Source organism: Pan paniscus, chromosome 3 (genome assembly GCF_029289425.2).
Source record: "Pan paniscus chromosome 3, NHGRI_mPanPan1-v2.0_pri, whole genome shotgun sequence".
Classification (NCBI taxonomy): Eukaryota; Metazoa; Chordata; class Mammalia; order Primates; family Hominidae; genus Pan; species Pan paniscus.
In genome coordinates this window covers 70229032-70373210 of record NC_073252.2, presented here as the reverse complement: position 1 = coordinate 70373210, position 144179 = coordinate 70229032, and positions in this window count along the sequence as shown.

Sequence of the window (144179 nt, the reverse complement as noted above, 5' to 3'; positions counted from 1 at the left end):
CATAAGTGAGTGATGCTGACATAATTTACTTCTATGGTAATTGTAGTTGTTTATTTTGTGTCTTTAGTCTTGCTGTTATGTAACATTATAAAGAACTGGAGTTTACAAATTTGAAATGCTGGAAACATATACAACATAGAAATGGCCTTTTATTATCATACAATTTAATGATAATTATGTACTTGGCCCTAGTTGGTATGGTTTACATATGCTATGAATTAATTTCTATATAATCCAACAACTTGACCAACACTCAGTTATTACGTCTTTCTTACTTAAATAGGAAAAAATGTTATGCTTATACATTAATACAGAAAAAAATTCATATGCCAAAAATAGAGTGCTTAAATAATCAGTTTTCATTTTCATGATAATATTGGATAAATATATGTAAATTAAAAATTTATGAAATTATAAGAGCTACTTGAATATATTATAAATTGATTGACTAAAATAATTTCTGACACATACAAAATAATCAAATAAAATGAATATAAGGTCCATGAAGTCAGAGTGCTTTCTTTCTTTTCACTATGGCTGCACTCCCATTACTTAGTATGACATCTGACCCATAATTGTTTGTTCAATGAATGAATCTATAAATAAATACGAGCTACATCCTCATTCATAAAAAGATTGAATGAATAGAAAATCAAATTGAATGTCTGGATTTATAAAGAATTTTTAAGGAACATTTTCAATGATATCATTATAGAAAGTCTGTAGTAGGTTTTGTAGTGTTTTCCTGTTACATGTCAATAATTTAGATTAATGAACTGAGCCAAACACAAATTTTATTGCAGTCCTAATGTATTTTATTATCTTAAATTTACTTTTTATTCATTAGATATAGTAAGAACTGTTATTCAGATTTAATTTCTTTACAATTTGATATGATCTTCTTACATTACTCAGGAGTCCTAGACTTTTCTACGATATAGTAATTAGTCCCCACCTAAATCACACCTTGAATTGTAACAATCCCCATGTGTCAAGGGTGGGGAAAGGTGGAGATAATTGAATCATGGGGGTGGTTTTCTCCATACTGTTCTCATGGTAGTGATTAAGTCTTATGAGATATTTTGGTTTTATAAATGGAAGTTTTCCCTGGACAAGAGTTCTTGCCTCCCGTCACATAAAATATGCCTTTGCTCCTCTTTCACCTTTGCCATGATTTTAAGGCCTCCTCGGCTATATAGAACTGTGAGTCCATTAAACTTCTTTTCCTTTATAAATGACCCAGTCTTTGGTATGTCTTTATTAGCAGCATGAGATGGACTAATACAATTGGCATGAAGATTTAGATATAGATACAAATAAATAGATACAGCTCTTGGCTTTCACTATTAAAGCACTGTATCTCAGCTACTTTCAGATACCTTGATAATTCCATTTATATCTAGTAACTTTCAAAATTATGTACTTTGAAGACTGGCAAAATAAATAATAATTGATACAATTAATTAAATATGAGCTACTGCTATGGTTTAAATATTCCTCCAAAACTCATGTTGAAACTGAATCCCCAATGTGACAGTATTGAGAGGTGGGGCTTTTAAGAGGTGACTGAAACACAGGGTTCTGAAACTGTCCCCCCAAAAAACTTTAAAAAATTGATAAAGGGGAAAAAAACAATATTAACTAGGCTTGCAGCATAATTAGCAGTAACCATTAAGCCAGCTCTCCCTTTGAACCAGTTTCTTGTAGCTGGTAGTTGCTTACTACCCTAGGAAAACAGACCTTGTCACAAGATTCATTCTTCTTTTTCTGTTCCATACATAAAATCTATGATGTTGTGAGATGAATAGTTTTCCACTGAGTTTCTCTTTAGGTTTTGTATACCTATAAATTTACCCATGCCAGCTGATCTGAAGAGCCCAGAAGAAAAGTGACTCATGGAAGAATGTAGCATCCACATCCTGATGATTTCATCCCCTCTACCATGACCAATCGACAACCCCAATTTTCCAGCCCCTTGCCCTGAATGGTCCCCTTAAACACTCTTGCTCAGAAGGCATAAGAATGATATAATGGACTTTGGAGATGGGGGTATGGTGGGAGGAATGTGAGTAATAAAAGACTATATACTATGCACAGTGTACACTGCTCAGGTGACAGGTGCACCAAAATCTCAGGAATCATGACTAAATAACATCTATGTAACCAAAAACCACCTGTACGCCAAAATCTGTTGAAATTTTAAATTAAAAAAATTCTTGCCCAGAACCTGTTAGCAAAATGGATTTGAGGCTTGAGAATTGTTCCCATTTCCTTGTTTGGCACCTTGGGATCATTAAAGTCTTTCTCTACAGCAAACTCCACTATCAGTGTATTAGTCTGTTGCTACACAGCAAGCATATGAACTTGGCATCCCTGATACAGTTCTGATCTCATTAACTAATTAATCCATCAATTGGTTAATGGAAAAATTGGTTCATAGAATAATGGGTCATCACGGAGATGAACTGGTAGCATTATAAGAAGAGAATGAGAGTGCTTAACCAATATATGAGCACACCCAGCCCCCTTGCCATGGGATGCCCTGTGCTGCCTTGGGACTCCGTAAGAGTCTCTGCAAGCAGGAAGACTATCACCAGATGTGGCCCTGTGACCGTGGACTTCTCAGCCTTCATAACTGTATGAAATACACTCTTTTCTTTATAAATTATCCAGTTCTAGGTTTTCTATTATAATCAACAAAAATGGACTAAGATAGCCACTATATCTCATATAAAAACACAAAACATGTCTCAGACATTTTACATGTATGTAATATTGTCTCATTAGCAACACAAAATTCTCTAATATAGACACTGTATCCCTTTACTCATAGAGTAAAATACAAACACATGCACTTCTGCATCCATAGCAACTTGATTCCCATGGTCATATAGCTAATGTTACTCTACTGTAACTAATGAAAAACTAATAATAACTTGAACAATTAATATAATTTTGGAATTATGCTAAGTGTTTTAACTCTCACTGTCTCAACTTCTCAATTAATGTTAATATAAACTCAGGTGTTATTTAACTCCATTGTTCATGGTCTCAACAACTGAGCTGCTGTATGCCACAGGCAGAATTAGAGCCTCACTCTTTTGACTGTAAAGTTCATACTTGTTTCAGGATACAGGATAGATTTAAACATCCTGTTCATGACCTCACACTTAGATGTCATGTGTGAAATCCAGAAGTACAACCGGATAAGATATTATAGAAATTACATGTTTTATATTCAATTGCAAAGAGCAATTAATTTAAAATACCTACATGAGTAATTATTTACTCACATTAATAAATTCTAAGACCTAGATGTTAATTCAGGTTTAAATAAGTCTGTTAGGTTATTCAGCATATGTATGTTTCTTTTATTTATATTTTGTCTTGGGGAAAACTATCATTATTTCCTTTCATAAATACTTTTGAGTTTCTTTTTTCTGGTTGAATAACACAAAAGAATAAATGTAAACTTTGCTAGTGTAATGATTCTATTATCTTGTTTTACTTTAAGTGCAAATTTCATAAAAGGCTCTTCCTAGGAAAATAAAATTAATCACTCCTATTAATCTCTGGAAATTAAAGATCTTCAAGAAGAGAGTAAAAATTTTGGAGCTCATAAGAAAGTTTGAAATTCACTTCAAATGTAATTCTCTTAAAAATAACGTATTTCAATTGATAGGTTAATATTATTATGGGTTTCCTTGACTTACAATATAATATTTATCCTTCATACACATTTTTCCACCTACTTATTTAACAAAACTGAGTTATAATACAGGAAAAAATATTTTTAAATATTTTACCAAGAATGCTTGAAAATGTGATTCAAATGTTTGAATGTTTCTTGTGAAAACAGTTCTTATTTGGGTGTGAGGATATAGCTTTTGATTGCTAATAACTCATCTTTATATGCCAATTGCTTTGCAGTCTAAAATTATGACAGATTTTTTTTTAGTAAAAAATCATCTGGCAAAATGTAGATTCACCATTTTAAACACACACACACACACACACACACACACATATACACACACACACACAACAAAATTGCATGTTTCTCCCAGAAAATACAAACCATGTTCACAGTGGAAATCATAATTCAACTCATGTTGGCTATTTGTCTAGTGGAAAAAAAAATCAAAGATAGAAAAACTCTTGAAGCACTACTTGAACACTATAAGTAAACTTGATGAAAAAAGCAACAGGTTTGTATCCCAGTGAGTATATCAGAGACACCTGGGGAAATTTTTCAAAGGAAATATATCCAAAAACTGATAATGCTTTGGCTTTAGCATGTTATGGAGAAGAACACACACACACACACACACACACACACACACACAGACACACACACACACACAAACACACTGGCAGTTTGAAAAATGGAGAAAACAACGCAAGAAAAGGCAAAGAAAGCAAGTTTTTCCATTAAAAAATTAATCTATCGTTCTATGAAAATTGAAATTCTAATAAGTGAAAGGAACTGAGCTGGACATAATGGCAGCTCTGAATGTGACTGCAATTTAGCTCATGTAGGGTTTGAATAGTCAAAATTTCTGGAGAAAGTGCTTAGCATTCGTTGCTGATTTCTTTTTTCATAAATGACCTTAATGTGAGAAGAGGCAGTCTAGTGGAAAGGATATGGAGATTGGAGTGTATGGGGTTGAATTATATCCCTGAAAATCTTGGACAAACTGTAGCTTCTCTGTTTATATTTTCCCATGTCTCTAACTCCTCTCAGTTCCAGGCTTTGCTAGAGCTGAAACAACAACAAAAACACAAATCAGCTGGACATTTAATAAAATGCTATCAGCATATACAAAAATTTGATTATAGTGAAAGAACTTCAGTCAGGTCTTTAGCCTTTGCTTAATCACTAATTAATATGTTGCTCGTTGTACACTTCATGACATTTTACCTTTGGGCATCTTAAATTTTGTATTTCTGAAAATTGGGATTTGGAGTAAGTTGATTATACTTAACTAGGAATAAGAACCAAATCACTAATAAAATTTTTCAACATGCCCACCCCACCTCCCTTCTTTCTCAAAAAGTCACAGAGGTTATGTTAATTAATTGGGACTGGGTAGTATTAGGATATACATACACTTTGAAAAAATTCCCCCGGTGTCTCTGATATACTCACTGGGATATGTACCTCTTGACTTCTATAAGGTTCTTTTCAACTCTCAATATTCTATGATGCTGTGGTATTCAAATGGAACTACAGGAAATTCCTTCTGCCCAAAATGGAGTAATTGTAGCAAGATTTACTCCATCTAAAAAAAACTGGAAAAAATTAAACATAAAAATATATGGAAAAACAATTTCAACATATTGTTTATCAGCTAACAAAAGACAGTGATCCCTGAAAGATGGGATACAGTAAGGTATGAAAAATGCTGAAAAACTGCCTAGAAGGAGTTTCCAGGCAATAGCAAAATGAAGAGGAACTCATAACTTGCAACATATGCAAACATTAATTTAAAATGGATCATAGAACTGAAATATAAAATGTCAAACTAAAAGAGAGATAACTTGTTGTAATATTTGGTTAAGGTAAGAGTTCTTGGAAAAGCACAATCCGAAAAAGAATAATTGATAAATTGAACTTTCAAAAGATATTTTTAATAAAATGCAAAAATCAAACTAGGAGAACATATTCAAACCAGCTATCTGAAACAGTACTTATAGTTTAAATAACAACACTCAAAACAATAAGCAAACATCCTTTTTCCAAAATATGTTAGAAGACATTTCAACAAAGAATGGCAAATAAACATCAGTAAAGACGCCTAACACCATCATATCATTAGAAAAATGCAAAATAAAATCACAACGTGATACAACTACACTCTTACTAGAGTGGCTGAAATTTTAAAAGATTGACCTAAGCAAGTGTTGGTGAAAGTAAAAGGTAAATTGAACTTTGAGAAACTAGTAGAAATGCAAAATGATAACTTTGAAAAAAAAGTTAGAAGCTTTTTCTTTTTTTTTTTTTTTTTTTTTTTTTTTTTAGTTATAGATGTAATTGGCTTTTATTTGTGATTTATGATTTGGGGCAGCTCTCCCTCTACAGATGCCTCAGCATCCCAAGTATCTGGGACTATATTGTGGGAACTGGCCAGCAACCTGCAGTGCAACGGGGCTCTTTCTTTGTTCCCAGGCAGATTGGCAGGTTGAGAAATAAAGGACGCACACAAGATAGTGAAAGCTGTATCCAGGGGTGTCACCGCCTTCTGGTCCTGCGATGCTGCCAATGCACTGGATACACCAGCATTTATTATTAAGTTTAGTGAGAGTGGGGGTAGGTTAGTGAGGGATTTAGGGTCATTTATAGGCTCTCCATAAGGGTCACATTCCATTCCCAGAGCTACAGACATCTGCTTTTCTGGGATAGGAATCTTGGTAATGTGAAACCTCCCTGACTGCCCATCCATTCATAGGCTCTCTGCAGGGGGAAGCACATCACGTGCTGTTGGCTCATTCTGGCAGTCCAACCTGGCATTTTTCTTTACACAATCCTGCATACAATTTTGTATTTACAATAATCAGGAGCATTAAAGGATGTCTTGTTATGTAAAAATGTGTCGGCTGGGTGCGGTGGCTCATGCCTGTAATCCCAGTACTTTGGGAGGCTGAGGCGTGTGGATCACCTGATGTCGGGAGTTCGAGACCAGCCTGACCAACATGGAGGAACCCTGTCTCTACTGAAAATACAAAATTAGCTGGGCATGATGGTGCATGCCTGTTATCCCAGCTACTTGGGAGGCTGCGGCAGGAGAATCACTTGAACCCAGGGGGCGGAGGTTGTATTGAGCCAAGATTGTCCCATTGCACTCCAGCATGGGCAACAAGAGTGAAACTCCATCTTAAAAAATAAATGAAGTGTGGTTGACATGATATATCTGACACTGTTAACTTACTCTCAGAAGCTACTTCTTGTGAAATCCTAAGTACAGCATTATTCTGGGAAGCAAAGGAGACAGGCATAAGCAAGGACAAATTAAGAGAGGTAAGAGTCTCATCATGATTGATAGTCTTGTTCTGACATCTTGAGAAAAGCTGTCCACAGTGTAAAGTCATCAACTTGTTGTCGTGGTTTGCAGTTTGAGTGTCTCTAAGTTATGGTGTTGAACATTTGGTGAGCTCTTAGTGGCACACACCTCAGACACGAGGGTTTTCCGATGAAATTTACACTGATTTGTCCACCTCCAGCTTTTTCAATAATTAAACATTTACCTATTATGTGATCCAACAATTTTACTCTGACTTATTTTCCAAAGAAGAATGAAGGCATATTTTCATACAAAGGAATACACATGATGTTCATAGATGTTTCATTTTTAGTAGCGAAAAACTAGAAACACAGAGGTCCAATGACATGGGGATAAATAAATGCATTTTGACCCATTTATATGATGAAATACTGTTAAGAGAATTGAGTGAATTCATGATAGATACAAGATGAATAAATTGCAAAAAAATTATATTGAGAGAAATGTCAGACAAAAACGTATATGTACTATATTATTAAATTTATGTAAAATTCTAGGAATTGCAACAATTGTATTGTGATGGAAAATAGATCAGTGGTTGCCTGGGTAGGAAGGATGAAAAGGAAAGATAAAAAATTACAAAAAGGCATGAGAAAACATTAGGGTATATTCTCTATGTTGAACATGCTCTCTGTCTTGATTGTGGTGATGGTTTCATGAGCAAATACATATTTCAAGATATCAAATTATATACCTCCATATGCTAATATTTTGGAATATATTCAGAAATAGTATAATATTCACCTTCATGTAAACTTTTAAAAATAATGTAAGATTTTCACTCCTGTAAATTTTTATCATTTTATCATTTTGCATACTATAATATGCTATATATATAATACATAACATGATATACAAACATATGCAAAGAATATGTATATACACATATATATCTAGTAAGAAATTATATGTATATGTATGTCATTTACTATTTTTGTCTCAAGATTCAGGATTTTACAAGGGCTAAATATTGCCCATAGTATTAAGGATAAATTCCTCCACTTAGCTTTTCAATTCTTTTGTAGTATGAATTGTTTATGAATGTGTACACTGGTCACTTACATAAGCTAAACACATGTCTCCAGAATTCTCTTCATTTGGTAATTCCAGGTTAGCTGGGGTCACAGACCTTTTGTGGATGATTTGGAAGACTGCAGTCAAGCTGCAGTTCATGAATATTGTTACTTATCGGCTGCCTTTCTGGTTGGTGTGGGCAACAGTAGGGACCACACATTTTCCAGTTCCCCAGGGTCCCTCTTAAGCTTCCTCAACAACTAGGCCAATGTTTAACTCCTTAACGAAGGATGCCAATTTCCCCCACAGAGCCACCCATCACTATTTAGAGGTATTGAAAGACCCCTTCAGGTTGCAGGTCATCATCATGTGTTCTAACTTAGCCTTCCAAGGTCCAGCATATCCTTGCTCTCCCGGGTTCCTTTTTGTCTTCCCATCCCACAGCCTCCCCTGAGGACTACAGGTTCTAGAACTGGACTCAGAAACAACAGCCTCATGGAGACTGTTTCACCAACTCACAAATTACTTACAGTCAAACCCTTGTGGTTCGGTTTCTCTGGATAGTTAAAGATGCACTGAGGCATTGTTCATTATCCAGTAAGGAATGAGGTCTCTTTCAGTGACGTTAGGCTACAAAAGCTCTACATTCATCATATTCAAACATGCCTTTACACCTCTGCTCAACCTGGTCTCTTTATGTAGAGTCAAATCATTCTCCTCCATCTCCATGTAAAGGAATCCACTTTGCTTTTTTAAAGAACGTCTTTCAACCTCTTCCTTGAAACTATTATAGCCGCATTTGCTTTATTATTCTATGTAATAGACCTAATATTCAATTTAAATTATTTGGGATTTAGGTATACACTATGTAGTTTGTTTGTCTTCTACATGTGATTGAAAGCTGGAAAAAACTTTTATAATTATTTCTGTAGTGCTATTAGAAACACAGTGTGTAAGTCAATCAAATTATTTTGAGTATGAATACATACATAAATTATATTCCAGGTAAAAATTCATTTTCTACTCTAGAAACCCCTCCCCCAAAAAAAACACACACACAAAATGTGATCATTCATATAGGAAAGGTCCCCCAACAGAGTCTGGGAGTGGGAAAAGTGAGTGAAGGTCATGAAATTACGAAAAAAATAATATTGGAAGAAAAACATATTAAATTTCTATACTTCTTTTAAAATAATTTGAGTATTATATCTTACTATTTAAAAAGTGTAAAGTTAGTGATATTATTTCAAAATTAATTTTAAAGCCAAAGAATCTGAAGTATTATATTGCTGCTCTATTTGTTTCCAGATATGACGTTATCTATAGGCAAAGAACTGTAAGAAAGTAGACATCCCTGTCTAATGCAAAACGGAAATCCATTTACTACTGTCCTAATAAACATGCATTAATAAACTTAAATTCCAAAAGTTAATGAAAACGTTTAGATCTAATAGATTTTGTTTTAACTTGAAGGGTCTTCCTGATTTACAAAAAGATTTAAACAAATTTCTACATTCTGGTAGAGCAATTATTGAAAAACTGAGAATAACAAACATATTTTCAGACTGGCTTTTGTGTATAATCCATTAGGTAGTTCTACGAGTATTTCTGACACATTTATTCATTTCCTTACCATTAATTTGTGAAACATAGCATGAAATAATAACTATGCTTGAGAGTCAAGAAAAAGAGGAAGACAGAATTCAGAAGAGATAAAATAGGAATTTTAAAATAGAAATTTAAAGATTACATATGAGAGAAAATGCAAAAATAAACATAATGTCCCTGGTACTTCTATTTTATCCCTAAAACATCTTAACTCCCCATATACTTATTTTCCATTTCAGGTGCTGAATTCAGATAGATGTTAGTGGATTGACTGTTAAACGAAGTCATCATTCTCTTTCAATTCATACTGGTGGCAGAAGTTCACTAGTAGCTTATACATGAATTAATGTCTTCATTTTATTTTAATGTATTCTTTTAAGTCATTCACTTTCCTAGACCAGAGTTGAAATTAAAAGGTTTTTTCCCTTACATTCAAATTGATGGCAACACGAGGCTTAAAACAAATTAATAAATAATTGATGGTTAGCTTTTTATTTTAAGTCTACTTAAGGTAAATACCTAAAAGATGAAATTCCTGAAGGTAGATAGATTAGAAGAATGAAACAAGATAATGTCAAGGTTTTTAAAAATACAATGTTAAAAGACAAAAGAAACTAAAATGATCATAAGGTATTGTATTTTTCCTGGACTGTAGAAACCACCTCCTAAATGATTCTCTGATTTCTACTATCACTTTTTAAAATCAATTCACACACTACTTTTAATGCAAATTTAATGATGCCATTCTCATGTTAAAAATCACTCAATGGGTTACCTTTGCTCTTGTGATAAATTCCAAAATTCTTATTGTGGCTGGTAAGTCCCTGACAATGTAGAACTTGTCTTATTTCTCATTATTCTTCCTTTAATTATGATCTGTTCTTATGGTTAATAAACTGTTGTCTGTCTTAGAAACTTCATAAAGGATTTCTCTCTGCTCTAGAACTTTTCCACTATCTTGTCTTATGACTATGTAGATAATTCATACCTTAGCACTCAACTTAAACCTCATATCAGAGGAGGCCTCCTCAAATTTTCTGACTTCATTAGGACCCCTGTTATATGCCCTCTGGTCATGCTGTATTTTTCCTATATAGTGGTATTTTATTCTCTACTATAATCATTAACTACATTATTCTTAGTGTTACATTTCCAATATTTAATATAGGGCATATAACAAAGAATGTAGTCAATAAAAGTGTGTTTAATCCACAAATGACACTAATTCCGTTTTAAGTTATACTTGTCCTTTTTATGAGAGAGATTTCTTATAAAGTAAAATATCTTTATTTGAAACTCATTACTGACAACTGGCAGATCGCTATGTAAATTCCTATTGCATATAAATCAGCATCGATGTTTACCTGGGAAAAGATGATTTTCAAGACAAAATAGAGTGAACAAAATGGAAAGCAAATTATGATTGTAAGAATAGATGATGTATCTCTAGTGAAAAATTAATTTCTTCGTGTGTTAACTTTTAGGGAAAAAGTAGCAAGAGTTCCATATGTAGTTGGGTAAAAGTAAATTTTTGTCTTCCAGAAAAAGTTTTTAAACATAATATTAATATGACAAGAATGGAATTAAAACCATCAGTGTCAGAGAAAGTAGCAAGACTGAGGTGGTGGCAGAATTTGGGTCACAATTAATCAAAGCAAGTTAACAAAGGCTAACTGCTGTAAAGAGGAATTACAAATATCAGGGATTTAACAAAATAGTTGTTGATAGTCAAGTTCAGTGTGGATTCCCCTGGTAGAACAACCCTCCTGCAAGTGATGACTCTCGGAATTCCAGTCTCCTTGCTTCCTAAAACTCAGATATGTTCAACCAGTGAGTTCTAAGGTTGCTTTGGAAAGGGAAAAATTAGCATGGAAAAACATGGGGCAAATTTGGAAGCAGTATGCATCATCACTTTTGCCCTCTTTCTATTGGTGAAAACTCAACTAAATGGTCCACGTAACATCAAGGACTCTGGAAAGGAGACTTGTTATATACACCCAAGAAAATAAAATATATCTAGCTAGCATGTGCCAGAAAACATTAGGAAAGCTGTAAAACAAAATGAATAGTTAATTATCTTTAACCATTTTTTAATTTTTTATTTTATTTTATTTTAAGTTCTGGAGTACTTGTGCAGAACGTGCAGTCTTGTTACATAGGTACACATGTGTCATGGTGGTTTGCTGCACCCATCAACCCATCACCTACCTTAGGTATTTCTCCTAATGCTATCCCTTCTCTAGCCCCCAAACCCTCAGCAGGCTCTGGTGTGTGGTGTTCCCCTCCCTGTGTCCATGTGTTCTCATTGTTCAACTCCCTCTTATGAGTGAGAACATGCCATGTTTGGTTTTCTGTTCTTGTGACATGGATGAAGCTAGAAACCATAATACCCTTAACTATTAAGTTTAGTTAAATGTGAACATTTTATTATGAACTACTTAGAAAATCAGGATTTGATTAAATGGCTTAACACAAATTTGCAAAGATTTCCTCAAGTTACCTACTGATAGATTTCTTTTATAAGTTGTACCAAGCATGGTATTTTTATTGACTTTAAATATTTAGCTGCCTTTAGCTATAATGACTGAGGAATACCAGCTGGCCCCAACTGTTTCCTGCTTCCTGAGGCAAATCTTCTTTATATAGGCAAATATTTGGGTGTCAGTGGCAGAACTAGAATGAGGTTTGGGGAAATAGCATCAAGGGAGTGCTGGAGATTCCTGTCATCAGACTTTGCATCTCATATTTTAAATTCTAATTTTATTTATATTTGTTTAATTTTAACTTTTTTATACTTAGAATTTTTAAGTCTCTCTTCCTTGCTGGGTTATCTTGTAGTTTTAACTTGTATTGAGTTTTATTTGATTTTTATAGTATTCATTTTTATCATATAACTTTTAATAACTTTCTCTTTATTTGTAAATCTATGGTTTTAGATGTAGTACTTGGTCATAGATACATCGTATAGATTGCCAACAAACTTATAACTTCAACTGAGAAACAATCCATTTCCTCTGTGGATGATTAGTATTATTATTTATAAATATGAGGAAGAGTTCTAAACCATCTCACTCTCTACAAACTTCCACTTACCAGTGGCCACTAATTGAATAACTTCCCAAATCTTCAGGATTGTTTTCCCTCTGGTATTTTCTTCATGTCCTATCTGAATCTCTCATCTCTCTCTCTCTCTCTCTCTCTCTCACTCTCTCTCTCTTTCTCTCATATCTGTCTATCTATCTATCTATCTATCTATCTATCTATCTATCTATCTATCTATCCATCCATCCCAACCAAAGGCCTACCAGTAGTTAGCAACCGTCAATCACTTACTAAGCTTTTTCTTATTTATCCAGTGTTTCATCTTAGCCCTCTGTGTTGGTTAATACTGAGTGTCAACTTGATTGGATTGAGGGATACAAAGTAATAATCCTGGGTGTGTCTGTGTGAGTGTTGCCAAAAGAGATTAACATCTGAGTCAGTGGGCTGGGGAAGGCAGATCTACCCTTAATCTGGTGGGCACAATCTAATCAGTTTCCAGGGAATGTAAAGCAAGCAGAAAAACATGAAAAGGAGAGACAGGCCTAGCCTCCCAGCCTACATCTTTCTGCCACATGGATGCTTCCTGCCCTGGAACACTGGACTCCAAGTTCTTCAGTTTTGGGACTCCAACTGGGTCTCCTTGCTCCTTAGCTTGCAGACAGCCTACTGTGAGACCTTGTGATCATAAATTAATACTTAATAAACTCCCCTTCACATATATATATATATATATGTATATATATATACACATATATACACACACATATATATACACACACATATATATATATACATATATACACATATATATACACATATATACATATATATACACATATATATACACACACATATATATACATATATATAAATATAAATATATATATATATCCTAATATATAAATATAAATATATATATATATATATATCCTATTAGTTCTGTCCCTCTAAGAGAACCCTAATACACCCTCCTTGCATTCCCTGACAATCAACGTATCAGATCTAGGTCTTCTGGTCTGGTGTCTGCTCTGGCTTTTTTCATATTACTAGTATAGACCAATGATCACTTTGACCCAGCCTAGCAGAAAATGAGTTTAGACAATCCATAGAAAATTCCCAAGTGGTGAAGCAAAAAAAATACCAACCCCTAGAAAGGACAGATTGTGTTAGGAACAAAGAACATGAGAATATAAAGTAGGAAGAAAAAATGTAAATGAAACCTGGAAACTCAAACCTGAACATTTCTATTGATATTGAAAGAGAAGGAATGAGATAAAGAGATATTAAATTGGATTATACATGTTCACTGCCTGTGCGAATAAAAATATGTGAAAGATCTAAGAAATCTCTTTTTAGTTTATTCACAAAGGAAATTTTATTTTCAAAAAACAATAAAGCAATATAAGAAAGCAACATTGAGAAGATGTGTCACTGCACAGATAATGCAAAAATTCAACTTCACTAATAAGAGATGAAAAATTCACATTAAAACAAACATGAGATGCTGTTATCATCACCACATTGGAAAAATTCACTCTGATATTTTCAGTGCTAAAAAGGGTATTCTCTTACTCTGCTAATGATACTGCAAACTGGCCCAAGGCCATTTATCATAGCTTAATTGAATTAAAAACATGAAAATAATTTAAAATTTAGCTACTTCAATTTTTTCTCCATTTCTATTCTAATAAAATATATATTTGAAGAAAAGGTACAATCATGATTGTTTCAAAGAGAATAGGCAATATTACAAAAATAATTAAAATAATACTATATTTAAAATGTTTTTACAAAAATCATTTAATAGAAATATCAGTGACATAGCATGCAGAAATATATGGTAAAAAATGTTGAATTTTCGTTACCATATATCAAGAACAATTACTTGGGTTATGTATTTTTTCTTGTTCACAAAACTAATGTGAACACTAATTGTATTGCTTCTAAGTTATGTAATAATGCATTATATTTCTAATACAATATCTACATATTTGAAAATATATTTTGAATAAATTTATTATATACATCCAACAATATAGTAAGACACATTTTTTAACCAATAAATACTTCAAAAATTATGTAACATTAATTACTTTACCTTTCGAATTTTCTTAAAATATTTTAGTTTGGATTTTCAACCTGTAAGGTATAACGTTAAGTGAATTAGCATGTGCTAACTTACTATTCAAGATATAGTCTATATATTCTAAATATGTTCTTTATCTTTACATATAAACTCATACACAGAAAATATTGAGCAAAATACACATCTAATTGTTAAAGAAAATTACCTCTGCAGTGGTATCTTGGACTGGAGATGTTAGTTTTATTCATTTGTCTTTAAGATTTGATTGGGTAATGCAGACAGGAGGTCTAACCTTGAGATTAATATCTGAGACTCCTCAATCAGCATTATTAATCACAACTGAAGGCAAGAGAATGAGAATGCACAGAATGTAGTTATAGAAAGAAAATTTTACTATAGAAAAGATAAAATACAAATATTCGGCAAATACTTAGTCATTCGGTAGAGAATGAAAGTTGTTTTGAGGACTAAGAAGAAAGAGCCTGAGGTATACAAGAAAGAAATCCAAAGACAATACTAATATTCTTAGATAGTAGGAGGTATATCCTGGCCATGCTGTCATCCCGGTGTCTGGTATACTAGGCAAATTAACAATAAATATTATTGAAGAGTACATGGAGTTTTAAGAAGACCCTCTTGTGGGGTCTTTCCTTATATGGTTTATATGAATATTTTTATTTAGCCTTTGGATCAATTTCAAAATATTTTATAAATAAAAAATATTTTTATTTACCCTTTGCCTGACTGGGATGACTATGTGTCTGTCTGTGTGTGTGTGTGTAGAGAGAAAGAGAGAGGACAGAGACAGAGAGATAGCCTGGGGTAAATGAAAATCTATTTGATTACTTTTAATACTCAACACCCAAAGTAGAATTGAATTGTCAGTTTCATGACCATACTGCAGATAACACAATATGATGCTTGTTTGGGAAATTCTCATTTGGTGAAAAATAGGAGATTTTTAATTAATAGGAAGTCTTCCAGTTATACTCTGCCACTATTGGATTGACCTCTGGAAATTTTCTCCTTCAGCTTAGTTATATCCCTGACTATATCACTTATCTAGATGTCAAAGATATCAGGCCCAGTTATTTTTTTTCCTAACAAAAAGAATAGAAAAGTTGGGTTACATTTAAAAAAAAAATAGCTTATGTACCAAATAATTGATTTGCAATAACCAAAAGACTTTAACGTATGGTAGGTCTTTTAAAGAAAGTTGAGTGCAACGTCTTAGAGGCAAAAAATAAAGTGTAGTTTTCCTTAAAACATATTTTTTTACCATATCTTATTGTCTTAGCATATACATCTAAATAAGTCATATCTTTTTAATTATTTAAATTAACAAATGAAAGTTGAATGAATCATGTTATCTAAATCTCCATTTCTAACAAGCAATAGTTTCATCATATACAGTAAACTTTGACTTTATTCATTTAACACAAATTAAATCTGGTTTCTATCTATGACATTTAGTATAAATCTTTGCTTCCAGAACTTGATCATTTTTTCACCAAAATACAAAGCACTGCCAACTATCCTCATCTCATTTATCGCAATAGCATAAAATATTTCTCTTCCACCCTAGATTAAGCAATAATCACCTCAGATCTTTAATACTATTTTCCTTCTGCCTCTTTTTCTTATTTTCTCTATATTTGTTCCAAAATATTTCTGTTGATACTATTTTCTTTTTCTAGTGTTATGTTATTCAGTTCATTAAAATCTAAAAACTAACATCGTAGTAGGTAATATTCAAAATTTAGTATCACTTAAAGAGCATCAAGGAAGCATAGATGAAGCTATGGTAGGAAGAAAAGGCTTTTTTTTTGGTTGAACTGCATTCATTTAACTTTTACTCTCAGAAATTCCAGGTAAATTATTTTCTCTGTAAAATGGTTTTGGCCTGAGTCTGTTTCCAGAGGAACACATAGTCCATTAGTCATACTATGGGGAATGTTCCCCTGGGACTTTCTTTTTCTGATTTCAAGCTTAAGCTGTTCAGTAAGGCACATTTCTACAGATCACAGGTCTTTTTCTGTGGCTGCAGGTAAATATAAGAGAGGTTATATCTGGGAAATCCAGATGTGCAAAGAAATGATTCTCCCCCTTATATATTAGGATATATATATATACTTAAAAACATAAATCATATTTATTTTCCCATATGCTTTCTTTCTAATTTTTTTATTATTATACTTTAAGTTTTAGGGTACATATGCACAATGTGCAGGTTTGTTACGTATGCATATATGTGCCATGTTGGTGTGCTGCACCCATTAACTCGTTATTTAACATTAGGTATATCTTCTAATGCTATCCCTCCCCCCTCTCCCCACCCCACAACAGGCCCCACTGTGTGATGTTCCCCTTCCTGTGTCCATGTGTTCTCATTGTTCAATTCCCACCTATGAGTGAGAACATGCAGTGTTTGGTTTTTTGTCCTTGCGATAGTTTATTGAGAATGATGGTTTCCAGCTTCACCCATGTCCCTACAAAGGACATGAACTCATCATTTTTTATGGCTGCATAGTATTCCATGATGCATATGTGCCACATTTTCTTAATCCAGTCAACTATTGATGGACATTTGGGTTGGTTCCAAGTATTTGCTATTGTGAATAGTGCCACAATAAACATATGTGTGCATGTGTCTTTATAGCAGCATGATTTATAGTCCTTTGGGTATATACCCAGTAATGGGATGGCTGGGTCAAATGGTATTTCTAGTTCTAGATCCCTGAGGAATGGCCACACTGACTTCCACAATGGTTGAACTAGTTTACAGTCCCACCAACAGTGTAAAAGTGTTCTTATTTGTTTTTGAAGCTTTCTAAGAGTAGAGAAAAAGTAGGCAATAGGCAGTTATGATTTGTTCTGTTTTGTTGAAAGCTTGACATACTATTTTCAGTGATACACACTTTTTTTCAATTGCTTCATATTCAAAAAATAAATTCATCTTACAGTCATAGACACTGCAAAAACTTGTCAGGCAATTTAAATATTTCTCTGGTTTTGGGGTGCTAATTGAAAAGGTAAATTGATCTAATCTATTGCTCTCTATTTCACTGATAATCATTTTCATTTCTATAGTGCTCAGTACTTCTGAGGTTGGTCCGATAATGGCTGATGAATTTATATTTGACTTTCTTGTGGTCTTTAGCTCTTAAACTAAAATAAACCATTAGTAGGTGAAACAAAAAGTGTTCTAACTTTTTATTTTATTGTGAACACTTTTATTATGACTATGTCTTTCCAAAAACAATAATAGTTACTAGACATTATTTGATCTTACAATCAAATATATATCTCACAGAAATCTTTCAATAGTCTTGTGAGATAGGGCTAAGCAATTGTAATCAGTCCATTAATTTTGTAAATTATAAAACTGGTTAGGGAGTCTGGCTCTTAGATAACAACTTCATATGATTTTTCAGGCCAGGCTATGAGAAATTGCAAAGGGTTTACCTAGTAGGTCTCAAGGGAAAAGCTGCTCCCCATACAACAGACTTGTGCATAGCCAATGCACTGCTGTATCTAAAGAAAGTTGCAGTCAAGGACTGTGAGGCTAGGACTGGCCAGTTATGCTTTTAGCATATTTTTATTCCTTGCCAGGCACTGTTACTCCTAGGTCTCTGAGGCCTTTGGCCACTGTCCTCTTCAGATTATCTCTGCCATTACCTCCTTATGGTGGTGGGAGGGTGGATTTTCAAGACACTTTGCCCACTTTAACTCAGTACCCAGTACTTTTCCACTCCTAGTCCTTCCCGCTGACCCTCTCCCATCCCAAAGTACATAAAACTGCTGGAGCCTTTTGTTTAGGGTTCCCTCAAGTGAGAGGATCCCCTGAGCCTGAAATCCTCCTGTTTCATGGAAGAAAACAGAACAAGGAAAATCTATGATTATCCCATCACAGTAAATGCTTAAAGGCTTAACGCTTGCATCTGTGGCTCACTCTTCGAATAAGCTATTCTGACACTGGGCAGTTCAGCTTTCTTTCAATCTTTCAGCCAGATGATCCCCTAGAACTAGTATATAAAAATATTAGCTCCAAATTCCTGGCGGAGGTATAAAAGTAGACTGATTCAAACAACTTGGATAGTCCTTTGAGGAAATAAATTTGGTAATTTTTTCTAGTCTTTTTAATTTAGCATTGCTAAAGTACCACTTCAAGAAGACTTGTCGTCCTAGCAGTTTGGGAGGCCTACGCAGGAGGATGGCTTGTAGCCAGGAGTTCAGGACCAGCCTAGAAAAAATATTCAGGTCCTGTCTCTACAAAAAATTTTAAAAATTAGCCAGACATAGTGGCACACACCTGTAGTCCCAGCTACTCAGGAGGCTGAGGTGGGAGGATCACTTGAGTCCAGGAAGTTGAGGCTGCAGTAAGCTGTGACTGTGCCACTGCCCTCCAGCCTGGATGTCAAAGAGAGACCCTAGACCCTGTCTCTAAAACAAAAAGGAAAACAAAACATAAGGAAGTATAATTTTCACCTCTCACCCATGATACCTCCAAGTCAAAGCACAATAGAGCCTAACAAATCACAGATTAACTCAGTTTAACACCACTTCTCCACCCTACATTTTCACACTGTAATCTTAGTTCTGTATTTCTCAAGAAGAGCTAAACAGATCAAACACCTTGATGACAATACTTTGGCTTGATTTTGTCTTTCCTAATATTGCATTGCAGCTGGGCACGGTGGCTCATGCCTGTAATCCCAGTTACTTGGGAGGCTGAGGCAGAAGAATCGCTGGATCTCAGGAGGCGGAGGTTGCAGTGAGCTGAGACTGTGCCACTGCACTCTAGCCTGGGCAACAGAGCAAAACTCCATCTCACAAAAAAAAAAAAAAAAAAGCGGCCGGCCGCGGTGTCTCACGCCTGTAATCCCAGCACTTTGGGAGGCTGAGGCGGCTGGATCACAAGGTCAGGAGATCGAGACCATCCTGGCTAACACAGTAAAACCCTGTCTCTACTAAAAATACAAAAAATTAGCCGGGCGTGGTGGCGGGCGCCTGTAGTCCCAGCTACTCGGGAGGCTGAGGCAGGAGAATGGTGTGAACCCGGGAGGCGGAGCTTGCAGTGAGCCGAGATGGCACCAGTGCAGTCCAGTCTGGGCGACAGAGCTAGGCTCCGTCTCAAAAAAAAAAAAAAAGCATTGCAAAAACATGCACTTTGGCTTAAGGTTATGTGTGTTTTACTCATCTTTAGTCCATGTCAAACTCTTCCTTTTCCCTTAACGCAATGAAAGTAGCCAATACGCCAATGAGGACTCATTTGGAATTAGCACCTTCAACAGCCAAATAGATTAGTCTTCTTTCCAGTATATTCCACTGCCTCTGTTGTAGAAAAAAACCGAGTTCTTGTCACACAACCAGGAGAGATTAGGCGCGCAGACAATTTGAAGGGTAAGGGGGGGAAACAGAATTTACTGGACGAAAGGGAAAAATCTCAGCACACTGAGAAGGGTTCCTGTTAACATACCCCATCTCACAGGTTGAATCCTACGTCACCACAAGAGAACTGGAGAGGCCAGGCTCCTCCCTGCTGCAAATGGCGCGAACTTCCCAAAGCTCCACTCAGTTCCCGGTACTCCCAGTGCACAGGTGGGCATTATTCAGAAAGAATCAGTCGGGAAAAGAGGGGGCTTCATCAAGGACCAGCAGTCTGGATTTTCAGCCTTTAGGCTGTTTTAGGCTTGAAGGCAAGGTTTCGCTGAGCCCTTGACTGCTTCCCGTCTGTATCACCTCCGTGAAAGACTCTGTTATTTAAAATTAAACATCTTTATTGGTGTCTGATTTTCTTCAAAATCTTTAAAGTTCCTTAAAAAACGATTTTAAATCCTTAAACAAATGATTTTGTTTTTGTCTGTTCTATTTATATTTATCCGCTCTATTCTTTTATCTCTTCTGTTTCCTTTTTTATTCATAAATTGATTATGTCTTACTATTCTACCATATCTTCTCCCTTGACTTACTAAGTATAATTTTTGTTTGAAATGTATGTATGGCTACTGTAGATTTTATAATATTTTAAACTTATTTAAAAAAATAATATTACACAACACATATAATTTAAAAAAAACAACACAACAGAATTTAAACGAATTGCTGAAGGGATGTCAATTTTCTAATGGAGTGATGGAGAAAAAAATTCAAAATTTATAACCTCCATTTTTAGGTTTTCTTTTAACATATTACCAATACTTAGATCACATTTAGTCAACAAAACAGAGCATTCATTGATGGCTAAATCTCTGTTATTTAGATTACCAATCTGCCCATACTATGAATTACGTAAAACATTAGTAAATATTCTTTGTGTGAAAACAGGCCCAGTCTGAAAACTACGCTATGCAAAGTGCTTGTTGTTAACTGCCTTCTTTCAAAGCTAATGTCTGAATTTTATTTTCCCCATCAAGAATCAGAAATAAGAAAGCTCACCTTATGTAAATATTAATTAAACAAGAAATATTATGAGCAATATGTAGGTGCTTAATTCACTCCCTTCCTAGTTTTGTGATTCTTTCCTTGCTGTCAGAATATTTAAAATGTAAGTAAGAAATAAATACAACAGTGTAATTTTGTTTTTTACAAGTTTATTTGTACCATCTTGTGGGGAAGATTTTATAGAAGCAACGCTTAAACCTCCTTCCTAAGTGGAGGAATTTAATTTGTATATGCATTCTGAATCCTTTTGCATGATAAATAATTTAAAAATTACCATTATTAGGAGTAAATATCTAATCTTGGTTGACTTATACTTAGCATTATAATATTAACATAAATGGTAATTGAACAAGGCTACTTCTATTCAATTGAAATAATTTATATATATATATTTGAATAGCAGAATGGTTAATAATCAATCCATATTGTTTTTTAACCAGAAACTTTGTGACTATCATGAGGAACTATTACCAGCTATTTGTAGCTTGATGTTTTTAGGGGTAATTTTATGTTTTCTCTTTAAATTTCATTAGAAAAAAGCATTCTCAAAGTTATGAAGTTCTAGCCAGTCACTTAGCTAATTGTTTATCAAATCCATCAATCTTTTGAACATCTATATTTTTCACCTGAATTGAAAAAGTTAATGTCCTTTGAATCATGTTATGAGTTTTCTGGCAAAAAGCTAACATGGAATATGCTAACTACTTCACTCTGCTTAGTATTGTATTGTGCATGCTGTTGTCGTTCTGATTTTTATTCCATATCTTTAAATTTCTTACCAGATAATTTCCAGCCTATGAAAATGACCTGTCACATGGTACTTTTTCTTGGAAATATGTTTTTCTATGAGCCTTATATGAAAACCAAATGTTACTATAAGGGTTTTTCTCTCTCTCTTCCTTTCTCATTATTTTTATTTTTTATTTTTTGAGACAGAGTCTCACTCTATTGCCCAGGCTGGAGTGCAGTGGCCTGATTTTATCTTACGGCAGCCTCAACCTCCTGGGTTCAAGCAATCCTCCAACCTCAGCCTCCTGAGTGACTGGAACTACATGTGTGCACCACCATATTAGTTTAATTTTTGTATTTATTTGTAGAGATGGGGTTTAATTATGTCACCCAAGCTGGTCTCCAACGCCTGGACTCAAGCAATCTGCCCACTTTGGCCTCCCAAAGTGCTGGGATTACAGATGTATGCAACTGTAAGCAACCAGGGTTTCTTTTTTTAACTTACTTTGGCCAATTAAGGCAACTAAGTGAGCAGTTATCAGTAAACTGCTCTAGATATTTTTGACATTTTTAAATGCTTACATCGATAATTTTAAAAATTATTTTTTGTCTTTCCCAAATCTAGAAATGTTTGTAACACCAAAAATCCAAATAAATGTTACAAACTTCTAGAAATATGTTTGGTACAAATTTGTGAAATAAATATGTTTCTGGAAGAATCATTGTAGGATCCTGAGTTTACTTTTAAGGCCTTTTCCCTTTAGTTAAATATCTTGCATGTTGCTTTGTTTGCATTCATCCTTTCTTTTGTCTTTAAGAAAAAGTTTCTTCTTTAAGCTCTGAAGGTATTGTGGGGTACTATAGAAGTGTACACAATCAAATTTCTTGTTAGAACTTTTCTCTATTTCCACACATAGAGATATGATATTCTCCTATTAGCATAGCATGGCCACTGCTTAGTATAAATGCCAACATTTTCACCTTAAATTGTGTTATCTTCTCTCTTCAGAAAATATTATAAAATACAAATGACTAAAAATATTTGAAAGAATAAGTGTCAGACTGTGTCAAGAGATAAGCAAGTCCACAAATATGCTTCCTGGTATGTTCTAGACTCTAAATAATTTTTGTCCTACGTTCAAAAGATATATGGAAGTAAGTTTTCTTGTCAGGTGAAAAAAATGCATATTCAGGAAAGTTAGTGTTATGGAAAATAATAGTAAATAATCATAATAGTAATAATAAACATAATTCATTATATATTTGTAGAAGGTCTTTCAGTTTATAAAGAACTTTGGGATGCAACTTCCAATCTGAGTAATTGTAGGAAGAGGGAGATTGTATTACAAGAATGAATTGGCATTTTCTTGATATCTATAACAATATTACACAATTATCTTAGAAATTTTTCCTAACATGGTTTTCAAATAAAGGAGGTTCTACAAAACAAACAAATTGATTGCATTTCAATGGACTGAGATTTTATTCTGGTTTTTGTTAAAAAATCTGTGCTTACTATCACACCAGGTTGGAAAACAAAGCAAAACTACATGGAGCAGTTTTACTGCCAAATGCAGTTTGCAGTGAATTGCTGCAGTGATATTTTCATTTTTCACTCATAAAGCAAACCAACAGTAAAAGTGTATTGCAGTCAGTGATACCCCAAGGATCTGGATAAATACTGCATTCAAGTTAGGCCATCAGTCATTCAACACCATTGAATTCATGTAAATAAATTGTGTGTACCAGTTAAAAGGAAGAATCAGGTGTGATGTAGGCTGAAGAGAATGATCCCCTAGGGAAGAAGTGAAAAATTAATTTTCCTCAATATAAGAGGCAGAGACAAAGTAAATGAGATCATTTAATTGGAAGCAAAATAAATTACTTCAAAAGAAATACAAAATTGAAAGATAGAGGAAGGAGCTCTTTATGTGAAATATTTATCAAATATAAAGAGAGATTAAACTGTAGGATGAATGACTTTACAATTTACTAATTGGTTTAATTGTGCTTGTATTTTAAAATCAATTTCATTTTATTCCTATATTTTTAGTATTTATGTACTCACATTGATATAAAAATTACATTATTGTAGAATGTAAAATGGATAACGTATAGAGGTACACCTAGCAAAATTCTTTGTGCATATGCACTTGGTTAAGATGGTCTACAACTAGATTTCTATTTAGGATTAAAGTTGAATCTTTGCCCTCAATACCTACAATTGATACATCTTCTCTTGGCACTTTATGCTATTTTAATGAATGTATGACTAATTTTGTTAGTCTCCCTTTCTTGCTTACCAGTAGTACTTCATATAATTTTCAATGTATTAATCGATTCCTAGGCTTTCATGTGTGTAAAAATTTCTCCACAAAAATGTGTGTAGTATAAAAATGAGAGGCATAGAAACACATGCAAATGTACTTTTTGAATTTTATTTCATACAATCCCATCATCTATGAATTCAGACAGATAATATGTTCTAATATTTCCTAAATGCATTTCTCTAGTTTTCTTGTCTTCTTTGCTTGGTTAAAAAAAAAGAAAAGACTAGAAATGTCTTCATTACATGAAGATAGTATATACAATCTGGATAGTAAAATAAATTCAGTGTCATTTTTCCAAGATTGCCATAACTACTGCTAGAGTAATTGTTGAAAATATTATGATTTATTTTATGTGAAAAGAGAAAACTTCCAAATCCTTATGGCATTTTCATTTTGGCAGCTATCAGACATTTAAAGAAAATGGATACATATAATCTATGTAAGTATACATATTACATTATTGTGACAAATTTTAAAAAAGATCTTGAAAAAACTGACATAAAATATGATTATAGATTAGAGTACAGAAGAGTACAGAAGATGAAAACATTCATATTTCAGGGAATAGAGTCAATTTTAAAGTCCAAGTTGGAACTTGCCGCTTCTATACCCATTTACCTTATTTTCATAGTTAAAACACTTGATACTGGAAAATCTTGGCAACACTAAAATTGCATGTAATACGTTTTTTAAAAAATAGAGCTCACTTTCTCAATAACATGAATATACATAAATATGAATGTTTATGAAGCCAATGATTAAAACTTTACTTCTGAATATTATTTGACTCTATGGCAAGGATGGGCACAGTGCTGCTCATTGATGAAATCCAGCCTGTTTTTTTAAAGAAAGTTTACTGGAAGGTAGTATTGTCCATTTATTTATATATTGTCTCTGGCTGTTTTCACTATAACAGCAGAGTTTAATAGTTATAATATACTGTAACTATTAACATATGGCCTGAAAAAACAAAAATATTTACTACTTCACTCTCAAGACAAAGTTTATAGAACTAATAGCTCTTAAAACCATTCTATCTAGGTAACCTTAGTGATTGACTATGCTTTGCATTAATATAATCAATAAATATTATAGCACACCAAAATGAGAATCAGATATGGGTTAAAAATAACATGTATTCACCTGAGACTTTTTTTCCAGATGAAGGAAACACGACTATTTCTTTGAGTTTAGGCTTAAGCAGTATTGAATTAAAATTAGTATTGCTGTACTTACACTGGGTTAAACATTGGGAATAATTCTCTAGACTTCACAGGAGATAACCACGTAAGTCTTCAATATTGTTAAGAGACACAGCGAGATAAAGAAAACATAGGCAAGCATGTGAACCTGAGAGACTTGTAGGTGCAATTCCTTTGTCACCTAAGACCTACTTCATAGGAGGAATTTGATGAATTTTTTTAAATGCAACAATGCTTTCTCTCAGGTAAACAAAAAACATAAAGTGAATGGCTTCTTCCAAACACCCGAATAAAACATATCTATCTATAAGATATTTTCATTACAAAATTACTTAAAGCTTCATAGATCAGAAACCATGGCTGCAACTTTACCGTGTGCCACAAAACTCTTCCAATTCTAAAAAAAAAAAAACAAAACAGAGGGATTTAAAACTTTTAGCTGTTTAGACCTTGGGGAAAACCCAAGAGTAGTTTAAGTAGTGATAGTATCACATAAAGTTGTATCCTAGAGGAGGAATAAATTAATTAAAATAATTTTCGGCCGGGCGCAGTGGCTCACTCCTGTAATCCCAGCACTTTGGGAGGCCGAGGCGGGCGGATCACGAGCTCAGGAGATCGAGACCATCTTGGCTAACACGGTGAAACCCCGTCTCTACTAAAAATACAAAAAATTAGCCGGGCGTGGTGGCGGGCGCCTGTAGTCCCAGCTACTCGGGAGGCTGAGGCAGGAGAATGGTGTGAACCCGGGAGGCGGAGCTTGCAGTGAGCCGAGATGGCACCAGTGCAGTCCAGTCTGGGCGACAGAGCTAGGCTCCGTCTCAAAAAAAAAAAAAAAGCATTGCAAAAACATGCACTTTGGCTTAAGGTTATGTGTGTTTTACTCATCTTTAGTCCATGTCAAACTCTTCCTTTTCCCTTAACGCAATGAAAGTAGCCAATACGCCAATGAGGACTCATTTGGAATTAGCACCTTCAACAGCCAAATAGATTAGTCTTCTTTCCAGTATATTCCACTGCCTCTGTTGTAGAAAAAAACCGAGTTCTTGTCACACAACCAGGAGAGATTAGGCGCGCAGACAATTTGAAGGGTAAGGGGGGGAAACAGAATTTACTGGACGAAAGGGAAAAATCTCAGCACACTGAGAAGGGTTCCTGTTAACATACCCCATCTCACAGGTTGAATCCTACGTCACCACAAGAGAACTGGAGAGGCCAGGCTCCTCCCTGCTGCAAATGGCGCGAACTTCCCAAAGCTCCACTCAGTTCCCGGTACTCCCAGTGCACAGGTGGGCATTATTCAGAAAGAATCAGTCGGGAAAAGAGGGGGCTTCATCAAGGACCAGCAGTCTGGATTTTCAGCCTTTAGGCTGTTTTAGGCTTGAAGGCAAGGTTTCGCTGAGCCCTTGACTGCTTCCCGTCTGTATCACCTCCGTGAAAGACTCTGTTATTTAAAATTAAACATCTTTATTGGTGTCTGATTTTCTTCAAAATCTTTAAAGTTCCTTAAAAAACGATTTTAAATCCTTAAACAAATGATTTTGTTTTTGTCTGTTCTATTTATATTTATCCGCTCTATTCTTTTATCTCTTCTGTTTCCTTTTTTATTCATAAATTGATTATGTCTTACTATTCTACCATATCTTCTCCCTTGACTTACTAAGTATAATTTTTGTTTGAAATGTATGTATGGCTACTGTAGATTTTATAATATTTTAAACTTATTTAAAAAAATAATATTACACAACACATATAATTTAAAAAAAACAACACAACAGAATTTAAACGAATTGCTGAAGGGATGTCAATTTTCTAATGGAGTGATGGAGAAAAAAATTCAAAATTTATAACCTCCATTTTTAGGTTTTCTTTTAACATATTACCAATACTTAGATCACATTTAGTCAACAAAACAGAGCATTCATTGATGGCTAAATCTCTGTTATTTAGATTACCAATCTGCCCATACTATGAATTACGTAAAACATTAGTAAATATTCTTTGTGTGAAAACAGGCCCAGTCTGAAAACTACGCTATGCAAAGTGCTTGTTGTTAACTGCCTTCTTTCAAAGCTAATGTCTGAATTTTATTTTCCCCATCAAGAATCAGAAATAAGAAAGCTCACCTTATGTAAATATTAATTAAACAAGAAATATTATGAGCAATATGTAGGTGCTTAATTCACTCCCTTCCTAGTTTTGTGATTCTTTCCTTGCTGTCAGAATATTTAAAATGTAAGTAAGAAATAAATACAACAGTGTAATTTTGTTTTTTACAAGTTTATTTGTACCATCTTGTGGGGAAGATTTTATAGAAGCAACGCTTAAACCTCCTTCCTAAGTGGAGGAATTTAATTTGTATATGCATTCTGAATCCTTTTGCATGATAAATAATTAAAAAATTACCATTATTAGGAGTAAATATCTAATCTGGGTTGACTTATACTTAGCATTATAATATTAACATAAATGGTAATTGAACAAGGCTACTTCTATTCAATTGAAATAATTTATATATATATATTTAAATAGCAGAATGGTTAATAATCAATCCATATTGTTTTTTAACCAGAAACTTTGTGACTATCATGAGGAACTATTACCAGCTATTTGTAGCTTGATGTTTTTAGGGGTAATTTTATGTTTTCTCTTTAAATTTCATTAGAAAAAAGCATTCTCAAAGTTATGAAGTTCTAGCCAGTCACTTAGCTAATTGTTTATCAAATCCATCAATCTTTTGAACATCTATATTTTTCACCTGAATTGAAAAAGTTAATGTCCTTTGAATCATGTTATGAGTTTTCTGGCAAAAAGCTAACATGGAATATGCTAACTACTTCACTCTGCTTAGTATTGTATTGTGCATGCTGTTGTCGTTCTGATTTTTATTCCATATCTTTAAATTTCTTACCAGATAATTTCCAGCCTATGAAAATGACCTGTCACATGGTACTATATCTTGGAAATATGTTTTTCTATGAGCCTTATATGAAAACCAAATGTTACTATAAGGGTTTTTCTCTCTCTCTTCCTTTCTCATTATTTTTATTTTTTATTTTTTGAGACAGAGTCTCACTCTATTGCCCAGGCTGGAGTGCAGTGGCCTGATTTTATCTTACGGCAGCCTCAACCTCCTGGGTTCAAGCAATCCTCCCACCTCAGCCTCCTGAGTGACTGGAACTACATGTGTGCACCACCATATTAGTTTAATTTTTGTATTTATTTGTAGAGATGGGGTTTAATTATGTCACCCAAGCTGGTCTCCAACGCCTGGACTCAAGCAATCTGCCCACTTTGGCCTCCCAAAGTGCTGGGATTACAGATGTATGCAACTGTAAGCAACCAGGGTTTCTTTTTTTAACTTACTTTGGCCAATTAAGGCAACTAAGTGAGCAGTTATCAGTAAACTGCTCTAGATATTTTTGACATTTTTAAATGCTTACATCGATAATTTTAAAAATTATTTTTTGTCTTTCCCAAATCTAGAAATGTTTGTAACACCAAAAATCCAAATAAATGTTACAAACTTCTAGAAATATGTTTGGTACAAATTTGTGAAATAAATATGTTTCTGGAAGAATGATTGTAGGATCCTGAGTTTACTTTTAAGGCCTTTTCCCTTTAGTTAAATATCTTGCATGTTGCTTTGTTTGCATTCATCCTTTCTTTTGTCTTTAAGAAAAAGTTTCTTCTTTAAGCTCTGAAGGTATTGTGGGGTACTATAGAAGTGTACACAATCAAATTTCTTGTTAGAACTTTTCTCTATTTCCACACATAGAGATATGATATTCTCCTATTAGCATAGCATGGCCACTGCTTAGTATAAATGCCAACATTTTCACCTTAAATTGTGTTATCTTCTCTCTTCAGAAAATATTATAAAATACAAATGACTAAAAATATTTGAAAGAATAAGTGTCAGACTGTGTCAAGAGATAAGCAAGTCCACAAATATGCTTCCTGGTATGTTCTAGACTCTAAATAATTTTTGTCCTACGTTCAAAAGATATATGGAAGTAAGTTTTCTTGTCAGGTGAAAAAAAATGCATATTCAGGAAAGTTAGTGTTATGGAAAATAATAGTAAATAATCATAATAGTAATAATAAACATAATTCATTATATATTTGTAGAAGGTCTTTCAGTTTATAAAGAACTTTGGGATGCAACTTCCAATCTGAGTAATTGTAGGAAGAGGGAGATTGTATTACAAGAATGAATTGGCATTTTCTTGATATCTATAACAATATTACACAATTATCTTAGAAATTTTTCCTAACATGGTTTTCAAATAAAGGAGGTTCTACAAAACAAACAAATTGATTGCATTTCAATGGACTGAGATTTTATTCTGGTTTTTGTTAAAAAATCTGTGCTTACTATCACACCAGGTTGGAAAACAAAGCAAAACTACATGGAGCAGTTTTACTGCCAAATGCAGTTTGCAGTGAATTGCTGCAGTGATATTTTCATTTTTCACTCATAAAGCAAACCAACAGTAAAAGTGTATTGCAGTCAGTGATACCCCAAGGATCTGGATAAATACTGCATTCAAGTTAGGCCATCAGTCATTCAACACCATTGAATTCATGTAAATAAATTGTGTGTACCAGTTAAAAGGAAGAATCAGGTGTGATGTAGGCTGAAGAGAATGATCCCCTAGGGAAGAAGTGAAAAATTAATTTTCCTCAATATAAGAGGCAGAGACAAAGTAAATGAGATCATTTAATTGGAAGCAAAATAAATTACTTCAAAAGAAATACAAAATTGAAAGATAGAGGAAGGAGCTCTTTATGTGAAATATTTATCAAATATAAAGAGAGATTAAACTGTAGGATGAATGACTTTACAATTTACTAATTGGTTTAATTGTGCTTGTATTTTAAAATCAATTTCATTTTATTCCTATATTTTTAGTATTTATGTACTCACATTGATATAAAAATTACATTATTGTAGAATGTAAAATGGATAACGTATAGAGGTACACCTAGCAAAATTCTTTGTGCATATGCACTTGGTTAAGATGGTCTACAACTAGATTTCTATTTAGGATTAAAGTTGAATCTTTGCCCTCAATACCTACAATTGATACATCTTCTCTTGGCACTTTATGCTATTTTAATGAATGTATGACTAATTTTGTTAGTCTCCCTTTCTTGCTTACCAGTAGTACTTCATATAATTTTCAATGTATTAATCGATTCCTAGGCTTTCATGTGTGTAAAAATTTCTCCACAAAAATGTGTGTAGTATAAAAATGAGAGGCATAGAAACACATGCAAATGTACTTTTTGAATTTTATTTCATACAATCCCATCATCTATGAATTCAGACAGATAATATGTTCTAATATTTCCTAAATGCATTTCTCTAGTTTTCTTGTCTTCTTTGCTTGGTTAAAAAAAGAGAAAAGACTAGAAATGTCTTCATTACATGAAGATAGTATATACAATCTGGATAGTAAAATAAATTCAGTGTCATTTTTCCAAGATTGCCATAACTACTGCTAGAGTAATTGTTGAAAATATTATGATTTATTTTATGTGAAAAGAGAAAACTTCCAAATCCTTATGGCATTTTCATTTTGGCAGCTATCAGACATTTAAAGAAAATGGATACATATAATCTATGTAAGTATACATATTACATTATTGTGACAAATTTTAAAAAAGATCTTGAAAAAACTGACATAAAATATGATTATAGATTAGAGTACAGAAGAGTACAGAAGATGAAAACATTCATATTTCAGGGAATAGAGTCAATTTTAAAGTCCAAGTTGGAACTTGCCGCTTCTATACCCATTTACCTTATTTTCATAGTTAAAACACTTGATACTGGAAAATCTTGGCAACACTAAAATTGCATGTAATACGTTTTTTAAAAAATAGAGCTCACTTTCTCAATAACATGAATATACATAAATATGAATGTTTATGAAGCCAATGATTAAAACTTTACTTCTGAATATTATTTGACTCTATGGCAAGGATGGGCACAGTGCTGCTCATTGATGAAATCCAGCCTGTTTTTTTAAAGAAAGTTTACTGGAAGGTAGTATTGTCCATTTATTTATATATTGTCTCTGGCTGTTTTCACTATAACAGCAGAGTTTAATAGTTATAATATACTGTAACTATTAACATATGGCCTGAAAAAACAAAAATATTTACTACTTCACTCTCAAGACAAAGTTTATAGAACTAATAGCTCTTAAAACCATTCTATCTAGGTAACCTTAGTGATTGACTATGCTTTGCATTAATATAATCAATAAATATTATAGCACACCAAAATGAGAATCAGATATGGGTTAAAAATAACATGTATTCACCTGAGACTTTTTTTCCAGATGAAGGAAACACGACTATTTCTTTGAGTTTAGGCTTAAGCAGTATTGAATTAAAATTAGTATTGCTGTACTTACACTGGGTTAAACATTGGGAATAATTCTCTAGACTTCACAGGAGATAACCACGTAAGTCTTCAATATTGTTAAGAGACACAGCGAGATAAAGAAAACATAGGCAAGCATGTGAACCTGAGAGACTTGTAGGTGCAATTCCTTTGTCACCTAAGACCTGCTTCATAGGAGGAATTTGATGAATTTTTTTAAATGCAACAATGCTTTCTCTCAGGTAAACAAAAAACATAAAGTGAATGGCTTCTTCCAAACACCCGAATAAAACATATCTATCTATAAGATATTTTCATTACAAAATTACTTAAAGCTTCATAGATCAGAAACCATGGCTGCAACTTTACCGTGTGCCACAAAACTCTTCCAATTCTAAAAAAAAAAACAAAACAGAGGGATTTAAAACTTTTAGCTGTTTAGACCTTGGGGAAAACCCAAGAGTAGTTTAAGTAGTGATAGTATCACATAAAGTTGTATCCTAGAGGAGGAATAAATTAATTAAAATAATTTTCGGCCGGGCGCAGTGGCTCACTCCTGTAATCCCAGCACTTTGGGAGGCCGAGGCGGGCGGATCACGAGCTCAGGAGATCGAGACCATCTTGGCTAACACGGTGAAACCCCGTCTCTACTAAAAATACAAAAAATTAGCCGGGCGCAGTGGCGGGCGCCTGTAATACCAGCTACTCGGGAGGCTGAGGCAGGAGAATGGCGTGAACCCGGGAGGCGGAGCTTGCAGTGAGCCGAGATCGCGCCACTGCAGTCCGGCCTGGGAGAAAGAGCGAGACTCCGTCTCTAAAAAATAAATAAATAAAAATAAAAATAAATAAATAAATGAATAAATAAATAAATAATTTTCTAGGAATTTCATAATCTTAATTTTGAACAGTTTTAAAGTCTTTGCTGCTAGTTTTAAAAAAGTTTTAATAAAAATCCATTATTTATTCTTACTAGTGTATTTGATTTTTAAAGAAGCATTATTGTTTTTTAAATGCCCATCTATGGAGGAGAAAAGTTGCCTCCATGAATTTCCCCATTAGTGCTTTTTGTCGTCAGTCCTTAGATGTGACCTGAATTTGAATCCTTTTTTGGAAGCAAAAGATATGTACAATAGAATGGTCTTCCTGATAACGTGTTACAAAAACAAGATAGTGTTGCTTTTAGACACTATATTAGGTATAAAAATGTGTGTCTTCCTGTTCTGACTAGTTGGTAATGTTTAATATGTATATTTTGAAGACATACCATGGATAAATTCAGCTGTAGTTGAAGAATCAAAAAAATAAATTCAGGAACAATTATTATTTCATCGCCTTTTCACTTTATTATTAGCATCATTGTGGGTATTATGCCACCATAGAAACCATTCCTAAATAGTTATACATGGAGCAGCATATTTGCTTTCCTTGAAACATGAAGCTAACATATCTGAGTTCCTCGTTTTTTATAAGATCAGATCTCCAAAAGCAAGTTAAATCAAAAAGCAGCTTACAGAGATGAAAGACTCTCACATTGGTGAAAACTCCAGTTATTGAACATACTTATAATATTTCTTTATCAACAGGAGAAACATAAAAAGTTACATGGCAAAAAAAAAACACTAATTCTTCTATGTCTACAGGCATTGTTTTAATGGCAAATTCTCTAAGGCAAATCAATCACTTCATACTATCAGATAGCCTTCCTTTTAGTGGGTACCTTCAAAATAATTATTTTGTTCTCATATCTTTGATTTAAATAAAATTAATATGCATTTGACTATGACAGAGCTTTAATAGCTATTCTTTCAACTTCTTTGATATGAAAAATAAATATATTTTGCTGTATAATATAAAATGTACACAATTTATTAAAAGTCACTCCTTTTCTCTTTTGAAATGACTGTCCAGAGCTAAAATAAAATAATTCTGCAAGCCATAACTTCTAACTTAAAATTTATTTATTTTTTTAATTTTGCCCAAGCAAAGGTTTTGACTTAGAAAATAGACACTGTATATTAAGAGAAGAATATTACAATAATCAGAAGTATTCCTGCCTATAGCAAAATTTCCTTTTCTCATATTGGACAGATTTTTAAATGATCTCATAATGTCCTTTGAATGTGGCTTATAATTACAAAATCAAATGTATTATCTGAAAATATTTTATAAATGTTATTGCAATTCAAATATTAAGTCATGTAATTTTGCATGAATGTTGTTTTCTTTGTTCTTCAGTAAAGAATCCTCTATGTAAATCTTTTAAGCAGTGTATTTCTACATATCAACTCTTGAATTATTATTCCTATTATTATTTTATCTGTTATCATTTTTATTTGAACTGCATTATCTGAGATCATACATACAAATCAGGATTAAGATACCATAAGGTCCTTCACACTGAGAGAATGCTATGAATTTGTTACTTTGTTTATAAGACTCTGTAGAGAGATTTCTTTCATGTTCTTTCACCAAAAATTTTACTCTCAACAATAAGTCCTAGCAGCACTAATCAAAATTTATATAAATCTGCCAGTTGAATGTTTTCTGAATAACCCTCTTCTTATAATGAATATTTCATAGCATTTTAAAAAATAAAATGTAGAGAGAAAAACATAAGACTCAATTATCCCTGTGCAGCTTCCCATCCTTTATTTTTCTATAATTTTTGTAGAACTTCAAAGGAAACATCTTTTAAGAAAAGGAAAAATACAGAATTTGACATTATAAGAGCAAAAACAGGTGAGGTGCAGTAGTTCACGCTTGTAATTCTAGCACTTTGAGAGCCTGAGCATAGGAGTTCGAGACCAGCCTGGGCAACATGATGAGACCCTGACTCTACGAAAAGTTTTAAAATCAGCAGTGTGGTGGCATATGCCTGTGATCCCAGCTCCTCAGGAGGCTGAGGTGGGTGGATTGCTTTAGGCTGGGAGGTAGAGGCTGCAGTGAGCCGTGATTGCACCACAGCACCCCTGCCTGGGCAATAGAGTGAGACCCTGTCAAAAGAAAGAGAGAGAGAGAGAACAAAGATAATTTTAATTCATGTAGACAGAAATACTCTCTCACATACAAACTTCCAGTTTTATATTTCTCACATAATAGAACCTCCAAAGCCAGGTTAGGTATGGGGACTGCTTGATTTAGTGGTTTGATGGTTTTAAACACAAAGTTCCTTGCATTTCCCCTGTCTATTGTCCTAAGTTACTCATTTTTGCTGTGAGCCTTACTCTTCTCAAGCCTTCCACGATGGCTGAAACAGAACTTGTCTGGATACAACTGTATCTAGAGGGAAAAAAAATGCAGTAAGAAAACCATGTGTTCCTTGCACCTGCCAACACTAAGCAGAATACTCACATATTTAACGAGTCAGATTTGGGTCAGCTCCTTCTCAACGAGTCATAAGCTAGGGAAAGAGGACCGCTATCATTAGAGTTCACTACCTAAACATAACCTGCTGAGCTTGGGATGCGGTTTCAAGCTTTGGAGAAATATAGGAAAAATGCAGACTTTCAATCTCTACGTCTAAACTAAGGAAGAAGAGAGAAATAAATGTTAGGTAGAATAATAATATTATTTTAATAGTCTATGACCACATTTCAAATTAACCGCATAATTTTGCCTGATATTTACCCAGATAGATGATCATGATTGAGAGTTATCTACCAAATTTAAAGCACCACACTTTCAGAAAACTTACTGTGGAAAAAAAATGAAAGAAAAAGATTGGGAAAAATTTCATGTACTTCTTTTAATCTGATATAATTTTAATGATTAATAATAACTTTAATTTTTTTATATGTCAGCACTACAGATTTCTATGAAGTTTTATTATGCATGGACCAACCTTGCTTATTTGGGGCCAAACATACGTACTTTGAAAAATTTTGCCTTTACATTTATAAACCTGCGTACCTTCTTGGTTATTACCTTACCATTTCACTTAGAAATAGATACAGTGCTCCATTTTACCTGAGTTCAGCTAAATATATCCTCCAATAAAAATATATTTTCCCTTAGCTAAAAAGATAACTGGGTTATTTTACATTGGCTTTCTTTACAACTCATGTAACATTCATTTTTCAAATTAAACTTTTGGTAAGTAAATTCCACTCATCTTAAACAAACACAAATGTAAAATTAAATAATTTCAGATTATTTTGCTGATAAGTTTAGTTACCATATTTTTATTACTGTATGTAAAATTTCTTAATAAATAATACACTTTAGTAGGATTTTTTTTCATTACACCATTACACAGAAAGGTATACTTAATCTTTATGGTAAGTCTTGGAAGATATATTTTTCTATCTAATTACAGAAGAGGAGAATTAGTTTCAGAGATATTAATTACCTTGTCCAAACTTGCACAGCCAGCAACTAGTGTATGCAGATTTCCAAACCACAACTACTTGACATTAAAGCCCATGATGTTTCAGACACATATTTAATGGAAGGAGGTATCAATAAAATTCCAATAGCTACATAAGTGGTGAAACATCATAGATTAAAGTTTTCCTCAGTGCATTCTTTAGGCTATTAATATCTCCTAACATGATGATAAAATGGTTTAGTGGTCAAATGATCTGGGAATGATGGATTAAAGCATGTTAAATTATTTTATATAAGAACTTCTCAGAGTTTGATATATTTATGTATATTACAGCTTTGAACCCTTAAGTCAGCAATGTAGAACTATATTTAGCAAAATGATTTAATCGTAAAATTTTTGGATGATCATTTCTCGTTGATTCTTGGGCAATAAAATTCCAAAAGAAACTTAATGAATATAACATTATCTGCCAAACTGTATGTTTCTCATCTCTCTATTAGCCTTTCTGCTTGGGCTGGGTACATTTTACTTTCGTATGTGTTTAACTCCACAATTCATTTTTGTATTTGTCTTAGCCTATTATAATTTAAACAATTTTAAGTAATAAGAAAAAATTATTTTTCCTTGTGCTCTTTATTATTTTTTGTAGAATTAAATTTCTATGCAGTATCATTTCCCTTCTGCCTGTTAGAGTCTTTTAAAATTACTTGAAGTAAAGGTTTTTTAGTGATCAATTTTTTCCGCTTTTGTTTGTCTGAAAAAGTCTTCACTTTAATATATTAGTTTTCATTCATATTTTAGTGAATGTATTTTGGCTAGGTTCTATTGCTATGGCATCAAGCTCACTAACGTTTACTTCTGAAGTATTTAACTTTCTGCTGATCATATTCAGTGGATTTTTCATTTTAGACATAGTGTTTAGATATTTAGACATCTCTAGATTTTTGATCTGGCTAATTATTTAATATAGCATACGTCTCTCTAGCATGCTAAATTTCTCCTTCAGGATGTTGAACATATAGAATATAGTTATGATAATTGCTTTAATATCCTTTTCTAATAATTCTACCATTTATGTTATTTATATATCAGTTTTAATTGATTGATTTTTTTTTCTTCATCACAGACTATATTTTCCTGCATCTTTGCATGCCTGGTGAATTCTATTAGAGTCCAGACATTGTAAATTTTACCTTATTACAAACTGGACATTTTAGTTTTTATTCCTATAAACATTCTTGAACTTTGCTCTGGAATGCAGTTAAGTTACTTGGAATTTTTTTTTTTTATGCTTTCAGTTTTTACTGTGCAGCTCTCACTTCTCCCATCTGTTGTCCTATCTTCAGAGCCCTAGCTCCCTCTCCTCCACTGAATGAAAATTCCACTTTCTGCCTGAGTTTCCCTTTCCTGTTCTGGGATCCAAAATCCTCTCCAGGAATTAAAAAAGGGCGATTGTTGAGCCCACTTTATTTACATCATGTCTACATGATCACTGATCACTGATCGCTATCCTTTGTGGCCTGATGTCCAAGATATTTAAAGCATATGTGTTGAAAGCAAAACAGTTGAGTTTCCTTATTGCAACCACGTGCTATTGAATTGATTGTTTTCTTCCACCAGTTTCCTGAGGTAAGAACCATCCTAATGTGCTAAGATTTATGGGGAAATAGTATCAAACACCAGTTTTGCTTTTGTCTAAATTGGGCATTGACACTTTTTTTCTGTAAGAGACCAGATAATACATATTTTAGGCTTTGTATGAGTGCCACATATGGTCTACATTATATCTTCTTCCATTTTTGTTTTAAATTCTTTAAAATTGTAAAAATGATAATTAGCTTATGGTCTGTATGAAAACAGGAGGCAGGCCATATTTTTCCTGTGAGCTATAGGTTGGTGATGCTAAAAAAGTGAGAGGTTTGGAAATTTTAAGAGCATAATGGGTAGAAGTAAAAGGTGCTTTGGGTGTGGAGGGCAGGCTTAAAGTGGGGGCTCAAACTGGAATTACTTTAGCATGTATAGATGCTGATGTGGGCGAAAAAGTTGAGAGTGTCTAGAGTAGTTAGTGGTAGAGGAAAGAGAAAAACATCATATATTTAATGTATATATGTCAGCCTTTCATTATCACGAGTTCCACATCTGCAGATTCAAGCAACCACAGATGGAAAATATTTGAAAAAAAATAAAATAAAACAACAAAAATAACAATACAATAATAAAAAATAATACAAAATGAAAAATTTAGTATAACAACTATTCACATAGCATTTACATTGTAGGAGGCATTACACATAGAGATGATTTAAAGCGTACAGAAAGATATGTGTAAGTAATATGCAATTACATCATTTCACATAAGGGACTTGAGCATCCATGGAATTTGGTGTCAGTGAGGGGTACTGGAACCAATCATCCACAGATACTGAGGGATGATGGTGTATACATAGATGCTATATTTATATATCTGTACATATATATGTATAGATATTATTTATAGAGTATATATTTGTTATGAAAATTATGAAAGCAGTTTCAGAATTTATTTAGTAATATTATTTTTCTATTTTCTGTTTCATTAGTTTTACTGTCATACTCATTATTTCCTTATTGCCATTTTCTCAGGTAGACTTATATAAATCAAATAATTTATTTTTTCTCTTTCATAATTGATGTAATAAAATAACTTATGTGCAAGTCAAAGACTTCTGTTTCTATGAAGTAATAAGGCTTTTCTATTTTGAGAATGGAATTATAAAAATGAAAAAGGATAATTTAATATATTTCTATTTTAGGATAAGATATCAAGATCATATCATAACATTCTCATATTTATATTACTGTATGAATATTGTAGTCATAATTGTAGTATTTTTTTCAAAAAATGTAGTTTTTAGAAAATGTATATATGATGACTGTATAAAACTACAATGTATTCTCTTCTCTGGAACTGAATTATTTAACATTGAATAAAAAGCTTTAGCCATCAAATAAACTATATATATAAAAACAAATATAAATAAACCATCTATTTTTATGATAGTAATAAAATATGAGAAAAGTTTATTAAATCATTCAAGAAAGCACCTACAGATTTATTCAGAATAGTCAAATAATGGAAATAACACAAATGTTCATTAATTGATGAAAGAATAAACAAAATATATCCATGTAAGAAAATATTTTTCAGCCAATAAAATAAAATAAATACTTTTATACACTAAAAATGGTGCACATTTTGAAAATATGGTGCTTAGTAAGAGGCCAGCCTGAGCATGGTGGCTCACACCTGTAATCCCAGCACTGTGAGAGGCCAAGGCAGGAGGATCATTTGAGCCAGGAAGTTCAAGACCAGCCTGGGCAAAATAGCAAAACCTCATCTCTACAAATTAAAAAAAAAGGAAAATAGCTGGGCATGGTGGCACACACCTGTAGTCCCAGATACTTGGGAAACTGAGGTGAGAGACATCATAGAGACAAAGAGTTGATTAGTAGTTGCCAGGAGATGGGGGTAGAGGTAAAAGAGAAGTAACTGCTAATAGCTATAGATTTTGTTTAGGGATGATGAAAATTTTCTGCAAAAAGTTGTTGGTGATATCTATACAATATTGTGAATAATAAAAAAAGCCCCACTAATTTGTACACTTTAAAATGGTGAGTTTTATGATATGCAAATTATGTTTTTTAATTAAATGGGTGAAAAAAGAAAGGACCTATTTTTAAACATGCATTTGCTTATTTGAATTTTTTTAAGTCTCTTAAAGAGTATAACATTGCATAATTTTTCAGGCCTCATTTCCTGAAGTAAAATGTTACTAAACAAAATAAAAACTATAAAACAGAATGATATTCTATCTATCTATCTATCTATCTATTTATCATCTATCTAATCTATCTATCATCAACAATGTATCATCTACTTAAAATGAATAAAGTATAAAAGAAACCACAATCATTCATTTAGTAGCTTTAAGAATCTACGATCTAGCTATTTTCACATTTATATTCCACTTAATAACTTTACTTGTATAAGTGATTTGGCTTTCTGTTTTGTTCATCTTTACTCTGTCCCACATTTTAGAATTGTGCAGTCTGTAGAGACATGATGTCCTATTATATTTTCAGTTGAGAAAGATTTGTGCAAATGAAAGTTCATGAGATTTGTCTTCAGGGATCCATTCCTATGAATTATATAAAATATAGACTGCTAGTAAAGTGACATTTAGAATACACACACATCTATTTCAAATAATAAACCAAGTTTAACTTATTTAATGTATTCCAATCACATGGAAGTCATAAAAGTAAGTGTGCTCTGAGAAATGAGTGCCATTACAATAAAATATTCAGCAATAAAACCATACACAGCAAAAATATAAAAGCATATGAAGTATCATGCTCTTGATGCTTAATTTACCAATACTTCAGGTCAGCAAAATTTTTGAGTATTTATTCCTTTGTTAAGTTTTCTTCTTAGCAAATACTACTTAGAATGCATTTGATCAAAATGATATTCTGTTTTCTACATGGTCATAGACTGAGTCAAGAGAGACAAAGGACATATTGAAAAATGACTAAATGATGTGCAACATGGTTTAACAAGAATGAATGGACATGTTTTTAGAGCAAAACTACTGTAGCACCTATACCCATGCTCTCTTTCTCAGATAAGTAGTCTTGTGAAATATTTTTTATACATTCCTTTTTTCTCATATCATTTGGAAATATAAAAGGGGAAAACAGAGTTAAAACAGACAGCCTGATCCATTCACTCCCTGCATCAGAGGGGTGCCCCTGGCAAGAAGAAAGAATCAGTTAGTTTAATTTCCTTGTCAGTACAGTAAATTGACTTGTGACTAAATAGACTATTGCTAGAAAGAGGTTACTTATCACTTGAATATTCTTAACAAGGTAACCCTGTTAAAAGTTGCTTATAGAAAATAAACCCAGATTCTAAGGATGTATGGGCATGGTTTTGGAAAATGTTATGTAAGTTGGGCTATAAATAGACAGATTTTACAAGACAAATGCTCCCTAATATCTCGGGCAATAACATATATACTTAGAGATCTCTTTTAATCTGGGGCAAAAATTCATGTGTGAAGCAGCAAAGAGAAACATGCAGAGCCACCATTAGTGTCGAGAGCTCTCCTTGTATTGTCTGTTCCACCTAATTTCCTATACCCTTGAAATTATTAATAAATTTTGACACCACTTGAGAGCTCTGAATTCTGTATGTCTGAATTAACAATCTAATCTATAGTGTAAACTCAATATGAAATATGTATAATTACTATTGAATGCAAATCCTCCCCTCTAATTAATGAGTTCCATTTTGACAAGCTCAAAGTCACACTTGTTCAAATATTATCATCCTTTAGAAAATAAAAGAAATGATAAAGTCTCAGTAACAATTTAAACTAATGAATACAACAAATTTACATAAAATATATGGAAAATGTAAGTTTTAAAGTGGCATTATTTATTCTAGAAATATGTTACATAGCTAGTAAGTTAGCCAAAAATAGTTACAAGCTTTGAAGTATAATGTAGAGGCTCTCCAATGTAGTCTCCCTAAAGTGAAGTCCAATGTGTCCAAAGAGAGATTGCTTTAGTATAATTTGTAGTTCTTCAAAAATTTTAGTTACAGAACATATGAATTCAAAGGCTGCCAGAGTTAGATACAGAAAAACCTGGGAGGAGGGTTAAAGAACAGAAAAATCAAAGTATGTCAGATAATTATTTGATATTATTACTGTTGTATTTGTTTAATATATACTTGGTGAAAGATAAAGGGAGAGAAGGTAAAGGGCATTTAGGGATTAGTACTATGCTATGGAGGCATCTGTAATAAATAATGCACTGAGTTATTTGCTAGGTAGACTGAGAGGGACAGAGCAAAAGGGAACCCAAAATCTAACTATAAGCAGACGTAATAATAGGTAATTCTTACTTAACAAGTAACATTATCAAGTGTTTTCCATATATTAACTCATTTTGTGTTCATACAAATTAATGAGGTAGGCTATCATTTGCCTTTCTGAAACACAAAATACTATATTAAAATAAAGTTAAGTTGCTTAAATTCACACAGCCAAGAAATGGCGTATGTACTGTTCAAACTCTGGTAGTGTCTGCATAACACACACTACTAATGTTACATGGTGCTTGAATAATATTTGCTAAGGCCAATAGTGTGGGTAGGATTTGAAAAATATTCAACATTTGGGCGGAGTACCTAATATGGTGACATAACCAAGAAAAATATATTAAATGGTTAGAAAGATATTTATCAATCCAGAGAAAATACAGATAATAAGTATAAATTACTTATATGTTGCAGATGACTTCATTTATTGTGTAACATTATGTTCTTTTTTAAGTATACAGCATTTATTTCAACAAATACACAGCTTTTGAGCATCTATTATCTACTTTATGTGTGATGATCTTGGCACACAATAAAGTATATAAATGTTTAATATTATGATTATTATTTACTCAAATTAAGTTTACGAAAAATAGGAAATTATCAGTTATTAAAATAAAAGAAAAATCAAAATTAGAAAATAATTTCTTACATTGCAGATTGTAATTAGATCCAAGATGTTAGGTTGATGTGTTTATAAAAGTTGAATAAACTATTTGGCATTGTAAGCCAGTGTATTTCACTAAAATAGAAAATAATATAGCTACTTTGGTGGTAGCTGTGGAAGGCATGCTTTATAATAGCATGAGAAACGGGGTGACCCCTGAGTCCCTGGGAGTATGTAATTGACTTGCTTGTATATTATTTCTTCAGGCTAGCAGGGAACTTAATATATATAGTTGGCTTATAGTTATATCCTTTTATTTTCATGTTGATCTTAAATATTCTATCAGTTTTGAAAATTGAATATTGTATCTCTAAATACTATTAAACTGTCTATTTCTCACACAAATTTTGACCTTTTTGCTTCCTGTATTTGGGGGCTCTCTTATGTGCTTATATGTTAAATATATTACATAGTAGTTATATCTTCCTTATATATTGAATATTTTATCAGTATAAAATTACCTTCTCTGTCTCTATAGACTATTTTCTGTAAATGATTTGTTTGTTTGTTTGTTTGAGACGGAGTCTCGCTCTGTCGCCCAGGCTGGAGTGCAGTGGCGCGATCTCGGCTCACTGCAAGCTCCACCTCCCAGGTTCATGCCATTCTCCTGCCTCAGCCTCCCAAGTAGCGGGGACTACAGGTCCCCACCACCACATCCGGCCAATTTTTTGTATTTTTAGAAGAGACGGGGTTTCAACGTGTTAGCCAAGATGGTCTCGATTTCCTGACCTCGTGATCCACCCACCTCGGCTTCCCAAAGTGCTGGGATTACAGGCATAAGCCACCACACCCGGCCTGTAAATGATTTGTATAATAATTCTATTTCATCTTGTATTATCAAAGTCACTCAAATTATTTCTTGGTTATTGCTTGCATGGTATGGTAGGTGAAATAATGCCCTGATACAAGATATCAGGTCCAAATCCCTGGAACTTGTAAATGTTACCTTATAAGAAAAGAAAAAAAAAAACAAAAACAAAACTATTTGCAGATGTGATTAAGAAACTTGAGAGGGAGAGTTTATCATAGATTATCTGGACAAGCTGTAAATGCTTTCATAAGCATCCTCATTTTAAAAAGGCAGAGGGAAATTTCTCACACACACAGAAGAGAAGGCAATGTTAAGATGAAGCAGATAGTCTTTCGAAGACTTATTTTGATGACTGCAGTGACGTAGCCATAAGTCAAGGAATACCGGTAGTTACCGGAAACTTGAACATATTTACATTCAGAGTCTCTGGAGTAAGTGCAGCCCTGCAGACACCTCGATTTTAACCAATAATAGTGATTTTTACACTTCTGGCTTCCATTTGGTTGTTTTTAGCCACTAAGTTGTTGGCAGTTTTTTTTACAGCAGGTAAAGGAAACTAACACTTATTGTATATCTTTTTCATTATTTTATATTCTATCTTTGAATAGAAAGTGTTTTTGTCATACACAACATATATGTGAACCACGTTTTTTATCCTCACTATGCTAGAGTGATCTTACTAATCACTAATTTTTAATTAAAAATTTTAACATATTTATATTTTATATAATTACCAATATGGTAGGCCTTGCCGTGTTATCATTATGTCTTATGTCATTTTTGTTCTTGTATTCTTCACTTAATGACTTTGCCTTAAGTAAATATTTTGTAGTATTTATTATAAATACTACAAATCTATATATAATATATATAAAAATTTATCTATATGAAAATTATATATAATTTATATATAATATATAAAAATAATATATATAAAATATACAAAAAATTTATATAAACAAAAATATAAAAAATTAATATTCTTTTAATTTATTTTTTGCTATTATATATTTTCAGGGTTATTTTATTACTGATTACCTTGCAGATTACAATTCAAATTTAAACTCAAATAAATCTATTACTTTCTAATACTAACCTAATTTCAATAATGTACAGAGGAATGATGTCAGCAGGAAGGCAGAATATAAAACTCTGGAGCATCCTTCCCACTATGGACACAAAGATTCCACATCAATACACAGATGCTGAATTTTTTGTGAAAAATCCAGAAACAATTTAAGAGGTTCCTGTGTGATAGGTAAGCTTGAGAACTGCACCATTGATAAGCGGCATTTAAGTCAGATGGAATATTTGAGTCATCCTCTTGCCACAGTTTTCCCCTAGCTCAATACCTCATAATTGAGAGAAGACATCCAGCTCCTGGGTTTTCCAAAAATAGATAAGAGAAGGTCAGGACTCTACATTTATCATTGACAATACATTTATCATTCTGATTTCTCTGGAGGATGTCAATAAACTACTTTCTGTTTTATCTGACTCTGAACACTGACAGCAAAAGGCTCCAGGTTGGGAGTCATTGAGAATAAGATGGCAGTTTGATCTTCCATGCCTGCAGTTGCCATAGGCACTCTCTCACACCTCAGCACACAGAAAGTGGACATAATTACCCAGGTATTGACTTATCCCTAGGGAGAAAAAGACTTGGAATGCCCGTCTAACATTCTAACTGTGTGGCGTGCTACACAAGAGACTGGCTTCTCTCTCACTTGTCAGAGCACTGACAGGACCTGGCATACTCAAGACGTCTGGGAGCTACTGAGAACCAAAAAATATCTCATGGCATGCTGCTCTACCAGTTGATCCATACTAGCAGACACCAGAGAGATCAAGACCTGAAAAAGAAACAATTAAATTCCTCTCACTTGGAATTAACACACACAATTCTAAAAATGATACATAGAGAAGTTTTGGGAGGCCCCCACAACCTCTTCCTTAGCTGATACGGTGTCATAAATATGCTCAATGAGCTCAGAAAAATAATGCATGCGCAAAATGAGAACTTCAAAAAAGATATTCAAAATGTGAAACACAACCAACCATAAATCTTGGAGATGAAGAATTAAATAAATAATTGAAAAATTTACTAGATGAGTTTGACAGTGGATTTGCACAAGCAGAAGAAAGAATACACAAACCTCAAGACAGGTCATTTGCGATTATGCAGTCATGAAACAAAAATTTAAACAAAAAAACACAATGAAAGTGTGAACTTAAGGGACTTTTATGATACCATCAAGTGGACCAATATACACATTATGAAAGTATTCTTTTTGTATACAGTCCATAAGGAGAAGATAAAGAGAAAGGACCAAGAAAGTTTATAGAAAGAAGTAATTGCTAAAAAGTTCTCATGTCTGGGAAAGAAAAAGAACATCCAGATCTAGGAAACCCAATGGACTGAAATAAAATAAACATAAAGAAATTCATACCAAGGCACATTATTGTCAAATTTCCTAACATCAAGACAAGAAATTTTGAAACTAGTGACAGAGAAGTGACCTGTCACATACAACAGAAATTCTATAAGACTATTAGCAGATTTCTCAGAAGAAACCTTGCAGGATAGAAGGGAGTCAGATGATATATTCAGACTATTGACAGAAAAATTACCACCAACCATGAATACTACAAGTGGTAAAACTGTCCTTTAAAAATGAAAGATTAATAAAGACTTTTTCAGGCAAACATCCTAAGGGAGTTAATCACCACTAGACATGCCTTAGAAAAATATGTGAAAAGAAAATCTTCAAGTTGAAATGCTAAAGAGGAACACAAATACATAGAAAAACAAAACACATTGGTTAAGGTAAATATATTGACAAATGCAGAATACTGTAATACTGTAAACATAGTGCATAAATGACCTTTAATTCTAGTGTAGAAGTTAAAACACAGAAGTATAAAATAACTAAAACTGTAAAATACATGAATAATTTTAAAAAGATATGAAATTTAATATGAATAACATAAAGAGTGGGGAGATATGTAAAACATTAGACTTTTTTTATGTGATCAAATTTAATTTGCTATCAGCTTAGAGTGTTATAAGATATTTTGTGTAAATTCATGATAACCATAAAGAAAATACCTATAAAGGACACACACACACAGAGAAAGAGAGAAATGAATCAGTATGGCACTACTAAAAAGATTAAAAGAACCAGCAAAAGAGGAACAAAGAGAAAAAAGACCTACAAAAAAGGCAGAAAATGACACTAGTAAGTCTAACCCTATCAATAATTACTTTAAATCGAAATAAACTAAATTCCCCAATCAGAAGACACAGAGTAGCTCAATTAATTAAAAAAATAAAATAAAACTAAGAAAAAAAAGGCCTAAATGCTGTCTACAAAAAACTCACTTTAGATTTAAGAACACATAATTAAGCTGAAGTGATAGAGAAAATATCCCGTTTAACTGATAACAAAAACAAAGCAAGAGTGGCTACACGTATATCAGAAAAAAAATATATACTTTAAGTGAGAAATTTTCACAAAATAAGGAAGTGTATTATATAAATATTAAAGCATCAATTCAGCAGGAAAATATAACAAACATAAATATATACGCACCCAACATCCAACCACCTAAATATATAAAGTAAACATTGATAGTACTGAAGTGAAAAACTGACAGAAATACAATAATACTAGGAGATTTCAACACCAAGTTTCAAGAACAGATAGAACACCCAGGGAGAAAATTAATAACAGACGACTTGAAAAACATCATAGATAAAGCAGTCCTAACAGACATAGACAGAATATCTAAACAGCAACAGCAGAATACAAATTCTTCTGAAGCAAACAGAGAACAGTCTCTGGTATAAATCATATGTTAGAACACACAAAAAAAGTCTTAACAAATTTAAGAATCTTACAATCATATAATAAAACTAAAAACCAATAGCAGAAAAAAACTAAAAATCTTCAAATATCTAAAAAACACTCTCTTGAATAATCAATAGGCCAAATAAAAAATCAAAATTAGAAAATATGTTGAAACAAATGAAAATTAGGAAACAATATATCAAAATGTATGAAATGCAGTAAAAGCAGTACTAAGAAGGAAGTTTATAATGATAAACATCTACATTCAAAAAGAAAAAAGATCTGAAATAAATGGTCTACCATTAGACATGAAGAAATTAGAAAAAGATAAACTAAACACGAGTTTGTGGAAGAAAAAATAACTAAGATTAGGGCAGAAATAAATGTAAGAGAGAATATAAATATTAGAAAAAGTAATTGAACCTGAATTAGTTTTTTTGGAAAGATCAACAAAATTAACAAACCCTTTGTTAGACTAAGGAAAAGGGAAAAATCAAATACATAAAATTATAAATGAGACAGGAGACATTACTTCTGATTTCACATAAATAAAAAGGATCGTAAAATATCTTATGAACAATTATATCACAAAAATGGATAGTCTAGAAGGAATGGATAAATCTCTAGAAACATACAATACCCAAACTGAAGAAATAGAAAATCTGAATAGACCTATAACTAGTAAGGATATTGAGTAAGTCATCAAAAACTTCACAACAAAGAAAAACCCAGGACCAAATGGCACTGGTGAATGTTGCAAACATTTAAAGGAGAACTAACATCAATTTTCTCAAAATCTTTCAGAAATCTGAAGAGAAGGGAACACTTCCCAACTCATTGTATAAGGCCAGCATTACCCTGAAATCAAGGTCAAAGACACTAAAACAAACAACAGAAAAGTATTTCCTATAAGTGTAGAAACATAAATCCTAAAATACTACCAAACTGAATTCAGTACATCATTAAAAGCATTATACACACTGACGAAGTGATATTTACCCCTGGAATTCAATGATGTCTCTGCATATAAAAATCAATGAATGTGATACGTCACATTAACAGACTAAAGGATAAAATCATATAACCATCTTAATAGATGCCAACAAAGCATTTGACAAAAATTCAATATTTCTTTCTGATAAAAATTCTCAAAAAACTAGGAATAGAAGGATATCACCTCAACATAAAAGGCAATATATTGAAAGCCACAGCTAACACTCAAAGGGGAAAAACTGAAAACGTTTTCTCTAAGATCAGGAACAGGATATGTTTGTCTTCTTTAGGTACTTCTATTGAACAAAGTACTAGAATGCTATCCAAAAATAAAATATAAAAGGCATCCAAATCAGAAAGGAAGAAGAAATATTATCTCTTCACAGACGACATGAACTTTTAGGTAGAAAACACTAAAGACTCAAAGAAAAACAAACAATTAGAGTTAACAAACAAGTTCACTAAAGTTGCAGAATACAAAATCAACACCCAAAAATCAGTTATATTTTTTTCAGATAATTTATTGTTAATGTAACTAACAATAAATGTAGCAATAAATCAGCTGTTACACTAACAATAAATCAGTTGTTACACTGACAATAAATTATCTGAAAAGAAAATTAAGAAATAAATCTCATTTACAATAGCATCGAAAAGAATAAATACTTGTATAGTGAAAAACACTGGTGAAAAGAATTAAAGAAGACATTAGGGGAAAGAGGAAATAGGGAGAAGGTAGTCAAAGTAATTAAGCTTTAAAAAAAAGAAATTAAGACAAAAATAAATGGAAAGACACCCTATGTTCATCCTGTGGAATACTTACTATTACTAAAAATGCCTATGCTATTCAAAGCAAACTGCAGATTCAATGCAATCTCTATCAAAATTCCAGTAATAGAAATAGAGAAAACAAACCTAAAATGTATGTAGAGTCAAAAATATTGTGAAAAGCCTAAACAATATTGAGAAAGACAATAGCCGGAGGCATGACATGTCCTGATTTCAAAATATATGACAAAGCTACAGTAATTAAAACAGCATGGTACTGGAATAAAAACAGTCATATAGGCCAATGAAATAGAATAGAGAACCCTGAAATAAATCCATACATTTTTGGCCAGCTGATCTGCAAAGATGCCAAGAATATGAAATGGGGAAATTATAATTTCTTCAACAAAAAGTGCTAGGAAACTTGGATATCTACATGCAAAGGAATGAAATTAGAGCCTTTTATATGCCATGCACAAAAATTAACTCAAAATGGATTAAATACTTAAAAATTAAGACACGAAATTGTAAAACTCCTGGAAGAAAACTGAGGAAAAGCTTTCTGACATTGGTCTGGAAAGTCATTTCTTGACAACAAAATCATAGGCAACAAATGCAAAATTAGACAAGTGGGACTTCATCAAACTAAACAGCTTCTACCCAGAAAGGAAACAATGAACAAAGTGGAAGGCAATCTATGAAATGGGAGAAATCATTTACAAGCCATATATCTGGTAAGAGGTTAATGTCTAAAAAATGTAAGAATCTCTTACAACTCAATAGAAACACACACACACACACACACACACACACATGCACACATACACAAACAGACATAAGTAAAAAGCAAAAAATCAATAACCTAAGCAATGGGCAGAGGGTGTGGATGGTGTTTCTTCAAAGAGACACAAATGGGCAACAGATATATGAAAAGGTGTTCGTCGTGACTAATCATCAGGAAAATTCAAACAAAGACTACAATGAGATCACACTTCAAACCTATTATGATGGTCATTATCCAGAAAACAAAGAATAACAAGTGCTGGTGAGGTTGTGGAGGATTTGAGATCCTTTTAAACTGGTGGTAAGAATGTAAAATGGTGTAGTTGCTATTGAAAACAGTATGGCGGTTCCCCTAAAAATTAAAAATATGACTACCATATGATACATTTCTGGATATTTATTGAAAAGTGTTAAATTCAGTATCTCAAAGAGATATTTATACTCCCATATTTATTGCAGCATTGTTCACAATAGCCAACACGTGGTAACAACCTAACTGTCCACCAATGAAAAAGTGGATACAAAGTGATATACACATAAAAACGGGTATTATTCATCTTTTAAAAGGAAGCAAATATTATTATATGTAATAATGTGGATAAACCTGGAGGACATTACACTAAGTGAAATAAGCCAGTCACGCAAGGACAAGTAGTGTATGATTACACTTATATGAGGAATCTAAGCTAGTCAAATTTACAGGAGCATAAAGTCGAAAGGTGGTTACCAGGATCTAAGGGCAGGGATAAATGGAGAATTGCTTTTCAATGGATATACAATTTTTCAGTTAAGCAAGATGAAAAAGGTCTAGAGATCTGCTGTACAATATTGTGCTTAAAGGTACCATTACTGTAGTGGATACTTAAAAACTGGTTAAGAGGGTGCATCTCATGTTACATGTTCTTAAACACAATTTTTAAAAAGATATGAAATGCTAACTTCCAATACCTATGAATGTTACTTTGTTAGGAAATAGAACCATTGTACATGTAATGAGATGAAGTCACATTGAGTAGGTTGAACCCTTAATTCAATTTGACTGGTAGCCTTATAAAAAGAGAAGAAGAAAAAAATTTAAAAATTAAAAAATAAAAATAAATAAAAAGAGAAGAAGAGATACAGAGACAAAGAAATGCAAGAAGAACATGGCCATTTGATAAAGGCAGAGATTGGAGTGTTGTATCTATAAACCAAGAAATGCTAAGGCACATACCAGAAGCTAGAAGAGGCAAATAAAGATTCTCCCCTATTGGTTTCAAAGGGAGTATGACTTTGCTGATGCCTTAATTTTGGACTTCTAGCCTCTAAAACAGTGGGACAATAAATTTCTGTTGTTCTAAGACCAAAAAAATGAAACACAGAAACTTTAATATATCTTTGTTTCCTCTCCTCTTCTTTGTGCTATTATTGTTATACAAATTACATCTTTATATATTTTTAGGACCATCAACATATTTTCATAAATATTGCTGTATGAAGTTATACTTTAAAGCAGATAAAAGAACAGATTTACAAACAAGAAATATGTTTATACTATCTGTTATATTTAACCACATAATTTTCCCTTACTTGTGCTCTGCCCTTTATTTCCTCATGTGGATTTTAGTTACTGTGGATGCTGTGATCTTGTCAGCAGTTTGCTATTGCTTTTGGCAATGCCTTAGAAATAGAGCCTTTTTCACAGAGGTGATCGCTAAGTCAAATCAAATAGCCACAACACCTTGGGAACAGAGATTTTCCAGGTTGTTGCTAATTGGACAAAATATTTACTGTGCTCTAGGGATGGAGCTTTTAATGGAGCTCCAAAAGAGATTAATCCTGACATTTGGCCACAAGACTGCTGATTTTCATGGCTACTGTGATAAAGAGCTGTCAACAGAAGGTATTGGGAACAGCCACAAGTTGAAATGCCACAGACCCTGCTATCTCATTGAGATTTGACAGTGTGTCTTGGATAGGAATGTTTCAGTTCAATCTGGTTATCTAGTTAACTTCTAGACTTCTGAAATGGTTGATTTTAGCTGTTTTGCTGGTATTGTTTTTTGTGGAAAGTCATTACCAAGACCCTCACTTGGCCGTTCTGGAGTCAACTTTGATGTCTACATGTTTAAATTTTTATTTCAGAAATTTAAAACATACATAAAAGCGAAGAGAAGTATATAAAAATGCACTCATTACACAGCTCCAATTTTTTTTTAACTATGGCTAGTTTTGCTTTAAGTATAACCCTATGAATTTCCCTTCACTCCTGGTTTTTTTTAAGCAAATGCCAGACACATATCATATCATTTATGAGTATTTCAATACATAACATACAAAATAAAGGCTTTACAAACCACCATTATTTAACCCTGCATTTTTATGGAATTAATAGTTAATATTTTCTAATTGTCTCATAATTTTTTTACAATCTCATATCAAGATTCATATAATATCTTTATATATCAATTGATTAAGAGCTCTCTTAGGACTTTTATTGTATAGGCCTGCCTTCCAATACTGTGTTGTCTCTTTCAATTTATTTTATGAAAGATTGTCATACATTTATGTAGATTATTTTTCACAATCGGGACTTTGTAGACAGCAACCTCGTATTGCCATTAAATGTATGTTTATATTCCCTGTATTTCTTGTAAGCTAAAGGTTAAATCTAGAAACTCTATCAAGTTTAGGCTCAAGAGTTTTGGCAAAAATGCTTCATAAGCTGTGTTGGGTATTTTCATCAAGTGTCACATAAGACTGTCTGTTTCTGTGATTTTTGAAGTCATTCATATTCACCACGTAGATCTATTAATTTACTAGAGATTGCAAGATACTATTCTATTTATTCAATTTCTTTCCCATTTATAAGCTTGAATATATCTATAAGTAGACACTCCTGTAAGTTGAATGTGTCCCGCAACCCCCAATGTTACAGTGTTGGAAGGTGAGGCCAAGTGAAAATTGGGCCATGAGAGCTCTGGTTTCATGAATGGATTACTGCTCTTATCATGTGAGTGTGTTTCTTATCTTGGTAGGGGGTTCTTATAAAAGAAAGAGTTTGGTCCCCTTTTCTCTCTCTCTCATCCTCTCTTTGCCCTTCTTCTTTACACCATGTGATGACACACCAAGAAGTCCCTGCACAAATACCAGCTCCTTGATCTTGGCCTTCCCAGCCTGCAGAGCTGTGAGGAAATAAATTTCTTTTATCTATAAATAATCCAATGTCAGGTATTCTGTTTTAACAGCACAAAACAGACTAAGAAACTTCCCTTAATCAACAAGTTAAGTAATCTGAGGTATGTTTTGTGAATGATAAAGAAATCCTGATACTTTCTTATTGTTGGCCAGTCTTAAAAACAATGTGTGTTTTCCTAGTATTCACCAAATGTGACTAGGGCAGGTTTTTGTCGGTTTTTATGTTTGTTTTTGCTTTTGAGTATATTAGGGATTTTTGAATTAAATCTATTTTCTGTGTTTTAAATAATTATCCTACATACTTAAATTATTTTGTCATTGGCTAGTGGGACCCCATCAACCTGGCTGCTAAACCATTTCAATATGATCTTAGGGTCTTTAATAACTTTCTTTCTTTTTGTCACGTGCTTTGATATCTATCATTTCTCCAAGGGTCTCTGTTTTTGTTTTGTTTGCTGTTTTTTTGCTTTTTAAATGAATATGGTCTTCAGAGACTACAATATACATATTACTCAATGCCACCAGACTAGGCATTATTTATAGGACTTAAGAGATTGAAAATAAAAAATATTTGAAATGAAATGTGTATGTGTGTTTTGTTAAGAAAAAAAAATGCACAAGTTAAACAAAAAATGAGGCTATATTCAAGCCTACTGAAATAGGGAAGTATGAAGCCAGTTCAATAATAACCAACACCAGAGGAAGATTCCCACCACATGGAGGATAGCAAAAATCATCACTATGCCAACCACTAGGAATTAAAGTACTCTCACTTCCACACTTGTACTCACTGCATCCTGAACTGCAATTTTACCAATTGCCTAAATTTGGTAAAATCAATCACACTCACATGCAATGAGTTATATGAAGCAGATTTATTGCTCACATATAAGCAGCAAGGGAGAAAACAAAAACAAAAACAAAAAAAGGAAGGATCTATTGTGAGCTAGTCCCTCAAGGCTCAAGAAAGCTGTCTGAGGCAGATGGGATCCCAAAAGGCAATCTATGCCAGGTTTTATACCTTGGGGGCAACAAGAATCACTGAGCAAATTCTGAAGAACCCACTGCTTCCAGGGGAGAGAGGAAGGAAGCCCAGGCTGTCTGGGCAGTTCCCCTCTAATTCAAGATGCCACACTCCTTAGTAGGGACAGAAACATAGTCCAGGCTGTTTCAGGCAGTTCCTCCCTATCTCAGAATATTGCATTCCAAGCACATTCTTTTTTTTTTTATTATTATACTTTAAGTTTTAGGGTACATGTGCACATTGTGCAGGTTAGTTACATATGTATACATGTGCCATGCTGGTGCGCTGCACCCACTAACTCGTCATCTAGCATTAGGTATATCTCCCAGTGCTATCCCTCCCCCCTACCCCCTCCCCACCACAGTCCCCAGACTGTGATATTCCCCTTCCTGTGTCCATGTGATCTCATTGTTCAATTCCCACCTATGAGTGAGAATATGCGGTGTTTGGTTTTTTGTTCTTGCGATAGTTTACTGAGAATGATGGTTTCCAGTTTCATCCATGTCCCTACAAAGGACATGAACTCATCATTTTTTATGGCTGCATAGTATTCCATGGTGTATATGTGCCACATTTTCTTAATCCAGTCTATCATTGTTGGACATTTGGGTTGGTTCCAAGTCTTTGCTATTGTGAATAATGCCGCAACAAACATACGTGTGCATGTGTCTTTATAGCAGCATGATTTATAGTCCTTTGGGTATATACCCAGTAATGGGATGGCTGGGTCAAATGGTATTTCTAGTTCTAGATCCCTGAGGAATCGCCACACTGACTTCCACAATGGTTGAACTAGTTTACAGTCGCACCAACAGTGTAAAACTGTTCCTATTTCTCCACATCCTCTATGGCACCTGTTGTTTCCTGACTTTTTAATGATTGCTATTCTAACTGGTGTGAGACGGTATCTCATTGTGGTTTTGATTTGCATTTCTCTGATGGCCAGTGATGGTGAACATTTTTTCATATGTTTTTTGGCTGCATAAATGTCTTCTTTTGAGAAGTGTCTGTTCATATCCTTTGCCCACTTTTTGATGGGGTTGTTTGTTTTTTTCTTGTAAATTTGTTTGAGTTCTTTGTAGATTCTGGATATTAGCCCTTTGTCAGATGAGTTGGTTGCGAAAATTTTCTCCCATTTTGTAGGTTGCCTATTCACTCTGATGGTAATTTCTTTTCCTGTGCAGAAGCTCTTTAGTTTAATTAGATCCCATTTGTCAATTTTGGCTTTTGTTGCCATTGCTTTTGGTGTTTTAGACATGAAGTCCCTGCCCATGCCTATGTCCTGAATGGTAATGCCTAGGTTTTATTCTAGGGTTTTTATGGTTTTAGGTCTAATGTTTAAGCATATTCTACATTTATTCTAAGAGCTACAGGCAAGAAGAAAAGTGGGAAAAAAACTGGGTCGACCAAGCCTATCAGGAGCTCTCCAGCAGGGAAAGAGATTGAATACAACTCTCGTAAACAAAGAGCAAGAGTTTTTAAGTGCTGAGGTGAGCTAGTGGAAAAGTACCAGAGGACATTAAAGGCAAAGTTGGTCAATGTCACTAGGAAATCTGAATTTTTAGCAAATTCAGATTAGTACTTATCAAAGTTATGCCCATGCTCCTACAGACACTGGGAGATAGGGGTGCACTCTCTCTTGATGGTTACGTTTCAAATGGATGGTTACCAGGTCTTTGAGGAAGATTCCTAGGTTATAAAACTTGCAAAAGCCTGGAAGATTTACATCTCAAAGGTACAGAGAGAGAATTTACAACTGGCAGTTTTCTAAAGTAAATATTCTAAGCAAAGGGATGAGTCTCTAGTCAGGAAGAAACGTAGCTAAGTTCAGTCAAGCTAAGGAAAACATTAAGGCTGTCTTGATCAATACACACACACACACACACACACGGGTGTGCACAAAAATACACCCACACACAATCACATGTATGTGACATAATTTAATGACAACATACTAGATAAGTAGATTCTTCTAATTTCAGTGCAAATCTAGGACTATCAGGCTTTTACCTAGTCTCACTGATCTTATAAATATTATTTCCTTTTCCCTTCAATAAAAATCCTCGCTCTCAATAATACTACCATAATGACTCATTTTATTTTTCCAAAACTGCACATATACTGGCTGAGAATGAAATTTATAGAAGTATCTCTAATTGCATGAATTTTTTTTAAAGTTGCTTGGAAATTCTTTTTGTTCTGAATTCATTTCACATTAAGATATGCAGTTAGACTACTGTGTTTCAAAGTAACTTGGAAGAATTTTTCTCTGTGGGGTACCAACAAGTGTAAAGTCTGCCAAGCAAGATGAATAATGAACACACTCTCGAGATCTGCTGTACAATGTTATGCCTACTGTCCACAATAACGTGAGGTATACTTAAAAATTTGTTACTGGGCAAATCTCATGTTGTATTCTTACCACAAAAATTAAAATAAAACAGAATAAAGTTGATTTGTCTTAGTTTACTTTTTATTGTAGAAGATAACCATTTTAATGTCAAATATGTCCACTATTCCAAAGTCAAAACAATAAGTATATATTGAGAAAAGTTTAGTTTCTATGCCTGTCCCTCCCCTTATTATACTTTCCCTTTATATAGAAATATTTCCCCCTCAATGTTATGGTTTATTGTTCCATTGTTCTTTTTCATTCTATAAGTAACTATGTATACATATGTATGAGTACATATATCCATTTGCATAGTACTCAATTGTGTGAATATAATAAAGTATATTAAATAAATCCCCTCTACTACCAAATATTTGGATATTTTTATTTGAGAATGTACTTTCCTCACAGTATGTTTGAATTCTATATATTCTGTCTCTATATTTTTTAATACTAAGAAGCAGGGGTAGCCCAAAATAGTCTCCTTACTTTCATCATCCAGAGGTCCTGTTTTTACTGTTGCCTTTTCTAATGGTTAAAAATGTGAGCCTCTTCCCCTCCCCGACTTTACCTAACCCCTCTTTTCCTTTGTCCCTATTGTTCCTCTGCGGCTGGATTTGAACTTTATTCCCAGTATTTTGTCCTCACTTCAGTGCTTTCTTGAAAAAGAGAGTTTCGATTGATTCATTTTAATACTTTTTAGAGCCACCAAATATTCCCTACTGTATTCCTGTTGTATCCTAGAAAAGCCCCTTCCTGTTTATGTGTTATTCTAAAACTGGGTTGCTGAGCTTTCTAGTCAGTAGCTTATGGTATTTTGAGTTTCTCCAGATTTTTAAAAAGTCACTTTTCTTTGGTTTCTTTCCTGTGGATTTCTCTTATAATTTTAAGAATATGAGAGTTAAATGTCTACTATATACATGGAGTTCTTATGTGACTCTGGTAATAGCATCATTGACATGGCATTAGGAGTTTACAAAATATTTCATCTCATTTCATTTTTATAACCCTAATGGCTCAAACTGCATGTTCAAATAGTTTAAGATATCTGCCATTGATGTCAAAGAAAGTTTGTATGTAGTAGAATGAGAATTGAAGGCAGCTTCCAACCTGGTAACAAAAGCATGCTCCACACCACTGTGGTTTATAGCTACATCTTGGGTAGAATGGATGCAAACTATTCTGTCGAATTGATACAATTTCCTTATATTTTAAAAACTTAAGGGAACTAGCCCATGAATATCCTAAACCAGTAATGTTCATTATCTCAAATTATAGCTCAAAAAGCTCAAAAGTGTATGTGAATGACAGAGCAAATCCCTATCACCATTGAGAACAGGTGATGGACTAAGTCTCCTGTCTCTCAGTCTACAGTCCTATACGCTCTAATTAAATTGAAAACATCCCCTGAAGGAAACACTCAGTGAATTCTCTGCTGTTAAACTTCACTCATTAAAATATTGTTCTTTTAAGTGAAAGAGCCAGTTACCTTTAGGGAAGACTGCCTTTCTGAATTCCAAAATAACTTTTCCTGCACTCTTTACTGCCTAGCATAATATATGGAGAATAGAAATATATGAACCTCACTTCCTCATTCATTGGTTTGTAGTAATACTGAAGTAATTGCATATACCTTAGCATGCACTGGCAAGTTGGATGCTTAGGAATAAGAAGTTTATACACATTTTCTCAATTGGTATCAAAGAGACATGGAAAAGCATGGATTGTTATGAAATGGTTTCATTATTATGGAGTCTTATCTCTTAACCTTTGATACCATATCCTTGAATTGTGAGCCATAAGGCAGCATTTTCAAATGTAACAGAAATAATTGCACATAAAATTAAAATACAGGTTGTAGGAATATAATATGGTAATATTTTGGGTGGTACATGTATCAACAAACTTGTTATACTGAGGGACCATGTACTGGATCACTAGGCATGACTCCTGAAATATAGTCCTATATAGCTAGGAATTACGATTGTGGCTTTATTTTTTGGTCCAATCAGAAGACATAATTCACATGGTAGGTTAAACAGGGAAAGCTTAAAATAGAAATTATAAAGTATAATAAAAGGATAATTTGAGTATACAATAAAATTTTATATGATACTCTAAGACAAAAGAGAATACTCAGGAAATCATAGGTTCAGAAGAGGTTCCCACTAGCTCCATGGAGACTGCAGTCCCACACAGGCCTCCCTGCTGCAGTTGGAGTGATGGCAGCATCATTCACAATTGCCAAAGGGTAGAAACAACCTAAACATCTACACAAGGATGAATGAATAAATCAAATGTGATATATACACACAATAGAGTATGATTTAGACTTAAAAGGGAATGAAATTCTGATACATGCTGCAACATGGATTAATATTGAAAACATTATGCTAACTGAAATAAGGAGTACACGCAAGAACAAATATTGTATGATTTCACTTATCTGAAGTACCCAGGCTAGTCAAATCATAGAGACAGAAAGTAGACTGGCAGTTTCCAGGGACTGGGGGTCAGGAGGATAAGACAGGTCTTGTTTAATGGACACAGATTTTCAGTTTTAGAGGAGGAAAACATTCTGGAGACGGATGGTGGTGATAGTTATGCAAGAATGTGCATATAATTAATGCCAATGAATTGGTACATAAAATAGTTAAAATGGTAAAGTTTATGCTATGTATATTTTATGACAATTTAAAAAAATAAAAGAAAGAAAAAAATACACAACTGTCCCTGGATACATCTGTTGAACAAAGAATGTCCTCACTGTGCTTATAGAACCGGGTGGAAGGATGGGAACTATAAAGAATCTTTTTCTGTCTCTTCCCTCTTTCTTTTGTGAATTGTTCTACCTAATTGATATACCTATTTATGTTTCTCTATCTAGTTTTGTTTTACTTTATTTTGTTTTTTAAAAAACACAAATGTTTTAGTGCACAATTCTAATTGTTGGGATGCAGATTATCATTCCTTTAGTTACTCTAGCTAATTAGGAGGTAATCTATAGGATATACTTTCATAAATTGATTTGTAAATTTCCTCTAATTTTAGGGTTCCCATGCTAACAAAAAAGCCACTATATTTTTAGTATAATTATGTCTCAAGTATTTCATGAGACAGAATTATACTGAATTCCTAATTCCTTTTTGAAAGAAATTCAAATTTAACTGAGGGCCCTGTGTGTTATCTGACAACTCTATTTGGAATTCTCTTCATCTTTGCTTTCTTCCTGACAACATCTTACCTAAATTTCAAGGCTTAGCACAAATATTTCTTCTGTTCTTTGATCCTCTAGACAACAAAGATATGCTTCAAATTCTGAATTTACTTCATAGGCAGTGGGGAGTCAGTCTTGGATTAAAGAGGAAATTCTAATATAGATGTTAAAAGATATTTTGTCTTTGCTCTAATTCAATTGATCTATAATTTACCATAATATTGCATTTGTCATTGCTAGTTATTGTCAAAAGGTATAAGTTCTAATCAATACGAAAATATTTAATATCTATATTAAGAATACAATACAGTCTATTTAACATAGAAAGACTAAAGAAGAAAATAAAAAGCATTAGCTAAGATACCTTAATATTACAATCTGGAAATTTTTCAGGAGTACAGAAAGAACAAGAGTGTGAAGAGCAAAAATAACTATCTAGTAGTCTTTTAAATGAGCAGGGTTTATTAGAATTGCATTGTTTCTTGTTATTTCTAATATTGGATTCCCCTCTGGAAAGTTCCCAAGAGGTTTGGCATTTACTAAAAATTAGTGAGGAGAAAATTGTCAGAAAATCTATAGTTGAAACATAGAACACTTTTCCAGGTAAATATATTTTATCTCATTGGAGAGTCTGAAAATTCCTGGTACTTAAAGTTGTTTAAAAGAGGAATGGCAATGTTGCTTTGTACAATTTTATGTTATGTATGAAAGAAAGGAAGTTGTTAAGAATTTGATGATGAGTATCAAGCATATCAAATATATTAGCACTATTAATTTTTTTTTAAAAAAACCTTTTTATGGACAGAAAAGAATAGGAAATTAAAAGGTAGTGATGGCTGAACCAGCAGACTTGCTAGACTCCAAAACCTCAAATGTGCAATGGTATCCAGGAAAAAAGAACCAAACCACTTCCACTCTATTCTTGATGGAGAAAAATAAAGGTAGAAAATGCTCATAAAATCGAGAATTAACACTTTCCCCTCTCTGAACCCATAAAGACAGTCTTTGAAAAAAAAAAAATAAAGGTAATAAAACTATTTGGGGCTGCAGTATAGTTTGAAATCAGGTAATGTGATTCCTCCAGATTTTTTATTTTTGCTTAGTCTTGTTTTGGCTATGTGGGCTCTTTTTTGGTTCCATATAAATGTTAGGATTTTATTTTCTGGTTCTGTGAAGAATGATGGTGGTATTTTGATGGGAATTGCATTGAATTTGTAGATTGTTTTTGGCAGTACAGTCATTTTCACAATGTTGATTGTACCTATCCATGAACATGGGATATGTTTTCATTTGTTTTTATTGTCTATGATTTCTTTCAGCAGCGTTTTGTAGTTTTTCTTGCAGAGGTCCTTGGTAAGGTATATCCCTAAGTATTTTTTTGCAGCAATTGTAAAAGGGGTTGAATTCTTGGACTCATTGCCAACTTGGTTGCTGACGGTGTATAGGAGAGCTACTGATTTGTGTAGATTAATTTTGTTTCTGGAAATTTTGCTGAATTCTTCTATCAGGTCTAGGAGTTTTGGAGGAGTCTTTAGTACCTAACCGTTTCTTAAGATGGCAAAAGAGCAGAGGGACAATCAGGCTGTGAAATCACACTATCCTATCTGCAGAAATAGCATGGATAGATTAGATAGATGATAGATAGATAGATAGATAGATAGATAGATAGATAGATAGATAATAGATGATAGATAGATAGAGACACAGATAGAGGTAGAGACAGAGACAGAGATAGAGATAGAGATAATCTTTGGAATGAAATCACCTAGTCACAAGTCTAATAGCTGTAAAGGGGGGTACATGTCAGCCAGATTAAGATAAAACTACCTCCAACGAACAGATAATTTTGGAAAACAGAGTGCTGAAGCACGCGCACACACACACACACAGAGTCATTTATTAATACAAAGAAAACTAATATTTTAGAAGGTACTTCATCTAGAGTGAAATATACTGAATTACATTTTAACTATTATTTCCCATTGAGCAACACTGACTCTTGCCAATGCTTTAGCTAAGCCAAACCCCTTCTGAAAATAGCAACTACTTCCTAGCCTTAGAGAATGGCAGAAGAAATGTTCCTGACACACTATTAAGAATCTGAAGTAGGCCTGGCGCGGTGGCTCATGTCTGTAATCCCAGCACTTTGGGAGGCCGTGATGGGAGGAACACCTGAGGTCAGGAGTTTGAGACCAGCCTGGCCAACATGGCGAAACCTTGTCTCTACTAAAAATACAAAAATTAGCCAGGTGTGGTTGTGCACGCCTGTAATCCCAGGTACTCAGGAGGCTGAGGCAGGAGAATCGCTTGAATCCAGAAGACAGAGGTTGCAGTGAGCTGAGATCGTGCCACTGAACTCCAGCCTGGGTGACAGAGCAAGACTCTGTCTCAAAAAAAAAAAAAAAAAAGAACGTGAAGTATTATAATATGTGTGCCCTTTTCAAGCAGGTGTGTGCCAAATTTGCAAGTCTTTTAATTGCTCAACTCTATTGCTACCACTATAAGGAATGGTTAAAATCAATTTAGATCTGCACTGTCCCATAGAAATAAAATGCATACCTCAAATATAAGCCATATATGTAATTTTAAATTTTCTTGTGGCGACGTTTAAAAATTAAAAACAAAAGTTAATTATATATCATATTTAATCTATCTGAAATATTATCACTTCAACATGTGATCAGAATGAAACTAACCAATGAAATATCATACATTCTTTTGATTGCACTAAATTTTTGAAGTTGATTTTGTATTCTATACTTATAGCCAATCTCAAATCAGTATAGCCATCTTTTAAGTGCTCACGAGCCACAGGTGGTTAGTGAGTACCATATGAAAAAGTGATCATTTAGATTTTTTAAATGGTAGTATATTTGTGCCAATGTTCAGAAATACTAAAGAAAGTAAAAGACAAAAATGATTTTTCATTGCTCTTGAAATAAATCCTGTTTTGGTAATATGATGGTCAAGGTTATTCATGCTCTGTCTCTCTTACATTTCCCTAGTTACTCTCAGTCTTTTTTTTCTGTTTTGGCCACTGATCTTTTTACAGGTTTTGGAATGCACCATACTTCTCCCCACCTTATAGATACACAGGGCACATGGTGCTTACTTTTCCTGAAACAATTCATATCCACATTTTTTCCTTGCTTCCTACTCACCTCTCAATTTTCAATTCAGAAAATTTTTAGTTTAATAAAACTATGAGAGTCCGGGCGTGGTGGCTCATACCTGTAATCCCAGCATTTTGGGAGGCAGAGGCGGGCAGATCACCTGAGATCGGGAGTTTGAGACCAGCCTGACCAAAAAGAAGAAACCCTGTCTCTATTAAAAATACAAAATCAGCTGGGCGTGGTGGTGCATGCCTGTAATCTCAGCTGCTTGGGAGGCCAAGGCAGGAGAATTGCTTGAACCCGGGAGGTGGAGGTTGCAATGAGACGAGATTGTGCCATTGCACTCCAGCCTGGGCAACAAGAGCGAAATTCCATCTCAAACAAACAAACAAACAAACAAAACTATGAATACAGGGAGACATTAAGTCTCATATTTCATATTTTAAAGCAAAGTTTAAGTTTCCTTTATAATATCCAGAACACTAGTGATGTTTTAAAAATTAAGATTATTTCCCACCACTTCTAAAAGTTTACAGAGACTATACATCATATGTAGAATAAACTCTAAATGGCTTATATTGTCTCCAAAATTGTATAATTTATACTCTGCCCCTGCCTTTCACACCTTATTTATCTACCACTTTGCCCATGCTTCCTTCATGCCAGCCTCCCAGATATTCTTTCTGTTCTAGTAATATGATAGGCCCTTTCCAGTCAATATGTGCTGCTCTTCTCTGTGCCAAAATGTTCTTGATCTAGTCCTTTTATATGCAATGAGGTAGCCACTAAGCCACTATTCAACTTTGAAATTAAATTCATTAAAATTAAATAATTAGGTATTCATACTGCAAGATATATACACACACACACACACATATATATATATATATATAGACACAAACCTTACATCCTTCACAAAAACTAACTCAAAACGAATGGTAGATCTAAATGTAAATACAAAACTGTAAAATTTCCAGAATATAACATAGGAGAAAATCAAGATAACCTTTGATTTGGTGATGACATTTTAGATACAACAGGAAAGACATGATCCATGAAAGAAAAAATGATAAACTGAATCTCATTAAAATTAATTTTTGCTTTCCAAAAGACGCTGTCAAGAAAACAAGTAGACAATTGGGAGAGAATATTTGCAAACGATAGATCTTATAAAGGACTGTTAGCTAACATATGCAAAGAACTCTTTCAAAACTCACTAATAATAAATAGTCTAATTATAAAAATATGCGCCAGAGACCTCAGGACATGATGAGATGTCTGTCTCACCAGGAAAGATACACAGTTGGCAAACAAGCATTGAAAAGATGTTCCACGTCATATGTTGTTAGGGAAATGCAAATTAAAACAGCATTAAGGTATCACTACGTGCATATTAGAATAGGCAAAATCTAGAACATAGACAACACCGAATGCTGATGAGTATGTAGAGCAGCAGGAGCTGCTACTCATTGTTTATGGGAGTATGAAACAGTATAGCCACTTTGGAATACAGACTGGTGGTTTCCTACAAAAGTAAAACTATTCTTACATGACCAGCAATCATAATCCTTGGGATTTACCCAAAGGAGCTGAGATCTCATATTCACACAAAAACCTGCACATGGATATTTGTAGCAGTATTATTCACAACTGCTAGACTTGTAAGAAAATAGAATGTCCTTCAGTAGTTGAATAAGTAAACTACGGCACATCTAGACAATGGACTATTATTAAGCACTAAAAAGAAATGAGCGTCAAGCCATAAAAATGTGAGAAGGAGGTCGGGTGCGGTGGCTCACGCCTGTAATCCCAGAAGGCCGAAGCGGGCGGATCACGAGGTCAGGAGATTGAGGTCATCCTGGCTAACACGGTGAAACCCCGTCTTTACTAAAAATACAAAAAAATTAGCCGAGCATGGTGGCGTGTGCCTGTAGTCCCAGCTACTCAGGAGGCTGAGGCAGGAGTATCACTTGAACCCGGGAGCTGGAGGTTTCAGTGAGCCGAGATCGTGCCACTGCACTCCAGCCTGGGCAACAGAGCGAGACTCCATCTCGAAAAAAAAAAAAAAAAATGTGAGGAGGAAACTTAAATGTATAGTACTAACTGAAAGAAGCCAATCTGAAAAATCTGTAGACTGTGTGATTCCAACTATATGACATCTTAGAAAAGATAAGACTGTGGAGACTGTAAAGCAATCAGGAGTGGTCTGAGGTCGGAGACAGGGAGGGATGAATAGGCGGAGCACAGAAGATTTTTAGAGCAGTGAAACCACACTGTGTGGTACTGTAATGGTGAATACATCTTACAATACACTTGTCTAAATCCAATGAGTGTACAGCACCAAGAGTAAACTATGGACTTTGGGTAATAATGACGTATGAGTGACTATGATGCATGTAGGTTCATCAGCTGTAACAAATGTATCACTCTGTGGGGGATGTGAATAATCAGGAAGGCTATGCATGTGTGGGAGGCATGGGCTGTCTCTGTACAGCTCTAAAAACTGAAGTCTTAAAAAAATAAATAAATAGATGTAAAAGCTCAAATACTTGGTCACATTGCCCTTGTTGTAAATGCCCAATTGCCACTTGTGGCTAATAACTAACAAATAACATCCAACAGAATAGTGTGAAAAACATTTGTATCATAGACAGTTTAATTGAACAGCTCTGCTCTAGACCAGAAATCAGCAAAGATTTTTTCATAAAGAGCAGATAGTAAACATTCTTCAGTTTGCAAGCCGTACAAACCCTCTCACAATTATTCAACTCTTCAGTTTTAGCATTAAAGTAGCGATAGTCAATGTACATAAATGGGCAAAGCTGCGTTTCAATAAAACTGTGTTTACAAAACAGGTGGCAGGTTGGATTTTGTCCACAGGTTATAGTTTGTCATTCTCAGATCTACACATTTCTGTGACTAGTTTCTTAATGTTAAATTCTTTTCAATCAAAATTTACCGTGCTATTGAAGCCTTTACAGAACACTGTCTAAATTTTCCTTTCAAAGTTCTAATTCTCTTAATTACTTTTAACCTCCACATTCTATTTGATGTTCTTCATAATATTTATTAATACCTTTATTATTACCTTGATTTACTATAATTATTTAAACTTCATTTTTATATTGTTTTTTCCTGTGCAATATAAGTCCAATAGAGACAGGACACAGTCTGTCTTTCATCATTTTGTCCCAGACACATAGAATACATTGGCATGTTTCACCAATAAATCTTTGATGAATGATGCTCAATATAATTATATTTAACTTATTATTGTTTCATCTGTTACATTATATATATTCCTCCATAAGACTGTAAGCATAACAAAGACAGAGATAAAAAATTTCCATTTATCACTGAGGCCCAGATTTTAACAAAGGACTTGGTGCAAATACTATCTTTTCTCAATTATAAGACTCAATCTAATATAATATTCAACGTCAGTAAATTACACGTAATAGAAATAGAACACTAATAGAGTATTTCCCTCTTATTTAGAAAGGATATGTTTCAAGGCCCCTGGTGGATGCCTGAAACCCAGGAAAGTACCAAATCCTACATGCATTATTTTTCTTTTTGTATACAGTAATGAATGGGTAGTATATACACCATGGATATGCTGGACAAAGGAATGATTCACATCCTGGGCATAGGACAAATTTCACCACATGACATGCAAGTTAAAACTTATGAATTTATTAATTTATGAATTTTTTCATTTAATATTTTTGAACCTCAGTTGACGTTGGGTACCTAAAGCTGCAGAAAGCAAAACTGCAGATTAAGAGGAACTATTATACATTAAATGTACACATATCTATGAGATGCATTGTCTTTTAGAAACACAAAATGTGAATAAAGTAGTTGTTAAAGTAGAATAACAAATAAAGCATGTCTGTTTCATGTAATAGTAGTTATCAAAGTTTAATCATTTTTCTGCCACTGGGCATCCTTAGTGAAGCTTGTTGCTTTGTCTCTTTAATAACATTACAGGACATAGATAAATTGTTTTTAATTTGAAACACTTGACCAACATACATATACATAGAAACTTCTGTTCTCATTTAAGGTTTCCCTCTGTTTGCATCCGTACGCATTATAGAAAGCACAAAAGGAATTGCCCCAGTCTTTGTAGGAACTGTATTTATTTAACATGTTTGTCCTCTCCCACTTTTTCATGCTAATTACAATAGCTTTTATGAAATAAATTTCTCTTTTATTTAAAACGGTAAAATATATAGAGGAAGAAAGACACTAGTCTCTTCTCTTTCTTCCCTGATCAAAGGGTAGATCAAGAAAATATGCTGTCAGTTACATAGGTAAGATCTCAGGTTTTTTCTGTCTTCTAGTAAATGTTAGGGATCCTTTGTCTTTTACAATACAGAGAAAACACTATATTTGAGTGAAAATGAATTTGAGGAATATTACAAAATTTAAATGTGTTCTTTCTCTGCTTTCAGGAGTATGCCATCTCTAGCAATTACTTTTGTTTTATGGGATTCTCTTTCTACCCTCAAATCCAGTTCAGTCACATTGTATATTGTATTTTTCTTTTTTCTTTTCTTTTCTTTTTTTTTTTTTTTTGAGATGGAGTTTCATTCTTATTGCCCAGGTTGGAATGCAATGGTACGATCTCTGCTCACTGCAACTTCCGCCTCCTGGGTTCAAGTGATTCTCCTGCTTCAGCCTCTCGAGTAGCTGGGATAACAGGCGCCCACCACCACACCCAGCTAATTTTGTATTTTTAGCAGACATGGGGTTTCACCACGTTGGCCAGGCTGGTCAACAACTCCTGACCTCAGGTGATCCTCGCGCCTCGGCCTTTCAAAGTGCTGGGATTACATGCGTGAGCCACCACACCCGGCCCCCTGTTCTCTTCTTTCTCTGTTGTTTTCATGTTTATTAACTTACAATCATGACTTGCCAATGCAAAATGTACATAGAAATTATGCCTTTTGGTTCAGATAAATATTGTACAATAGGACATTGCACTAAATATTTTTTCTACCCCACATTTTAAAATTAAGGTACAAGTTTCATACAGAAAGTTTCACCTTTTGCAGTGCACAGTTATGCAAATTTGCACAAATGTATACAGTCGTCAAGTTGTCACCATAATCAAGATAAAGTCTAGTTTCATCACCTCAAATATTTGTTCTTTCCTTTATTAAAGAAAGTTTTCACTGTACAGAGTGAAAAGAGACTTTATTCAAGATTGTTGCAATAGGGGTAAAGACTACTGCATAGGAAGGAAAGATTGAACACAATTTCACTGAAACAAAAAGCAGAAAATTGTCTAAGAGCTGGAGTGAGCTAGTGGAAAAGTACTGAAGGACATTAGGGGGAAAGTTGGTCAATGAGGTTGATCAATGTGATTGGGCCATCTGTGTTTGCTAATTGGTACTCATGAAAGTTAAGCTCCTGCCCTCCCACAGGGACTGGAAGTTGGAGCTCTATCTTTCTTGCTGATTACGTTTTAAAGAAATAGCTCCCAGGTCCTTGAGAAAGATATTCTAGGTAGTAAAAATGGCAACAGGCTGCTAGGAGAGGATTTACATCTCAAAAGGACAGAGAAAGAATTTACAACAGCAAGTTTTAAAAGTAAATGCTCTAAGAAAAAAGAGGCCTATAGTCAGGAAGAAACCTGTCTAAGATTTAGTCAGGCTGAGGAGAATGTTATGGTCTTCTTGATTACCTTTGTGTAATCAACTGTCTCTTTACTCCAGGCCTCCAAATCAATGAGCTGTTTTGTGTCTCAATAATTTTGTTTTCCCATGAATGTAATAGCAATGAAATCACATAGTCTATAGCCTTTGAATGTGCGTTTTAAAGTTTGTCTAAGGCATTTTAGAGGCATGCAGGCTGACAGGTATATCAGTAGTTTATTCCTTTTTCATTCTTGGGTAAAATTCTGTTGCATAGATTTACTATATTGTGTTTTTACATATTCCAGTTGAAGGACATTTGGGCTATTTCCAGATATAGGCAATTATAAATGAAGCTGCTTTAAATAATCACTTACATGTTTTTATGAGACCACAGATTTTTATTTCCATTTAGAAACCATAGATTTTCATTTCCGTTGGGTAAATACCAAGGAATTAGATTGCTGGGTCATATAATATGTTTAACTTTATAAGACACAATCAAACTGTTTTTCAAAGTGCTTGTATGTTTTGCATTTCCGTCAGCAATCTATTAGTTTTAGTTGCTATGCCTTCTTGAAAGGATTTAGTTTTTTTTTTGTTTTTTTTTTTTTGGTGGGGGAGGGGGGATGGAGTCTGGCTCTGTCACCCAGGCTGGAGTGCAGTGGAGTAACCTCCAGCTCCCGGGTTCAAGTGATTCTCCTGCCTCAGCCTCCCAAGTAGCTGAGATTACAGGTACCTGCCACCATGCCCGGCTAATTTTTTTTTTTTTTTTTTTTAATTAAAGACAAGGTTTCACTATGTTGGCCAGGCTCACCTCGAACTCCTGATCTCAAGTGATCCGTGCACCTCAGCCTCCCGAAGTGCTGGGATTACAGTTGTATGCCACTGCACCCAACCCTGACTTAGTATTTTTAACATTTTATTTTATTTTTCATCTTAGACACTTTCGTAAGTGTGTAGTGAAACTAATCATATAAATGTGCAGTTTTCTGTTGGCTAATGATGTTCAGCAAATTTTTATTTTGTTTAATAACCACTTCTTTTGTGAAGTGTCTCAGATGATTTTGCCAATTTTTATTAGGTTATTTGTTTTTTATTATTTATTTTTTAGTATTCCTTTTGTAATTTAAAAACAAGTCTTTTATTAGATTTCTAATTTCAAATATTTTTCCCTGTTGTTACTTGTTTTTTTTTAATTCTTTTAAGAATATCTTTCTGAGTGACATCACAGGATTACTAACTAGAAGCTACTGTAGCTCTTTCCACCACTGCCCCCAACAAAACAAAATACAAAACAATGAGTAAATAACTGCTTTTCAACCAAAATAACATGAGGAGGGTACTGAAGAACAACAAGGAAGCAGCAGAAATTCTATAAAGCACAGAAACCCGGGATGGCCACATAGAGAAAGAAAGAAAACACCTTACCCCCACCACCTCATCTCTTCAGCTAGGATTAGATCAGAACCAGAGAGACTTCTCCGTGAAGGAAAAATTTAAACGAAACGACCTCAATAGCCCAAATCACCACTAGAGAATCCTGAAATCTTCACTACTGAAGACTCCTGGTGTTTTCACAGGCACTGAACCCAGCTGAGGGAGCTTTCTGTAGTTCACTTCCAGAGAAGGAGCCAATGCTCTACCCCATGCCCCCAGTGTGGCTCATGCTGCTATTGCTCTGCACCATCTTGGAATTTGAGCCACTGCTAGAATGTGTCCTTTCCCACGGATGAGTAACCATTGCATCCTTCCATCCCTGAGGCTCAGCTTCTACTGCACCCAGTAACATACTATTTCTGAGCAGGTCTGCAGCTATGCCCTACACTCTAGGGCCAAGCTATCACTGAGCCACTTGATCCACCCATCCCATTTGCCCATGAACATTCTCCTGAGGTTCAGCTGAAGAGACATGGAAGCTCAAACTACCAGAACAGTCACACCCACAGCACTACAGCTGAGTCAGCACTCTTCCCTTCAGGGGCTCAGGTCTTCTATAATAAACACCAGAGAAGTCAAATTCTGTTACTACAGCAAAGACACCCAATACTACAGGAAATTCAGGCCTCTGTGAAACTGGAGCATTCAAACTCCCAGTCCCAGAGCAGATATGGTGCCCTGCCCCTCCTGGGAACACTAGGCCACCTGCACACTGAAGCAGTAACTCTCCTCCTCAAAGCCAGAGGTGTGGAAGTACCCTTTCCTCCAGCGTCTTCACAGTACCAGCACATCAAAGTAGCTGCATATCCCAGTACCACCACTGACACAGCACCACATCCCCAGGGATCCAGAGGCTTTGTTGAAGCCCTTCTTACAACAGTTGATTGCTGTGCTTTTAGTTGACACTTTTAGCCTGTTTCAGAGGTTAAAAAGAAGCTCTCTGTTGTTCAGGTTAAGCCTCTTAGGCAGGGACTGTGTTACTGGGTTTTGAAGCTGAGCATTTCTCAATGATTTTGCCCAGACATTTGCAGTAGGTCTAAGAATAGCATTAATTTTTTCACTCAACCAGAGATAGGCAATCTTTTATTTTCTTCTCACCCATAGTTGCAATGTGTTTCTACTATCCTAAAAGTGTAATAGTATTTATTTTTCTTTTCCCAAAGGTTAACTTTTATGGAGATTAGCTTTTATGGAAGCAATAACATTAAGTTGAATAATTTTAAGATCTTGTCTTTCTCACTTAATCATCTAACTAAAACATTCTTAAGAATCCATTATGGTCTCAATAATATGAGAAAACAAACCTAAAATTAAAATAATACAAATTTTTTTTCCCAAAAAATTATTCTTTATCTGTTAAAATTTTTATCCCACACTTCAAAGCCAAATGTGTCTTGGCCTGGTGGATCATTCACATATCCCATATAAAGGCCAATCTCATTTTCATAATCACCATGACATTATTTAGAAAAGCACTAGAGGTACAGTAGAATAGTAACACTAGATGCAGTAGAATAGTTGGTGGTGATGGCATTCCATTGGTAGTGCTTTCCTGTATCTCTGGAGTATATTTTGCAATGATTTAAAAACTAAAGATATTTATAAAATTTAAACACTGGTGAGAAGCAGATCTGAGAACTGAAGGCATAATATATTTGTTAAAAGCAGTTCATTATTTGACATCATGGAAACTCACTGAATAATCCCCAGTTCCCCTCTCCAGTGAAGTAGGAGTCATAATTTGAAAATGAACAAATGATAAAGAAAATGGGTACTGATCAGCCTAGTCTAATAATACAGAAAATTTACCTTTTCTGAGATTAATTTTCCAAGGATGCACCCCAGTGATATATTTCAGGAAGAATATATTGTTCCTTTTTGGAGAAGATATAAGTGTACTTATTAGAGATACTTAAATGATCTGCAACTTTGGGAATTCAGGAATGACAAGGGTTGCTACATCAAACAAATACAAAAGCAATTTTTTTTTTTTAGGTTTTAAATCAAGACACTTAATCTGTTGATTAACAATGGCAATCTTTCTAAAGTAGTAAATTATCCAGACTACATTTAATAATATAACAATTTGAGTAAATTATCAGTCACTTCTAATGACAAAAATCTTAACTTTATTTCTTGTCAGTTTCGTCAGCTGCTTTGAATTGTTTTCTTCTTCCTTTTAATATAAAATTGCCATGTACTTAAGATATTAAAAAGCGTATGAAAATTAGTTCCGCCATTATGGAAAGCAGTTTGGTGATTTCTCAAATAATTTAAAACAGAGCTATCATTCAACCCAGCGATTTTCTTATTAGGTATGTACCCAAAGGAAAATAAATTGTTCTATCATAAAGACACACACCTGTATGTTCATCGCAACACTATTCACAATAGCAAATAAATGGAATTGATCTATATGCTCATCAATGGTAGACTGGATTTTTTTTTAAAAGTGACACATAGACTGTGGAATCCTACACAGTCATAAAAATGAATCAGATCATACCCTTTACAGAAACGTGGATGGAGCCAAAGGCCATAATGCTAGGTGAACTAAGACAGGAACAGAAAACCAAATTCCACATATTTTTATTAATAAATGGGAACTGAACATTGAGTACATAAAACCAACAGATCTTGTGATAATTCACTCACTATCACAAGAACAGCATGGGGGAAACCACCCCCATGACCCAATTGCCTCCACCTGGTCTGTCCCTTGACACATAGGGATTATAGGGATTACAATTTGAGGTGAGATTTGGGTGGGAACACAGAGCCAAACCATATCAGTACACATAAACACTGAGGCTTACTTCAGAGTGCAGTGTGTGAGGAGGGTGAGGATCAAAATATACCTATTGGCTACTATGCTTGTTACCTGGATGATGAAATAATCTGTATACCAAACCCCCATGACATGCAACTTACTTCTGAAACAAACCGGCACATGTACCCATGAAACTTAAAGTTTAATAAATGAGTATCAGTGAATGAGATAATAAAAATATTAGTTCAAAATATCAATTCTCATTAGTTTTTTCATACTAGCCATCTAATTATGAGTTTTGATACAGGGCTAAATGTTTTTACCACTACTCTTTGGTTTTCAAAATTGATAATGTAAAGAAAGAGGAAAGTATGCTTACTACTTACTGCCTTAAAGCAAAGTTCTGCTTTAGGCATTTATTTGTCTTCATATAAACTGATCATGGCAATGATAAATCTTCACATAAAAAAGTTTAAAGCAACAGTTCTAGAAAACTGTGATGGCTTATTCTGAGCAATATAACAAAAAAAAGATCTCTTTCAAAAGGCTGTACACATACGTATAAAGACACTTTTAGATAATGACTAAGTTAATCAATATGAATTAATTGGTTAATTCATAGCTCGTGATCACATTTACAGTAGCAAAGCTAATCATTTATTTTAGTTAAATCTTTCTTCATTAGGCACATTTGTGACTATTAGTAAGAGATAATGCACTGAAATTTTATAGACATATGACACGTTTATGAATTATTCCATACTAGAAATCTAGGCATAAGAATAGTTTCACAAGTTAATATTTAGACACTCACACATATACAATCAATACTTAATTCTATAAATGGACATTTTCACTCTAAATAAAATACAAATATTTAAACTATAAATTTTCCATAACTGCAAAGCTTTGCCTGTGTATGATCATTAATAGAAAAAAAGATGAGCATTAAATTATAAACATACAGTCTGGCAACAGCTCCATTAAAAAAAGAATACTTATGAGCAAGGTCCTAGTCTTATCTTACTCCTAAGGCTGAGCCATAAACTACTACATTACAGTGCTTTATTTATATTAACTCTAAAAGAAGAAACAGTGGGACATTTTGACCCTTAAAAAAAATAATGAGAGCCATTCCCTCCAGGTTCTTTCTTTATCTAATGTGAGAGAGAAGAAAAAAATGGCTACCAGTCTAGTTAGTTTAGCCACTGGAAAATTAGATTCACACCTCCTCTTTATAATCCCCATAAGATTTGTTATAAACTTAGTTTAGATGCCCAAAAGTGTAAATGAATTTGAGTGAGCATTGTGACGTCTACATTTACAAATTAATGGACCACGAACTTAGCAATCAGGAGATGGCCTGAAGAAAATAGAGCCCCCAAAAAGCAAGTTTTCCTTTGTGATAAGAAGTAGAAATTCTGAACCCAGAAGACATATCTGCTTTTGGAAAAGTGCCAGAGTAACGGTGCCTGAGAAATCAGTAGTAAGGTGACTTTTCAATGTAGAAGGAAAGTACCACGGAGGAAATAGAATTCATGATGAGTGCATTCTTTCTTAGACCATGTCTAATACCTAATTTGATAGGAACGGTTTCTTCTCCTTCTTCTCCCCAGAGGTCTTCAGTAACTTCTACCAGTTCCCTAATCGACACTAATCGAAATTCCTTTACACCCAATTACATCGTTGCATCACAGAAAGAGCTAAAAAATTATACTCAATCGGACACTCAGGAAATTTGGAAATGTATATGTACATGTAATGGCAACATTTTCCTGGTTAAGTCATTCCCTTCATAGTCTGCGATGCTATCTTCAGCAGATTCAGAACTATTTCCCTTAGGAAAGTCTTGATTCTGTGTTCAGGATTCTGCTACCCACCTTATTCAGTGGAGAAGCCTAGCCTCCAATTACGAAAAGAATATAAATCATACCTTATAAGTAATTTGTAAATTTAATTTTTATTCAAAACTCAGTCTAGTGTGAGACAGTAGTATCTGAAGCAGATCAAAAGTAATCAATTTTAAGGCAATGAAAGTTAATGATAATTTTTAAACGAGTAAATTAAAATTTAAACTTATAGCAGAACTTTCAGACAGAATTCAGGGCTCTTTCTACACCATTTGTCTCAATCACAACTCCAGATACTTCAAAGACTATTGAGATCTGTGTATTGTAAGTCTTTTGTCAAATAGTGACATTATGCCTGTCAACAACTGCCTTGAATCTCCAGCTATTTAATATCAGCTAACTTTAGCTGAAATATGTTATTTCAAAGGACCATTCTAAGGTGTAAGTTAGCCATTCACCCCTTGATATATTTAGGCACAATGATCTTACACACAAGAAGCTGTCTTCAGAGCATTTCCCAACTACCCGAGTGTGTCTAGAACAGACCTTTCCAGCAGTATTCTGTGGCATACTGGGTGAGCTCCATGGATTAGAGATAGAACAGCTAAAAAATGTGCAGTCCAATCTGAGAGCTATTCAAAAGTGAAAGTAATGCTAAAATTATTGTAATTTAATAATTGTGAAATGTGATTTAATACATTTTATTTTATTCTCTTTATATTTATTTTCAAAATAATTTCCTATAAAAAATACTGCATTACTATGTACATTAAAGCAATAAAACATCTTCATGTTTGATATGTTTTGCCTTGTGTCCCCATGCAAATCTCACCTTGAATTGTAATAATCCCTATATGTCAAGGGTGGGACCAGGTAGAGGTAATTAGATCATGGTGTCAATTGCCCCCATGCTGCTCTCCTGATAATGAGTAAGTCTCACAAGATCTGATGGTTTTATAAATGTCTGGCATTTCCCCTGCTTGCACTCATTCTCTCTCCTGCTGCCCTGTAAAGAGGTGCCTTCCACCATGATTATAAGTTGCCTGAGGCCTCTCCAGCCATGCTAAACTAAGTCAGTTAAACTTCTTTTCTTTACCTAATCTTAGGTATTTCTGGGTATATTCAAAATTTCTTTTGATTTAATTAATTTCTGAGTCATTTATATTTATTTGTTGATAGTATTTATCTAACCACTTTATTTTATACTTGTTATCAATATCTTACTCTTTAGTTACCTGTAATATTTATGAGTTGCAGTTTATGGCTTATATACTTGAAAAAATTATTATTTTGATAGATTCTTCTCAGTAAATACTGAGTATTTACTTAGAAAATACTCAGTAAATACTGATACTGGTACTGATATGGTTTGGCTCTGTGTCCCTACCCAAATCTCATCTTGAATGCTGAGGGAGGGACCCAGTGGGAGGTTATTGGATCATGGGGGTGGTTTTCCTCATGCTGTTCTCTTCATAGTGAGTGAGTTCTGAACAGATCTGATGGTTTAAAAGTGTTTAGCAGTTTCCCCCTTTCTCTATCTCTCTCTCCTGCTGCTGTGTAAGACCTGTCTTGCTTCCCCTTTGCCTTTCACCATAATTGTCAGTTTCTTGAGGCCTCTCTAGCCATGTGGAACTCTGAGTCAATTAAACTTCTTTTGTTTATAAATTACCTAGTCTTGGGTAATTCTTTACAGCAGTGCAAAAATGCACTAATACAGGTACTGATATGATATACCTTGTAAGCTCAGATCAAAGTCTGCTAAATAAAAAACATTCTTAATTGTAATTTTTTTATGTCTAAAAGTTTCAGCCTAAATATTTTCTTAGCTATTATATTTTTGCCTTCAATCAGTGTTCCTTAGTTCAAGAAATCATTTATCAAAACCCATATTAATTCATTGTTTCTATATTGATTCTATTCAATGTTTCATGAAATTTAGATACTACCATAGTATAGACACTCTCAAAACTATTAATTTTTCGTAGTGTACCATATCAGAGTGAACCTCCTTAGGCTGCCTTTTCAGAACTATGCATTTAATCATAAAATTAATATTGCCTATTCAGCTGTATTAAAGATTGATCTAGAAGGAGCTTACCTATCAATGGCTGTACCCTTCATCATATCTGCAAAGCCCTTTTTGATATATAAAGTTACATAGTCACTGGTTCCAGGGGTTTGAGGGCTGACATAATTGGGAGCCATTGTTCTACCGCATACAATTATAGCCATGCATTGCTTAACTGCAGGGTTATGTTCTGAGAAATGCTTTGTTAGGTGATTTCACCCTCGTGGGAACATCGTAGAGTGTACTTACCTAAACCTAGGTAGTATAGCCTATTGCTCCTGGACTACATACCTGTACAGGATGTTACTGTTCTAAATACTGTAGGCAATTATAACACAATGGTAAGTGTTCGTGTATCTAAATATGGAAAATATATGGTAAAAATACTGTATATAACTTTTGCATATGCAGTCCATCATTGACTGAACTGTCATTATGCAGCAGATCAATATGTTTTTATAAAAATATTTATTTTTAAAACATATTTTGAATGAAATATGGTACATCTAATTTTTAAAGATTTTTATTGTGAGATAAAAGCAAGAAATGTATATCATCTGGACATCACAGCTCTGATACAATTATTGTCATATTATCAGGAAAAATTTTAAGGACATGAATCTTAGTGATAATTTTTTGTTTGTTTGTTTTGTTTTGTTTTGTTTTGAGACGGAGTCTCGTTCTGTCACCCAGGCTGGAGAGCACTGGCATGATCTCGACTCACTGCAAACTCCGCCTTCCAGGTTCACGCCATTCTCCTGCCTCAGCCTCCCTAGTAGCTGGGACTACAGGCGCCCACCACCACACCCAGCTAAGTTTTTGTATTTTTAGTAGAGACGGGGTTTCATCATGTTAGCCAGGATGGTCTCGATCTCCTGACCTCGTGATCCGCCCACCTCGGCCTCCCAGAGTGCTGGGATTACAGGCGTGAGCCACCGCGCCTGGCCTCTTAGTGATAAATTTTTAAGTGGGTAAATTAAAGTCTCTTTTTTTTTTATTCATTGGCACTTCAATATATTGACTCTTCAATAATGTAAAGCTCCTCCTTCAATCCAACCTCTCTGAATTTTCTTTCAAGTTTCAGTGGGTCTAAATTCCTTTTATTTTTTTAAAAAAATCTTTTTACAGTAATTTTAATGAGATTTGGTGGAAGCAAAACTCTCAGTGCCAACAATGTGTGAGGAGGGTTAAATCAGGGAACATACTCACGCATTTCACAGTATTAAAGAAAGAAAAGTTATGTGTATTACTTGATTGTGTACCTATTCAAGTAACATGGGTGGTAGGGGAAGAAAAGAAATATTTAAAAATAAGAAATATGAGACTCTTACAGAATGTAATTTTTAATTAAGTGCATTGTGTTTACAAGTTACTCTCTAGATCTGTTCAAATGAAAATTTTCTATATCCCTGGTCTAATAGGGTAGCCACCAGCAACAGGTGGCAATGTAGCACTTGAAATATGGTTTGTATGACTGAGGAAGTGAATTTTAATGGAATTTTTTAAGTTTAAATATACATAGCCATGCACATCATGGTCACTGATTGAGGCAGTGCAGGTCTACTTAAAGAATCAGAAAAAATTATATTTAATCCTTGTAATATATTTTTAAAAATATTTAATGTGTATTTTATAGAGCTTTAGGCTAAGTATATATGTCTTTTTAATGTAGGCTATGATATAGAATTTTGTCCTTCAGAAAAATTAAAATCACATTCAAAATCACAACAGGAATGTATAACAGCAACCAACTTCATCAAGCGTATCATATTTTCCGTTTTTTTCTTTCTTGCAATTTTAATGTCTTCTTTTTAAGTTAATGTAAACATTTTCTTAAGAAAATGTAAGATGAACCTCAGCAACAATATAACTGGCTCAAATGCTTCAGCACTGAAAACAAAGCAAAGCAAAACAAAACAAGCAAAAAGCCTCTTATAAATAAATGTTACAACCATTAAATGTTTATCCATAAAGCTGATTCACATAGTTTATCTGCCTTGCATTTGAAATTTTTTTATTATTTATTTATTTATTTTTAAGATGGAGTCTCGCTCTGTCGCCAGGCTGGAGTGCAGTGGTGCAATCTCGGCTGACTGCAACATCCGCCTCCCGAGTTCAAGTGACTTTCCTGCTTCAGCCTCCGGAGAAGCTGGGTCTACAGATGCGCACCGCCACGCCCAGCTGATTTTTTTTTTGTATTTTTAGTAGAGATAGGGTTTCACCATGTTGGCTAGAATGGTCTCAATCTCCTGACCTCATGATCCGCCCACCTCGGCCTCCCAAAGTGCTAGGATTATAGGCGTGAGTCACCATGCTCAGTCTGATTTTGAAATTTATTGTGGATTTTGTGATGTAAGTTCATAAAAATGCAAAAATTGCCCTTTTCTTTCCTTGAAGGCATTGGAAAATCATCAGCTGAGGTAACTTTTGTTGCTATCATTACCATCAAAACAACAATGCATCTTGAATTATTTTAATATAATGACTGTATTTTTGTAAATTTTATTTCAGATTATCCATTCAACATTCAGCTTTAATAATCCAACAATTTTCTTTTACCAGAATTCAGTTGTTTAAGATTCCATTTCCATCTCAATGTAAAATAAACCAACAAACAAACAAATAAGTAAACTACAAATAAATAAAACTCCCAAAATCCAGTATTAAAATATTATTGTTTATGCCTTGGATATCTATTCTCCTGGGGCATAAGAAATTATTTAATTGATAATCAAGTTAGTATTGTGCCTACGTCAGAAATATCTTGAAGAGCTACAAACTAGTCTACACCCTGTCAAATAAGTGCCCCAAGATATAATAAATTAAACCAACTTTTTGATTAAAAACCAACTTAGTGGTCAATTATAATTATGTGTAGAGGAACAATTGGGTATTTATTGTATGGATGTTTCACATTTCAGTCATGGCTAAAAATCTAGGCATTAGCATCATATAATGACAATTACATGCACACATCAAGCTTCAGTAATATGCCTCAGTCTTCCAAATTTTATTTTAGGTAAAGTTATGCATATATAAATTTTAATTGGTATAATATTCTTGATATTGAAATTGCATTCCTATGAATTTCTTATTTTACTTGTTCCTAAATTAAGAGTGGATATAAACATGTAGGTAATTATGCAAACATATACTTGAATCAAATTTTTATATAATTTTTAGCTTAAAATTTAGCAATAAGCATCATTATATAATAATATTGAGAGAAATTTTAGGAATGTTTTGAAGATAATCACAAATGTTTAGAATTTTAGAATAGTTTAGTTATATAATACATGTCCTCTCATCTGTAAATTAATATTCAGTTTGTGGCCTAAAGCTAGTGTCAGACTTTTGGAGTTTATATATTTTTTAATAACTGTGAGATTTTTAAATTAATATATTTACATTCTCTTTCATGGTTCCTCTAGTGATCAACAAAATATCTGTTGAGTTGATTATTTACAAAGTTGAGGCTCTTGCTATTCAACATTCCTGATTTCAAAGATTTCCCAAATAGCTTTTACCACTACTAACCAAAGTGTATTATCTAACACAGATGCTAACAATTTTAATCCTCATCCGATAATTTCCTTTCTATTGCATACTCAGTAAGCAACAAGAATTCTAGTTCATCAGAAAGTGGTTGTGTAGTTCAATGAATGCTGTTTAATTGCCATAATTTTTATAGCATTTTTCCCCTGAATATATGTCTATTTGTTAAACTATAAACAATCAACTGACTTTGCTAAGCAGTCCAAAAAGGAAGAATACTCTAGCCAATGTGAACAGATGAATATATAAATATGTAAATTTATAATATTGTTTATCTTTTAATGTAAAATTTGGAAAAATGCTATGAACAGAGAGAGAAAGTCAGAGATACAAAAGAACATTACAAAACTGTCCTCTTGTACTAATGGTACCTGAAGAAAATAAAATTACTGTCTATAAAACATTGCCTTGCAGGTGGCAGAATGATTGTGCTGTGTACATATGTCTTTTTAGATTAGATAAATAGCATAATTGGATCATGTGAGAAGAGAAAAGGAGGTTCACAAATCACATAAATTAACCCAGAATAAGTTATTTGTAGTGATCTTTCATCTAGTATGCATAATGGCTAGCTTCTTATTTCTACTTGTGTGTTTTCTTTAAGGCAATTTGATAAGCGTTTACCCAAAAAATTATCTGAGAAGAACCTCTTTTATGAAGCAATGCACATCTTGTTTTTGACCTTTTTCTTCATCCAGTTAAAGAGTAGGACAGCTAGAAATGTTTCTGCACATAAGAAAGATGACAATGATACAGGGATTTTAATAATGAATAGCTAACATCTACCAAAATTTGATTATTTAACAAGAATATTGACAAGTTAATATCAATTTTATCCAGTGTTGTGTTTTTCCTAGTGATTTGCCTATCGCTGGTAAAAATCCACTCATCCATGTCTATCTAAAATCCACCCATCCATGTCTATCTGAACTCATTTTTGAACTCTTTCCTTGTTATATATACTATATTTAATGAGGAAAAGATGTATTGTGTGGTTTGATATATTTTTTTAACATGCTCATTTTACTTAGACAAATCTTGTCCCATCTTATGTTCTGCTATTTGCAGTGCTTTTTGATCTTGCTTTCTTCCACATTATGATGGTATGAGGAAATATTTGATGTGCAAGTATGTGTGTGTGTATTTCCTACACTGTCTGGTATAGTGCTAAAACAGCAATTGTTAACTGTTCCAAAAATAAGAATGTACACATATACACAAACATATAAATCCATAATAAATTATGTCACATGAATAGAACTGATCAGCATAAGTCACATTGCTTCTATGCATAATAACAATAGCGATAGCTGTTGTATAACAGCAATGTAATAGTAGCAATAGTTTGATCATGTAAGAGAGTTAAATTTTGAGTCAATAATCAACTTTTTCCTAGAAATATTTAAATGATAGAATGTAAAATGCAAAATGATTGCTACGTCAGAAGTTTTGTCAGCAGCCACATGATCTAAAAGATACAAACTTTGAATAAATAAGTAAACATCCAGAGAAATCATATTTGCTATTAAAAAATAAATAAATCCAAACATAACTCCATGTGATTCTGTGAGTCCTTCTTATTTTGAAAATACCAGGGTTTAAAACAAAAATTAAATGTTTGTTATATTACACTGTCATTGTGTGTGTGTGCATGCAAGTACATAAAGAGAGTGAGAGACAGAGACAAAGAGGCAGAAACAGAGAGAGAGAGAGAGAGAGAGAAAAGACTGCACCATGATTTAATATAATGTCATAATCAGAGTTTCAAGATCTGCTTAGTAGAGGTCCAGAAAAATCTTAAGTCAAAGGAATAAAGGAGAACAGGACAAACACTGGAACAGCAGGGAGACATTTTTTTCACCTGGGAAACCAGACAAGCAAAATGCACATCCCACTGCGATGGCCTTAGTAATAATGAGCTTTCCAATCTAAGAAAACAGAAAAGGATGTAGAGTTGGAGATTTTGGAAAGTAGCAAGACTCAGCTACCTGCAGCCTTTATTAGGAAACTGCTTTCAATACAAAGGAAAGAGTCCGTATTGAATCTTTCCACCCAGAACCTGCTGACAGGCACTAGGCAAATGATAAGACCCCTCCTCCAAAGCTGACATATTAGAGCTGGAAATGGGGAAAGCCAAAAGCAAGTCTCAGTTCAGGAACTCTGGTTCAAGCCATCTCTACATTTTAGAGTTATAATTACTGTTATAGTTGTGTGTCTGTGTGTGTGTGTGTGTGTGTGTGTGTGGTGTATGCGTGCACATGAATATATGTGTTTGTAAAGATTAGATTATTTACATGTGTTAAATACAAGTAGTTTTTTAACAAATATTTCCAACAAATGTTTCTATGAGATATATAAGAGGGACTGAAACATTTAAATAAGAAATTTTTTGAGTAGCTGCCAGTAAGAGTGGAGTAGACATGAAACTGACCTATAAAAGGAAAGTATCAGTTATTTCCAGCTTCAAAGTAATGCCATTTCTTTTTTGATATGTACTCATTTTCAGGTGTTCTTTGCACATTTTTTTTTTTTACTAGGGATTTTGGTATATCAACCCTGACTGGAAAAAACAAAATATTGTAGCAATTTCCCTGGGCTCACCTAAATATGACAAGTGTAAGTTACCAGTATTTCTGATTAAAATATTGTTTTATTAAGTTGCATTTTTCAAAATGAAAAAAGAAAAGAAAAATTAAATGTAGAAAAAATACACTGAGTACATTGAAATCAATATGGGAACATTTTTATAGTTAAAAGCTTTAATCTTATAATTGATATCCAGGACTAAAAATTGCTGAGAATAAGAATAAACTAAGCACAGCCAATATGTTAGTTTAATGCTTCTCTTGTGATAAACACTTTTATTACCTATTGTTTCTCAACACGGTATTGTGAGGTAGGTCTCATTTTATTCTCATTTTTTACACAGGAGAAATTTGGCTCAAGGAAATAAAACTACTAAGCGAGAAACTCTAACGAGTAACATATAGTATTTAAAAATTGTTATACAAATATGTTTTATATAAACAATAAGGATTTTCTGTTTAACAAATGTTCATCAATTATTTTATATACGTGGAACCTTGTAGATAGTTGTGTTGTATGGATAAAATAGATTTGATGTCATCCCCAATACAACCTATAAGTCTAACAGCTTAATTTTAGTGAAATTCAAATTCAATATGTGAAGACTATAATAGAGAGAATATGCACCTAACTTTATCTTGCAGATAATGAAAGATATTCTGGAAGATGAGGATTCTAAGTTTAGTTTTAGAGTAATGAGTAAAACTAAGCAATTAAAAATGTTTAACAGCCTGAAATCTCCAGCCAGACTGCCTGGGTTTATGTTACAGTTCCCAGTTCACTAGCAGGGTTTGTTTAAGCTAATTAGAAAATACGTGCCTCAGTCCCCTTATGTGTAAAGTGGGGATAATGGTCCGTCTTTCATAGGCCTGCTGTTAGATTTAAAGCATTTACATATGCATGTTGCTTAGAACAGGGTTAGGTATAGAGTAAGAACTACAAAATTTGGTTATTATTATTTAAGACATGATATGCAGTAAATTCATAGCACACACTAAAATATGTGAGTGAAGTCCAGGAGGAAAAACAACAACATGTTATGTTTATAGAGCCACAGAAATTCAGTGAATGTACTTGGAAGATGTGGAGTGGGTAACGGGGCTACAGGTAGGTAGTAAAGGCTAAAGTCATAGTGTTACAGGACCCCTGGGGTGTTGCTTTTCTGGCCAGAAACTTCTGTTGCTAGTGGCACCTTTGCTTGACTTTTGCTTGGGCCCACTGGGCTCAATCTGCCTACTCGGCCTGGCTCACCCTACAAGCCTGGATCCCACACCTCCAAGGGCAAGTCAGGCATGGAGCAGCGTGGGGTGTGTGAGGAGCATGGGGTCCAGCCACTGCACACTGTCATGCATGCCTGCTGCTGCCATGGGTGGGCAGCTCCAGGTGCTGGCATGGGCTCCAGCTCTCTACAAGTCTACAGCTGGACAAGACACACCACAAGCAGCTTCCCCAGCTGGCACCAGTGAATGTGGTGGCACCTGGAAGTTTGGTGATGGCAAGAACAACAGGGCTCCTAAAAGGGAGTCACACCCCTGGCTTGGGGAGCTCCCAGGTCTGGGATCCCTGAAGGGCTGTAGCTCTTCTCTCCACTTTGCCTGCAACATGGTGAACAAGGTGCATGTCTCAGGCCTGTTTGTGCTACAGGTCTTTCAGCCTCACCATTCAGCAGGTCCTGAGTTCTTGTCCTGTGACCAGGAAGAATGAGGTAAGCAGACAAGTAGAGGATAAGCAAGATGAAGAGGAGCTATATTGAGCTATAGAACAGCTCAGAGGAGACCCACAGTGGTCAGCTCCTCTCTGTAGCCAGGGTGTCTGGATGAGTGTCCAGCTCTCAGCAGAGAGGGTAGTTCCTCTCTGTAGCTGGTAGTCCCATTGTCTTCATGTCGTCTCCCATTCTTCTCTTTATCTTCTCTCTGTCCAAGACCCGCCCCCTCACCACCCCAACCAACACCCTCATTCAGTCTGGCTGAGTCTGGGGGTTTTATGGGCCTCAGAGGGGAGGAAGTGCCTGCTGATTAGTCCATGAGTGGCCATGGGTGGACCCAGGAAAAAGGACCACACGTTCTCACTCCAGTCTGCCCACTGGAAAAGGCAGCCCTGGCTTCAGGCCCTCCCCAGCTTAAAGGTGGGGCTTCACTAAGGACCTGCCCTTTTCCACCCAGAAGCTTGTCTGCCTCCCACTGCTGTTCATGGTGTCCAGGCTGCTTGTGCTGAGCAGTGCCTGCAGGCCAATGCCAAGTTGCCCTCAGTCCCTCCCCAACGTCAGACTCTCTCCCATGCTTGTCAGTGACCAAAGTCTAGAGGGGGCCGAGATGGCAGGGTGCTGGCATGTCGGGGCTGCTTTGAATGTGCACACACCAGGCTGGGTTGCAACAGTGCTTGGGTTTGGCCTCAAGCCTGCTACCAGATCAGAGTGGGCATCAACACTGGGGAGAAGCTGGGCAGCAGGGCAGGCACTTCCAGCCCTGCAGGGGGAGGGGCCTTCCTGGGCCCCTGAGAGTGCGGAGATGCTTGGATCCACAGCTGTGGCAGGGTGGCTGCAGGGGTGCCTGGGAGGGCTGGGCTTCTGCTTGCTCCTGGCTCCCAAGAGCACAGGGGTGCACCGGTCTCACCCTGGCTTGGGTGGTTGCAGTTGCGCCTGAGAGCTCACTCCCTGCCAACTTGAAAGGGGCGGGGCTCATTCTTGTCCCTGGGTCCCACCAGCTCCATGAAGCACCGCACCACCCCAAACTTAGCTCCACCTGGGGCCTCTTTCTGCCTTCCCCTCTCTTCCTGAATGCTCTGCTTCAGCCTGGTCCCATCGTGGCAGTCCTCGGTGCAGGCTCTGGTGATTGTTCGCCTATTCTCCACACCCTCCCAGCAGTGGCCGCAGGGCCCGGGTCCCGACAGCGGAGGCTCTGGGCCTGGGAGTGGGTCCCGCTTGACTGTGAGAGGGTGAGGGCAGCACAGTAGGCTGCCTCCAGGTTGCAGGGCACAGAGGTCCTACCACTACCGCTGCTGCTCCTGCAGCCCTCCTGCAGCCCCTCCTGCAGCCCCTCCTGCAGTCCCTCCTGCAGTCACCTCCTGCACCTCCCCTCTACAGCTGGCATGTTAGTAGCAGCCGCTCTGGATGGCCGGTTGCTGCCATCAACAGAATGAGGTAAATGTTGCCCTAGAAAACTTCAACTCTGTAATAGAAAACCATGGAAAGATTTCAAGTTCTGACATTGGAGGATTTTCTGTTTTTAATACATTGACCTGAGGAAAGACAATTGTTTTGTGTGTAGCACACTAGGGAGAGTAATATTTAAGGTGCTTCTATAATAGTCTAAATGAGAAGGATGAGAATTTAACATTTGTGCAATGGTATTAGATATAGATTTTAAAAGGGGATGAAGAGAAAGTTTTAGGAATATAAACAGAAGTATGTGAATGTTTCAGTCAGGTGTAAAAGAAAGAGAGGAATTGAGAATTCCTTTATGCTTTTAGTTAACATTGATATAAGTCAATTATGTAAAAAAATAAAATAAAGAATACAACAGGAGCCAAATTCAGTTGAACATGTGCTTGGCTTGAGATTCCTGAATAGCGTGAATGAGGATGTCTGGTACAAATTTGGATAACAGATACTCCCTGAAGCTGTATTGGTTTTAGCCATTTATTAGGTTCTAGATTTTTGTTTCATGGGTTTTTTAACTTACAAAATATGCGCAAAATATATTCTGCAACAAAGGAAATATCTCAGGTTGAGCATATTCTATTGGAATTTTTTTCAGTTTTTGTTAAGGGGAATGGTGCCAACCTCTAATTTATACTATGGACACTCTTTGGATTCTTAATGAAAATAAAGCAAAAACATGCAAGCAGTGCTTCAAAATAAATATTTTTGTCAGATGTTTCAGTGAACTTTTAGGAAATGTGTTTTGATCATATTCAACTCAGGGGCAGATGACACACTGAAACAAAGAAATTATCTTAGGTTGTTTCTAGAAGAATTCCTTTTCCAACTAAAAATTCCTCTACCTTACCATTCCAATTTAGCAAAATAAACACTCAACTACTCTACTTCTGAGCATTTTAAAATCTCTTTTTATTATTTCCACTACTAATCAAAATGGAAACTTTAGGTATATGTTTTGGTTACTAATTACCTGAAGCAATTTTACATTATGTGGTCATTTTTATGATTAAAATTGTATTCAGAGACTCCATATAAAGTGAATACAAAAAGCTTCTATTCAAAAGCTCTTTGCATTTTTATTTCCTTTATGCTGCTTTTTTCCACCATTGCAGTCAAATTTCACTTACTGAATTTGGCAAGAGCTAAATGCACTCTACTGTGTTCTTTTGACCTTTTGTTTATTAAAATATCTGGGTACAGATTAATTTACTTTGCAAATATATATTGTTGTTTCACCTGACTTAAAATGGGAGCTGCAGGCACTTTGATAAATGAATCAGGAGGTAATCTGGCTTCTCCAAACTTCTTGGAATTACTTTTGTCCGTTACTGAAATGATATCTTGTAATTTTCTGCTAGTATGTCCCTAGGGAAACTGCAACTGATATTCCCATGAATTCCATTTCTACAAAAACAGCTCTATTTTCCTTTGCTGTTAGTGAAGATACAGCATTGTCCAAAAGTTATAAAGCTCTGAAGCATTGTCTTGTAGCTCATGCTTTAAGGTTATATGTAAGTGATCAAAATTAATGAGGATGGACTGGAATGTGAAGAGGCAGGAAAATGGGTCTGTTTGTTAACCAATGGAATATTGTTACAGGATAAGTCTTTGCATGTGGTTGTGCTTCTGGCCACTTATTGGGGACTCCATTTATTACAGCATTTCCTTAACTGTTTATGTTTCTGACAATTACATGGACCTATTTTTCTATCAGGATACCGGTCTCAGATACAAAGCTCACAGTTTTATCAGTATAACATGAAAATATTTAGTTAAGGTTCAAATCGTATTTGAAAAAAGTACATATAGATGACATGCTGCTGTTTGGGTGGGTGAGACAATAATAGGTGAAGCCTTCTGTGGGATAATACAGAGCCAAGTTAAAAATGAAAATTTTAGTTGACTGAGAAAAGTTATGGATTTATCTAACAAATACATCAAGTCCACTAGTTGGCTTCAATATCAAGGGTGGTTTTGTCCAACAACTGCTTGCTCTCTTCCATCAAAAATTGCACCAGTCACATTATTTTACCCTTCTATTCAACAGATATTTATTGAGAGCCTATAAACCATTAGGTCCTCTCCTAAACCTTGGATATTCAGCAGTGAACACGAACATGGAAAGTCCCTGCTCTCTGTTAACCAGAGATTGGGGAGAGTATGGGGAGGGGACAATAGAGACAATTTGATCAATAGATACAAAATTACAATTAGAGAGACAATATAAGTTATTATGTTCTATTGCACAGTAGGGTGAGTGGTTAACAGCTAGATATTGTATATTACAAAACGGCTAGAAAATAGGCTGTTTAACATCTTTACCACAAAGAAATGATCAATGCATGAGGTGATGATAGAGCTAAATACACTGATTTGATCATTACACAACGTATGTATGTATCAAAACATCAAATATACCTTATACATGAGTACAATTACAATGTATCAAATAAAAACAAATTTAAAAAAGAAGAAACTTTCTGCTTTCATGGGAATTACAGCCGGCTTAACAAAAGACTATGGAGAACAAAAGAATGAATTAAATGATTGAGTGATCAGAAACAAACCAAAAAATAACTAAGTGGAAAAAGAGTGACAATAATGTATTATTTCAAATAGACTAGTTAGGGAATGTTCCTTTGACTTGGTGATGTTTTTAACGGAGACATAATGAAGTAAGAGATCAAGTCCTAAGATATTTGGAAGGAGAATATTTCAGGCAGAAACAACAATTTCAAAAACTCTGAGGTAGAATTCCAGAAATAGCAGAAAGAGCAAGTGGCTAGCTATAGTAAAGTCAGGAGGAGAGATGAAGTCAGAGAACAACAAGATCGTGCAGTGCTTGGTGGCCAATGAATGGGAAGGCATTGGCTCTTACTGAAGAATGGGGAAATCTCCTGGAGGGTGTATAGCAAGGTGATAGAGGGAAAATGTTTTTAAAAGATTACTCTGGCTTCTATTATAAGAAGCAACACCACAATTTAACTTTATGTAGGATTTTGCCAGATACCACAAAATATGAACAACCAACCGGGCATGCTCATCCTCATGCATTTTTGTTGTTGTTGTACACTTTATTTCTATTTTAATTTTCAGAATTGGATTTTTAGTTTAAGATCTTAAATTGAATTACCTGAGAAACATTAATCATATCTTCATGAACTCAGTATTTGCATAGTCACATAACAAATCACTTCTCAGGTGAGAACATACCTACCCGTTTGGGTCTTGGTTATGCGAGACCCTGGGAAAATCCACAGTGCAAGGATGTCAAAAGCCCTTGACCATCACATTTATTACACTTCCCTTTAATTCCCTGATTTTATTAAAAACAGCTATTTTTTGTCACTTACAGCTTTTTAGTTTTAATAGATTCAGGGGGTACACGTGTAGGTTTCATACATGGATATATTGCATAATGATCAGGTTTGGGATTCTCGTGTGCCCATCATCTAAATAGTGATAATTGTGCTGGATAGGTAATTTTTCAACTTTCAACCCACTCCTACCTTCCCCTCCTCTGGAGTCATCAGTGTCTCTTATTTCTCTTTGTGTGTCTATGTGTGCCCATTGTTTAGCTCCCAGTTATAAATGAGAAGCTGTGGAATTTGATTATATTTTTTCTGAATTATTTTACTTAGGAAATGGCCTCCAGCTCCATCCATGCTGCTACAAGATACTATATTTTTCTAGGTAGTGTTCCATGATATATATATACCAAATTGTCTTTATCCAATCATCCAATGACAGACACTTAGGTTAGTTCCACAACATTGCTATTGCAAATAGTGTTGCAATAAACATACAAGTGCAGGTATTTTTTGAATATAGCAAATCTTTCCCTTTGGGTAGATAACCAGTAGTAGGATTGCTGGGTCAAATGTTAGTACTAGTTTAGTTCTTTGAGAAATGTCCATACTGTTTTCCATAGAGGTTGTACTAATTTACATTTCTACCAACAGTGTAGAAGTGTTATCTGTTTCCCACGCCCTCACTAACATCTGTTGTGTGTGTGTGTGTGTGTGTGTGTTTTGATTTTCTAATAATAGTCATTCTGACTGGTGTGACATTGTATCTCACTGTGGCTTTAACTTGCAGTTCTCTGATTATTGGTGATGTTGATTGTAGTTTCATATGTTTGTTGGCACACTTGTATATATTCTTTTGAAAAATGCCTGTTCATATCCTTTGTCCACTTTTCAATGGAGTTATTTGTTTTTTTCCTCATTGATTGTTTGAGTTTCCCATAGATTCTGGATATTAATCCCTTGCCAGATGCATATTATTCAAATATTTCCTCCAATTCTGTTGTTGTATGTTTACTCAATTGTTTCTTCTGTTGTGCGGAAGTGTTTAATTTAACTTTCATTTTTCTACTTTTGTTTTTGTTGCATTTGTTTTGAGGTCTCGGTCACACATTTTTTTTTCCCTAGGTCAATGTCCAAAAGAATTTTTTCTATAGATTGAGGTCTTAAATTTAAGTCTTTATTGCATCCTGAGTTAATTTTTGTATATTGTAAGAGAGAGGTGACCAGTTTCAATATTCTACATGTGACTATCCAATTAATCCAGCATCATTTATTGAATAAGGTGTCTTTTCCCCATTGTATATTTTTCTCAAGGTTGTCAAAGATCAGTTGGTTGTTCAATACGTAGCTTTATTTCTGGGTTCTATATTTTGTTCCATTTACCTATGTGTCTATTTTTGTGCCAGGATCATACTGTTTTGGTTAATATAGCTATGTAGTATAATATGAGGTCAGATAATGTGATGATCACCTTTGTTCTTTTTTCTTGGGATTACTTTGGCTTTGGGGCTCATTTTGGTACCATATACGTTTTTGGAATTTTTTTCTAATTCAGTGAAAAATGACATTGGTTGTTTGATATGAATTGCATTGAATCTGTAGATTGCTTTGGGCACTGTTGTCATTTTAATGATAATTGATTCTTCCAATTTTTGAGCATGGGAAGTTATTCCATTTGTGTCATCTATGATTTCTTTCATCTATGATTTCTAGAGATCTGTCAGCTCCTTGGTTATATGTATTCCTAGGTATTTTATCTTTGTGGCTATTATAACTTAGATTGATTTATTGATTTGGTTCTAAGCTTGAACATTATTGGTATATAGAAATGCTACTGATTTTTGCATATTGGTTTTGTATCCTGAAACTTTACTGAAGTCATTTATCAAGTGTAGTGGTCTTTTGGGAGAATCTTTTGAGTTTTCTAGGTATAGAATCTTATTGTCAGCAAACAGAGATAATTTGACTTATTCTTTTCCAATTTTGATGCCTTTTATTTCTTTCTTTTGTCTGATTTCTCTATGATATCCAGCACTATGCTGAATAGGCATTATGAAAGTGGACATCATTGTCTTGTTCCATTTTTTGGGAGGAATGCTTTGAAGCATTGTTGGATTTTATCAAATGTTTTTTTGGCATCTATTGACATGATTGTATGGTTTTTGTTTCCATTTCTACTCATGTGGTGCATCAAGTTTGTTGATTTGGGTATGTGGAACCATCCTTTCATCCCTGAAATGAAACCCACTTGACTTGATATATTACCTTTTTAATGTGCTGTTTGAGGCAGTTTGTTGGTATTTTGTTTAATATTATCACATCTATGTTCATCAGGGATATTGACTTGTCGTTTTCTTTTTTTGCTGTGTCTTTGCCTAATTTGGCTATCAGGGTGATACTGGTTTCATAAAATGAGTTAGGGAGAACCTTCTCTACCTCAATATTTTAGAGTAGTTTTAGTAAGATTGGTACCACTTTTTTTACTGTACATCTGACAAATTCAGTTGTGAATCTGTCTGGTCCTGGATTTTTCTTTGTCAGGAGACTTTTTTTTTGAGATGGAGTCTTCCTCGGTCACCCAGTCTGGAGTGCAGTGGCACAATCTTGGTTCACTGCAACCTCTGCCTTGTCAGGAGACTTTCTAATCACTGCTTCAATTTTATTACACATTATTGATCTATTCAGGGTTTCTATTTCTTCTTGGTTCAATTTTGAGAGGTTGTACATTTCCAGGAATTTATTTATTGATGCTAGGTTTTTAGTTTGTATGCATAGAGATACTCATAGTAGTCTGTGATGGTCTTTCTTATTTCTGTAGTATCAGTTGTAATATCACATTGATTCAAAATTTTTGAATTTCCTTTTGTTTGTGTGAGAATTTTTTCTCTCTTGAGAGTGTGACATGTATGTTGGGTGTGGTCCTTTAGCTTTGTGTCTTTGTGCTTTTGGGGAGCCAAGTCTCTATATATGTTCCTTGGTTATAGATAGCCTTAGTGAGTGGGTTTTTTTTTTTTCAAATGCTGGTTGTTTGTAAGTTGTAGTAGCAGTAGCTGTGCTTGCTAGCAGAGTCACAATCTCCTCCACAGAGAAAGAGGCTGAGGCCTTGGAGACTTATCTTACACCCTGCGCTGTGCACTTCTGTTAGCAGGAATTATATTTGGTTGTGTAGTTCACCTTACAGGTGGTGATTATGGACAAGAGCCAACCAAGCACAGTTCAATGGTGTTAGCGGAAGTTGTGATGGGCCATGCTGGTTTATCTCCCACCCAGTGGGTGGCACTTGCTGGTGAGATGTTGCTGTGTTGGTGGCAGTAGAATTTTTATTTAGCCTTTATTATGCAGGGGAGCTACTTGAATGTCCTGGGCAAGAGGTGGGCCATAGGACTCGCAGTCGTCCCTGTCCTGGGCTCTGCCACCACAGCTGGTGGAGGGGGCAGAGCTGGGTGAAGCTGGATTGGGCAAATCCATGACCAGCCTGTATGAGGTAGGTGTCCAAGCGCTGACCTTGGCTAGGGTCTAAGAGCAGCTCTTAGGCTGCTGGGGCAAACCTCCAGGAAAGGGTGGAGGCATCTTTCCTGTACCACATAGCCCACTTAGAGGGGAGGCCTGGGGTTTTTAACCAAGAAGATGGCAGTGGGACCTGCCCAGCTCTCTCACCCTCAACCCAGCAGGTATCCCTCCAGCTTCTGGCCACCAGCAGCAAGCCAGATGTTTAGGCTGGTCTCAAGCTGTTTGTGGTCTGATGGCTGAACATTTCCAGGTATTATGGGACATGTGATTCCCTGAAGGAGACCCATGGTTATCACGACAAACATTCCCTGTCTGCTCTCTCAAAAGGAGGGGCACCCAACTCCTACACCACTACATGGAACAAGAACATGAAGTCTACATTCTTTAGCCAATAAAGTGTAGCCACATAAAGTGATGAGCAATGGAATGTGACAGGTATTGATGACTAGAAATTTCGAGTTTTATTTAGAAAAGAGTAGCCTCACCATCCTTTGCCTTTGTCCTCCATCTTGTTTATGAGTGCATGTATGGCAGTGAATGATCTTGGACCACATGAATGAGGACTATGCTATAGAAAGGCCATAGAAATGGCAGAGAAACAAAATACAAGGGTCTGTGTCTATGACAACATGATGCTAGCCCATTATTCTTAGATGGATTACTCTCACACCCCTAAATTAGAGAGACAAACTTGCATTTTATTTAAGCCACCTTTACACTGGGGCTTGGTTGTAACAGCCTATTTATATCTTCATGATTATACCCAGTAGAGATTCTAATAAATGCATTTATATTTTCAATAAAAATGACTATCATAGACAAGAAGACCTTTAGTACGGGAAACTTAAAACACTATTGTAACTTTAAAATGCAGGTTAAGAAAACTTACTGCCTTCTCTAGTGTGATAAGATCACCTTTCCAAGGGAAACAGCCTTGTCAGTTTTCTAAAGTTTAACATTTTTTACTTAAAAAATTTAGATGGAATACATGAACATCTCAGTCTATACAGTCAAAACTCTGCAAACAAATGGATCCTAACCAGTCACAAGTTTTACCTCACTGATCTGTATTTAGATCTTGGAGTTGTGTCAGATACTTGACTTTGGTTTGACCCAAAACTATTTTTTAAAATTTTAATCAGAAGTCTTTGATTGAAGAAGAGTTCTTTGTTGCTGTTTTATTTTCTCCCCATTTAATCTTTTAAGCATGGTCCTACATTTTAACAGGGTTGAAAGAACTTTAGAAAATAATCATTTAAAAATGTTTTAAAACTTTCCAAAAGTAATGCTATTATTCCAGTTTACTGGGCATGATTCTACTCCCCTGGGGTTGCAGTCAGTGAAAAAAATCTATGTAATGCGCTACATCCATCTCAATTCTGCCTTCACTTATTTGACTTGGCACCAATTTATAACCTCTGGTTTTCTTTCTTTTTATAACCAACATTTCCAAATGCATATGCACTAACACACACACACATACATACACAGTTATTTTAGTTTAATCTGTTTTCTATATAGGTGCATATGCTTTTGTATGCATAAGAATCCAGAGACTGAATAATGTGTTTTGGTCTTATATTTTTTCTATACAGTTTCTGTAGTACCTGACATATTTTAATAAACATTTGTTAAATTTAATTACAATTGTATTAAGAAGACTTTGGTTCAAAAATGTCATACCAAAGTGTTTTGACTGAATTTTGGAGAAATACTCAAGCAGATGAAATTATTAGTTTTATGTGTCAAGGTGCACTCTTTCAGAGACAAAATAAATAAGGGTCAAGTTATTCATATATGAATATGCCATCATCTGAAATCTTTTGCCTGAATTAATTGTCTAAATAAATATGGGCTACTCAGGTGGAGACAAATTTTAGCGCTAAAAATGTGCCCTAGGCATATATAAGTTATTTTGTATAATAACCCTAGTGTAGTTAACTTGAGTCTCACTCATGATTTGCAACCATAAAAATGTTTATATATTACATATTCTGACACAAGATAGTAATAATTGTCATAGGGTAAATTTTTGAAAAAAGATTAAAATTATTTCTTAGCCCATAATTAAATAAGCATAATATACTGGCATCATCATAGAATTTGTGATTGATAAGGAAATAATATTATTCATTCTTTTAATTACATTAACAAAGAAACTGAAGCTTAATAAGGTTTACTAATGTCTAAGAGCAAATACACACTTGATGTGACAGCCAACGGTTTTAAAGAATAACTATCATTTATTGAGCATGTACTATATTCCAAGCACCATATCAGATGCTTTCTAGGGAGATAGTTTTTTGTGTTGATTAACAGCAAGGGATCTGGAGACAGATTGCTTAAACATTAATCTTAACTCTTCCATCTAATAACGTTACTGGGCAAGTTACTCACTTTTTGCCTCACTTGACTCCTGTGTAAAATAATATTTATATTAGTATTTTACTTACTAAGTCATTGTGGGGATTAAATAAGTGAACATGTGATAAACAGTGTTTTATATAGTGTGGGTCACTCATAAGTATTAGATTATTATTAGCTATTTTTATTAAATAGATCAAATTCAATGTTCAGAACAATAATTAAACATATTACCTCCATATTTTATATTAAAATCCTGAGCTCTTGGAGGGTAACTTGCTTAAAAGCATAAAACATAAATGCATTTTAGCTGGAATTCAAATGGTATTTTAACTTGAAAGCTTTTCTTTCAGTCTATCAACCTGCTAATTTTTGCGCTCCTACTTCCAACTATTTTCCTGGAAAGTGTCCTTCAACCTGGCTTATGCAGTTGATAGCTTTTCTTTTTGTGACAAACAGCTAAATACTGTAATCAAACATAATAAAATATGATGCTGAACACCTGGATTTCTCAAATTACTGAAAATAATCTTAACCCATCATTTTTTTGAATGGAGCAAAATATCACAAGGAAGATTTTTATTGATTTTTTTAATTTGCTTGCAGTTACTGTGAAGTTTTTTCTGATAACTATATGTTCCTATTGCTAACGGAGAAAATTTTTGAACTTAGAATTAATATAATGTTAACTAGAATATTTTTCTGTTAAAATAATTTGAGCTATATTTTCTGATTTCTCAACATTGGTGCAGTAATTTTTCTTATAGCATCAAAAATTTGATGATTTGAGAAACATTTACTGTCTAAAATGTGTTTTAGCAAATAATATTTTTTTACTTTTGATCATCAATGTAGAAACATACATGAAAACAAAATGAAAAGTAATATAAATATGTGTTAACAAAGAAATAAAATTCTTAAAATAAATATCCTTATAGATCAGTGTAATGAATATTGGTAATTTTTAATGATTATTAACTAAAGCCTCTCATGAATTATTTAGTACAAAGAGCAGGTAAACTGTTGGCATAATTCTATTAATTTTGAGATATTTCATGAAGTTCTCCATAATTTTATGTTAATTTAACTATATCTAAACACATGATTTTTTAAAATTATTTTTATACTGTAAGTTTTAGGGTACATGTGCACAATGTGCAGGTTAGTTACATATGTATACATGTGCCATGCTGGTGTGCTACACCCATTAACTCGTCACTTAGCATTAGGTATATCTCCTAATGCTATCTCTCCCCACTAACCCCACCCCACAACCGTCCCCAGAGTGTGATGTTCCCCTTCCTGTGTCCATGTGTTCTCATTGTTCAATTCCCACCTATGAGTGAGAACATGCGGTGTTTGGTTTTTTGTCCTTGCGATAGTTTACTGAGAATGATGATTTCCAATTTCATCCATGTTCCTACAAAGGAGATGAACTCATCATTTTTTGTGGCTGCATAGTATTCCATGGTGTATATGTGCCACATTTTCTTAATCCAGTCTACCATTGTTGGACATTTGGGTTGGTTCCAAGTCTTTGCTATTGTGAATAGTGCCACAATAAACATACGTGTGCGTGTGTCTTTATAGCAGCATGATTTATAGTCCTTTGGGTATATACCCAGTAATGGGATGGCTGGGTCAAATGGTATTTCTAGTTCTAGATGCCTGAGGAATCGCCACACTGACTTCCACAATGGTTGAACTAGTTGACAGTCCCACCAACAGTGTAAAAGTGTTCCTATTTCTCCACATCCTCTCCAACACCTGTTGTTTCCTGACTTTTTAATGATTGCCATTCTAACTGGTGTGAGATGGTATCTCATTGTGGTTTTGATTTGCATTTCTCTGATGGCCAGTGATGGTGAGTATTTTTTCACGTGATTTTGGCTGCATAAATGTCTTCTTTTGAGAAGTGTCTGTTCATGTCCTTCGCCCACTTTTTGATGGGGTTGTTTGTTTTTTTGTGTGTGAATTTGTTTGAGTTCATTGTAGATTCTGGATATTAGCCCTTTGTCAGATGAGTAGGTTGTGAAAATTTTCCCCCTTTTTGTAGGTTGCCTGATCACTGTGATGGTAGTTTCTTTTGCTGTGCAGAAGCTCTTTAGTTTAATGAGATCCCATTTGTCAATTTTGGCTTTGGTTGCCTTGCTTTTGGTGTTTTAGCCATGAAGTCCTTGTCCATGCCTGTGTCCCGAATGGTAATGCCTAGGTTTTCTTCTAGGGTTTTTATGGTTTTAGGTCTAATGTATAAGTCTTTAATCCATCTTGAATTAATTTTTGTATAAGGTGTAAGGAAGGGATCCAGTTTCTGCTTTCTACATATGGCTAGCCAGTTTTCCCAACACCATTTATTAAATAGGGAATCCTTTTCCCATTGCTTGTTTTTCTCAGGTTTGTCAAAGATCAGATAGTTGTAGATATGTGGCGTTATTTCTGAGGGCTCTGTTCTATTCCATTGATCTATATCTCTGTTTTGGTACCAGTACCATGCTGTTTTGGTCACTGTAGCCTTGTAGTATAGTTTGAAGTCAGGTAGTGTGATGCCTCCAGCTTTGTTCTTTTGGCTTAGGATTGACTTGGCAATGCAGGCTCTTTTTTGGTTCCATATGAACTTTATAGTAGTTTTTTCCAATTCTGTGGAGAAAGTCATTGGTAGCTTGATGGGGATGGCATTGAATCTATAAATTACCTTGGGCAATATGGCCATTTTCATGATATTGATTCTTCCTACCCATGAGCATGGAATGTTCTTCCATTTGTTTGTATCCTCTTTTATTTCATTGAGCAGTGGTTTGTAGTTCTCCTTGAAGAGGTCCTTCACGTCCCTTGTAAGTTGGATTCCTAAGTATTTTATTCTCTTTGAAGAAATTGTGAATGGGAGTTCACTCATGATTTGGCTCTCTGTTTGTCTGTTATTGGTGTATAAGAATGCTTGTGATTTTTGTACATGGATTTTGTATCCTGAGACTTTGCTGAAGTTGCTTATCAGCTGAAGGAGATTTTGGGCTGAGACAATGGGGTTTTCTAGATATACAATCATGTCATCTGCAAACAGGGACAATTTGACTTCCTCTTTTCCTAATTGAATAGCCTTTATTTTCTTCTCCTGCCTAATTGCCCTGGCCAGAACTTCCAACACTATGTTGAATAGGAGTGGTGAGAGAGGGCATCCCTGTCTTGTTCCAGTTTTCAAAGGGAATGCTTCCAGTTTTGCCCATTCAGTATGATATTGGCTGTGGGTTTGTCATAGATAGCTCTTATTATTTTGAGATATGTCCAACCAATACCTAATTTATTGAGAGTTTTTAGCATGAAGGGTGGTTGAATTTTGTCAAAGTCCTTTTCTGCATCTATTGAGATAATCATGTGGTTTGTTAAGGGCAGCCAGAGAGAAAGGTCAGGTTACCCACAAAGGGAAGCCCATCAGACTGACAGTGGATCTCTCCACAGAAACTCTATAAGCCAGAAGAGAGTGGGGGTCGATATTCAACATTCTTAAAGAAAAGAATTTTCACCCAGAATTTCATATCCAGCCAAACTAAGCTTCATAAGTGAAGGAGAAATAAAATACTTTACAAACAAGCAAATGCTGAGAGATTTTGTCACCAGCAGGGATGCCGTAAAGCAGCTCCTGAAGGAAACACTAAACATGGAAAGGAACAACTGGTACCAGCCACTGCAAAATCATGCCAAAATGTAAAGACCATCGAGACTAGGAAGAAACTGCATCAACTAACGAGCAAAATGACCAGCTAACATCATAATGACAGGATCAAATTCACACATAACAATATTAACTTTAAATGTAAATGGGCTAAATGCTCCAATTAAAAGACACAGACTGGCAAATTGGATAAAGAGTCAAGACCCATCAGGGTGCTGTATTCAGGAAACCCATCTCACATACAGAGACACACATAGGCTCAAAATAAAAGGATGGAGGAAAATCTACCAAGCAAATGGAAAACAAAAAAAGGCAGGGGTTGCAATCCTAGTCTCTGATAAAATAGACTTTAAACCAACAAAGATCAAAAGAGACAAAGAAGGCCAATACATAATGCTAAAGGGATCAATTCAACAAGAAGAGCTAACTATCCTAAATATATATGCACCCAATACAGGAGCACCCAGATTCATAAAGCAAGTCCTGAGTGACCTACAAAGAGACTTGGACTCCCACACAATAATAATGGGAGACTTTAACACCCCACTGTCCACATTAGACAGATCAACGAGACAGAAAGTTAACAAGTATACCCAGGAATTGAACTCAGCTCTGCACCAAGCGGACCTAATAGACATCTACAGAACTCTCCACCCCAAATCAACAGAATATACATTTTTTTCAGCACCACACTACACCTATTCCAAAATTGACCACATAGTTGGAAGTAAAGCTCTCCTCAGCAAATATAAAAGACAGAAATTATAACAAACTGTCTCTCAGACCACAGTGCAATCAAACTAGAACTCAGGATTAAGAAACTCACTCAAAACAACTCAACTACATGGAAACTGAACAACCTGCTCCTGAATGACTACGGGGTACATAACAAAATGAAGGCAGAAATAAAGATGTTCTTTGAAACCAATGAGAACAAAGACAAAACATACTAGAATCTCTGGGACACATTCAAAGCAGTGTGTAGAGGGAAACTTATAGCACTAAACGCCCACAAGAGAAAGCAGGAAAGATCCAAAATTGACACCCTAACATCACAATTAGAAGAACTAGAAAAGCAAGAGCAAACACATTCAAAAGCTAGCAGAAGGCAAGAAATAACTAAAATCACAGCAGAACTGAAGGAAATAGAGATATAAAAAACCCTTCAAAAAATTAATGAATCCAGGTGCTGGTTTTTTGAAAGGATCAACAAAATTGATAGACCGCTAGCAAGACTAATAAAGAAGAAAAGAGAGAAGAATCAAATAGACGCAATAAAAAATGATAAAGGGGATATCACCACCGATCCCACAGAAATACAAACTACCATCAGAGAATACTACAAACACCTCTACGCAAATAAACTAGAAAATCTACAAGAAATGGATAAATTCCTTGACACATACACCCTCCCAAGACTAAACCAGGAAGAAGTTGACTTTCAGAGTAGACCAATAACAGGTTCTGAAATTGTGGTAATAATCAATAGCTTACCAACCAAAAAGAGCCCAGGACCAGATGGATTCACAGCTGAATTCTACCAGAGGTACAAGGAGGAAATGGTACCATTCCTTCTGAAACTATTCCAATCAATAGAAAAAGAGGGAATTCTCCCTAACTCATTTTATGAGGCCAGCATCATCCTGACACCAAAGCCAGGCAGAGACACAACCAAAAAAGAGAATTTTAGACCAATATCCTTGATGAACATTGATGCAAAAATCCTCAATAAAATACTGGCAAACCGAATCCAGCAGCACATCAAAAAGCTTATCCATCATGATCAAGCGGGCTTCACCCCTGTGATGCAAGGCTGGTTCAATATATGCAAATCAATAAATGTAATCCAGCATAGAAACAGAACCAAAGACAAAAACACATGCATTGTTTAGAGAGAGAGCCTCATAAATGAAGCCATAGAGTTTAATGGGGAAATTAGCAGTACAATTCCCATATCACTTGTAGAGTCAGCACGAAGCATCAACCTTCTTTGGAATTTCATCACTGATAAAATGAGTAGGCAACAGAACAAATACTTCTTAAGTCTTTTCTTTGATAATTCAGGAGAAAATAAATGGTTATACTGGAGTGTTAGTGTGTTACAGAATGAAAAATGAATATCTTCCTTTACTCAAATTCATCTTTAGTGTAATTTTCAATTTAAAGGGTTAAAGTTGGCTGGGCCAAAAGTTGGGATTTATATCAATTGATTGTTCACAGTCATTTACAGACCAAACTCCTTGTTCTATTCTTTTCCCTCTTCTTACTATTGCACTTGATTAGACTTTAAAAAAAAAAAAAGGGTCAAGGCATTTATTTTTTTTAAATACTTATGATCAGTCTGAAACATGTATTTCTCTTTATTACGATTCCTTATGTAATTAACAATGAGAGCAGATAGTAAATTACCACTTTTGAGTCTTTAATTTTTTCGAGCAGCATTGGAGACATGATAAGCTAGAAGTAATATCATATTTAAAATAAAGCATGTTGAGCAAATCATTGGCACATATTTGGAAATTTTATATAGATTATTGAATACATTAGCCATTTCAGTTTAACATGAAGTTTTATAAGAGATTATTACCATCATAAGATTGTTTGCTTTTTAAAGAACACTAATATGCGAAGTATTTTATACTAAAGCACTCAAAAATTAGTAAATTAATAATATCTAAAATAAACTTGTGGAACTATGTATTACTCTAAAAAGAATCTTCAGGGCAACATAGATTGAGAGATTATTATGTTATCAAAAAGTACAAATTACTCTGGATTTCAAGGTCATTTATTTAATAATCCTAGGTTCTTGTCCAACTTTTTGTTTCTGTTTTCTTCATAAACCTCCTTTGGTTGCTCGTTTAGCTCAGCCTCTTTGCTATCTCTTTACAGTGGTAAACTGAATAATGACTCCCAAATCCTAGGGATTCGTTTTCTAATCCCTGCTTGTAAATTTTACCTCATATGGAAAAAGAAGATCTTTGCAGATACAATTAAAGTGTCTTGAAATGGAGAAATTATCTTGGAATTATCTGGGTGGGACCCTGGGTGCAATTGCAAGTGTCCCTCTGAGAGAAGGGCACAGAGAGATTAAATCAAATGGAAGAGAGAAGTCTATGAAACAGTGGAGGCAGGGATTAGAGTAGTTCAACCACAAGCCAAAGAATGTCTGTACCATTGGAAGCTAGTTGTGCAAGAAACAGACTGTTCCCAAGACCATCCAGAGGAAGTGCAGCCCTGATGACACTTTGGGGCCCAGTGATACTTATTTTAGATTTTCAGCTACAAAAACTATGAAAGAATAAAATTAAATTGTTTTGAGCCACTAGGTTTGTGATAATTTCTTGCAACAGTCACAGGAAATGAATGCACATGCTCCCTACAGTGCCAGTTTTCCCCCATTTAGGAGTGTGTAGCATTTCCCCTTGACCTGGTCAAATTGCACCTGTTCTACAAGAATCATTCATCCTCATTTCAACATTTGCCATAAGCTCTCTCCTGCCATACCAATCCTCACTGATTTCCTCTTTCCCAAAAGTTCTATGGCACTTTTTTTTGCCACACAAATTGGTCATTAGTTTATGACTTGTAACTGATATTCAAGTAATTTTTAATCATTTTTTAAAAATTTTTATTAAACTTGCCTTAATTTATGATATATTTATTATTTCCATAGAGACTGTGGTTTCTAAATTTTGATTACATAAAAGACATTTAATATATTATATCTCAATTGAAAAGCTTTCTAACATTGCATTATTCTTTTTCCATTCTCTTCTCTCCATTTATATGTTTTTCTTCATATCATTGTACATTTTCCTCTTTATCTTATTCTCAATCTTCTATTTTAAATAGAAATCATGGTTTTCTTTTTTGATTGAGAATTCTTTTGTTGCTTTTGAATGCCATGTTTGAATTTGTATTCTCAACATTGGCAAACTCTTCAGTGATGAAGAGTTTTTGCATGTTCAAGAGAATACAAATTTGAATTGGTACCCACTACGTTTTGATTGCCAATATATAGCTGGTATTTAGGAGATTATTTGAAGCTGTGGCCACATAACAATATTGTTTGTAAGCAAACTACAGACTTCATTTCCATTGGGCTCTTTTGTGTATAAAAATATGGCTAAAGATGAAAGTATCAGCTTGAGCAAGGCTCCATGCACATGTCACCAGTTAAACCACGAAGAAATCAGTCTTCCTGACCACTTTAAATCCTTGGTTTCTAAAATTAATAGACCAAAGGAAATTCAATGTGGGTCTTTGTGAAGTGCAATTCCAGACATAGGAAGCCAACCCTGTTTTAAGGGGAAAAAATTGCAATTAATCACTTCTTTGGGACAAAAGAGTAGAGATTTTTAAATAAATTTTACTGTCCCAATAGGCCAATTAGTCAAAGAGAATTAAAAAAATGATTTGACTCATTGACATCATTTTGACAATATATAAAAATTTGGTCTTTAGATATTATATAGCAAACTTATTTGGCAAATATTCTCTAAATCTGATTGTGAGTTTAGTATCATATAGATATAACCATAGAGCACACACAGAGATGTGCACATGTGCATATGTCTACCTGCATTCAACACAAACATGTAACATGCAGCTTACAAAGAAATGATGGAATAAACAACTGCATGAAACTTAAATGCTTGGTAGGAAGGGAAAGGATTTACCTTGCTCTTCCTTAATTATCTGTCATTGTTCAACTGTAATTATAAAGCGTTTAGTAACATGTATATGATGGAAAGGAGAGGAAGGCTCAAAACAAATGTTATAGAGGTGCCAGCAAAAGCTATGAGACAGGCTCTTGTTGTAGAGTGGGCACTTTATGAAGAATGCAAATAAAAATCTTGGGAGGAAGTCTCACTTCTTCAGATGTTTCACTTAAACTAGAGAAAATGATATGCATAGCAGCAGCGTGGTAAACAGAAAAAAGCCAAAGATTTAGAGTGAAATATTTTCAGACATAACCATCATGAATGATGCACATGCCACAAATTTAATGTTTCTCTCCGCAAAAGTTATTTTGATGCCACCCTACCCAAATCCTTCCACCCTATTTTTGTCAGTTTCTTTAGAATTTCTCATCTGTTCTTTTCCATTTCTGAGTCATTTGCAATTTTCTGCCACAACAGCTTTATCCAGTGTTAAAAAGTAAAATACATTTGCTGAAAATTTTATATATAAGTGTATACTAGAACTATTGATTTAAAATTCATTACACATCAACAAGAAAGATAATTTAGCACAGTATGGTGTTCTGACTTCAGAAATAATTTTCCTCCGATTAGTCTGTATTTTTCTATTTGTTTTTACTGTTGCTACAAATTCATATAAACTTGTTTACTTGGTTCAGAAGTTTGGAAGTTCTGGTTGCCAAGAGCTGACCCATTTGTTTCGTTTTTGTAAATGAGCACCTCAGCCATAAGTGTGCTGTTCATATCATTATTTATGCTTCAAGGAACTTGGGAACTCAGTCCCAAGACCCTGAGCTCTTTCTTTCAGGAATATGTTGCTTTTGCTAAGCAATATATGTGTTATCTCTACTGTTTCAGACTCCTTGCTTCTGCACATCAAAGCATAGAATTCATCTCACCAGAGAAGTCAACAAGGAAGAGGAAAATGTAGTTTAAATAGCAGAGAAAACACAATTTTCATTTTTAAGGAAAATGCATGAGGTTGGCCTTGCTGGTCATAGAAATTGAAAATCTCAGTAGTCATGTTAGATATCCCCAAGTCAAATATCTCCAATGAAACTTAGCATGTGTGGATTTCCTAAATTGGAAGATAACTTTGCAGTCTTAGGTGAGGTGTAGGAATTTGTGATCATGACTCATATCCTTTCAGAAGTAAGTCACCGTTTCATTTTTACAGATTTTTCAGATGGAAAACTGAAGCAATGAAAAGGGAAGGTTTTAAGCTGAACTTTCTTTGTTTTGGTGAAGCCAGAGTGCAATGGAAAATCTGCCTTTTTCTGGGGCTAATGGATTACTTTTCTAGCTTTGTGTATGAAGATAGAATGAGAATTGAAGCCTATAGGACGTATTCAAGTACTTTGCCTTGTTTACTGAGACATCAGTAATACTCACAATCTTGCTTCATCTTCCTGTGTGAAGCACCTGTGTTTTACTCCAGAGCAGTTTTAGGCTACATGTTCCCTGTTTAACCACCAAGAACAAAATATCAAAATGAGTTAGTGTTTTGTTTTAACTCTCTCTACAACTCCTCTAACTCCACAGCCATACAAGTGTGTGTGTGTGTGTGTGTGTGTGTGTGAGAGAGAGAGAGAGAGAGAGAGACAGAGAGAGACAAAGACAGAGGCAGAGACAAACAGAGAGAAAGAGAGATGTAATAATAAATAATGGTCAGTTTCTTATCATGTTACTCTAGGGAAGGAAGATCTAGAAAAAATTTATTTGTGTAGTATTTCATCCTGAATCTCCTCATTAGTAACATCTCTCCGAGTTTCAATTTTAGGCTGCTCACTCTCTCCATAGTCTTCTCAAACTTGTCAAACTTCTCCCCAGGTCACCTATACAACCTTCAGACAGCATTCTAGGTTCCAGTAAGTATTTCTATCACTTTATTTACACTGTTATTTATTTATGGCCAGATATTTCTATTTTACAAGTTAATCTATCATCTAATTTTGTTTTTAGTGATACCAAAATTTTTTTTCCCTCATGACTTCTGCAATAGCCAGGCATCACTAGATTATATATTCCCAATAAAAGGGATGTTATTTTGTTGTTGTTTTTTTTTCTGTCTTTTCCAATAATGGTTGAATAGAGGAAATGGCAGCAGAGTAGAGGCTAAATAGAACTAAGGTTTTAGAGTAACTTTGGGAACAATCAAATTAGTCAAGTTTTAATGAGCCTTTGGGGTTGCATTCTTTCTGGTAAGGTACGGCACCTGAGATGTGTGAGAGAGAAGGTAATAAATGTAAAGTTATAAAATGTTTGTATTATGAGGGGATCTGGAAAAACAGCCCTAGCAAATGGTTAGTTTCCTTATTTAATTAAACCTTACTAAGTATTTTTTATGAAAGTATTTAAAGCTTTTCTTATCAAAGTCATATAAAATATTTAAGTATCTCTAGAGTTGGAGCAAATTGAAGTCTGAGACAGATACATTTATGACAGTATTGTTCAATGTAGATAAATTCACCCAATGGAAGAAATATGCATGAAGTAAATAAGAAGTCCTCCCTAGGATAATGCAGTACTAAGCTAATAATGGGTATTCTAATTTTATATTACAGTTATGTATTACAGCTAAATATTTATATATGTGTAGTTTTTCCTTTTCTATTGCTGACCAGTTTTCTTTGAGTACATCACAGTTTGTTTATCCATTTATGTCTTGATAGAAACTTAGATTGTTCCACATTTTTACCATTAGAAATAAAAGTGTTATAGACACGTTTTCTACAAGTCTTTTCATTAAGAAATGTGTTCACTTGTCATGGGTAAGTAACTGGGCATGAATTGCTGTGTCATGAAGTAAGCGTATGTAGATTTTTATTAAAAAACTGCAAATTGTTTTTCAAAATGTTTTTCCCTTTTTCAATTCCCACCAGCTACACATGAATGTTCCAGTTTCTCTACATCCTTACCAATAATGAGTATTGTTTAAGCCATGTAAGTGTGTGTGAATGGTAGCTTATGGTGGTGTTAGTTTCTAACTAACGATATTGAGCAACATTTCAGACACATATTGGCCATGCTTATGCATCCTTTTATAAACAACCTGCTCAACTGTTTACCCATGTATTTATTAATTGGATTGTGTAGCATCTAGTTTCCAAAAATTGTTCCCAGAGAAATACCTTTCCCAGTATTTATGTTTTGGGTAGGCTTCACTCACATAAAATCCCATATGGCCCAGTGACTCATTTTAACCAACTGAATGTGGTAGAAGTAATGTACCAGTTGCCGGTCTAAACGTTAACAAGGACTGAAATCTTCTGCTATAGTGCTCTAGCATGCCAACTACCATGTACAAAAACCAATTATCCTGGTGGAAAAAAGAGGCCAGGAGGAGCAGATGCCACCTGGGTAGAAAAACCAAGTGGCGGAGAACTAAGGATCAGACTTTAGTGTGAGCTGTTTTGGCATTCTAGACCAACTAATTTCCATGGTGACTGCAGCCCCTATTGCTTTCACACTGTCAAGAGAACTTCCCAAATGAAGGCCACGCACAGTTTTGAGAAGGAATAAAATGGTCGTATTAAGCCATCATATTTCAGTATGGTTTTTAACATAGCAAGTTAAGTTGCTTGTATTTTCATTCTTTCATTCTAGAGACATAGAAATCCTTTATATATGTTCGATGTAAATCTTTGCTCAAATACATTCATTACAAATATTTTCTCCCTGTAGTGGCTTGCTTTTTTATTATTCGTTTTTACTAGGGCAGTTCAATGAGGACATTTTCAACATTGATGAAACAGAGTTTATCATTTTAAACAAATGGTAGCACATTATCTTTCTGAAAAAAACCTTACTTACCTACCTATGAAAATAAAATAAAAATAATCCACATTCTTTTTTATTCTTTTTCTTTTTTTTCTTTTTTCTTTTCTTTTTTTTTTTTTTTTTTTATGGAGACGGAGTCTTGCTCTGTTACCCGGGCTGTAGGAAAGGAGGAGTGCAGTGGTGCGATTTCGGCTCACTGCAACCTCTGCCTCCCGGGTTCAAGCAATTCTCCTGTCTCAGCCTTCCAAGTAGCTGGGACTACAGGCACACACCACCACCCCTGGGTAATTGCTTTTTTGTATTTTAGTAGAGACGGGGTTTCACCTTATTGCCCAGGCTGGTCTCAAACCCCTGAGCTCAGGCAATCTGCCTGCCTCGGCCTCCCAAAGTGCTGGGATTACAGGAGTGAGTCACTGCCAAATGGTTAATGTTTAAGCTAAAACACTTTTATCTTTAGATGTATGAGCTAGCTATTAACATTTAAATTTTGTGTATGGTATGTGGTAGAAATTGAGGGTTTTTTCTTTCTTAAAGATATCTAGTCTTTTAGCAATATTTATTAAAATTTTGTAATTTTTTCAATAAATTAGCTTTAGAACTTTGTTACAAAGTTATTTATCTCTTTCTTTTAAAATAGCATTTATATTACTGTGTTCTGCTGGCTCAACATTTCTGAGTTTTTTTAATTCCTTATGATAACTTTATCTTGCCTTGATTTCTAAAGTGTGTATATTTCCATTGATAAAAAAATTATTGAGCCATAGTTTTTTTATTTTAGCCCTATAAAGACATTCTATTATCTTTTCCTTAGCATTGTTTAATGTCTCACTTGTGGATTTTGAAACAATTAATCATGCTTGTTGCAACAGGAGCTTTTAAGATTTAATAATTTATATTTCGTAATATTTTATGTCTGCCAAATTACCATCTTTATGTTCTGGGATTCTGAATAACACATATATTGACAATCTAATATTTTCCCATAGGTCATTGAAAATCTGTCCTATTTTTTGCATCTTTTTCCATTAGCATATATTTTTCAGTGGAATAATTTTTATTTGCCACCCTTCAAGTGCATTGATTCTTCCTTCCATACTGCCCATTTTCCTCTTGAGCCAGCCAGTATTTTTCCCCAGCTATTGTATTTTGAGTTCTAAAATATTCAATTGATTTTTAAAGATATTTAAATTTCTCTGCTGAGATTTCTTATCTAATCACTAATTCTGGCATCTTTTCTATAAAGGATAGAATAAAATGACTTTTTCCCCTAGACAATGGTTTGTTAGTTGCAAATATCAAGGTAAATGTCAGTCAGTTTCTGATAGTTTTGATTTTTTAAATTTGGCTCCCTATTTATTTACTTATTTGAATATTTCATTTTAAAAGGTATTTTAGACATTTGAAAATTCAATTTTTAATATTTTTATAGCATTCAGTACAAACTCTTTCGTATATCCACCAGCTAATTAAAGAAGTAATTACTCATATTTCATCGAGGTTTGAGTTAATTTTAAATTGGTATTTATAAGACTGAATTTCCCTCTGGTTAGACTAACCCTAATCTTATGCAACAACCCTGAGTGGCTAATTTGTTTTATTTTATCAGTGGTTGTGCCACGAGGGGAATTGGCTTAAGTTTTTTCTTTGGATTCAGCAATTCAATGCCCACAAGTGCAATGAGCTATGAGAAGTGAAAAGGCGTGTATTGCATATCTGGCCATTTCTCCTTCTATACAAACTGCACAACCAATTGCATTGCTTGAGGTTCTGCCCAGTGGGAAGATTTCCCTTCACCACTGTCCTTCAGGGATATCCTAGAAAGGGGCTGTAGTGCTTCAGCTGTCCACTTGCAGGTGGTGCATGCATACCATGCAGAGCCATCTGTGAACCAGGCCCTAGTGTTTTGTTCCTCTGTCAACTGATAAAGGGAGCTCCCCATGAGGCCACCTCGGCAGGCTGGGGGAAAGAAGGCAGAGTGGCAGGAGTGGAGACCATGGGCATTTGAGCCACTTCCTCATGTGCCTTCAGGACCCGCTTGAGCCTGGTCATGTATATACCACTGCCATTTGATGATGGAATGCTGCTGTGCATGACCCACTTTATGGCTAGATGGGTGAGAAAGCACTCAGTTCATGATAGGCAGTTCAGGTCACATGGTGACTTGAGGACCCATAGTCAAATGATCAGTTTCCACCAAAACCCAGTAACAGGCCAAGAGCTGTCTCTCAAAAGGAGAATAGTTATCTGCAGAAGATGGTAGGACCTTGCTCCAAAATCCTAGAGGCCTCCACTGTGATTTACCTATAGGGGGCCTGCCAAAGGCTCCAAACAGCATCCTTATCTGCCACTGACACTTAAAGCACCATTGGATCTGCTGGGCCATATGGCCAAAATGGCAGAGCAGCTTGCACAACAGCCCAGAACTGTTGCAGGGCCTTTTCCTGTTCTGGACCCCGCTCAAAACTGGAAGCTTTTCGGGTCACTTGATAAATAGGCAAGAGTACCACACCCAAATGAAGAATGTATTGCCTCCAAAATCCAAATAGACCCACTAGGCATTGTGCCTCTTTCTTGGTTGTATGAGGAGCCAAATGCAGCAACTTACCCTTCATCTTAGAAGGAATATCTCGACAGGCCCCACACCACTGGACCCCTAGAAGTTTTACTGAGGTAAAAGTTCCCTGAATTTTAGTCATATTTATTTCTCATCCTCTGGCAGGCAAATGGGTCCCCAGTAAGTCCAGTGTGTTTGCTACTTCTTGCTCACTGGATCTAATCAGCATAATGTCATCAATATGATGAACCAGTGTGATATCTTGCAGAAACCAAAAGCAATCAAGGTCTCTCCAAATAAGATTATGACACAAAGCTGGAGAGATGATATACTCGTAAGGTAGAACAGTAAAGGTATTTTACTGGCCTTGCCAGCTGAAGGCAAATTGCTTCTGGTGAGCCTTATGGAAAGGAATAGAGAAAAAGGCATTTGGCAAGTCAATGGCTGCATACCAGGTACCAAGAGATGTGTTAATTTGCTCAAGCAATTAAACCATATCTGGTATAGCAGCTGAAATTGGAGTCACCACTTGGTTAAGCTTATGATAATCTGCTATCATTTTCCAAGATCCATCTGTCTTCTGCACAGGCCAAATTGGAGAGTTGAACGGGCATGTATGTGGTGGGACCCAACACCCCTGCATCTTTCAAGGCCTTGATGGTGGCATGAATCTCCACAATCCCTTCAGGGATGAAATATTGGTTTTGATTTACTATTTTTCCAGGAAGAGGAGTTCTAATGACTTCTATGTGGCCTTTCTTACCATAATAGCCCTTACCCTACCAGTCAGGGAGCCAATGTGTGGGTTCTGCCAGCTGCTAAGTATGTCTATGCCAATTATGCATTCTGGCACTGGGGAAATGACCACAGGATGAGTCCAGGAACCCACTGGATGTACTGTAAGTCAGACCTAAGCTAAAACTCTATTAATTATCTCACCTCCATAAGCTCCTACTTTTAACTGGAGGACCACAAAGACATTTCGGGTTCTCTGAAATCAGTATCAGCTCAAAGCCAGTGTCCAGTAGTCCCCGAAATGTCAGATTATTTCCCTTTCCCCAGTGCACAGTTACCCTGGTAAAGGGCTGGAGGTTTTCTTGGGGAAGGATGGGAGAAAGATTCACTTCATAAATTGTCAGTAATATAGTGGGGTCCTTCCTCAAGGGACCTGGACTTCCCTTCATTCAAGATGTTCTGGTTCTGTAAACTGGCTCAAGTCTGGAATTGATTGAGGGGCCATGATTCTGTTTTTAAAATTCAAATTAGTCTTTTGTCCATTGGACCTAGAAGATTTCTGCTTGTATAAATTAAGTAGAAATGCAGTAGGCTTCCTATCAATTTCACTTCTATGAACACTGTGATTAACTAGCCAATGCCAGAGCTCTACAGGAGTCAGACTACTCTGATTGCTGCTTTGCCTCTGCTGTCCATTATGGTAGCTAAGCACACTTTCCTTTTGATGGCTGAGTGCTGTCATTTGGCCCCTGCCACCTCGGAATTCAATTATTCCCATTGTATTTACATTTTGTAGTTGAGTAACTGCGGTTCCCACCGTTAAAGCTGACATACAGAGAAGAGCAATTACAGCGCTCTTCAAAGATGCAGGTGCTGCCCTCACAAACCTATTTCACAAGGCATTAGTCAAGGGTATATCCTCTGGACCCTCCCAACTGGGGTGAGCAGGTCTAAAGTGATTAATCCACTCCACCATCCCAATCTCCCTAAGCCTTTGGATCTCTTCCTCTATATTAAACCAAGGGAGTTCAGGCATTACCAGCTCACTCACAGTGGGAAATCTTTTAATCCATATCTCATCTAACCAAGCAAATAAACTATTAGAACCTTTTGTTTTTCAAACTACTAGAGCTGCAACATTAAATGCAGAGTCCCTGCTTAGTGGGTCCAAATCAATAAATTCAGCCTGATCCAATTCTATGTTCCTTCCACCGTTATCCAACACCCTTAATATCCATTCCCATGCCTGGTCTCCAGATTTCTGTTTATATAAATTAGAAACTCAAGCAGTTATTTTTTAGTGTAGCACACCTCCTCATGGGTCACATTCTCAACCTCACCTCTAGAGGCCTGCTGGGAGTTTAGTCTATTTATAGGCCTAGAAGCAAATGGGTGCTTTGGGGGGGGCTCCTGAGGAGAATCAACATAATCTTGCCTGGAAACTGCCTCAGGCAAGGCCATCGCTTTTGGCTTAGGCAGCACAGGGTTATCTCCGCAATCAAAGGTGAAAAGCTTGGACGAAAACATGGGTCAAAGGTAAAAAGCATGGCAGCATGGGTTGGAGAGGGGATGTTGCCTCTGCTGGGGATAGGGAAGCTTTTTCTTCGGCCAAAAAAGGTTCATCAGAGTTTACAAGCTCAGTGTCCTCAGCTTCATCAGTGTCCTCCCACACGTCCCCATTCCAAGTTTTAGGGTCCCATTTTTTTCTAGTCGTTGCATTCAGTTTAACAGTAGACAACTGGTGAGGCTGTGCATGCACCTTTTGTTGCAAGTCAGCCTTTCTCATGATAAGAACTTGTATCTGTTTTTCCGCAATTTCAGCTCTTTCTCTGTAGGAGATAAGACTCACTCAGGGCAATCTTAGCAGATTTGAGGCTCAGTGTCTGCTTCTGAAGCTGGGAGATAGAATCCCTGATTTCATCATTTTCTTTAATCACTTTGTCCACTGAACTTAAGAGCAGCCAACCAGCTTTATTATGTTCCTTGGTTCTCCACTTATGATCAAAGGTATTATGTATGAAATCACTAAACTCCTTGCCTCTCACAAGCGATGAATCAGGAGTGTTAAATGCATTTATTTTGCATAGCTCTCTAAACCATTCACACCAAGGATTATCAGTGTTCTCTATACTATTAGAAGTAGAGTCCTGGCCGGGCGCAGTAGCTCATGCCTGTAATCCCAGAACTTTGGGAGGCCAAGACAGGCTAGGTCAGGAGTTCGAGACCAGCCTGGCCAACATGGTGAAACCCCATCTCTAATAAAAGCACAAAAATTAGCCAGGCATGGTGGTGGGTGCCTATAATCCCAGCTACTCAGGAGGCTGAGGCAGGAGAAGCTTGAACCCGGGAGGCAGAGGTTGCAGTGAGCTGAGATCACGTCACTGCACTCCGGCCTGAGCAACAAGAGTGAGACTCCACCTCAAAAAAAAAAAAAAAAAGTCCTTAGCATTTATGGGTCTAATTATATTAAGCTGCCAACTCCAGAAACCCCTAAACCAATGAAAGAACTCCATCTTTAATATTCTGTTCCTCTAGAACCACTCCTGGTACCAAAATTGGCATTAGTCAGGGTTCAATAGAGGGACAGAACTGATGGAATATATATATGGAATATACATATATATATATGTATATTCCATTCCTATATATATATATATATATATTCCATTCCTCTCTCTCTCTATATATATATAAAAGTTTATTAAATATTAATTCACAGAATCACAAGGTCCTACAATAGGCCATCTGCAAACTGAGGAGCAAGGTGAGCCAGCCTGAGTTCCAAAACAAGAACTTGGAGTCTAATGTTCAAAGGCAGGAAGCATCCAGCATGGAAGAAAGATGTAGGCTGAGGCTAGGCCAGTCTCTCTTTTCACATTTTTCTGCCTATTTATATTCTAGCTGCACTGGCAGCTGATTAGATTGTGCCCACCCAGATTAAGGGGTCTGCCTTTCCTGATCCCCTGACTCAAATGTTAATCTCCTTTGGCAACACCCTCACAGACATACCCAGGATCAATAATTTGTATCCTTCAATCCAATAAGTTGACACTCAGTATTAACCATCACAGATACTTACATTTAACTACTCCCCAAACCTTAGAGCTTGTTCATCAGAAATGTTTGTTACTTTAGTTTCCTCTTTTTTCCTCACAACTACTGAAATTGTTCATAAGCTAGAATTTAATTTGCAAAATTATATGCCAGAAAAAGTATAGAAGAAAGAGTATAATTAAAAGAAACTGTGAGATAAATTAATATGCTTTGATGACATAAACTAGTGTGAGGGAACTAACAAAAGAATAAAGAAAATTTTTGGAGGTAAATGAATACTTCCAGTGACATTTGAATAACGGAAGCAAATAAAAAAGATAAAAAAAAATTGAGAATGAGTTAAACTTTATTTGATAAGATAAAGAAATACACATTAGAAGAGACATCAAAAGAAGAAAGAATGGATCTGTCTATACTGCCTACACTATACAGTACTCCAGGTTTTGTTGCAAATGTTTTCTTATTTATTTCACCTTACCATGTTTTAACTTAGCTATCGGTGTCCCTATTTTATTGTAAACAAAACTACGTCTTTGAGCTATCAAGCTACTTCCTTAAGTAACATCACAACTAAGTAACGAAGTTGGAATTCAAGCAAGATTATTGTAATAAAAAACTCAATGTTATTTTTTCTCATATCTGTAAATGTAAAAATTAAGATGTTTGAAACAAAATATTCAACTTTTTAAAATTAATTTTAAGTATGCAAAAAACATATAGTGAACCCGCTTAAAATCCTAGCAAAGTTTTCCATGATACATTGTATTTTTTATATCAGTCATGAGCATTATATATTCATGTAAATTCTGGAAAAATTTTCTTATGATTTCCAAATAAAAAATTATACATAATATATAAATATTAAACTTTAAATGTTATGCATGCACATTTAAACATTAGTCATTTTAAGTGAACTTAATTTTGTAATTTAGAGCATTCAAAATGTCACTTTTTGCTTCATTTTATTTTTATACATCAATCCTAACCAAGTGCTATTGCTTTGCAGTAGGCACAGGTAGAGATGTTTTTAGTGTTTTTAAATTTGAAATCAGTTGTGTATCTTGAAAATATGTCTGTTCTTTATTGCAAAAATTATGTAAATTAGGAGATTTAAAGTATCAATAGCATTTTAAAAATCTCTTACTTTTATGACAAATAATAATCCCCTTCAATTTTCATTTTCCCACTTATTACACAGTTGATTAAAAGGGAAGGCAAGCATTAGGTGTGTATTGTTCTTTGCTATTACCAATAGTATGCTATCTCATGGGTTCCAATATTTTTCAAAAGTAATAAAATTGTTTGGTTGCCTTGTTATGTATCTCTTAAGTCAGGTAGATATCTAATATAGAAAAAATATAATTAGATACCCTTCGTCAGAGAGTAAATCATTCCTTCAGTGAAACTTTTCAACAACCTACCATGTGATGTTTTCTGTAACAGAAAGTGGTGAACAAAATTTCCACAGTCACTGCTCTTAAAACTCATACTGGGTAACATAGATATACAAAAATATTACAATAATTATTTAAATAATTATGTTTGTTTATGCTTTAAAGGAGTACATACAGGATTTTGTATAAGCCTAAATCCAGGAAAACTAACTTAGCCTTTTGATGGAAAAAAAAAAAAAAGGCTCCTTAAGGTAATATTATTTAAAATTAGACCTGAATGATTAGAAAGGGTTAACTACATAAAGAGAAGAAAGCCAAAACTTTCAGACAGGTGAACAGTCAAGGTGAGAGAAAGCAAGATGGATTTTACTACTGAAGGAAGAAAAACATGATGGGTTATAGATATTGTAGGAAGCCCAAAATGGCTTGAGAAAAGAATACAAATGAAGGACTGGGGCGAAATGGCTTAGGCAATATGAGAAGAGCTCAAGTCATGCAAGAAATCCTAGGGTCTATTTGGATCTAGGAAAATCCTATAGGATTTATAAGATTTTCACTTAAATCAACACTGGATATCTATTGAAGAGTGTTATATCAAGGGGTGACACGATGAGGCTTACATGTTAAGAAGTGTACATTGGGTTGGGGTAGGGGAATAAGGTGCTATGTGAAGGCCAATTATAATACTACTACTATTGCTGTTTCTAAAGTGGTGCTGTGGTAATGAACTTATACAGAGATTCCCTAGCTAAGGATATTCTAGTTTTCATCATCTCAAATTGAAGCACTATTATGCCAAGAGCTTGCACACAGCTAAATAAACTTAACCAGGTTTCTTGGCTGTTAAGCAGAGTCATGTGACTGGGTTCTAGCCAATGAAATACCTGTGAGAGTGATTGGCACCTCTTCCAGTCTTTGCTCATAAAACTATCCCACATGTGCTCCTCCCTGCTTCTCCATAGGAAATGTAGCAAACTGTTGACTATGGCAGAGCCCATATCAGGCAGAATCACTGACAATTTTTTTTTTTAACCTGTCCAGTATTATGAAGAGAGCAAGAAGTTTTCTATTGTGTGACACATTTAGGGTCTACTTGTTACATCAGTGCTAACTAATACATGAATTTGGATTTAATTTTAAAAATCAGTTTATTTTGTACACAACTTTAAAATAGTTGAAGTTATTTGGTTATATGCCACTTAATTTTTGTTTTCTCTAAGCTAATAATTATCAATTATATAAGCTATTTTTTATTAATTGTAGTGGCAAAGCACTTCACTATGCTATTTACATGTATTGTTCACAATATGCTTTTATGATATTTGCCAAAAATCAGCTTCACTGAGACATAATATATTGTACTAGTTTCTTAAAACTGCCATAGAAGATTAACACAAACTGCATGGCTTAACAAGAGAAATTTATTCTTTCACATTTCTGGAGGCTGGAAATTTGAAATCAAGATGTCAGCAAGTTTGGTTCTTTCTGGAGGTTTTGACAACAAATTTGTTCATATTTCTTTCCTAGCTCCTGGTGTTCCTGAGCAATCTCTGGCACTCCTTAGCTGGCAGTGACATCATTCCAAGTTTTCTCTCTCTTATAACATGACATTCTCCCTGGGCATCTCTGTTTCCATGTGTCTTCACATAGCCTTCTTATAAGGACACCAGTCATTAGTCACCCTAATCTAGTATAACCTCATCTTAGCTTGATCATATCTGCAAATATATTATTTCCAAATAATGTCACGTTCACAGGTACCAGAAGTTAGAGCTTCTAACATCTCTTTTTGGAAAGCACAATTCAACTGAAAACATATACATACAACAAAATCTACAAATTATAAAAATACTATGTTTGAACTCTGGCAAAGAAAAACCTTGATATAAGTGCCATTCTATTTATGTTATGGAATACTTTAATCACCCCCAACACTCCTGACACTTTGCAATCAATATGCCACCTCCAACCACAGTATCTCAAAATCACTAATCTGTTTTCCCTCACTAGTTTTGCCTATTAGCATGTCACATTAATGGAATCATACATTATAACATATTTTATGTCTGGCTTCTGTCACTTAGACAATGTTTTTAAGATTCATTCATGTTTTTGCATGTATCTAAAACTGGTGCCTTTTGTTACTAAGTTTCCCTTTATATAAATCTACTGCAGTTTTTTGTCTTTTCACCCCTGCATGGAAATTTTGTGGCATACATCTGGGTATGGCTTCCATATCACCCTCACCGGACTTAGGGGCAAGGAAAACTGATGAGAATATAAGGCTCATGCTACCTTCTGTGCTTTGAGTAATAAAGTCCTTTCTCTCTGGGCCAGAAGTCTCATGTCTTTCACCAGTAAGTGTGCAACCATGACAAGCTAAGTTAATAACTTGCAGAAAGGGTAAAAAAGTTTATTTTAATCTCTATTGTTGATAATTATTCCAGTGACTGATTATAAAAAACTGGTATTCCATTTAATTTTATTTTTGACTTTACTTTTTCATATGCTATTTGTTACATATAGTTTCCATGCATTTTAGATATCATTTTTAAATTATAAATCTGTATATCCTACTGCATACCTGGACATCCTGTCTTGATTATCAAATATGTGTATCAAATGAACTATATCCACAATTGTGTTTACTAAATATTCCACATAGCACAGATCTGATTCTAAATACATCAACACTTCCTCTACCCAATCCATTAAAAAAAATTTACATTACTGAACTCACATTTAATTATTAAATCTTAGCCTTTCATATTATCAATATCTCTTCAATCTGATGCTATATTTTATCCCCCATTATTAATAAAATGACTTTCAAAGTTATTGTGACAGAAAGAAGGAAGTAAGGAAAGAATTTAGATAATTGGAGATTAAATTGGCATGCTTTCATCATTACTGAGGAGTGGGAAACAGAAAAGGTGGAAAGGGAGATTGAGACAGATATATTGGAGATGACTACAAATTTGTTTGAAATAATGTAGATAATTAATTAGAAGAGAAAATAATTGAGAAAAGAATAATTTTAACATCTAAGAAAAACCTGTTATTCCAGGTTCTTTTACATTTTCTCATTTACTTATAATTAAATAATAAAGTAACTATCAACGGCACTATTTTCCAGTAGTGAAAATTAAATTCAAGTTACATGTTCAAATTCTCATGAATATGAAGTCATTAAATTGGAGTTGAAACCCATATGTTGGCCGAGTACGAGGACTGACACGTGCAATCCCAGCACTTAGGGAGGCCGAGGCAGGCAGATCACCTGAGGTCAGGAGTTTGAAACCAGCCTGGCCAACATGGTGAAACCCGATCTCTACTAAAAATAGAAAAATTAGGTGGGCATGGTGGTGGGCACCTGTAATCCCAGATACTCAGGAGGCTGAGGCAGGAGAATTGCTTGAACCTGGGAGATGGAGGCTGAAGTGAGCTGAGATCACACCACTGCATTCCAGCCTGGGCGGCAAAGCAAGACTCTGGTAAAAAAACAAAAACAAAAAACATGTTTATGATTTAAAAGTCTGTATTATTTCATCTGCTTATATCTCTAAAAATGATAATTGATATTTTCAAGACTATTTATTTACTGTATTTTATCATAAATTAGAAATTTAGAATTCTTTTTTTGAAAACACCCAGGAATAAAGTGAAACCACTTGTAATAGCCCATTAGAAGTTTTTACCAACAATTAAAAAAAATGTGTTAGTGACTTTCGTTATATTGTATACAAATTATAGGAATGTTACACATGCTTTGTAACTAATACATTCTAAAATGCAACATTTTTAAAAAATGGATTAAGGTACTAATTTTTTTTTAATTGAGACAGCCTTGATCTGTTGTCCAGGCTGGAGTGCAGTGGTGTGATCTTGGCTCACTGCAACCTCTGCTGCCTGGGTTCAAGCAATTCTCGTGCCTCAGCCTACTGAGCAGCTGGAACTACAGGTGCATGCCACCACACCTGGCTTCTTTTTTTTTTTTTTTTTTTTTTTTTTTTAGTAGAGATGGGGTTTTGCCATGTTGGCCAGGCTGGTCTCAAACTCCTGACCTCAGGTGGTCTGCCCACCTCGGACTCCCAATATGCTGGGATTACAGGTGTGAGCCACCATGCCCGGCCAAGGTACTACTTTTTATATAAATCTTATGTGTATATAAAACTATTAATTTTGAGATGGATCATATATTTCAATCAGAATATTGAGAACTTCATTCACTTTTCTTCTCTTTGTTCTTTAATTTTAATAATTAATTGGTCCTTATCAGAAACTGCTGATTTGTGAATGGTGTGAGCTAGGAAAAGTGAGGGAGCATATAGAATACTATGAATTAAAAATTGGACGATATACTGGAAATTTTCTGAGAGTAGATTTTAGATGATCTTACCACAAAAAAGTAACTTTGTAAAATGATGGCTATGTGCAATTTATTACCTGTATTAATCATTTCACTACGTATATACATATATATATGAAATCATCATGTTGTACAATGTAAATTTATACAACAAAAACATTACTAATAATAAATATAATTAAATAAGAAAACAATTGGGTGAATGAAATATGATGGCTCTTTACTACATTTTCGTGTAAAGATAGAAACTAATAGATTCAAGTAATGAATATTGTCTTACAATCTATGATTTCTAAGCCAAATTATGCCTTTCTTCTTTCTATTCTTCAGTGTGTTACACAAGATGGAACTATGTCAATGGGAGGTTAGGTGTGTGGTATTATGGTTTTTATTCCTGAAGATTTGTTACTGCATCTGCAAATTTTCCAAAATGTTCTTAAGATAATTTTTAATTTGGTAGCTTTACTCATTCTCAAGCATTTTTAAAGAACTATTCATGTAATAGAGAACACAGAGAGACATGCATATCAATCAGTAAGATCATCTATTAATTATCAAATGCATGTTCAGAGCCTCCCGTGCTTTGGTCACTGCACACTAGGGATTGGTAAATAGCACTTCAACCTTTTACTGGAGATGACAGTGATTTGAAATATTAATAGTCAACTATACAAATAATTAAAAATACACAATATGCTTTAAATGAAGAACAAGGATTTATGTTAACCCATATCACGGCAATCTAAATTAAGTTGAGATGGTAGAATGGTTGGAAAAGCATGCAATAGGAAGAGTTGTAAAACCCAGACATAAGGATAAGGAGTTAAGTAGATAAAGAAAGAGAAGGTAAGTATTCCAGACTATGACTCTGAAGTTTATGTAATTTGAGTGCTGAATGAAATCCCATATGGATGAGAGGACATTCCAACTAAAAGGTGGAATTGGGAGACAATACAGAGACCTAAAAGAATTTCAGCATGCCAGACTTTTAGGAAACATTAAAGATTTTGTATTTAAATGACAGTGGATATCTACTGAAGTTTTAAACTGAGGAGTGACACATGAGGCCTACATTTTAAGAAAGACACTCTAAATTGGAGAGATCTGGTGGCCCAGGCAGGGTGTTTGGGAGAAGGGTAGATGAGTAACTATGGACAAAACATTGATAAGGGCATGCTGTTTTAAGGTCAGAGCCTTGGAAAGAAACTTTCATATACATGAATTCATCAGGGGAAAATTCAAATTTTTTTTCTCTCAATCAAAATAATGTTTGTACAACAGTTCTAACCCAAATCAGAGTTATCTGCTACTTCCCAGGCATTCATCTAGATGCAGTCACCAGCCTCTGGCAGTTGGGGACAGCCCCGTGACTAACTGCTGAAGAGGAGAATGTAAACAGGAAAGACTGACATCTGTTTCAACCCTACCCACCTGTGCTCCTAAATGTTTCCCCCTCTCAATTGGCTGGATGAATGTAAATTTAAAGGCAATCTTGAAAGCCACTCATTGAAGTTGGCAAAGCCCACATTAGGCTGGGTGTTTTTATTTTTACTTTCAGTATTAAGATCGTATGACAATTTTTACTATGATTTAAACATTAGAAATTCAGTGGATATTTACAATTGCAGTTAATCTGCCTAAACACATAATATTACAATTCATACAAGTTAAGTTTAGTTTAACGTATAAAAACTTGAATATTTTAAGATAACAGATCATTTTACATTTGTTTCCTGTATGCTATTAATTTTCAATTCTCTGCACAGTACTTTGTTAGTCGTGATGACTAAACACTTCACCATGCTGCTGACTTTCATCTGAGATATGGTAGTACTTCTAAAGTGTCACCCTTAGACTCAAGACTTCAACTTCCATTCAAATTGCTTTAGACACTTGTTTTATGTAGCCTAAATTCACATTAATTTTGTTGGCAGTAAAAATCTTTTAACTTATATAATGTAAACAATATCCTTAAGGTATTTTTTCTACAATTTTGTATTTAAATAACATATTTAGTATAAAGATTTGGGACATTTGTATTATTTGGGTATTGGAGTTTGGTGGTAGTCATAAAATAAGGCAGTAAAATAGGTTTTTAGAGTTATTATTAACATTTACATTTATTATTAAATTTTATTTTTAGATGACATAATAATTGTACATATTTATGGAGTATAGAGTGATATTTCAGTTCATGTATTTTCTAGACAGAAAAGATTATTTGATAATCTAGCTCTATTATCTATCATGTCTATTCTTCTCTTAATTTTGTTTAACATAGGAATTTGGTCAAGCTGCTATGTATTTTTTTTCTTTTTTTTTCTTTTTTTAATTATACTTTAAGTTCTGGGGTACATATGCAGAACGTGCAGTTTTGTTACATAGGTGTACACGTGCCATGGTGGTTTGTTGCACCCATCACCCTATCACCTACATTAGTTATTTCTCCTAATGCTATCCCTCCCCTAGCCTCAACTCCCAACAGCCCCAGTGTGTGATGTTCCCCTCCCTATGTCCATGTGTTCTCAATCATTGTTCAACTCCCACTTATGAGTGAGAACATGCATGTTTGGATTTCTGTTCCTGTGATAGTTTGCTAAGAATGATGGTTTCCAGCTTCATCCACGTCCCTGCAAAGGACATGAACTCATCCTTTATTACGGCTGCATAGTACTCTATCTTGGATATGTGACACATTTTCTTTATCCAGTCTATCATCGATGGGCATTTGGGTTGGTTCCAAGTCTTTGCTATTGTGAATAGTGCCACAATAAACATACGTGTGCATGTGTCTTTATTGTAGAATGATTTATAACTTTTGGGTATATACCCAGTAATGGGATTGCTGAGTGAAATGGTATTTCTGGTTCTAGATCCTTGAGGAATCTCCACACCGCGTCTTCCACAATGGATGAACCAATTTACATTCTCACCAACAGTGTAAAAGCACTCCTATTTCTCCACATATTCTCCAGTATTTGTTATTTCCTGACTTTTTAATGATCTCCATTCTAACTGGCGTGAGATGGTATCTCATTGTGGTTTTGATTAGCATTTCTCTAATGACCAGTGATGATGAGCATTTTTTCATATGTTTGTTGGCTACATAAATATCTTCTTTTGCCAAGTGTCTGTTCATATCGTTTGCCCACTTTTTGCTGGGGTTGTTTATTTTTTTCTTGTAAATTTAAGTTCTTTGTAGATTCTGGATATTAGCCCTTTGTCAGGTGGATAGATAGAAAAAATTTTCTCCCATTCTGTAGGTTGCCTGTTCACTCTGATGAGAGTTTCTTTTGTTGTGCAGAAGCTCTTCAGTTTAATTAGATAATATTTGTCAATTTTGGCTTTTGTTGCCATTGCTTTTGGTGTTTTAGTCATGAAGTCTTTGCCCATGCCTATGTGCTGAATGGTATTGCCTAGGTTGCTTTTAGGATTTTTATGGTTTTAGGTCTTATGTTTAAGACCTTTTTAAGTCCTTAATCCATCTTGAGTTAATTTTTGTATAAGGTGTAAGGAAGGGGTCCAGTTTCAGTTTTCTGCATAAGGCTAGTCAGTGTTCCCAACATCATTTATAAAATAGGGAATCCTTTCCCCATTGCTTGTTTCTGTCAGGTTTGTCAAAGATCAGATAGGTATAGATGTGTGGCGTTATATCTGAGGCCTCTGTTCTGTTGCACTGGTCTATATCTTTGTTTTTGTACCAGTACTAGGCTATTTTTGTTACGGTAGCCTTGTAGTATAGTTTGAAGTCAGGTAATGTGATACCTCCAGCTTTGCTCTTCTTGCCCAGGTTGTCTAGGCTATGTGGGCTCTTTTTTGTTTCCATATAAAGTTTAAAGTAGTTTTTTTCTAATTCTGTGAAGAAAATCAATGGTAGCTTGATGTGGATAGCATTGAATCTACAAATTACTTTGGGCAGTACGGCCATTATCACGATATTGATTCTTCCTATCCATGAACATGGAATGTTTTTCCATTTGTTTGTTTCTTGTCTTATTCCCTTGAGCAGTGGTTTGCAGTTCTCCTCGAAGAGGTCCTTCACATCCCTTGTAAGTTTTATTCCTAGGTATTTTATTCTCCTTGTAGCAATTGTAAATGGGAGTTCACTGATGATTTGGCTCTCCATTTGTCTGTTAATGGTGTATAGGAATGCTTGTGAATTTTGCACACTGGTTTTGTATCCTGAGACTTTGCGGAAGTTGCTTATCTGCTTAAGGAGATTTTGGGCTGAGATGGTGCAGTTTTCTAAATATACAATCATGCCATCTACAAGCAAAAGCAATTTGACTTCCTCTTTTCCTATTTGAATACCCTTTTTTTCTTTCTCTTGCCTGGCTGCCCTGGCCAGAACTTCCAATACTATGTTGAACAGGAATGGTGAGAGAGGGCATCCTTGTCTTGTGCCAGTTTTCAAAGTGAATGCTTCCAGCTTTTCCCCATTCAGCATGATATTGGCTGTGGGTTTGTCATAAATAGCTGTTATTATTTTGAGATACATTCCATCGATACATAGTTTATTGAGAGTTTTTAGCATGAAGGGCTGATGAATTTTGTCAAAGGGCTTTTGTGCATCTATTGAGATAATCATGTGGTTTTTGTCATTGGCTCTGTTTAAGTGATGGATTACTTTTGTTGATTTGGGTATGTTGAACCAGCCTTGCATCCCAGGTATGAAGCCAACTTGATCGTTGTGGATAAACTTTTTGATGTGATGCTGGATTTGGTTTGCCAGTATTTTATTGAGGATTTTCACATCAATGTTCATCAGGGATATTGGACTGAAATTTGTTGCTGTTGTTGTTGTTGTGTCTCTGCCAGGTTTTGATATCAGGATGATACTGGCCTCATAAAATGAGTTAGGGAGGATTCCATCTTTTTCTATTGTTTGGAATGGTTTCAGAAAGAATGGTACTAGCTCCTCTTTGTACCTCTGGTAGAATTCAGCTGTGAATCCGTCTAGGCCTAGACATTTTGTTTGGTAGGCTATTAATTACTGCCTCAGTTTCAAACTAGCTATTGTTCTATTCAGACATTTGACTTCTTCCTGGTTTAGACTTGGGAGGGTGTATGTGTCCAGAAATTTATCCATTTTGTCTAGATTTTCTAGTTTAGTTGCATAGAGGTGTTTATAGTAGTCTCTGATAGTAGTTTGTATGTCTGTGGGATCAGTAGTGATATCCCCTTTATCATTTTTTATTGTATATATTCTATTCTTCTTTTCTTCTTTATTAGTCTGGCTAGTGGTCTATCTATTTTGTTTATCTTTTCGTAAACCAGCTCCTGGATTCATTGATTTTTTGATGGGTTTTTCGTGTCCCTATCTTCAGTTCTACTCTTACCTTAATTATTTCTTGTCTTCTGCTAGGTTTTGAAATTGTTCACTCTTGCTTCTCTAGTTATTTTAATTTTGATGGTAGAGTGTCAATTTTAGATCTTCCTGGTTTCTCTTGTGGGCATTTATTGCTTAAATTTCCCTTTAAAAACTGCTTTAAATGTGTCCCAGATATTCTGGTAACTTGTGTCTTTGTTCTCATTGGTTTCAGAGAACGTCTTTATTTCTGCCTTCATTTTGTTATTTACCCAGTAGTCATTCTGGAGCAGGTTGTATAGTTTCCATGTAGTTGTGCAGTTTTGAGTGAGTTTCTTAATCCTGAGTTCTAATTTGTTTGCACTGTGGACTGAGAGACTGTTTGTTATGATTTCCGTTCATTTGCATTTGCTGTGGAGTGCTTTACTTCCAATTAGGTGGTCAATTTTAGACTAAGTGTGAAGTGTTGCTGAGAAGAATGTATATCCTGTTTCTTTGGGGTGGAGAGTTCTGTACATGTCTATTATGTCCAATTGGTCCAGAGCTGAGTTCAGGTCCTGAATATCCTTGTTAATTTTCTGTCTCGTTGATCTTTCTAATATTGACAGTGGGATGTTAAAGTCTTCCACTATTATTGTGTGGGAGTCTAAGTGTCTTTGTAGGTCTCCAAGAACTTGCTTTATGAGTCTGGGTACTCCTGTATTGGGTGCATATATATTTAGAATAGTGAGCTCTTCTTATTGCATTGATCCCTATACCATTATGTAATGCCCATCCTTGTCTCTTTTCATCTTTGTTGGCTTAAAGTCTGTTTTATCAGAGACTATGATTGCAACCCTGCTTTTTTTTTTTTTTTTTTTTTTTTTTTTTGCTTTCCATTTGCTTGGTAAATATTCCTCTATCCCTTTATTTTGAGCCTATGTGTGTCTTTGCCCATGAGATGGATCTCCTGAACACAGCATACTGATGGGTTTTGACTCTTTATTCAATTTCCCAGTCTGTGTATTTTAACTGGGGCATTTAGCCCATTTCCATTTAAGGTTAGTATAGTTATAAGTGAATTTGATCCTGTCATTATGATGCTAGCTGGTTATTTTGCTGATTAATTGACGCAGTTTCTTCATAGTGTTGATTGTCTTTATCATTTGGCATGTTTTTGCAGTGGCTGGTACTGATTGTTTCTTTCCATGTTTAGTGCTTCCTTCAGGAGCTCTTGTAAGGCAGGCCTGGTGGTGTTGACAAAATCTTTCAGCATTTGCTGTCTGTAAAGGAATTCATTTCTCCTTCGCTTATAAAGCTTGGTTTTTCTGGATATGAAACTCTGAGTTGAATATTCTTTTCTTTAAGAAGGTTGAATATTGGCCCCCACTCTCTTCTGGCATGTAAGGTTTCTGCAGCGTGATCCACTGTTAGTCTTATGGGCTTCCCTTTATGGATCACCTGACCTTTCTCTCTGGCTACGTTTAACGTATATCCCTTCATTTCAACCTTGGTGAATCTTAACGATTTTATGTCTTGGGGTTGCTCTTCTCAAGGAGTATCTTTGTGGTTTTCTCTGTATTTCCTGAATTTGAATGTTGGCCTGTCTTGCTAGGTTGGAGAAGTTCTCCTGGGTAATATCCTGAAGAGTGTTTTCCAACTTGGTCCCATTCTCCCCGTCACTTTCAGGTACACAAATGAAATGTAGGCTTGGTCTTTTCACATAGCCCCACATTTCTTGGAGGCTTTGTTCATTCATTTTCATTCTTTTTTCTCTATTCTTGTCTTCTTACTTTATTTCATTAAGTTGATCTTCAATCTCTTATTGAACCGATTCTTTATTCTGCTTGACCGATTCAAGTATTGATACTTGTGTGATACTTGTGTGTGCTTCAGGTATTGATACTTTATTCTGCTTCACCCATTCAGGTATTGATACTTGTGTGTGCTTCAGGAAGTTCTCGTGCTGTGTTTTTCAACTCCATCATTTCATTTATGTTTTTCTCTAAACTGATTATTCTAGATAGCAGTTCCTGTAAACTTGTATCAATGTTCTTAGCTTCCTTGCATTGGGTTAGAACATGCTCCTTTATCTCAGAGGAGTTTGTTATTACCCACTTTCTGTAGCCTATTTCTGTCAATTCATCAGACTCCTTCTCCATCCAGTTTTGTTCCCTCACTGGCAAGGAGTTGTGATCCTTTGGAGGAGAAGAGGCATTCTGGTTTTTGGAATTTTCAGCCTTTTTGTGCTGATTTATCCCCATCTTTGCTGATGTATCTACCCTTACATTTGATGTTGGTGACCTTCAGAGGGGGTCTCTGAGTGGATGTGCTATTCCTTTCTCTTTGTTAGTTTTCCTTCTAACAGTCAGGCCCTTTTGCTGCAGGTTTGCTGGAGTTTGCTGGAGATCCACTCCAGACCCTATTTGCCTGGGTATCACCAGTGAAGGCTGCGGATCCACTCCAGACCCTGTTTGCCTGTGTATCACCAGTGGAGGCTGCAGAACAGCAAAGATTCCTGTCTGCTCTTTCCTCTGGAAGCTTAGTCCCAGAGGGGAACCCACCAGATGCCAGCCAGTGCTCTCCTGTACGAGGTGTCTTTTGGACCCTACTGGGAGGTGTCTCCCAGTCAGGATACATGGGGCTCAGGGACCCACTTGAGGAGGCAGCTCTGTTCTTTACCAGAGCTCAAACGCTATGCTGAGAGATCTGCTGCTGTCTTCAGAGCCCTCAGGCAGGGGCGTTTAAGTCTACTGAAGCTATGCCCACAGCCGCCCCTTCCCCCAGGTGCTCTGTCCCAGGAAGATGGGAGTTTTATCTCTAAAAGTCCCTGACTGAGATGCTTCCTTTTTATCAGAGATACCCTGTCCAGAGAGGAGGAATCTAGAAAGGCAGTCTGACCACAGCAGCCTTGCTGATCTGTGGTGGGCTCTGCCCAGTTCGAACTTCCAGGCAGCTTTGTTTACACTGTGAGGATAAAACCGCCTACTCAAGCCTCAGCAATGGCAGGCACCCCTCCCCCAGTGAAGTTCAAGCATCCCAGTTCGACTTCAGACTGCTGTGCTGGCAGCGAGAATTTCAAGCCAGTGGATCTTAGCTTGCTGGGCTCTGTGGCTGTGGGACCCGCCGAGCCAGACCGCTTGGCTCCCTGGCTTCAGCCCCCTTTCCAGGGGAGTGCACTGTTCCGTGTCAGTGCCATTCCAGTCTCCACTGGGGTATGGAAAAAAAACTCCTATAGTTAGCTCAGTGTCTGCCCAAATGGCTGCCTAGTTTTGTGCTTGAAACGCAGGGCCTTGGTGGCATAGGCACTGGAGGGAATCTCCTGGTCTGTGGGTTATGAAGACCGTAGGAAAAGCACAGTATCTGGGCAGGAGTGCACCGTTCCTCAGGCACAGTCCCTCACAGCTTCCCTGTGGTAGATGAGAGAATTCCCCGACCCCTTGTGCTTCCCAGGTGAGGTGATGCCCCATCTGCTTCTGCTTGCCCTCCATGCACTGCACCCACTCTCCAACCAGTCCCACTGAGATGAACCAGGTTCCTCAGTTGGAAATGCAGAAATCACCCACCTTCTGTGTCAATCTCGCTGGAAGCTGCAGACCAGAGCTTTTCCTAGTTGACCATCTTGCCAGCAATCCAAGCTGCTATGTATTTTTCTTAAGAATTGATAAACTTGATTAATATAAGGAGATTTTAATACATAAAATCTTCCTATACCCCTAAAAGAGCTCCCTAGTAATATTTGAAATTGAATTATTTTTGTTCTGCAATTCAACCATTCATAAGTGAAAATAGCAATATCTCCAGTATGGTGTCTCTCTTAATCTCCCAAAATATCCTAGGTAAATTTTTAGATGACTTGCTAAAATTTTTACCTGCTAAATATCTCGAATTCCACTTACCTACCAATTGTTATCTCTTCATCATAACTGACTCTAAAATTCTTGCACAATAGCTGAGTTCTATAGAACTAAACACAGTGTCATTTGGAAAAGGATTAGGCTATTTGAAAAAGATGGGACTAAGCCAGCAAAAATGTATTTATCTGTCAAGAATAGCTTTTCATATTTTTCATCTTGAAATATAGTGCAGAGAAAATACACAAAACAAAAAGTTACAGCTTGATGATTTATCAAAACTGAATTCACATAACCAGACTCCAGACAAAGGGAATATTGTTAGCTTCCTCAATGACACTTCATTCCAAATTCTACAACCTTTCATCTCTTCTCTGGAGATAAACCTTATCCTAAATGTTATGGGAATAACATTCCTTGCACCCCATAATATGCATACTAAATACCATAGCTTAATTTAATCTGTGTTTTGGAGCTTATATAAATATAATTAACTAGCAAATATTAAATTTTCTCTGTGGCTTCTCATGTTTAGCAAAGATGTATATACTGTTGTCACTCATAATTCCTTTGTTTTTATGGTTGCATAGTATTCCGTTGTGTTTATTTACAGCAATCTAATCTAGTCTTGGTGGGTATTTGGATTGTTTTCAACTTTTGGTCTATTGTAATGTTCCCATGAATATTCCACTATAGGAATCTTGGATAATGTGGACATCAGTATCAGCTGGTTACACACCTAGAAGTGGACTTGCTTATTGATGGAATATTTGCATGTTTAATATTAGTAAATAATGCTGAATAATATTCAAAAGCAGTTTTAACAATTTATATTGTTCATATAGTATATGGAAATTTTTAATGCTTCAAATGTTTGTCATAACTTTGTTAGATTTTATTTTCTTTTTTTTAAATATTGGCCATTCTATCTTAGTTGGTTTAACTTTCAATTTGTAAATAATTCAGTCTATGTAAATAAGATCAAAGATAATTCTTGATCATGTTAGAGTTAAGCATGTTTTCATACTTATAGGCTATTTAAAAATATTCACCTGTGAAGTGACTATATCTCTCAGCCTTAAAACAATTAGGTTGTTAATATTTTATTGCTTTTAAAAAGCACTTTATATATGCTAAACATAAAACATTTATAGCTTATCTGGGCTAAAATACCTTTTACAATTGAGTAAATTGCATTTTACTCTCAATTATCTACATTAATAAGCAATTCTCAATTTTATCAAGCTAAATTTATTAATATTTTAAATAAATAATGATTGTGTTTACTATTTTTATTATCGATAAAAGTCGTGAATCTTTTATGGATTCATGATCCATAATTTGAATCACCAATATGTTACTTAGAAAATTTACATTCATATTTATGAGTGATATTAGTGTATAAATTTCTGTTCTTATAATTTCCTTATCAGGTTTTGGTGTCAAGGTTATTTGGGACTCATTACATGGATTGAGGACCGTTCCTCCTTTTTTATTCCATAGGAGATATTTGTAAGATCGGCAAAACTTACAACTTAAGTATTTGTTATAATTCAGAAGTGAAACCATTTATACCTACAGGTTTATTTGTGGAAACAAATAAAATTAGGAATTCAAATTCTAAAATAGCTATGTGATTATTAAGATATATTGCACTATTTTTATTTTACTATTTTCCCAAGAATGTGTCCACTTCACCATGTTTTTTCAAATATATTGGCATAGACATGTTCATAATTGTCATCTATGTGTCTACCCCTTTGTTTCTAGTTCTTTAATACCTTTACTCCTTTAACCCTATTTTTCAAATTCATGTAACTGCTTTCCACCATTGCTGCTTTGAACCACTTTCACATTTTTCAGAGTTGACTTGTTTTCTTATTCCTGGAATTTGTACCTTAACTTTGCTATTTGAAGTAAAGTTTATTATTCTCTCTAGTCTGAAATCCTACAGGACTTGATTAGCTTTTTTGACTTTATCTTTGTCACCTTAAAATCTATCCTTCACACTACCCTTAGAGTAATGAAAGCAAAACACATATGTAATTGCTGTTTTTAAAAAGTTAATATTTCCCAAATTTGGATATCATAAATTTGAGTAAATATTACAGTGAAACATTTTCTTCACATCGTTTTTACCCACTTAATTCATGTTCTCATTTCGGTTCAGTATAGCATCACCAATCTTAGCCAGAAAGCATTTGCTGACTACTACCCTATCTACCTGGTTAACCAAGGCTTTCATTACTCTGTGTCTTTGTATGTATTTGTGTTATATAATGACATTAACTACATTTTAGCATAAGTTCATGTTTGTGTGGTGGCTGATATGGTTTGGCTGTGTCCTCACCCAGCTCTCATCTTGAATTCCCACCTATTGCGGGAGACACCTGGTGGGAGGTAATTCAATCACGGGGGCAGGTCTTTCAGGGCTGTTCTCATGATAGAGAATAAGTCTCATGAGAGCTGATGGTTTTTAAAAGAGGAGTTCCCCTGCACAAACTCTTTCTTTTTTCCTGCCGCCATCCAGGTAAGATGTGACTTGCTCCTCCTCACTTTCTGCCATGATTGTGAGGCTTCCCCATCCACGTAGACCTCTGAGTTCTCCATTAAATCATTTTCCTTTGTAAATTCCCCAGTCTCGGATATGTCTTTATCTGCAGCGTGCAAACAGATTAATACAGCGGCTCCGTAAATATTTTGTTCTTTGGATTATTTTTCTTCCTAACTCTGACTTCTAGCTCAGTAACTCACATTACTGAAACTCTTAAAAGTATTTATTGCCGGGCACAGTGGCTCACGCCTCTAATCCCAGCACTTTGGGAGGCCGAGACGGGCGGATCCCAAGGTCAGGAGATGGAGAACATCTTGGTCAACATGGTGAAACCCTGTCTCTACTAAAAATGCCAACATTAGCCAGGTGTGGTGGTGCGCACCTGTAGTCCCAGCTACTCTGGAGACTGAGGCAGGAGAATCGCTTGAACCTGGGAGGTGGAGGTTGCAGTCAGCCAAGATCGCGCCACTGCACTCCAGCCTGGGCGACAAGAGCGAAACTCGATCTAAAAAAAAAAGATTGTTACATAAATATTGGATAGATGAAAATAAAATATTTCATTTTAATCTAAGTAATCGTGATTATTATACTACTGGACATTAAAAAGAAAAACATATCTCTGGCTTTATATTGCTCCTATTAACTACTTTGTAATAGTCACAATTATCACACAATATTTAAAAGCTAGTAAACATGCCACATCTCTTAAAAATTTCCTGAGAAGTAAAGGCAAACTATCATGTGATTTGAAAATTTTCAGTTGTCTTGATGTGTAAAGTTAGGTTTTGCAACGTCTGTATCAGTTTTGTTATTAGAACATATTTATAGTCTGTCATTCTCCTTCAAGCAATTAACAGAGGAGTAGTTTTGATATTTTACTTTTCTGTAAAGTTAAAATTTTATTTCATATCCTTGCTATAGCTATGCATTGGAAAAAAAAACCCAGAGATTTGTGCCTAATTTTTATACTTAGTTATTCTTTTATTCTGTTTATTTTTATAGATAATCTTTGTGTAGTTTTCTCAGAAAATTATAATGTAGACCACCTGTGAATGAATTTCAAAAATATCCATGGATGTTAATGCTTAATAATTAGTTTCTTATTTGCAAATTCTCCCTACACTTCCTCTTTTCCCTCTGTTTCTTAAATACTAGTGTCTTCTTAAAGTCTAATATGGATTTTCACTCACTCCATGGCATCCTCCACCCTGATGACAAAAGGCTTATTACTTTATTTCATCCTGCTGCTCAGAATAATTAAATGCTTCTTCATCATCTTCATATTAAGATGCAAGCTCCTTGGTGTATCACACAAAATCATTCACAATCTCAGCCTATTTTTGAAACCTCTCCAGCATCATCTCTTCCCGCCACTCTCCTCTTACCTGTGTTGCAGAGACACTGGAGAAGCCAGATCCCAAGAATACTGTTTTTTTCTTTTTAAAAATTTTTTTAATTATACTGTAAGTTTTGGGATACATGTGCAGAATGTGCAGGTTTGTCACACAGGTATACATGTGACATGGTGGTTTGCTGCCCCCATCAACCTGTCATCTACTTGGCAGGTATTTCTCCTAATGCTATTCTTCCCCAGCCCCCCGCCCCATGACAGGCCCCAGTGTGTGATGTTCCCCTCCCGGTGTCCATGTGTTCTCATTGTTCAACTCCTGCTTATGAGTTAGAATATGTGGTGTTTGCTTTTCTGTTCTTGTGAAGAATACTTTTTGATTCCTGCCTTCATGCCCTTGCACATGCTTTTCTCTCTGCTTTGAAAGTTTTCTTTTTCATTTTCTGGGTAACTGCAATATATCCTTGAAGGGCTAAACTGACAGATGCCTTCCCTAACCCATTGATTTACATCAAATATTCTTTCTATGGCTTTCTATAACACCACTGAGTCTCATTATGAACACATAAATGATATGATCAGTATTCATTCCAAAATCTTATTCAACTCTGTACTCCTAGAACTAAGCGCAGCACTGGGAAGCTCAGTCATTTTGTTAAATGAGTGAATGAAAATGTGGGTTTTGTGAACATGCACAGACACAGGGCCCTTACTGTTCTGTCAGGTAACTGGCTTCCCTGTTCTTTTTCCTCTCACTCCTCTCATTATACCACGGTTACCATCCTGTGGATACATGTTTCATTTATGTGCCTGTTGTCCCTGGCAGATTTCTGCAGTTCACCCTCAGTGCTCAGTAGCATCTGCTAGCTTCCCTTCAGCTCCTAGTTTAAATAATGTTCCATATGCATTCTTCAGGGTTTATTGATTCTGCTCTCTAGAGAGTGCCCTATACTTCAAGTGAAGAATTTGAAAATATGGGGATCATTAAAATAAATTCCTGTGTTTTGGCCAAAGTTCAGTTATGGTGCTGTAGTTGTTTGCAGATTTCAGCCTGGAAGCAATGTTATATAATACAAAAAAATTGAAGGTATGCATCTTAACAACACATTAATAAAGGGATTTTCTGGGTCTTAATTTTAATCTGTTTATTTGCCACAGGAGGATAGCATTTGAAGTCAAGGTTTAAAATCTAAATGCATATTAATGGAATTCATTATTTCAAAGCATAGAAGGTATAAATAAAGCTAAATTACAGGTAAAACAAATACATAATATAAGGAGAGACCTGGAATATCACTGATATTCTGGTATAATTTTATTTACTTTTTTCATAAGTGGTACAGACTTTGTAAAATGTTTCCAATAAAGCCCAGAAAGTTCACATATTGTATTTCAGAACCTCAGGTAATTAATGTAAATATGTCTTCAAAAATCTTTATTTCTTGCTCAGAACTTTACTCTGGGGGATGCAATTTTTTTTAGTTGATATTGGAAATATCCAAATGGTTGTCCCATAAGTATTTCAAGCTCAGCAAGCCTAAAACTGAGTTGAGTGTCAGAATTCTCTGCAAATATTCTTGTTTTGTTTCTTGAAGTATCTTAATTACTGGGACCTTCATCAACTAAGGACACCAATTATAAATCACCTTCCTCCCTCTTCTAGATAACGCACCCTTCTGTCATCAATTTCGAGAAATTCTACAGCAAACTTTTAATGTATCTCTATTTCCTCTATTAGAGACTTTAGTTATGTTCCATTTATACCTGGGTAATTGAGTAACACTTCAGTTTACCCTGTTCCTCAGGGCAAACTCTTAGAAATCTATTGTTAGGGCTGAATGTTATTCCACTGTATATGTGTGCCACAGTTTATCCTCTTGTCTGTTGATGCACACTTAGGTTGTTTTCATATCTTGGCTATTGTGAATAATGCTGCAATAATCATGGGAGTACAGATATCTTTATCAGGTTGTTCTTTTTCTTTTATTTATTCATTTTTATTATATGCCTAGAAGAGGGATTTTTGAGTCATATCGCAGTCCTATTTTTAATTCCTGGAAACCTCTATACTGCTTTCCATAGTGACCATACCAATCTACATGCCTGCCAACAGCGGACTTCCTCTTTCTCCACATGCTCACCAACATTTATCTTTTGACTCGACTTATATATAAAATATTAAAGAAAGTCAAATATTTAGAGATAGGAAACAAAACAGTACCCGGGATGAAGGGTGGGAGAGAGAAAATGGAGAAATGTAGGTCAGATGACACAAAGTAGCAGATATGTAGGATGAAAAAATGAAAAAATCTAATGTACAACATGAGGACTACAGGTAATAAAATTTTACCATATTTGGTATTCATGCTGAGTAGATTTTAGTGGTTCTTGCCATGCAAAAATAAATATGGGTGTGACATGCTGCATATGTTCATTTGCTTCAGTATAGTAACATTGTTTATCATCTATATTCATCCGGAAACATTATACTGTATACCTAAACACACATAATAAACTTCATTTTTAAACAAATTATTAGAAATTACCTTTATTTTCTATTGTTTTCTCAATCAACATCTAACCTTCCAGTTAATCCTACAGGCTCTGCTTCCAAGCTGTATCCCTAATTTGACCACATTTAATTATTCTTATTTCTTGTAAAACTAATCCAAGCCAACATAATCTTTCATTAAGATTACTGCAATAGCTTGCAAATTAGTCCCCTTATCATTACTTTCGTACACCAGTCTGAAATTTTGTTCTAAAGGATAAATCAGATAATAATTTCTATTACTTATAATATTTGTTATATCATATTTATTATTTAAACAATTCTCATCCTTTAAAACTTCATCCAGTATTCCTAAATATATTAATAATACTGACAAGGTAGTAAGCTTGATAGAATATTTATTAATAGTATTTTAACATAGAAATGTAAACATTTATTTGATATTTTATATCACAGCAGAGCAATTACATCATTATTACTCGAGGGTTTATTTTCTTCCCCAAACTAACACAACTAGTAAGTTGTGCATGCAGTATCTGAAAATTCAAACTTATAAATACAGATCATGGAAAAAAGGCATCAATTATCTGGTGGCTTTGTTAGATAGCTCTGGATAAAGAGATTTTTTAAAAAATCTGAACTCATTTCAGTTGTCCATAATATACTAATTCCAGAATGTTTACATCACAAATGACCTGAAAACACTAGAGAAATAGTTAGAAATCAGGTTATGAAATAGAACGTGCAACACAAATCCTCTACAAATATCCAAGGTTCAGATAGCCTGGATTTGTGTTTGGCTATGTGGCATTGATAACATCATTTTCTCTGTGCCTAAGTTTTTTTACTTATAAAATAATGGTGATATTAGATGATCTATTTGATATATTTCCATTAGTGCTGTATAAAATAAAATGAAATAAATTATTGTGTTGGTTTGGATAGTCAAAGAATCTGAGCTTAGTAAATTATGGTAATTATTATTCCTATGACAGCACAGAAAACACAAAGGATATGTAATGAGATGCTGTTATGTGTTGAACTGTGTTCCCCTAAAATCCATTTGAGAAAGAAAGGGTCTTTAATGCAGTATGACAGCATTCTTATTTACAGGAGAAATTTAGAGGCAGATACATTGAAAGAATGCCACGTGAAGATGAAGGTGAGATTAATGTGATGGAGCAAAAACCCAGAAACACCAAAGATGGGTAAGAAATCATCAGAAGCCAGGAGAGAGGCATGGAACAGGTTCTTTCTCATATCCCTCAGAAGGAACCACCACTGCTCACATCTTGCTCTTGGACTTTAAATCTTCCTGAAATGTGAGAAAATACATTCCTTTTGTTTAAGCTGCCCATTCTTTAGAAATTTGTTGTGGCAACCCCAGCAAACTAATACAAATGGTAAATATACTCATACACCACATAACAACATTTTGGTCAGTGATGGACTGCTTATATGACAGTGGTCTCATAAGATTATAATGCCATGTTTTTACTGTACCTTTCTTACGCTTAGAAATGTTTAAGTACACAAATATTTATCTTTTTGTTACAACTGCCTATAGTATTCAGTACAGAAACATGTTGTAGAGGTTTGTAGCCCAGGAAAACATACCATATATTTGTAGCCATACACACCATGAAATACTACGCAGCCTTACAAAAGGATGAGTTCATGTCCTTTGTAGGGACATGGGTGAAGCTGGAAACCATCATTCTCAGCAAACTAACACAGGAACATAAAACCAACCACCACATGTTCTCACTCATAAGTGGGAGTTGAGCAATGAGAATACATGGACACAGGGCAGGGAACATCACACACCAGGGCCTGCCAGAGGGTTGGGGAGCTAGGGGAGGGAGAAATAATTAATGTAGATGATGAGTTGATGGGTGCAGCAAACCACCCCGGCACGTGTATATACCTATGTAACAAACCTGCACGTTCTGCACATGTATCCCAGAACTTAAAGTACAAAAAAAAAAAAAAACATACTGTATAGCCCAGGTATGTGGCTATACCATCTGGCTTTGTAGAAGTATACCCTGAGATGTTCATACGTAACAAAATTGCCCAGTGAAATATTTCCCAGAATGTATCCTTGTCATTATGTGACACATGACTATAGTAGTTACCTCTAGGTAAGTAATCAAAAATTTTAATTTCCAAAATTGTCATTTTTATCAAGCTGTCTAAAATTATATACTATAATAAGTACTATATGATAAAAGTTATGGACCCATGCATACATATTCTCATTTCACAATTTAGAAAATGAATAGCAGTATGTTGATTCTCCTTCATACAGGATCATCATATGCATTATTATTTTGACAACATTTATACATGAAAGTAAAGGCACAATACAAGGTCATATCTCTTTGATTTAAACTAAAGTTGCAATGATGTTTTTGAAACTGAGCCTGTAGTTATGAAATAAGATAAGAGATAAGAGACTCCACAAAAAGTGGTACTTCAAATCCCACAATAGTCATTGTCATGACTCAAAGCAGAGTCTAGTAAAGCAAAACATGAAACTTCTATTTTTCCATATGCATGTCAAACATATTGACCTGAGTTTAGGCTCATTTGGACTTCTTAACTATTAGATAATGAGTAACTAAGAAAGGAGGAATGCAGATTTTTCAGCACAACACAAGTGGAATCAATGTGGATTTTGTGTTCCTACTAATGTTAAAAAAATTGATAGACAAATACTACTATATAAATAGAAGAAACAGAAGACAATTAAATGGGGATATTAAAGAAAACTTACATCATATTCTCATTCACAAGGATTAAATTTTTAATCCCCTAATCAAGTGGTATAACACTGTCAATATAACTGACTGACATAGCATTGATCCAAATAAATCACATATAACTTAAGTTCCATAATGGGAAATACTATTTATACAATCACAAGTTGTGTTAAAAAAAAAAAGAGAAAGAGAGAGAGTTCTCTTTATGGACATTATATAGTATTATTGGCCTTATTTTCTAAGACTTTGGCAAATTAATGAGTAACTTGATAGCATGCAATAGATTTTTCTTTAAATAAATCAGTTAATGTGAACAACTAAGTTTTTGTTTATAAGGTTGAATATTTAATAAATGGTTGTAAATATTCCTCTTTAGGATAAGAATAACTATTCATAGTAATTCATCCAAAGTTCAACAAATTATTATAGTTCCTATCTTGTGTTTCCACCATTTAATAATAAAATACTATGCAGTTCTCTTCATTGAAGTTGTTGTAAAGCAGTCTTGAAGCACTTTGGAAGGGTCTCTTGTGGTTTTTACAAGCTCTATTTTGTTTATTTTCTTCTTTGGAGAACCTCCAGCTAACAGCTGACTGCACAGCCTTCGATACTGGCTTTGGTTATTCTGAAGTAAATCAATATTGTAAAAGTTATACTACTTGGCCCTCATTTCAGCATTATTTTAAAGCTAAAATAAAAAGGGGAACTGAAATTAGGTTTAGGATTAAGGTCTCCTCACCAAACACTTTACAAGAAAATAAAAACTTTGCTCAGTTTCACCATCCAAGTACCTCATTGGTAAATGAAACAGGCAAAACTAAAATATGTTGTTCCACATCACCTCCTGGCCTTTGCACAGCTGCTAAGTAGAAAAATTCATGTTATGAACAATGCAACTGATTATAAAATTAAATAGGATGAGTTAATAAACATAAAATAAACAATCCAGAAATTGTAAGTAGTTAATATGAGAGGCAGAAAAGATGATGATAACAAGAGAAAGAAAAGAAGAAATTTTACAGACATGAAAATTTTTGAACAAAAGTCAATTAAAATAGTCATATCCCCTTTTAGAAGTCACAATTTCCTGAATTTTTAAAAATTCCATAAACTGTAATGTCAAATGAAAACTGGTATAACTGGGAAAATGATACTTTACTATTATCTGGAGCTGTAACAATTTCCTGATCATCTCCAAAAAGATTATCTGGTCCATGAGAGCTTGAAAGCACTAAAACTTCATCTTTTGTCTGTTGTGTTGTGCCATGGACTCAAAGAAGGTAAAACATCAATCATAATTACATCCTTGCGTTTTAAAGCAGGACTGTGCTGCCCATCCTTCACCGTTTTTCATAATGGCAGTACTATGCCTGCAGAACTCGAGCTTGTATATTATTTTACTTTGCGGATTACTTTCAGCTCACAGTTCACCAAGAGGAACCAACTGCTTCTAAGAGAAATGAAAAAGCAAAGCACCAATCAACGGCTATTTCCATCTGCTGGAGTCTGATTGCTTATTTATTCAGTGGCCAAGGCTGACTGGTTTGCAACTCAGAAAGTCCTCATGTCGGAGTCGTTCCTATGCTAGCCAATGCTCAGGGTTCAGATTACTTCTTTATTGCATCTAACATTGAGCAAATTGCTGCCAGTTATTTTATTTGTTTTTGTCTCCTCATTAGCCACAAACCTCAAAGATTAGAAGTACAATGGCTTACTGCACATTATATGACTAGAACATCCCCTCTCCCAAAAGGGAAATATTTGCTCGCATTGTTAAAATGCATGCTTAGGGCTCCACAGTATCAAATATCTCACAGAAAATGCCATGGCTCAATTATGTGCATGATATACTCCTAAGGAAAATTGTAGGATAGGGATAATTATTAGTTACTGATTCTTCAAATGTTACTCTTATTTAATAAATATATCCAAAGAAAAATAAAGATTTTGAAAAAATTATATAATGTGTTAACATATATTGTCAGCATCAGAAATGATCAGTGGATATTAATCCGCCAGAGTGCCAGTTTCATGCTAGATTTAAATAGACTCATCTAGCTAGAATATTAATATTACTACAACAAGAGTAATACATTTTCCGTTATCTTTAATGACAGGGAAATGTAATATTATTGTTAATAAAAAATTGGATTAATGCTATCATGTATATCATTTTTTAAAATTTCAAATAGAGCATTAAAAGTGATGTTAAAATCATGCTGAATGGAATTTAATAGATAGAGTCAAATAACCTTAAGGTATTCACATTATTATTATTCTACATAAATGCTAAAATTCTAGTTAATAAAGTACTAATGACAATAATACTGGATAAAAAAGAAGTAAAGTACATATTTTGGTGCTAAGCACTAAAATTTCACAACCATGGTAACATAAGCCACTATCGTAAGGAGTCCAGAGAAAGTTATTTATTCATTCATTCATCAAATATTTATTGAATATCAATAATGGGCCAGTCAGTTGGGTAAAAGCTATAACTACAACACAGGACAAGACATGGCCATAGCCCTCAAATAGTAAAATGGCTAATGGGCAATTTCAGCAGGTAAACATATTACTAAGTATACAGGACTCTCACAGTCCTTCAGTGTTATGGAAATATTTATGGAACAGGTAAAAGGGGAAATTGAAGAGCAGTTTAGGCAATCTGTCTAGCAAAAACAGAACCAAAACTAAAAAAAAAAAATAAGCATATTTAGAGTAAAAATGAAGTTTTAGAGTTAAGCAGATTTCAGATCATAAAAAGCTGTTATCATAAATTGCAAAATTATATAATAATGTTCATCTTAAAATATAATGTAATTCAGAAAAAAATTAGCTGATTGACATTGAATTAATATTATACCATGGAAATTCAGGAAATAATTTTTTGCAGGACTTGCCTCAAAAATACAAGCTCTACAATTTTTATAGCAAAAAAAAAAACTTGTTTTATAAAACTTTTGCTAGTTCTATTCTTGATGGTGGAGATGGATAAGGAGGAGACAGCTCTATCCCCTGATCTCAGAAACAGTTGCTTGAATAGCTTCCTAAAGGGACTACACAGAAACAAGATACTTACCAAGAACACTCCGGCAACATTCAAAGTATTTATACTGAGTATATGTCTCAGAGGTTGTGTGGAAAATTTCCTATTAATGTGACTGAAGGATGGAAATTATAATCTGGGCAAAAGGGATTTAAATATAATCTGGTCTACTTCATTCCATCATTTATAGACAGATAGATGATAGATGATAGATTAGATAGATAGATAGCTATAATGTTTTCACAAATATTCAGTACTTACTGTGTTAGGTAATTTTGTAGTAACTGGGCATACTGTGGAGTGATGAACAAGATGGAAACTATACTGCTTTTGTGAAACTCACACTTCATTGTAATATACGCTTTTTACTACGAACTTCAGTTCAGAGTCATCTGAGGTGGTAAAATAGGTTCAATTTGAGTCAACTCACCAAATGTAGGGGTTTGCATGTAAAGATTTACAGAAATGTCTTGTAGCAAACACAATAAAGAGAAGGTCTGTGAAATATAGCTTGAATGCTTATTTTTGTTTGTTTTTTGGTCACGCAGGTTGTTTAACCTTTAGCATGTATTGCACTTTGAAATAACTTGTCAACATTGTAATATTAGAATATTTCATTTAAAAATGAGGATTATTTAGTTTTCCTTAAACACTGGAAAAGTACAATGCTGGGCACATGTAATTTTATGAGACTTCTAGGCTACTGGATGGTATCCTTACCTCTGGAGTTTGGGCAGGGAAAGGAAGGCCCATTGTAAAGTGGAGTCCCACAGAGTAAAACCCATTTGAAATGTCATAAATTAATTAAAGTCATCATATTTTATCTTTTATTCCATTTTATACCTTTATTATAGAACTTAATCAGTAGAATTAATACGTTATTTTGTGGCTTTAGGTGCTGCTAGCATATTCTATGCTGAATAACCATGAGGATAGACACAGCCCAGGTAAGAAAGAAAACACTAAATTAATAGTTTTTTAAGCAAACAATTATGATTGGAAATATGGACAAGGAGATAGGACCATTGCTTTAAACTATCAGAAATTTTCTTGCCTCTCAACAATTACCTGTTGCTCTAACACTGTTTCTAAACTATCACTGGTACCCAAGGAAATTATAAAACCCAATATTCAGCAAACTATTCAAAGTGGAAAAAGCAATGCCTCCATAATAATAGCTCAGACTCTGAAGGTTGTGTAAACAGAACATAATGTGTATTCTGTAGATTCAATGTTCTTTTTGTTATTTGTTATGTAGGAGAAGACGATGGTACAATAGTAATATTGAAGATTTTGAAACTGAATCTTCTTGTGGGAACACATTTGTTAGGAAGATTTTTTAGATAAGGTACACTGTGGTCACATGGTTTAGTTAATCTGAAGATGTGTTTGGCTTCCCGTCAAAACTGATAATTTTTCTAGGTATGTGATTTTTTATATTGGCAAATATTATTTCTTAGCACTTTGATGCTATTGTTGCATCTTTTGTGCTATTAAGAAAATTGCTGTCCGTCTAATATTTATCTCTTTGGAAGTGATCTGTCTTGTCTATTTGGCTGTTTTTAGACCTTGTCTTTGTCTTTGGTACACTATGGAAATGAATTTCTTAATCTTGCTTAGAATATACTGTTCTTCAAGGAATAAAGGATATATGTCTTTAATCAAGGTTGGAAAATTTTCACCATATTTCTCAATGTTCCCTCACCATAGTTTTACTTTTTTCAGGAACTCAGATTACATATGTGGTATACCTTCTTATTTACTGAATCTGCCTCTTATCTCAGTTAAAAATTTTTCTCTTTCTTTAGGCTACGTCATAATTTCAGGTCAATTCATTGTCTCCACTTCTTTCTAATCTGCTTTTTAAACTATCCTCCAAGATTTGTTTTTTAATATTAATTTTAATCTTAATTACTAGAGGTTGTAAGTAATTTATTTCTAAATCTAAATTATGGTAATATCTTGAGTTTTTGTCATCTTTTTTTGTTCATCTACAAAATTTTGTATGCTCTCTTTTCAATATTTTGTACATAGTTACTTTATAATTTGTATTTAATATTTCTAATTTTTAGTACATGAGATATACATTTATTATGTATTGCTTTTGCTAAATCATAGTAACTAGACTTCTTATTGCATTCATTACTCTGTTTTATTGTAAACTCACATTTATTGGTACTTAACCTACATGAATTATAAGGAGTATGGTATGAGGAATATGAATATTACTACAACAAAACTTTTCTGTTACCTTTAAAAAGAAGAAAATGTAATATAGTTAATAAAATATTTGGATTGATGCTATCATGCACATCATTTTTTAAAATTCCAAATAGAGCATTTTAAAAGTGATGTTAAAATCACACAGAGTGGAATTAAATAGATAGATACTGAGTCAGATAACAACAATGTATGTTGAGGGATGTCTTCTTCCATGGGTGCATGTACCAGAATTCTACTCTCTGTGGAGTCATTCATCTCTACACTTTTATGTTCCTGGGATTGTTGTTAAGAAATAAGAAAAGTTATGGCTTCAGTTTTAACCACTCTGCTTTAACTTCCCTTTTGTATTTGCTTAACTTCTTTAAGTCTTGTGAGTTCAGATATGTTTTAAAAATAAGTATGACATAATTTGTCCAATATTTATAGATTTTTACTGATTTCATTCCAAAGTAACTGTACTACTCCATTTTTAAGAGGAGTGTTCAATCATATTGATGTTTTTATCTCAGAATTTTTATTTAATATTTTCTATATACAGAAATATGTAAGATAGAAACTCTAACTCAATAATAAATTTATGCCCAGCTAAAATTTATTTGATAGTTAGTAAACTGCAGATATTTGATTAAATATTAGGAATAAGGAAATTGACACAGGCTTTTTAATATTGACATTCACAAACTAGCTGCAATACTGTATAGACAGTTTTGCAGAATGCAAGTGTTTACATATGTATATGCAACAGAAATAAGCTACCTTTCTAAATATATAGAAACTGATTCATTTAGAAATGAAAACATCCAGTTAGGTTAAGTAAAATGCTATGATATGAATATATATGAAATTGTTCCTCAAATGAAGAGTAAAATATAGGAAGATAGACAGTAAGATAATGCTACATGATATCAACACATACAATGTTAGTTACTTACTGAAGGCTATGATAAGCTAGAGGTTCTCAACCTGGTTTCCTAATTAGATTAACAAGATGCAAGCATAGAAAAATTCTCCCTGTGGAGACACCTTCATAACTTACACAGATGTCAGGTTCACATTCAAAGTCTACCTTATTAGCACAGAGTAACAAACTTTTTACCCCATGTGCCCATGGGG